This window comes from Canis aureus, chromosome 32 (assembly GCF_053574225.1).
Source record: "Canis aureus isolate CA01 chromosome 32, VMU_Caureus_v.1.0, whole genome shotgun sequence".
Taxonomy (NCBI): domain Eukaryota; kingdom Metazoa; phylum Chordata; class Mammalia; order Carnivora; family Canidae; genus Canis; species Canis aureus.
Window position 1 is genome coordinate 19000268 of NC_135642.1, and position 124122 is coordinate 19124389.

General features: G+C 42.2%; 4 long non-coding RNA genes across 8 annotated transcripts; 1 reads left to right on the plus strand and 3 right to left on the minus strand.

Moving 5' to 3' along the window:
- Positions 1-15457: 15457 nt before the first annotated feature.
- Positions 15458-17177, minus strand: LOC144303660 (uncharacterized). Its single transcript, XR_013370648.1, has 3 exons — positions 17058-17177; positions 16433-16502; positions 15458-15814 (listed from the first exon to the last, which is right to left on the minus strand). It is a non-coding gene; the product is annotated as an uncharacterized LOC144303660 (long non-coding RNA).
- A 7725-nt stretch (positions 17178-24902) lies between these two features.
- LOC144303164 (uncharacterized) lies at positions 24903-39292 on the minus strand. 2 transcript variants are annotated; one of them, XR_013370217.1, is made up of 4 exons: positions 39097-39292; positions 36521-36820; positions 29596-29701; positions 24903-27675 (listed from the first exon to the last, which is right to left on the minus strand). It is a non-coding gene; the product is annotated as an uncharacterized LOC144303164 (long non-coding RNA). The 2 variants fall into 2 exon arrangements; XR_013370218.1 differs by lacking the exon at positions 29596-29701.
- Positions 39293-47408: 8116 nt separating this feature from the next.
- Positions 47409-99305, minus strand: LOC144303165 (uncharacterized). 4 transcript variants are annotated; one of them, XR_013370219.1, is made up of 5 exons: positions 99254-99305; positions 59376-59467; positions 58886-58966; positions 58676-58772; positions 47409-49466 (listed from the first exon to the last, which is right to left on the minus strand). It is a non-coding gene; the product is annotated as an uncharacterized LOC144303165 (long non-coding RNA). The 4 variants fall into 4 exon arrangements; XR_013370220.1 differs by lacking the exon at positions 99254-99305 and adding an exon at positions 91414-91514; XR_013370221.1 differs by lacking the exon at positions 99254-99305 and adding an exon at positions 88222-88447.
- A 3992-nt stretch (positions 99306-103297) lies between these two features.
- LOC144303167 (uncharacterized) lies at positions 103298-120461 on the plus strand. The gene is made up of 3 exons (XR_013370223.1): positions 103298-103529; positions 105104-105301; positions 118625-120461. It is a non-coding gene; the product is annotated as an uncharacterized LOC144303167 (long non-coding RNA).
- Positions 120462-124122: the final 3661 nt, after the last annotated feature.

Here is a 124122-nt window from a genome sequence, read left to right on the forward strand (position 1 = left end):
CAGAATTAAGATGACAGAACTCTAGAAGAATGAAGAAAACAGCACTAAAGTTGCCAAATTCAGAGTCCTAGCCAGGCAAGGAGTTAAGAAAAGGTAGACCAGGGCTAATGGGCCAATTATGGGCCCGGAGAATAACCTTTATCAATTTATTAAGGCTAGAGTTAATAACTTCCAAGCTGTAGTATAGTCACTCTCTACTAGTGTCTATTAGATTTGGCAATGAGAACCAGAGGCTATTTAGCCTAGAGTAAGAGTAAGATATTCTTCTAAGTAAAATAATTGGATCTAGAAATATGACATAATTATTCTAGACTTCCTTCCTTCCATGCTCTTTCCCTTCAACACCATCCCAGATACCCAGACAAACACCCATAGCAAGTATAGATCCTTCAGGAGAGTGAAAGACACAGAAATGCTAAAGGACAAGTTCAGCACCTGATGGAGTAGAAAGAAGGCCAGTCAGGAAGCTATAATGGGAGGGAGGAGACATCAAGTTGGAGATCTCATTGTCACCTGAGTTCCACTTGGCTATCTTTAATGTCAATTTCTTACCCCCCCCCCAAAAAAAATAGTATTTCTTTATCATTTTATTTTGCATTTCTTTGTTAGTAAAATTGAATGTTTAATTCATATGTGAATTGTCTTCATATTTTTTTTACCAATTTTCCAATGGAGATATTATAGTTTTTTTGTATTGATTTGGAAAAGCTCTTTATACATTTATGATCTCAGTCCCCTGCCATATTTATGGCAAGTTCCTCCAATTTGACATTTACTATTTAATAGTGTTTATAGTCTATTCTAACAAACAGAATTCTTAAATTATTATGTCATCAAATCTACTTTTTACTTTCATATTTTTTCCATTGCTTTAGAGAAGCTTTTCTGGCTGGAATAAGTAAACATTTATCCATATTCTTGTATTTTGAGGATTTGGGGTTTTTTGTTTTTACATTTAAAAACAGGGTGTGGCTGCAAGATGACCTCATCAGGACAAGATGGCCATGTGGTCTTGTGGCTCCAGCAGAGGATAAAGCAAAGGAGAAAGTTGGCAGTAATTTCCCTGGGTGGCAGCTGTGATTTCTCAGACATCAATGATCAGAAGTAACTACTTAAAGCCTTGCCTTTCTTAATGATATAACTTAGTGATATAGAAAGATTTGGGGTTGGAAGGAAGAGAGAAAGAATGGCTTGAAGCCAGTGGTGGACCCCTGAAGCTAGGGTCCTTACTTGTGCCTAGAAGGGAGCCCATGTGTGAAGGGGCTCAGCTGCCTCTCTGAGCTAGGAGCCTTCCCTGCCCTACCTTTCCCATGTAGAGTGGGAACAGAGAACCAGGCCTGGTTGACTAGAGTCGCCATTCAGCTGAAGGGGTGTGAACATGGGAATTAGAGGGGGGTGATCAGGACCATCAAGGAGAGGCAGGCACTGCATCCTCAAGGGATGGGGCACTCAAGAAACTGAGTCAGTGAGTCCAGTGGATAAATTTACCCTGTTTTGTAGCTATGCTGCAGATCACCCTCTGGGAATAAGAACAGCCAGACATTCATTCCAGAAAAAGCTGATTGGCATGTAGGTAGGAACTGCTTCTGACTATCCTGGGAGCTCAATTGTTGCTTAGTGAATGCCAAATGCTGCCTTTAATAATATTGCAAACACAAAGCATGTGACTTGTCTATAGAGAAACACAAAAGAAATCCTGATTGATAATAAGATCATATGTGCACATAAGTATTACATGTATGCGTAAGCTCTCTTAACTTTGATATGTATGCGTGTATGTGATAATTGAGCTCCAACAGCAGCTTAACCCCTTTGTTTCTTGGCTAAACATCCTCCTACCTTTTTGTCAGAAGCCATTTCAAGCATTTTTAAAGGCATGAATCCACGGAATCTTACCAAAGATGAACCATTTTCTTCACTCCTGTTAAGACTGTGGTATGCCTGCTTTGTCTCCTAACCAGTGGTGGAAGGAATCTCAGGTTGAATCCTGTCCCAACTTTCATGCTCTGGCCCACCGTGATCCATTTGGATACTCAAGGATATTGAGTTCTTCTTGATCTCTCTTTCTCTGATGCGTATGATTTATACTGTAGGGATCTTGCTATCTACAGTATCAGCATCTCTTAGAGGTTGTTCGAAATGCAGAATCTCAGGCACCATCCCAGACTAAGTGAATCAGAATCTGCCACTTGACAAGACTTGGGAGATTTATGTGGGTGTTAATATTTGAGAAGCATTTTCTCTGGGAGACAGGAATTTTATTTTGTATTTCACTTTTATTTGCATTTCTTTATAATTACATGGAACCATGGTAGCTGTGAAGTAGATTAAACATATTCTTACTGAATTAAGTAATGTGGTCCTCAATTGCCAACCACTCTTACAAAGGAGAAGATGCTCTAACCATGTTATATGATTTAAACAACCACTCAGGGAGACACACAAAACTTTCTTTCTCACTTTACAAATAAGGAAATGGAAGGTCAGAAGGGCTTCATAATTTCTTGAGTTCAAACACCTGAAATTTAGAAAATACATGGAAAAAATCCTTTTTTTTTTGTTTAGAAAAAGGAATTTCAAAGGAAATTGAGTTAAGTTATAATCAAAGACAGATGGTGACTAGCAAAAAGAAAAGAAAAGAAAGGAAAATTTGGAAAAGAATAGAAAACATATTAACATTTAAGAAAAATTTTATTGTGGTTTAAAATATTTTAATCTTAACTTCAAACGTTTGGTCTCCTTTGCATGCTGCTCACACTCGTAAGAATGCTAAAGAAATAATGAAGAATTTCCAAATAGTATCTTTGAGTAAATATTCTCCTGGGTCCTGGACTACACATGCAGACATTGATTGAACCCATGGCAGTACTAAATTATCTTTGGTCAAGTATCGACTAGAAAGATTTATAACGTGTGTTGGTGTTTCTAACTGCCTCATCCCAAAAAACCTTACGTAAAAAGTGAAGCAATCTTTACTCAAGTTATCTTTGAGGGATGAAAAGGAGGACCTAAAATTTTTCTTACTTTGGTTTTCTCCAGGATGAATGCAGACTATCTTCAAACCAAGAACACCTAGTTGGGTTTTTTAACTCACTTTTTAAAAATATAGTACTGGAAATGCTGGTGGTATTTTTTGGATAAAAATACAGTAATCGTCCCTGAAAAGTTGATAATAACTTTTTTTTTTTTTTTTTTATGATAGTTACAGAGAGAGAGAGGGAGGCAGAGACACAGGCAGAGGGAGAAGCAGGCTCCATGCACCGGGAGCCCGATGTGGGATTCGATCCCGGGTTCCCGGGATCACGCCCCGGGCCAAAGGCAGGCGCCAAACCGCTGCGCCACCCAGGGATCCCTGATAATAACTTTTTAGAAAAAAAACCCATAAATATAACACTCAATTGCATTCTTTTAGGCCCATGACAAATAGCTAGAGACACAATAAAAAAGATTCTATTACAATTGAAACCATTAAATGCATATTTATTTAATTCAAGACATAAATGATTTAATTATTCAAATAAAATTTAAAAGTCCTAATGGGAGAAATAAAAGATGAGAGGAATAATTGGAGATATATATATATTGCTTCTTATTGGAAAAACCAAATACAGTAGTAATGACAATAATTCCTGAGCAAATATTTATAGATTTTATGCAAAACCATGATCCCAAATGAATATATCAGACTCTGACAAACTCACAGAGTAATCATTTAGAAGAATAAACTATCAAGAATATTGAAATGTTCTTTTAACCAAGATAATTATAATGGCTTGCTATAGCAGATTTTAAAACGTGATTTATAACAACCATTATCAAAACAATTAGTTATTGGGGTAAAAATAAGTTGACCAGTGGTTTGGAATAGTGTTTCTAAACTTAGTACTTAATATTCAAAGAACCAAAGCAACAGCCATATTACACCAATGACTTAAATTGGAATTATTGTCAGCCAGGACTTCAAATCTTCTGCACATATTGTATCCTACCCAAGTTATTCCTGTTCTTTACTTTATTATAGGTAACCTTAAAAATAAGATAAAATAACAATTCTTGTATAAATATAAAGTGGACATGTGTTAAATATGTTATTTAAATCACTAATAAGGGGAGCAAGCTCAAAGGAGAATCCAAAGAATACATTTATAGACTGGGAATATTGAAATGAATTTGCAAATGGAGACAAGACTCGCCAATCCGCAGAGTCAATTGAAATTCCACTGGACAAAACTTATTTGCAAGTCTATAGACAAGAATTATTTTGCACTGCTATAGCTTATCTATAATTTACATAATTGTAAAATAGCTCAAAGGCAGTGAAAGGTGCAAAATCTCCAAAGAATCAGATTATCCAGAAGATTGTGCTGTAAACAATGCATATTTTGCCACTGAAGCACACGCTTTTCTCTGCAATTTGCACAGTTTTCTTTTTTGTACCCAACCCAAGAGTTTAACATTCATGCTGATTAGATCCCACTTTGATAGATTCAGCCTATCACAATCTCCACCCCTCCCAGCTTTATGCATACGTGTACTCGATCGGGATGTTATCAATGACACCATCCAAACCACTGATGTTTTGAAAGCAGTTGAACAGGACAGAAAATCAAAGCATACATATATATCGACCACCAAGATGAGAAGCCTTTCTTTAAATTGAAAAGGCTGAGGTGATCATTGGAAACAAGATAGGTGGAGAGAAGTATCATCCTTTCAAACTGCAAAATGAGAGGACATAGAGAACACAAAGAAACGGGATGAGTAAATTTTTAAAATACCTGTTTCATTTATGTAACAAGTGATTCTTTTGAGAACCACTGGGTGCCAGGCACTATACGAGGTGCCAAGGGTACTGCAGATGAAAGACAAAGCCCTGTGCTCAGGAGGATGTATAGTCTGCAGTGAAATGGGACAAACAAACATTAAACAATCTTTTTTTTGTTTTGTTTTGTTTTGTTTTGTTTTAACATTAAACAATCTTTAAGTCAGAATACTTCCTGGTAAGCGATCTACCTAACGCAGTAAGTGATACCAGAAAGAATTTCAGCCTGTCAAACAAGGGTAGAGAGGATAGACGTGAACATGTTACTCCTCTTCATTCATTTCAACCTGGTAGCTCTTAGGCTCTTTTTATTTTCTCTGTCTTTGGGGGAATGTAAGGATGTTTGAAGTGCAAACCAAAAGAAAGAGTTGTGGGTTGAGAGACAACTGCTACCTAACTACAAAACGAGAATGGTTAGTGCTTTGCTGGATTTTCTCCTCTTTCAGGACAACCAAGAGGTATCAATCACATGTTTCCCCTAGGTTGGAGGTACAGTGATGAAGACAAATCCTTAGCTGTTCAGATTCTAATGTAGCCAATTATATAAAACACTGCTACTACCAGCCAGACACTAGGATATAAAATAGTATTGTTACACTGCAATGGGAATTTACCTTTTGCATCCAACTGGAGCTATCTATGTATGCGTATGTGATGAATGGTGAAAATATTAGCACAATTTTATAAGGAAATTAAAATTTGACTCACACATTTGCCACACAAATGACAAAGGATTAATATATAGGGCATTTAAATAATCTCTAAAATTAATAATCAATCCCATAAGAATTGGACAGTTCACGGAAGAAGAAATTCTTATGGCCAATAACCATATGAAAACATGCTCAACCTCATCAAAAGGGAGGATTTAAATTAAAACCACAACTATTTTGCCTCCACCAGATGGCAAAAATGCAGAAGTCTGGCAACAGCAAAGATTGAAGAGAATGTAGAACAATCAAAATTCCTATATATTGCTGGCGGAGTTTAAACCACTCTGGTAAAAAACGATTTGTCATTACCTAATCAAATGGAAGATGTGCATTTCCTACTACAGAACTGTTCAGATCTTGGGAGACTCTTGCACAAGTGTTCCAGCGAACATGGACAAGAATGTTCATGTCAGCATTTTTGGAATTGTAATATCTAGAAAGAGCCTAAATGTCTAATAACAAGAGTCCGGACAAATAAACTGTGGTATTCTTAAAATGAAATACCACACAGCAAAAACCCCCCAGAATTCTCAAAGCCCAAAACTGAAAGAGGAAAAGTTCCAGGGGATGGAGATATATATATACATACATATACAGCATGTCTTCCACTTGTATGAAGTTTCAAACTAAACTACTAAGGTTATAGATGTGGTAAAAATTCAAGACAGTGGTTAGCTCTAGAAAGCAGGCAGAAGGATCAGAGCAGGATGAGCACACAGGAGTACCAGATGTTATATTTTTTAAGCTTATTGTTGAACCCATTGGTCTTCATTTCATTATTAATCTTTAAACTTTACATGTAACTTTACATACAAATTATATTATTTTTATATATGTTATGTTTAATAAAAATAAATGTGAACAGATATATCTATCTATCTGTAAATAATATTTGTCAGGGCAGCGACCAGTGCTTAGAGGTCAGCCTTCAAACAATGCACAGTTTATTTATTCGTGGTTGTTTTTAATGTGTTTCTCTTCCTCTAGGTATTTTGGTTACTAGTTTCCTCTTTCATACATATGCAAAGCTGAAATTCTCCAGGTCTATGTTACTCCAATACGAAAGTGTTTCTGCAAAATAATTGCTATAAAGTGCCTTCTCTTCTGCACTGCTGTGGTGGGGAGGTGTTCTAAATTATCTTAAATTTTGGATGAAAAGAAAATAATTTCTAACACGAGTGCTATCTGGAAAGCTCTTCCTGCATACTCTGAAGTTCTTTATGGTGATTTCTTGTGTCACACTATCAAGCATACCACCTGGCTGTAGCAGCTGTGGATAAAACCTATCCACTTGCGTTCTCATGGGGCTTGTGCTGTTTAATATTTTAATTCCTACTCCAAGTGGATCTTACCAGGGGAAGTTGTGTCCAAGGGTCCAGGGTCTCTCCCTGAGTTATTGTTGAGATCTCCTTTCCCTGTCGTCTCCCTCCCACCTGAACACTCCTCTTACAGCCTGACTGAGTGCTGCTGGCTGCCTCATGCTATTCACTGTTCCATCATAGTCCCCATCTGGAAATTTTAAGACAAATTAATTCCCTGACTTCCCAAACAATCAGTGTCTCTGCTTGCATGCTAAATAACAAAGCAATGGGCTCCTTGTTTAAAGATTTGTTTGTTTGTTTTACTTTGACATCACTCATTTCCATCCTCTAGGTGCACTAACCTCAGCGAGAGGGCATGTCAGGCTTTGTCAAGTCATTGTCACTGATTCTCAAGTTGAATTACAGAGCCTCACCCATGTTACGACACCTTTCCAACATCCTTTGCTGGATGGCCCTTGCCTAAAGAATCAGCTCCTGTTTACCCCCATTTTATCCCATTTTATCCCCATGATTACAGGAAACACAAAGCTATGTCACTGGGGATTATTAAGGTTATGTGTTCCTAGTAGTCATAAGAGATTTTCCAGCATGTTGCCAGGTATATATGTCTTTGGCTCCGTGTTCTGCCCTATATGTGACATAATGGATGAATTGATCACTCTTGCAAATTGATGTCAACTGTATGCAGGGCCAGGTTTCTCACATTAAAACATAGGACATGTTCAAAAAGTTCATTTTTAGGTCAGTTGCTGAAATGTGAAACCCATTTTCTTCTAAAAACAGTTTTTGTAGTGTTGGAGCTGACCACATAGTTGGCCGTACTACCCTCTCTAACCCACAAGTATCAGAAATAGCACACTATTGTAATGAAAATAAGTAGAATACGACATTGTTTCGAAGCTGATAATAAAACATGCAACAACCACAAAGAAATCATTTTTGTTTGTTTGAATTCTGGTCTCGAGGAAAGGTCAGTTCATCTAGGGGAGACAAAGGGGTGGCTGAAAACTTCTGTGAGTATTCTGAAAGGGAATTCAGGCAATTTTCCAAGGGTTGGAGATACCATGAAGCTGGTTTTGTGGTGGGAGTAGTAGAAGAAGAATCATCATCACTCAAGCTTTCCATTTCCATGTTTTCATCTTTTCATTGATATAAACCTATCATATGTAGAACTCAAGTTATTTGTCAGTTCAGAATGAAATAACAGGGTAGGCGAAAGGTTGAAATTGAGAAAAGAGGGGCTTCTCAGAAGAAACAAAAGAAAGAAGCATCTTGAATAGGATTCATTGATTAACAGCCCACACATTTTTACTTAGCATCTACTATCTGCCCCGCTTTATGCTAGGTCTTAGGGATATGAAGACAAATGAGAAAGTCACTACTATCATGGCACCAACCTATTGCAGCAAGAGGTGGAGGAGGAGGAGTGGGACAAAATGAGGTGAAGGATTGGGAGAAAGACATGTCAACACATACATTACACTATAACGTGCTAAAAGCTGTGTTAAAGGCAGAGTATGGTGCTGTCTGGGGGAGTCTGGAAATGCTTCTCCCAAATGACTGTTAATCCTCAAAAAATGAACAGGGATTTTTCAGAAGGAACAAAATGTACAAAACCCACAGGCATGAAATCATTTTGGAAATGATGCGAGGTTCAGAGCAAATGCAGAGAAGAGGGGTAGGAAACAGAGGGAGATGAGGCTAAAGAAATAAGGTAGAAACTAACCCTACATCTTCGAATGCCGAAAAAGAGGTTAAAGTCCACTCTGGGTATGTTGGGGACCACAGCTACAGTTTGTTACGGTATGTTAGTATGTTGGAAAAACCAAGGAAATTAACTGATGTGGAATTAATTGATTTTTGTATGACTTAGAGAAATCAGCACTGGGAAATCATGGTTCCTTTTGTGGAGACAGAAAGGAGGGAATGGTCAAAAGGCATCAGATCAGAGTGTTTCTCTGGCAAGGCAGCAGTGGAGACAGTTCAATGACTTTCAAGTGACGTTGGGAAAGGGACCGACCTTGGGGTCTTCGGGAGGTGAGGTGAACAAGCAGGCACTGCTGGATGTTTGCAAGCGCACACCTTTGCCTCTTACAATGTGATTTCATTTTCATTTTGAACATACGCTGAATTTTATTTTTTTCATGTCAGTCACTGCTGACGAAATGGAAATCATGTACCAACAGGTCATCTGCGAGTTCTGGGTCATATGGAAATGGGGAATTCATGTTTAATCATTGGCAGTAGCTAATGAACAATCACTCACTTGTTCGAACCTCCCTTCGGCATTTCTGCAATGTGGTTCCTAGAATCATACTTCTCTTTTTCTTCCTTCCCGCCCCCGGCTTTCACCAATAAAAGAGTGCTTTGGTGGCTAGAAACCTCTCTAGTGAAGAATGCTCTCTTAGAATAAATTTGTGGTATTTCAATAGTTCCACTTCTCTCTGGCACTGGTTTTTGACTTTTCACAGATCTTAAATTTTAGAACCTTGTGCAGGGAATAAGAACCGAACGAGTTAAACAAGAAAATGAGAAAATAAAAACATTACAGCTAAAAAATAAAAATAAATAAATAAAAACCCTCACATGTAATCAGGAACAACATAGTTCTCAGAACACTAAATCCTGTTATCTGATTCCCCTGTCTCTGGAGGAGCTGTCCCGGGCTGGGGTAGGTGGCCTCATCTCTCACAATGTATGCATTGCAGCCTCCTTACTGCCTCAGGAAATGAAAATGGCCAAGCATCTAGCTGTGTATACAGAAGGAAGGCACTGCCACCTACAGGTTATAAAATCAGGGACATAATAAATTAATAATTTGTAGGAAAAAAATTTGTTTTATTAATGTAACATTTTCATAGCCTTAAAACCCTCAAAGTTAGCTAGTTTATCCTCCTGCCGTGGGGCAGATCTGTTCCTAAATATTCAAGAACTTTCCCTGAGATTAGAGAAGCTCAGCCCTCAGACAATTAAAATCTAACCAAAGTCGGGTTGGACTTGGCAGACAGTGAGCAGTCAAGGGGTGGTGGGCAATTGCTTTCTGGTACATTTTTTAAACTCAGAACTCTCTGGGCCTCAGTTTCCTCATTTGTAAACTGAGATAATAGATTAGATCAGTGTTTCTCAAAGTGTGGTCCCTGGACTAGTTCATCAGCAACACCTGGGATTTAAATATGCAAGTCTCTCTGGCCTTGTCTCAAACCCTAGACCTACTAACCTGGATACTTGTGAGTAGGATCCAGCAATCTGTGATTTCACAAGATCTTCAAGTAATTGAGATATATATGCAAATGGAAAAAATCACTGGATTATATGATCTAGAAATGTCTGTTGTGCAATTTCATATCGCTAAAGTGATGTCACCGGCAGTCAATCACCAGTCTATGGAGGAGCTGTCTCCCTGGGAAGGTTGACCTTGGGGGAAAAGAGGGGAAAAGTTGGAGCTATAGAAGCAAATTTACCACTCTATGGAATGGCCATGTGGCCACCGATGGATCATCTCAATAGTCAACCAAGTGTTTTAAAAGCTATTGGTCCAACAAAAAGGTTTTCACCCTAGATCATCAATACATAAATGTACCTGGTCATCAATCAGATCTGTCTACCTCTGTGTAAATTAATGCTTCCTCTCAGCTGAACTCCAACTACCAACTTCGACTGACCCCTGAACTCCATAGCAGGAAATTTAGTACTTAATGACAGCATCCTAGAGTATTCTCAAATTCGTTTCCCATGATTATCTCATCTTGCTCACCAGATTTCCCTCAGGATTTTTGCTTATGTAGCTCATATACTCACCTATAGGCTTCCGGCAAGACCCCACCATAGCTCTGGCACAAACTGGTGTTTAACAAAGTGTCAATGACTGGCTTTATATGGTTCTGTGGAAAACACAAATTTGAGTCTTTGAACAGATTTTAAGCCATCACAATTTTCCTCCTTCTCCCATTGTGCTTCTGAAGGATTCTGTGAAAGGATTATGTTGACTTTAAAAATAGCTAACACCCACAAAAAGCAGTAGAAATTAAAGAACTGAGGTGGTGGGGGTTCTAAGTGTTATATTAGACCCACGTATGTAGATCAGTGGCATAGTCACAACTCTGACTTCCTATGTTTTGGAGCATTTATTTGGGCAGTTAAAGCAATAAAATCTAAACAACATAATAAAAATCTGAATCACCCCTTTGAAGAAAACTTAATAAAAATTATGTTTGAATGTAATTAGCACTAGAAAAGAAACACAAATGCCAGTGTCATTTCTAGCATCATGACTACAAAGTTGTTTATGCAATAATTATTGAAAAGCTCCCCAGATTTGCTTGGTTTTCCTTTCAATAATAAGAGGGAGACTGAGGGCAGCCTGGGATAGTCTTTGGCTGCCAGTGTTGTTCTAGTTGGGTGTTTGACCAAGAGAGGCCCACGTGTTAAGAAGAAGAGTCAAGGGTCTGAGATTACCCCAAGCCCTTTCCTTTTACATAGGGAATGTGAACATCTGAATGTGCTTGGCTTCAAGGCCAGAAACTGTCCACTTCATGTTAGCCACTCAGCTCCAAGTCTGGCTCTGGCACATAGCCGACCCTCTGTGGAATTGTATTAGGCAAAACACATGAGTACCCATAGTTATTTGGAGACAAGACCAAGTAAAGCTTATTACACCACTCTCACATTTTATCTATATAATTCCCATTTTAAGACACCTAATTGTTTATAATAAAGAGACCACTTTGAATAGGACAAAAATGGACTGGGTCAAATTTTGGATCTTCAGCGCAAAACAAACCCAACATCACATAAACAACTTCGGTCTGGTTTCCTTAGGATCAGTTGGAGGTTGGTTAAGCGTGTGTGTGTGTGTGTGTGTGTTTTACGAAACTCCAGGCTTTCCTATAACCTGCAGGCCTCGGTGTTACCCTGAACTCTCATCAGCGTATGACATTCTAAATGACCCAGAATCGAGAGATGTTTTCTGCACAGCTCAGAACAGCTGTCTGGCAGCCGCACAGCGGAGGTGGTGGCATTTCAACAGCACTGGTCAATGAAAGACCCTTTATTGTCTAATGGCAGAGGACCAGGCTGTGAAGTGTATTGTGTGCTCAGGAATCTTTTGAGATAAAAGGTGCAGAAGAAGGAGAATGGACTCTATTCAGCTTCGTGGAGGGTAGAACAGAGACCGTCTTCACAGGGTCGGATTCTGTGCTTTGGGTAGAAGGAGGGCACTGGCAGCAGAGCCTCATGGACCCAGAGGGGTGAGGGAACCCCTGGTGGCTCATCTGGGTGGCCCTGAGTCCGGGCGCACAAAAGCACTGCTGAAGAATCACTACCCTGTTGCAAGAAGCCTCTGTGGTCTCCCTCAAAGACATGCCCTGCGCTCCCACGGGGGAGGAAAGGCAGAGGTCTCCCCGAGGGGCAGAGCCCTGGGGACCACACAACAGGGAGCAGCGTGTAGGGTGCCCAGCCCTTCACTGGGCCCGGCACCGCCCAGGCTACAGGTCACTCTCAGAGACACCGCAGGGAGTCCTCTGGGAAACATCCAGGGCGGGTCTTAATACTTCCATTTATTAGATGAGGCAAATGGGGCCCAAGAGTTTAAGTGACTTGCCCAAACTTGCAGAGCAAATAACTGGGACCAGAGCCCACATCTTCTCATCCTAGTTAAGCATTCTTCTTGCACCGCCAGGCAGCTTCTCAGAGACTGCTCTTCAGGCATAACCTAGAACTAGAAGCCACCTGGCCCCATGTCGGCGGACGGCTACCTGATGAGGAGCGCCACCTCCCTGGCCACTCTTTCCCTGTGCTTTCCTCTCCTGGCCCAAAATGCACTTATCCCAGTATGTCCTCGGCGGTGCTGGGAAGTGGGCAAGATAAGGCTACTGTCATGGCAGGAGCCAAACCACACTAATGTCCCCAAAGGGCCATTAGTAGAGCCCCCAGCCCCTCGCCCCAACATCTGGGTCTTGTGGAGGCTCTCAGATTTTAAGTAAAGGCAAATAGGAAGTCATACTCAGGTGACTGAATCCCTTCTTTGGAAGGGTCTGGAAATGCACTAGCTCCAGTAAGTATAATAAAAAAAGGAAATCTGCAAAGAAAGCAAAGAGTAGTCCAAGATTTTCCACATCTCCAGTCACTCCGAGAGGCCTCCAAAAAGACTACAGAACTTCAGAATGCATGAGACGAAATAGCCTCATCAATGGCAACGTGTTGCTTCCTGAATGAGACCTTATAGAATTTCTGCATTGGATGTTTCCTCAAAACTCAGATCAGCCTGATTCCTGGGGATCAAATAGCTTTGTGCTTGGGGACAGTTTCTTTGTCCATTAAAATGGAGACTATGATTGGACATCTGCTCCATTTGCTTCACAAAGGTGTGTGTGTGTGTGAGAGAGAGAGAGAGAGAGAGAGAGAGAGCGAGCACAGGCAATACTTCTTGCAAAAGTGCTCTTTAAATACCAAGAACTTGACTTTTTTTTCCTTACTGTCAATGCACAGAAATACAATGGCCATCAAAGAAGAAAGTCTCCATCACCATCACCTAGGAAGGTAGGCCAAAGGAAATCTTTTTCATTTCCATTTAAGATTTTTAAAAATGCAGGGCATTGCTTTGCAAACTTCAGCTAACATCAGAAACTCCTGGGGGCTTGTTTCCAAATTGCTGGGTCCCAGCCCGAGTTTCCAACTTAGTAGATCTGGAGTGGGACCCCAGAGTTTTACGTTCCTCTTATTCCTGTGATGTGGAGATTACTGGTCCTGGGGTCATGCTTTAAAAACCCCTAACATAGGGAATTAAACAACAAACGGATGGAAGAGGGGGTGGTATTTGGAAAATGACTCTATGAGGGCCCAAAAAGTCCTACCAGCGTGGCCCAGGGATGTTAGAATCCACTTTTACTCCGGGTGACTTTGGAGATGGAACAAGGCAGTTGCCACCTTCTCAATGACACTGCCTACAGCGCTGCAATCTGTTTCCAATTTAAAGGAAGAGGGCGAGTGCTCTGCACGCGCTGAGCTCAATAAACCTGTCGTCGACAGGCAGCTCTGCACCTGGAGCTGAGCTGACGTGATGCTTATGGGTTTCAGAGAACTTTGTGAAGACTATTCCTTGCAAGAGATTTTGTCATGAGTCAAGATTCTAAACACCACTCAAAAGCCAGCCCTAGGCAAAATTATGAGTAAGACCCTCATTATTCTCCCACCTTCCCAGGGCCTCCTCTGTCTTCCACAAATCTGATCTCTCTCTATGCCCGCCTCCTGCCTTCAGCCAGTGCCTTTCAAAATGCAGTGATCCCCCAAATTACCTGGGGATCTTATTAAAATGCAGATTCTGATTTAGTTGGTCTGATGGCATGGGGCCCGAAGCTCTGCGTTTCTACTGACCTCCCAAGGGATGTCGATGTTTCTGATTCCTGGGCTATGCTTTTGGTAGCAAGGCATCAAATAAATTGAAGCTTCTTAAGATTATCTATAAATCCTATCTTTCATTCCCTAGTTACATTTCTGTCAGGTGAGACTAGGCACTAATGGAAAATCATATCCACTCCTGTTAGATGGAAGCTTTAGCAACCATTACCTCTCCTGGTAAAGTGACACTAGAATGCGCAGGATCCAGAGGCTTCCTCAGGGAATGACACAGCGGGGACTCTCAGTACAGGGACTGACCTTTCAGGGAGGTCAGTCTCAAATCTGGGGCCAGTTCTTACTCCCTTAGTATAGATCTGACCTCCATTCACTGGGGAAGAAACTAATTCCTAAGTGGACGAGCTGACCTGATTATTTATTTATTTGCAATTTATATCCTGTCTCCTTCTAACGTGGATTTAAAGCAAAGAGTTCAGAGTAAGGATCAGGTTATCTGACTGGTAAAGTCAGGTGTAAAATCTTCCCCTCCCCTATGTTTTCAAGTGTCTTCTCTTATGAAGCAGGAGGAGGAGGGGGAGGGGGGACACGCCAGTCTCCCTCCTCCCTGCCCCCACCCCCGCTTTCCTATGGGTGCACACTCAGACATTCTTTACTTCTCGGGTGATGCATTCATCCTATCAGATCAAATTCTCAATTGTTCTCTCCCTGTTATTTTATCTGAAAAATGCCAGCTCAAATCAGAATAACCCATGCCAAGAACCAAATGAGAGAGATGATTTATCAATAATTTATGGAGTCTTCTGTGACCCTCGCTTCTCCCCTGTGCCCTTGCCCCCCATCTGTCACCATGCTCCGTCTGTGCTGCCTTTCACATTCCCTCCCGCATTCGCCCTCCCAGCCTCCCTCCCATGCCTACCAAATAGGCCAGCCTCTCGACCTCACGTCAGAATATCATTATTAATACATAGCATTTATTGGCAACCTGCTCTGGACCAGCCAATCGGCCAACAGTTCTTTGTGCATGAACCCTCCGAGTCCTTGCCACACGCTGTAGGTGCTCTCATCATCCCCTTTTTCCAGGCGGCATGTCTGGGGCTGACCTAAGTTTCCACAGCTGGCAAAGAACCTAGTAGTGGAATGGACTCTCTGACTTGGGCTCTGGAGCTGAAGCATCTGTCTGTGTGCTTATTGGTCTGTCCATCTCAGCTTATCCCCTGCCCCCCCCCACACACACACACCCACACACACAAAATTGAGACGGCTTAGAAATTATCTGTGTTAGACTAGAGTTCTCTTCCCTTGGTGAGACACTGTGCCAAGGTCAGCACGCTCTCCGGGTGTGAGCTCTGCACATCATTCCTATGCTGCTCCCCGCGGAGGCCCTCCAGTTCCATCTCTCTCCTGCAATCCATTCCACAGACTCCCCCCAAATGCTGTGTTTAGTCAGCTCCAGCTGCTATAACACGATATCACAGACTGGGGGACTTAACCATTAGACAGTGCTCTCTCCTGGGTCTGGAGGCTGAGAGTTCAAGGTGCTGGCAGATTCCGTTCTCGGTAAGGGCCCCTTCCTGGTCTTCAGATGTTCATCTTCTGGTTGTATCCTCACATGGAAAGCAGAGAGAAGCAAGCTCGATTGTGTCTCTTCTCATAAGAGGACTAATCTCATCACGAGGACTCCACCCTTAGGACCTAACTGCCTCACAAAGGCCCCGTCTCCAAACACCATCACACCGGGGAGTAGGGTTCCCATATATGAATTGGAGGAGAACACAAACATGTAGTACTTAATGCACAATTTTCCTCACGTTTCTCTCCTGTCTTAAGAATGGACAAGGCCCAAGGGGATAAATACATAGCATTTATGTATTTGACATAAATGTTACTGTCCAGCATCTGAACCCTATTTGGGGGATTCTCTATCTTAAGAAGCAGAGACCACTCGTAAAAGTTGCATCGCTAGCCTTCCTTGCAACTAAGGCCTGGACATGTAACCTAGGACCCACTGTCAGATGACAACCCCCCAATTTTAAAGTGGAAAAATCCTGGGCCTCGGAGAGCTCATTCTGGCAAAGGTTGGTGGGTGGCTATGCTGGTTTTCCAGAAGCAAGTGTGGCTGCAATTTTCACAAGAGACCAGGACTGTGGTTGCAGGAGGAGGAGCTGAGCCCTGGTGCCCAATGACAGTAAGAGAGATGTCTTCAATGACCGAGTAGGTTATACCTGGTAATGCAGCTTCCAAACGCTGCTAGTAAATCTCAGAGCTTCCCAGAACTGTCTGATGATACCTTTCCTGGAAGAAATTAACCAGATTTGGGTTTTGACCTTGCTGCTAAGCATGCTGCCTGCTACAAACCCTTTACCTCACCAGTGGGAGGGCAGTCATTCCCACCCGCCACATATGGCTCACACTCCTTAGAAGGGGAGCAACAGAGGGAGCCCTACAAGAGACAAATCTTGGCTTCTCTTTTATCATTTTCAGTGAGAGACTCACTTACGTTGACCTGTCGTGCCCTGACCTAGTATAGGGGGACCACTGTGGACTCTTAAGACAGACATATGCTCTGACCACAGCAGACAGGCAGAAAGAATGCCAGGTCTTCTGTGCACACCACCCCAGTAACTGGAGCCTTAGGCCCCCCAAGCCACCACCCAGCAGAGGCTAGGGGAACTAACAAGTGAAAGAACCTGACAAAACGTGCCACTCGCAGTGACTGTCCTGCCACAGCCCCTGCTGAAAGACAACCCTGAACTAACCACCCGGGCCTGAGCCCCCTCTAGTCTCCCACAGGGACCTAGGCTATGATTCAATGGCACATAATCCGTAGAAACCAATTCTCTGACTCACCAGTGACCCATACTTTGATTGTGGTGATGGTTTCATGGGTGTTTGCATATGTCCGAACTCATCAAATTATACACATTAAATATTTGCAGTTCCTTGTATTTTAGTTATACCTCAAGAAAGCTGTTCTGGAAAAAAGAAGAAGTAAAATGGCTTGGTGCAAAATAAAATGAGCTGGTCCTTTCCAATGTTTACTTTTGGGAGGCAAAATTGGGAAAAAATAAATAAATGAAACCGATGTAAGCAGGCAGTTTGCAATAAGAAACCAAGCTGAAAAGCCATGTTGTAAGACAAGCAGGGGCCATTGTGGGCCATGAAGAAGCCCAGTTATGAGGAAGGAGAAGCCTGAGTGAGCAGAGCAATAAGGGGGTAGGAAGCCTGAGGGAGGAAGCTGATAGAAAAAGATGACAGTGAGCACTGGGAAGGCAGCAGAGTCCCATTAACAGACTGATTAGAGTGAAGACCCCTTGAACTACAGCAAGGCTAATGGCCACTGTGGGTCTGGAAGATGGCCTCATTCCACTCCGCTGCCAGGCCGCTTGCTTTCCTGAAGTCTCCATGGGTAGGCATCCTGACTACACATTGCTCAGGCCTTGAGGTCACTTAAGGTCAGGTATGTTCTTGTGTGTGTGTGTGTGTGTGTGTGTGTGTGTGTGCTGCTTTTCTATTTGAAATACTGTTTAGAGGCATGGGTTGTTCAGTCAGTTAGGCATCTTTCTTTGGCTCAGGTCATGATCCATGGGTCCTAGGATCCAGCGTCCGGCTCCCTGCTCGGTGAGGACTCTGCTTCTCCCTCTCCCTCTGCCCCTCCTCCCTACTCATGCTCTCTCTCTTTCTGTCTCTCTCAGATAAATAAAACCTTAAAATAAATAAATAAAATTAAATACTGTGTATTTGTGATTTAACATCAATTACCATTATGTCTAAGAGCAATATGAGATACCATGTATATGCTTTCCACAGGACGCTACTGTTCAGTGGTTCGTTCTTTATGCCAGTTGCAGGTAAATAGAGGTATTAGCATAAGATGCAAATAGTTCACTGTTATATTTAAAAAGTATTTATGCACACTGCGTTTATTTAAGATGTGTGTGTGTGTGTGTGTGTGTGTGTGTGTGTACCTGTATTTCTTTAATGTTATGGAACAGCATAGTTCACAGGTCACTGTTTCCACATACGTTGTAATAGAACATAAATGAACATAGGGATACACATCTCTGCCAAAACAAGGCTCGACTTCCCGAGGGCCCTGACTTCAGGCCTGGCTTCTCCCTCCCAAAGCACAGAGAGAACCCAGAGGCTGGCCATCGCAAATGTCACTCGGGCACATTGAAACATAAACACAGCAGTGTGAAATTAGGGGATGCTCCCTCCTAGAAAAACAATACTGGTGAGAAAATAAATTCTCATGATTGAAAAAAAATACCACAGCACTGCATTCTCTTCACATCTCCAGTTCCATTTTGTTTCCTTAATTACTTCTCTTTTATTTCCTTTCCATTTCCCGGTACAGAAGTCCAGTAACTTTGCCCTCAGCCTCCGTGTGTAAAATGACTGTGGGGACACAGACACGCAGCAATGGCCCATGACCCCGTAGAGGCTTGGTCTCTGCCTTTGGAACAGTTGCCCGTGCTCTGGCTTCCTGGGCCAGGGCTGAGCTCCTGGGCCGCTTCTCAAAGCCCTTCCTAGCCAGGGCCCGCCCTCTTCATCTAACTTTATTTCCCTTGCCAATAATAACCCATTAACGCAGGCCTAAACTTCCATCTTTATAAAAGGGCTCGTGTAGATTTGCTACAAGCAGCTAATTTGTCATAACTTCTAAGCACATTATACCCCCGGGACAGGGCCAGAAAAATAACGTCTGGGCCCTTGAAGATATTTCTTTGCCTTGCTGTTGTCACAGCTAAATGGAGTGATTCATTAGCCCTTGTGAGAAACTCCTGACTGTCATTCTTAGAAGCTATTACCCTTACCATGCCATATCAAGTCAGTATTCAAGGAAAACTGAAATCTCTCCTTCTCTGAACTCTCCTAGTACTTTGAGTCTACAATTCCCACAGCCCTTATCAACGGAGCCCTGTTCCTGGATTATTTCTGCCCTCATAGGGCTCAGCCCCCTGCCCGACTTCACTCTGCAACATCTGCACAACTGGCTCGGGTCAGCTCCATGTGCCTCACTATGGCTGGCAGGACGAAGGTAATCATAATTGCTTGAAACTTAGTTTTCCTTTTTCCTTTTTAAAGAAACTACATGTATTACCCATCTTGCTTGCTCCAGACAAGGGACTACATGATTTATGCATCCTGTTGAATTATTTCCTTGAATCCCCAGAATGAATTTAAGAAGCCGGTATCACTCCCATATCCATGATCCTGACTAATGCAAGCGTTCCTTTGCCGGTAAACCCACCTCCCAGTCTTCTCTTTTTCCAGTGGCTGAGAAAGTAATTGAGACCTTCAGAGTAAGAGAAAAATACAACCTCAACAGCAAGCAATGTAAATTAACCTCTTCAACCTGCCTTCAAGTGTTTCTCCATGTGTGGACCTCAAGAAGCAGCAGAGTCACAGACTAAACCAGAATTTCTGTGGACAATTTAACATACAATTAAATGAAGATTCCTGGGCCCCCCCTCAAATCTACTGGATCAGATGCTTTATGGTGAGGTTTTGTTTGCTTGTTTATTCATGAGAGACACACAGAGAGACGCAGACACATAAGCAGAGGGAGAAGCAGGCTCCATGCAGGGAGCCTGATGTGGGACTCCATCCCAGGACCCTAGGTCATAACCTGAGTTGAAGGCAAGACGCTCAACCACTGAGCTACCCAGGTGCCCCTAGGATGAGTTTTAAAGCACTTAGGGTAGTTTTGATGAACACACAAGTTTGAGAAATGGTCTTAGACTGAGTCTGTGTATTGGTCAGAATATGTTAATTATGCTGCAGTAACAAACAATGCCAAAATCTCAGGGGCTTCATGCAAGAAAAGTTAACATGTCCCTCAAGGTGGGTATGAGTAACTCTCCAGGGAGTTGTTTTCTATGTGATAATTCAGTGAACCTAACTATACTGATCTTGTGGTCCCTCCATCATTCACTGTGTCAGAAGGGAACTTGCCTCCAGAAGGAGTTATGAAACAATATTCCATGTTCACAATCTTCAGAAAAAAGAGAACTGAAAATACTAGTTGACGTGGTTTAAAGTGTTGGGGTTCAGAGCCAACAGACAAGAAAGAATTCTTGAGATGTCTTTCATGCAAAAAGGAGGTTTTATTAAAGCACTGGGACAGGACTCATGAGCAGAAAGGGCTGCACTGGGGTTGTGAGGAGTGGCTGATTCTAGAATATTTTCTATCCTGGGGCAGGGAGGGTGATGTTAAGGTCCCAGGAGATTGGGTCTATAGGTTTCTGGAGATTGCTTTTTTTCTTGTAAATCATTAAGACAGTTGCAAACTGATGGAGACTCATGTCCTGCTAGACTGTGATCTCTATCAGTTAACCACTTATTTTTCTCTTTCCTTTGTTCTCGAGCAGCCAGGAGTGCCTGAAGAATGGCACATATAACCCACCTGGGGTGTGGGGGCGTTAGCTTATGGTTTGCCTTTAGGTTGCCTTCTGTTCCCTTGTCCTGAGTGATTACCAGTAAAATATACCTTCCATAAAACAGTGTTTAAGTCCCCATGAACACATACTACCCTTCCAGGAAGCCCTGATTTGTTCTCTAGTTTACGAAATCCTAGAGTGACAGGTGAGAAGGGTGTTTAAGTTAGTATTTGCATCTTCCAGGTCCATTCCAGGAGCATGGTAGACCCGTAGGAGGAGAGCCATGGGAAAAGACAGTGATCATTTGCCTCATTGCCTTCCTTTCTTTGTGTTTCCATGTGAAGAAAATGAACTAGAGGTAGAATTTTCCTCATGTCATGTTTACAATGAGGGCAAGATGTTCATATTGCTAAATACTCCTAAGGAAGCCTCCTGGTGCTAAATACTTACCTGGCCCACTTCTAGACGCTGGAGATATCTCAAAGACAGTTCCCTTGCAAGACTTGGGGTTGGACTACTCAATCACTGCCTTTGCACTGCCTTCCCTGCCCCAGAATTTTCCTACTCCTTGGTTTACCATGGAGCAGGCAAATCAACAGTTTCTCCTTCTTTCCCATCTCCCTGAAAAATAGCACAAAAGCCCTCTGGTTTGCACATTACAAAGGAGAAATAGCCACAGGTCAACAGAATAATGAGGACAAGAAGTGTAAGAAAATGTCTATCTTAAGAAAAAGGCTGGTAAAATGGAGGTCGTATAAAGGCATATGTTAATCTGCCTGAATTGTCCTGTCTTCCCACCAGGAGGAAGGGACCACATGCCCTTTGGCTAGGCAGAGGCTGAGTGGAGGAAAGGATCAGTGAACAGAAGACAGAGGCCAACTGTGTTTCCAATTAGGCCTCAGGAGGAAGCCAGAGACTCTAGAACAGTGTTCTCCACAAGAACCTTGAAAAGACTTTTGCAAGCTCCATAAGTTTTTGTTATTCTTTTTCTCCTCAGATAAGAAATGGCATCCCATGTTTCAACCAGGCTTTTATGTACTATGTGTATACAAATGTATACATGTACATACTAGAATGTTCTATGAGAAAGGAAGGAGGGTGCTGGAACTAGTATGACCTGAAAAGGGGGCCTGGTTATAACCCTGGGATGGGTTCAGTGACAGCTCCTTCAGGAAGTTACAAAGCAATATAATTTTTTTTTAATTTTTAAGCTTTGTGCAATAACCATCCAAAGTCAAAATTGAAATTGACACACCTCTAATTTTTCTTTCAGGAGATGGTGTTGGCTACACCTCTGTATTTGTTAGATATGAGGGCTGAAAGAGGACATTGGAGAGTGAGCTTAGAAACTTCATTTTATGGACAAGGAAATTGAGGCACAGAGTTACAGTCATCTGAGATGAGTCCGTACTTCATTCCAAGGCTCTTTCCCGACAGCCCACTGCCACTCCATCCAAAGGAGACAGTGGAACAATGGGAAGCTTTGGCAGTCTCTTCCCTCTATTCTCAGAATGGGTTTCTCTAAGTGTTCCTCTCTTCAATAAGTGTATCTTACCATTTTCTTGGTAATGGAGTTAAAAATAAAGTCTAATGATGAGCAACAAAACTAGTCACATCTCAGGCTCAGGTCTCAGATGAGAGACTTTTGGTTTCTGGCCAGAAAAGTGATCTGCACTGAGTCACTGACAAGGAAGCACAATGAGAGGCCAAGTATAGGTCCACATTTACCTTTCTCACCTCCTCCCTAAAAGTCTTTTTCTGGTGCTTTTAATGCTGCACCAGATGGCTAAAGCCTGGGTACATGAGAAAAGTCTTATTTCCCTGTGGTTCCTCCTCTTAACAAGAAATAATAGTGCTCAATTCCATCCTTGTAAGAGGAAGCCTAAGTAGATAATCACTCACCTCCCTGTTTTCAGATTTCCAAGATAAAACTGGCTTACTATGCCTACAAAGACCATTAAATCTATTTCACCAAAGAAGGGAGTCCCAGGTACTGTCACCTTCATGCATCTGGCCTGCCATGTCCCTCACGGCCAGGGCAGCCCAGAAACACACAGAGAAACTTCTCTGAAAACAGAGCCTTTGTTCATGGATACCATTGTTACTGTTTGTGGACTTCCTGAGTTTTCTACTCAGTTGCTAGAGACTCTTGCTTCTCACCCAAATTAGTTGAATATGTTGAAACTGATGCTGGTAGAGAAAACTATGCAAGAATGAAGCAAACATAATCTTCTCTGGATATTTTTTCACACTAGAAATCTTTCAACTCTTCACCCCAATCCTAATACCAGGTCACACGGAAGATTGTATTCCACCTTTAGAGACATGTGGCTGAATGGCTACCATCAGATACATTCCATTTTCCTTCATGAAGAGGTAAGGCTATTGACTGCATGCGCCAGCCCTGACTCCTGCCTTGTTGACAGCTCTGTCTAAGGAAGTTCACCACATACTAGCCATGCAAACCTCTAGGACTTTGTTCCTCTTCTGTAAACTGAAAATAATCATAGAACAGCTTCATGGGTTGATTAAGTGAATATGAAAGTGAATTAAATTAATATTGATTAAATAAATGTGACGATTAAATAAAACAATATATATAAAATGCTCATAACAATGTTCAATAAACCTTAACTTCCCTTACACCTTTATCATTATGTGACTCTGCTCCCTCCCTTGGGAATAGCCAGTTGGATCATTACTGTGTACCTGAACCTAGGACAGCAACTGAATTCATAGACTGGACAACAATTTTTTGCTGTGGCCCATCAGTGGGCATCTTCTTGTCCGTGCAGCTTACCCTAGAAATCTGAACTCAGATTGAATCTGAACATGCTGAGAAAGGCAGGTAGATAGAAATGGAAGCAGGCATTGAAAGTGAAGATAGAGAAAAGCAGCTACTGAGCACCAGGCCAAAGACCCCTAAGTACTGCTTGTTCTAGAGTTCTAGTTTCTTGAGGACTCCTCTTCCCAGTGATAGACCTTTCCTGGAATCCTGAGTACATGCAACCCTATAATAAGCCATCTAGTATTTGAAGTACCTCAAGTAGACCTCCTTTTCTTGCCAAATTATAACAAAACAAAACAACAACAAAAACAAAAATGCATAATCTGACTCCAGCCTACCTTTCCACACTCATCTCTCAGCTTACTTCTACTACATATAAGGCAATATAGCCACATCAACTACTTTCTCACCTCTAAACACATCCTATGATGTCATGCTTCAGAGCCTTTATTCGGGCTATCACTTAGCCTGGAATGCCCTTCCCTCCTACCTCACATCATCCTCAAGAACCTCAGGTGAAGTGGACACTGCTAAGGTTTCATCCAGAGTCATCCAGATTCCAAACATTTTGTTTCTAATGTTCCACATCTGAAACAGCCTACAGAGGCCCACTCTCTGGATACTGGAACAAATCTGCCCATTAGTTCTTCCCAACCCTGTTCACCACGGCCCTTAGCCAATGACCAACTAATGTGAGACTATGAAAGTCCAGTCCCTTTGCCTGGAAGCAGGGGCAAACTCTGAAGTATAAATAATTCTCTGGAGTTACCCCATAGCATCAGGCTAAACTACTCTCCACGGAACTCGGCCGGAAATCTCATCCTTGCGTGGGTCTTCTCCTGATCCTCTATTCTTTTCTCTACACTCCCTTTTTAGGTCTTCCCAGGAACACTTCCTTAAGAAGTCACTTGTCAACTCACCTCCTTTTGAGGATCCCAAGCTAAGATGCCAGGTAAAAATTATCTCCCCAGCTTCCCTTGGCCAGTTCCCTTCTGCCCCTATAATCTACCACGGCATTAGTACAACAACAGCATACTTAACTGCTTTCCATATCTGTCTAGATGGTGAGTTTCTCGAAGGGAAGGTTTGTCTTGCTGTTGTTTATTTCCCCAGTGCTTAACACAATCCTTGAAAACCATTTTAAAAAAAATGTATGTGTTGTACAACTATCTACTATCTACAATATCCCTATAGCTATAGAAGAGAAAAATCATATAAAGTTACTGACTTCAAAGAGCTTCTGGGCTTCAAATTTCTCATATTTGAGAAGGCGATGATTATCTCTAAGTTTCCCCCAATCTATGATCTTATATTTGAGCAGGATGATGACAATTTCTCACAATCAGCTGTGCCATTTAGTGTTCCATATGCAAGAAAGGCTTGAACACCTGAATAGTCATCTTTTACCTCTGAATCAAGATATCTGATTATCCAGCAACAACTTATAAATTTTCAATTTTACAAATGTCTAAATATGACTTGGAGAGGTACAAAAATATTTTGAAAACTCAGACTCACAAATTCATTTATTAGTTTATTATCCAACAAATATTTATTGAATGAGTACTTTGCCCAAGGCATTGTAAGCAACAGGGTGATAAAACGGACTTGGATATACAACAGTTTAAATATATCAATTTACTGTTATGCTTTTATACACAGTAGCTCAATGCCTAACAAAATTGTGAGGTCACGAATATGCATTTTTTTCTAGGCCCCATAGTCAGATGGAGGGGCTCACACAAGATCACACAGTCAATAAATGAGGAGCTTGAGCCTATGAGGTCTCTGACCTTAGACATCTAGCCATTTCCACTCCACCACATTGCTTTCCTTTACAAAACATCCACAAGTATCAGCCTTTACCACATTTTCTCATTTGTTTTAGCTCGTAGAGCTAGAGGTCACCTTGAAATGTCTCAGAACATCACCCTTTAACATGGGCCTTTTAAATGATAAATGTTGAAAATACCTACTTAATAAGGTAAATACTGCTTGCATTCATTTAAGCTCTATTAAGTCTTCACAAATAATGTGATTTTATTCCTAAGTACAAGTGACACATTCTTTGTTGGGCATATGTACCAACTGAATAGAAATGTAGAAGCTTATGATAGATCACACCTGTAAATAAATTTATATCTTTATAGATGAATTCAGTTATAATAATAAGTCATACATAAGGATACATTTAGTTATAGAAATCTAAACATATGTTTATATGAGATGCCAACATATTTCTAGATAATGGTATCTGGCAAGAGCACAAAAAGCTTTAAAGCACTTGTTATTTATTCCCAGGAAACCAGGATCAGGTTCAGAGCATTCAGAGTAAGGTGGGGAAAAATGACATAAAACATAAGTAACACAAAAACACCAACACAATAAAAATAACCAATGAGATATCTAAATTAGAGTCAAGCAACATACATAGGGAATCACCCCTGTCAGCCCCTACAAAGTGATCTAAGTTTTAATCTATGTCAGAATAAAAACAAGAAAACCCTGACATTTGGGATATTGTATGAGGAGTGAAGGTATGAATACACAGAAGAGAGTCAGCTTTGTAAAGGAGGAGACCAAAATGTTTAAGGAAATAAGAACTAGGGCTTTTGCGATTAGTAGGTCAAGAAATTCAAATACTAAGTTTGCAAAGATGCCTCAATAGCAATGAAGTTGCCTGTTTGGTGACAAAGATCCAATTTCAGCACTATCACAGTTTAAGGCTTTCCAAAGTGAGGCACCTAACCCCTGACTGGATGGTCTGTATGCCATGAGTAGGACTGGTCCACCATGGGCCACTCTACAGAATGATGTGGACCTGATCCTCCACTGGAGAATACCCCAAATGTCCAACTCTTTAGGTCTTTTCTCATAGGTCAGTTTCCCTTGAGAAGGATTTTCTAATCTCCTATCTGGGGTATTGGGTAGAAGCCTAGCTTCCAGAAATCTGGAAGCCAATCAGGAAAAGGGGTTTGTGAAATCCTACCATACAGTATGCAAACTTTGATTTAAGCCACTGCTTCCACCAGTGTCTCTTCCCAGGCTTTGGCTATAGCTGGCATGTCTGGATCCAGAGCTTTGCTGGGTTATAGTCTGTAGAGTATACCTTCCTTAGGCAGTCTGCTGAGGTCCAAGAGGAGGAGTCATGTAGCTGAGCAGGGAGGTGGCCTCACTTCTTTCTTCTGTACTCAGTGGCAGTCGGCACTTCTACTTTTATTCTTTCTGGGATTCTGCAATGGGAACTGTCTTGCATCTTACTGGCTTCCCACTGCCCCCCCACACACACACACACCCACTGCTCCCACATCACCCTACCCCACCCTCAGACATTTGGGTTTCAGATTTCTCTGCTATGCCAGGTCATTTATTGCTCATCCATCCATGTTTCATCTTCCAAATTTTGTTTGAGATGCTCGCTCTCCTTTTCTTTCTCCTTGTAGGTTTATATCGTTCTTTATTCCTCTGCTTTTGTTTCTAGAGAGAAATAAACATATGTGTGCAATTCACCATGTTAAATCCAAAGTACAATGATTTAAGAAGCCTCGGTTGCAGATATGCAAAGAGAGATTTGAAATGTATAATCAAGTGAACCTGGCAAGATCATAAGCAGCAGCCACAAAAGCAGCTTTGAGTTCAAGGGGAGTTTTCATCATGATTATGCCAATTCACAGGGGCTCGCTGAAACACAAGCTTGGGGTAAAAGGTTTTCACATTCTGCTTGTGGCAGGACATGCAGGGGGTACAGCAGGTATGAATGGATTCAGGCCTAGGCACAGGTTCCTTCTTAGCTATGTGATATTGGGCAAGTTGCTGACCCCTTCCATGGCTTCTTTGGAAAAGAGATTTAATTGTATCTCCTTCACTGAGTAATGAAAATGAGATGAGATCGTGCACATGAAAGTGGGCAGCACAGTGCCAGGCACATAGGCACACATTCCGCAGCAAGCAAAGCTGATTCTTTCATAGCCCTTGGAACCAAATGTGGGCCTAGTGGGCATCCATTTGTCTCCGCTTACTGCTCTTTGCCCCAGTAGCAAAGGGCTTATAGGCAAGGAAAAATAGAGCAATCAATCACACGTGCTGTAACCTTCAAAGTCTGAAGAATAGCACCCCAGGCAACTCCCGCACCATCCAGCGAAGGGTGCTGGCTTCCTTTCTCATCCACGTCACACACCCGAGGGCTGCCTGGCTCTGCTTGCCACCATGGAGGGGGAGACTCAGCGGGACTTAGTTGGATGTTTTCTTAACTCTTCAAGCATGATCCTACCCCTGAGGATATGGGTCAAATGACCTGTGAGGAGAGGAGAAAGGCAAGGGAAAGGCATTCCATATTCATGTGACTCTTGACCCACTCAAAGGTCACTCTCCAAGCTACATCACCCCTTCCTGGGAACAGTTAGCACCTGACTCTGGAGGGAGTGGTTGGCCTCTTCCTTGTGATTTAATTAGTTGCCCACAGGGTGGTTGGCTGAAAGCCCACATTCCATACAATCTCATAACTGGAAGGAACCTTCAAGATCACCCATCCAGGGCTTAAGTCTCCTCTGTCACATCCTCAAGTCATCGTTTGCCATGTCTGGATCCCTCCAGCGATAGGACACTTAATAACTTTGAGGGGAAGCTATGCGATCTGTGGATAGCTCTGAGTACTTCGATGTTCTCATTTTAATCAGTTCATCCCTTCGCTATTTTTTTTTTTGAAACATTTCTAAAGTTTAGGAGTAGCAAAGAACTCTGGAGTCCATCCCTGCTCTCAAGAAGCTGGTGAGAGAGGAGATGAACAGATTCCCAAGAACTCTAGAAGTGAGAGGAATGTGATGAGGGCTACAGAAGGAAAGGCACAGGGTGCTCTGGGCCCACCTGTCTAGACACTGGTTCCCGACCACATTAGAGGAGCGGAGGACAGTTTAACCCCCCAGGGACAATTGGGAGGACAATGTCTCCAAATATCTGGAGACATTTGTTATTGTCACAGCTGAAGGAATGCTGCCAGCATCCAGTGGAAAGAAGCCAGCGATGCTAGCAGACATCTACCACAAAGAATTACTCTGCCCAAAATAGTGCCACTTAAAGAAACCTGATCTAGAGAATTTAAGGAAGGCCTCCTGTTCTAGAGAAGTGAAGTATAAGCCGTTAGCCAAAGGAGGAGTCAAAGTTATCCACCGAGAGTGTCCTAGCAAAGCAAAGAGAACTGCAGAGGCGATTCGGCATAGCCAGAAACTGGAGAAGGAAGGTAATTTGGGGACTGGATTTATGACTCGGCCTAGTTCTACCCACTGGGATCTCACAGCACAAGTTCATTCCTCCTTCCTCAGGAGGACCCTTCAAGTGTCTGAGGACAGCCATGCTGGTCTTATTAATTTTCTCTTCCAGAAACCTTTTGGTGTTTCTCCAACAGACATCTTTGTGACTCTCCCAATCACACTGACATTGTGTTTGCTTCTCCCCCTGATTCAGGGCCATGCCAACAACTAAGCCATCCTACCAGGTGTGAGAGTATGGACATGGAGACATGTGGGCCCATCATCCTTTCCAGAGGTACAGACAGGATCCTGAGGCTATTTCCCTACAGCTATTTTTTCTGGGTAGAAGGAATCAACTGCGTAGGCACATCACTCTTATCATACCTGTATGGAAAATGAACCCTGACTATGGTTGACCTTGAATGTTTCTGGCCCTGGTCTGAAAAACTTGGCGAGAAAAGTGTGTGTACAGAGTGAGCCGGCCAGATGCAGGTCTTCAAACCTAACTCCAGGGTCAGGAAGGAAGAGGAAGAGACAAAGGAGAGAAGGGAGGGATTTCTCCTTACACCAGGCCTGACCGTCAGCCTTCCCAATCAAGCGTGCACACCCACCTGGAGCAAACACCCCCAGGCTGCACAGCTCTGTCAATTGCTCTGTCAGCCCCTTTCCTGACCGAGGCCGGCCTCCACAGACTCAAGGTCAGGCAGCTTAGGGCAGGACACAGGAGTCAGTTTGGGTTACAGAAGTAGGGAGGGAAGCAGGGAGTAGACCACCAGGAAAAAGTTTCTCCTCCTGAGGTGGAGGAGACTAGGCTAGGCTCAGCCCTGGGGTATAAAAGGAAGTAGCATGCAAGACTGCTTGTGAAAAGTACCCAAGACCTAGGAGTCACAAGGTGGCTGTGTGGGACAATCTCTGCTCACACAGATAGGCCTAACATGTAATTACATCTGAGATCCAAGTTAACTTACCAATGGCCAATGTAGACTCATCACTGAAACCAGCAATTATTCTTTCTTCAAGTATTTTGAGTTGAATGTGTTTTGCTTTTTATTATTATTCTTATTATTCTTTAAGCTGTCAAGAGACAGAAATTATTGGTGGGGATATGTGTTCTACATTTGAACTGATGCATTCATTCATTAATTTTGAGTAGCCTCAGTTCACTAAGTCAGTTTAATTCAACAAATACTGATCGTCTCCAATGTGTCAGGCTCTGTGTTACCTTCTGGGATGGACAAAAAGGAATAGGAAGTGTATCCCCAAGGTGGAATATACCCTCATGTAGGATGGCTAAGTAAAACCATAGAGATACAATGTGCTAAAGACCACAGAGGAAAGAGAGAGTCTATTCTGAGAAGGGATATAAAAGATGTCATGGAAAAGGTAGCATGTGATCTGGGTCTTGGAGGAGGAGGAGGATTTTGATGGAAGAAGGGAATTTTGTATGTGGAAAGGAGAAAGATAAGGGGAGAAACAGAGGTTAAAAGGGGCAGGCTCTCTTTTTCCAGCTTGTTAGGTGGACGCAGCTTAAGCCAGAAGAGCTTCATCAAAGAGACATTGGTGTGTTTTCTTATAGCAGAGACTGTGCCTATCTCTCCATGGGCTCTGAGACCTTCCTGTGGTGACATCTGTTCCCCTACGAATCTCCAGTCTGGCTGGGATCATTTGTCAGGTTCCATTTCACCTTTTCTCGTGCAATCCTAGTGAAGATAAAGGCCTACTTCTGTGGTCTCCACCCTAACTGGCCATCTGATTCGCCTCAAGGACTTTTGAAATGTACGTGCTGGGACATATCCGGACTTATTAAAATGCTAGGCTATGGCCCAAGTAACTGAACTTAACAAGCTTCCCAGATTTTCCTGATGCCTATCAAGGATTCGGAACCACTGGCCTGATTGGAAGGCTGGTGTCCAGTGAAGATGCCTGTTCACCCATGGCAGTTCTACCCATGTCTACAGGGCCCAGTCACATTTGATGAACACATCTGGGCCTCATTCAACCTAAGGAGCAGACAAGGAAGCCGGTCATCTCTATGCTATTCCTGCTTCTCACTTTTCTCTATGAGCTTGGGCAAATCCCTAAATTCTTTCTCCCTTACTTTCCTCATCTGACAAATGGAGACTACTGTCATTCGCCATACATGGTATGAAAATGGAATAGGATAATGTTTGAAATGAGTGCATTCAAAAGCAAAGGCATCTATGCATATTTTGCTATAATGCCTTATCATTAACTCACCTGCTTCTAGCTCCTTGTGGGCAAGGAGGACTATCTCATTCCCCTAGAAGGAGCCTTCAGGCAGGGTTCTGTGCACAATAGTCCATGGCAGACACCTCAATAAATGAAAATCCACTGAGCTAAGGCTGTCCTCTGCCAAGACACTAAAATGTCCTCTTTGTCTGAGGGTAATAACTGCAGTTACTATTTAATTAAGAAAGACTTCTAAGGAAGAATAATCAATTTGCAAATTACACTGGGTAAAAAGCAGACAAGGAATTGCTCGACCATCATGGTAGTCGATGCATACTGAGTGAGGGGAGAGTTCCAGCACAGAGGCCTGCCCGCCTGCCCACTCTCTGCCTTTGCAGATTTACAGTCTCCAGAGTTCACCCAAAGTTGTCAGCTCAGGGAATTTTGATGCATTGGTATATTTCTTGGGTCAGGGGCCAAACCCACTGGGTAGAACACTGTCCCTTTATCAGTGAGAGAAATGATCAATCTGAAAAAGAATATATAATTCATGACCAAATAGAGCAAAGCATTAAATCAGGAAGCCGACACTAGCCCAATTTATGACATTGCTTTACTAAGTGTATTCCCCACTGTGTCATCCAACGGCCCATCTTGATCTAAAAACACCTGCTTTGGAGAATGGGGCTCTCTTCAGTGCTGGGGAGAAAGCAAATCGCCTCAATCAGCAGCCATTTCTGTTGATGGAAAACCTTGTGGCCCCACGCCAACAACATATAAAAGTAAATAAAAATTGAAGTGCAGGTCTGAAAGAAACAGCGACACGGTATGGCTACATTAAAATATTTATGCCCTCAGACTTTTAGACATCCATTATCTACAGTATGTTAATAAGAATGCTAAACTGACCTTGGCTGGGACACAAAACTTCCAGTGCCCTGCAAAACAACTCTGTCCTCCCACATGCCTTCGGTTCTGGAGAAATACACGAGGGAGAAGGTGAACAGAAAAACTCCCCCTGGGGCTCCTGGGTGCCAACTCGTGATGGGGGTGAGTCCCGGGTGTCGGCCAATAATGAGCGGGGTGACACTGGGGGGTGGCTTGGCCTTCCTGGCCCTCCGTCTCCTCTATAAAAGGGTCGCAGAAGAGCAGCGAGTCCCAAACCTGGCTAATTGCTTTCAGATTTGAAATGAGATGTTTGAACACACAGATTGTCAGATCCCACCCAGACTTAGCATCAGAAGTGGGAAGGCGGCCCCACTCCTCACCCCCCGCAACCCCACCCATTCCAGAAAGTCCAAGAATGAAGGGAATCCTGGCACTGAACTCTGAACCACCCTACCTGTAATGGCCTGTGGCTAAGTCCTACTCGGTGACATTTCTAGCTCACCTGAGAAAACCTTCAATTGCTTCTCATTGCCTACGGAATCGGTGGCTCTGGATTTGATTCAGTCGTGGTGGTCTGGGTGCCACCTACTCTCCTGGCTCATTCCCTCACCACCAGTTGTGCTCTTACAACTTACTCCCAACACGAGTCACTTTACTTCAGACCTCCACACACTCACAGAAGCAATCTGCATCTCCCAAAATGCTTCCCCCATCCCTCAAAATCCCAAGTCCCTTCTTCAAGACCCAGCTTTAGCGTTTATTTCCATGATTGCTCGTCTTCTCCATGGCATTGTTGTGGGGTGTGCCTGGCTGTCTGTCCCACCAGACTTTGAGTTCTCCTCCTTGCCTCTCTTGTGATACTCCTGTCTGGGGGTGCACAGTTGTGTGCAAAGGAGCTTGGGGTCAGCATTGTGCGTAGGGCGACAATGTTCTTTTTTAGGTTGGGGGACATTTTTAATATTTAAACAAAGAGAGCCAAGTGCAAGAGGTACATGAAGTTTTAAACTGAGACAGAAGCCCTCAAACAAACATTAAGAGAGATTCTGACAAGTTATGCTGCCCAGCCAGCAGCAGCATCCCAAGCCAAGGGATTGGCATTGGCATTGGCTCCTCTGCACTCAATCTGCACTCAGTCCCCTGGAACCTAGACCTATGTCATGGGAAATTGCAAACAGCACTAATGGGTCTGAAAATAGTCATCGGTCACCTTTCTTCCCTTCTTCTTCTTCAGCACTATTTCTGGCACATGGGAGATGGCTCAGTACATTCGTATCCAATCACTAATTGGATGAAAAAAATGGACATATGCATTAGGAATAGTGATGTCTATGTAAAAAAAAAGTTTCTTCACACCAAGTCCCCCCAAAATGTCAAGATTTCATCATCTTTCTAATGCCAACCTCTCTTTAATACAATAAAAGTAATATACATAGTCCCTGCAGGCCACTTGGCACTAAATAACAATGTGAAGCTTCCATGGGCTGGGATGGGGTGGGATTCTGTTAAGACTCGTTCAGATGAGAAGAAAGGCAAACTGCCCACAGTGGCTCCCACCCTCACAAGCCCTAAAGGACCTCCAGGGTCACAGAGACCATTCAGCCAGGATTGAGCCCCACCGACTGCCTGAGGGGAGAATGGCTACTGAGCTGTAACCAAAAACTAGAAGGGCTCGTAGCAACCCTGGGCTACTAAACTTGCTCAGTCACGGGTGAAAGTGAGTGAGGAGAGATGGGGCATAGGGGAGGATTGTGTAAGGCTGACATAGCCACATTCCAGAAGAGTGGAAATTCAGAGCCCAAGAACCAAATACCAAGGTCTCTTTCCCCGCGCCCCCATTTGCAGACATGGTCGTGCACCTGCAGGCTTGAAAAAGAAACCGAAAACTCAACCCAGGGGTTGAATGACCCCTCACAGTTAAGCTCTAAGGCAAAAATGCTTCAGGTGGAAACCCAATGGGACAAACCAAGCTTAGAGCAGCATTCACAAGCAGAAGGAATAAAATTAAACAAAGGCCTTCCCGCTGCTTTCTCCCTGCTGCCTACGCACTCTGCCTCCTCCAACCCTGACCCTTGCTTTTATTTCTGGCCTTCCTGGCCCACTCGGGCAGCCCTCTGGCTCCCTCTCTCTCTCCCTCCCCTCACCAGCAAATCTTCTCCAAAGCCTTGCCTCCTGGATGTCCCTCAGCGTCACCACCCCTGCCCTCCATGGCCAGCACCTAGTCCGCGGCAGCTACTCTGTCTCTCCTACACTGAGATAATAGCCTACCTGGGGTCCCCACACCGGACGGGTACCCCCCCCGCCATCCTTCTCCAACGTGCAGAACGAGATCCTGTGCTTAAAATTCTTTTGTCTTCTCATGGTCCAGAGGCTTCAAGTCTAAAGTCCTGACCCTAATGGCCTCTTCCTCCCCAGTCCCATCGCATCTTTGCTATTTCTCAGCCTCTAATCTTCAGATACTGCCTTCTTTCAGGCCACCGGAGTGGGAAGCCTTGCTGTGTAGCATGTCCTCGGCCTTGGAAGCTCTCCCAGGCCCATTTTGCTTGTTATCCTCCTCTCCTCCTTCAGCTCTTCCCTGATCTCTCCCTCGAGGCCTAAATCCCTCCTTCCCAGCACTTGCCACAGGCATATATGCCCATCACAGGGATAACTTACATCCGTGCATTTCTTTCACAATACATTGAAAACTCCATGAAAGCAAAGATTATGTGGTTTTGCTCACCATTTTGTCACCAGTATGTGGAACTTTTCCATGGTAGACACTCAATAAACATTTGTGGGATGAATGAACGAGTGAATGATGGAACGAGCAAGCTGCAAGAATCCATGGGCAGCTGTTAACACAGCTCACCAGGAGGTGAGGCCATGGGCATGTCACCTTTCTTTATAAGGTGACATCAGGTCATGTGACAAAGGAGGAAAGGTGGCCTCAGCCTGGCCACAGCTACTGAGGCTGGGGCTTATGACTATGTAGACCTTCACACAAGAGTGACCCCTGATGCCAAAACTCCTGCTTTCCACCAATCTATCCTTCAGCCACATGTACCCAGCAAATTTTATTGTTTGTCCCAGATATACCAACTATAGATCTCAATTCTCCCGAGCCCAAGTTTTAGGCAGCCAGAACTGCTTCCAAGTGAGTCAGATGCTAGAAGCAGTGGGACTCTTTCTTTAAGGAGCTCATAGATACAGTCCCCTTCCAGTATAGATATAGATTCAGATACAGATGTGGATATAGATAACAGAGAGGCAACACTGAGGAAGAGGGAGAAGGAATTAACAGGATGTTAACTCCTCATGAGTTCTAGAATCTATATACCTTGCATAACACTTAGGTCTCTACTTATCTCAGTATCAGTTAAACTGGATCGACACATAAGACCTAAGGAGAAGCTAGAATTATACTCAAGTCAACTGAAACAATGAAGCAACTGTTGTTTGTCAAGCTCCGGGCACGGTGTCACCTGTCCCCTAGCTGTTCTCGCTCCCTCTGTGATGTGAATGAATGAGTCAATGTCTGAGTTTCATGAGGCCCTTAGACTAATTGCAATGGTCAGCGCTAGAATATTATCATAACAGGATTTTAGGATTGGAGAGATTTGAGAAGGGCGTTGTCCAGCTGAGTGGAAATTTCTTCCTCAAGGAACCTTCTCTTCCTCCTCCTCCTCAAACAATGGCACCATTGGAAAGGCTGACATGAAGCCCTGAGGTTTTGCCATCCTCCGAAATTATAAAACCAAGTGTCATATGAAATCTATGGGCCAAATCTCCAAAATCAAAATATACCTTCCAACTCCCAGCAGCCCAAAGGGTAAAGAATTTTTTTCCCCTAGGCGTAAAGACTCTTGATGATAATCTTTCTTTCCACTTATGTATCACCCCACAATCATATCCGTTCATTTGAAATCCCAACCATGCTTACTATCCCCCACTTCACAAAGCAGGAGATTAAGACTTGTAAAGGCTAAATCTCTTGCCCAAGGTCATCTGGCTAATTAGTAGGACAGCCAGGATTCAAGCCCAATTCTTCCGATTTCAGAACCAGGGCCCTTTCCACAACACTCTGCTTCCAATAGGAGAGAATCATGCTCAAATTATTGATATTATTAAATTAAGACCTTGTAACAGATGCCGTAAAATTTTAGTACTAAGAAAAATAATAGCCTTGTGTCCCAAAGGTAGTGCCAATTCCCCTGCAAAGCAAAAATATTAGTGGTGTCCCACTGGCTGAAATATGCTTGCCAGGTGGCACTAGCCAAAAAAGGAGACAACATATTAGCCATGCATCGTAAGTATTGAAAGATGTCAACGTTCTTCAGGTGAACGAAAACTCCTGGTCGTATATGGACAGATTTTTCCAGACAGCAAGACATCATCCTAAATGCCAACTCTATCTCACTTAAAATGCTGAGCCAGGAGTTCCTATAAGCTGCCAGTCAAATGAAGTCTGTGCCTGCCTTGTGTACTTGAACTGACAAACCACTCTGGGTCCTAAAGAAGAAGCAGAAGGAAGGGAAAAGTATCCTTGACTGGCTAACATAACAGATTTAAAACAGATTTCAAAACATTTGAATCTGCATTCAAAACAGATTTAAAAGGAATTTAAGCCAAGTCATAGAAAAGCTCACACTTTAAAGAAAACAAGTGTTTTAGTTCAGGTCCAGGGGACTTTTAAACTGCACTACTTAGGCTCAAAAGATGACACTCATACTATTGTGGTCGTGAAAATAAATAAATTGACTACCAGGAGGAATGAAGGAACAGTGCCGCTGAAATCTTTATGAGTAATCTGAAATGAAATGTTTTCAAGCAACTCACTTCTCAACCAAGGCTCTGCAGATGCTCCACAGATGACACCTTTCTCATCATAAACATGATGAAAAGCACGCAGCGGAGGTATTCAGAGCCAAAGATTACCAGAGATCACCTTCATTAGAAGTACAGCACAGACCTCAGGCTCCATCCTGGGATATTACACTTCTTGTCTCTTCACGGCCACTTGGTCGAAGAAGCCGTTGTGGATCTTAAAGGTGATGAGTATTAAATCAGCAATCAGAACTCAGTGAGGTTCCGACACACGTAACTCGGTGCAGAGCCTGTGCAGAAAGACCATGTAGGCTTCCCCAGCAGGACAGAATGTGGACGACAGGAAGAGAAAACAGATGGCTCACATGATTATATTCAAATACATTAGCACTTTACAGTTGTCACACATTTGTCCTCCCCACATGTTGTGCGTTGGTAAAATAGGCATTTCCTACATCTTCTCCCTTTTGCAAATAACACAAGCAGGGCTCTGGGCAGGTGAACTGATTTGCCTGAGGTCATACAAATGGACAATATTAGAGTCAGGACTTGAACTCAGCTCTTCTAGCTCCACATTCCATTTGTTTCCAGAATACAGGGGTGTCTCACTGGCTCAGTCAGTAAAGCATACGACTCTTGATCTCAGGGTCTCGAGTTCAAGCCCCGTGGTGAAGGTAAGAGTTAACTTAATAAAAAAAGAAAGTACAAAGTACAAAAGTGCATTTCCACCCGACCGGCCTCTATCCTCTAAGCAGGATGACTAAGAGTAAACCAATTTTCCAAGAAGAAAGAATTGGTAGGAAGGTAAGCTGGGATTCTTTCCTGCACTGTAACCAGAATATTCACATCTCTGCCCCACACAGACCATGGGCTGAGTTAGGAAGCATCATAGGAATTTATAAAGTGTGGGGATCCCTGGGTGGCGCAGCAATTTGGCGCCTGCCTTTGGCCCAGGGCGCGATCCTGGAGACCCGGGATTGAATCCCACGTCGGGCTCCCGGTGCATGGAGCCTGCTTCTCCCTCTGCCTGTGTCTCTGCCTCTCTCTCTCTGTGTGACTATCATAAATAATAAATAAAAATTTAAAAAAAAAGAATTTATAAAGTGTGAAGATATGCATTTTTTAAAACTAAGACTGCCAACATCTACTACCACACCATTACAGAATATTCCAAGGCCTTTCACTAATCTAGCCTGTTGACATAGTCCAAATCACTATGCAGTAGGAAGTAATAAAAGTGCACTCCTTGAAGGCACACTGTAATTTCTGGCCAGTCTCTGGCCTGGTTCATGTAAATAATGAGAGTCAGGTGGTAGGCAATAGTATCTCACACTAGACAGTGCTTACAGTTTACAAACTGCTTCCACACGCATGATCTTATTTGATCACTATGACAGTACTGTTGTTGGATATTATTATTAGTGTCGGCAAGCCCTCTTGCCCAACCAAAGACCTCAACAGTTAGAACCAGAAATAGACAAGACCACTTACCTCATGCTCTAACTAAAACCCATTGTGCTCATTTCTTATTGCACTTTATTGAGACATTGATGAAGGCATTTTGCAATGACTTGGAACATCCCGAGACACCGGACCGGGAAAGCGCTGATAGCCTAGAAGAACCACACTCCACACACACCCTTCCCTGCCCCTGATAGTGGGCTCAACACCTACCAACCCTCACCCACGATCACACCCTCTCCACCTGTTCTTGCACCTGAACCTCTCCTATAAGACTCTAGGTGTCCATCTTGCTGGAAGGGAGGTCAGTTGTTAAGGCTTGAGCCCACCACCTCGCTTGGCTGCAGACACCCGAAATAAATTTCTCCATTTCTCTTTTCCAACCCCTCCCCCACCATGTCCTGAATTACTGGCTTTGCTTATGATAAGTTTGTCTGAGTTTGCTCAGCAACAGTGCTGGCAAACCCCATCAGGAGCCATGCTTTCAACTTGCCCCGCCTCCTTGGGTTCCCAAGATGGCTGGGGCAGTACCAGGGCTCACCTCTTCATTTCCTGAGTATAGCAATCTAAGATACTGATCTGTGATAGATGGGAGACATCAATGAATGTGTAGACTTCAGATAATTGACGTTCAAGAATACTACATGATTTACCCATGTTTACACAACTAGGAAATATCAGGGCCCAGGATTCCTTCAGACCCCCCCCACCCCCACCCCGCCAGAGCAGTATCACTGAAGGTACCTGTGGGTTAAACTTAGCCTTCCATCTGTCATTGACCAAATCGGGAGGATGCCTGACTGGACCTACCTTTCCTGCGTGGCTCTGTCCCCTTTTTCACTCACACACATTGCTTTTCTTTAATTTTTTTCAATCCTCTTCTTTTGTCCTCAATCCAAGCTTGCGTGCCCTCCACACAACCTTCCTCACCTCCTGAAAAGACTTTTCCAAACCCTGACTGTCCTCTTCAATGGCCTCCCTGATTCAGAAGAAGCCAGATGCTGGCCCGAACATGGGTACCCACAAATGTGAGAAACAAGTGAGAACAGAAATAGTGAGCCAAACAGGCAAAGGTTATCTATCTTCCTCCAGCCGTGGTGTTTTAAGGGTTGGAGCTGAGGTCTCACCTCTGATATTGTCAGCTGGAGTCATTGCCTGGAGGCCTGCTCAGTGAGATTTCCCTGTAGCACGTTCTCCCCTACTACTGCTTTCTTGTCTTTGTCCTCAAGATCCAAGGACTCTCTGAGAGAGGTGACCCAGCCTGTAGGAGTGAGGCAGGAGCCCTCAGTGCTGGGAGAGCACCTCTCGCTGCCAACAGCTACATGACTTTTCCGAGGACACACTGTGCTCTGAGAAATGAACCCCCACGGAGGGGGGTGGGAAGAGTAGAGACTGGAAGGCTGTATTGGAAAAAAATCTCTCACGGTCAGCCTGGTGTGTTCGCACACACTCTGGCCATGTGCTGAACACAGCACCTTTCAGCTGGAAAGCTACATACACAGTATTTCTTTTTCCAAAGCTCAAGAAACACAGAAAGACTAGGGTGCATCTAACATCATACCAGGAAATGGTTGCCAGCCCCTAAGTGGGATTTTTAAGGTGAAGACAATTGGTCACAGATATTTCCAATTTAGAAGTTTGTGGATGGCCTTTATCCAGCCTTTTATTGCTTCTAGGAGTCATTTGATGGGAAATAAAGTGACTATAAATTAGTGCCTACTAATTCTCTGTAATAGAACAGAGGTCAATTTGTCTTTTGAAAAAAAGCACAGGCTCAGAGAACAAATGAATCAGTTCTCAGGGGCCCCAGTGGCTTTCTGAGGTTGGGGATGGGTAAGGTAGCTGCTCTGAATCTTGGTTTGAGGTGGAAAAGGTCACAAAATCCTATGACAAAGAGAAAGTACACCTGAAACTGATATAACCTTGTTATCATCTAAACTTCGATTAACATTTTTTTAAAGATTTTCTTTATTTGAGAGAGAGAGAGCTTGAGATGGGGAGGGAATAGAGAAGGAGGGAGAAGCAGACTCCCACTGAGTGGGGAGCCCGACAAGGGGCTCGATCCCAGGACTCCAGGATCATGACCTGAGCCAAAGGCAGACACTTAACGGACTGAGCCACCTAGGCACACCTAACTTTTTTTTTTTTTTACAAAATTAAAACAAAAATCCTAGAACCTCTATAAAGAAAGAAAAATAGAATGGGGATTGTAAAACTTGAAGAGAGAGAGAGAGAAAAAAGATGAAGCCATGCAGGTAAATTTACGCAGTCACCAGGGCTAGAGGCTGTTTGGCCTAACTCAGCAGAGAGAAGAGTGGTAATACTCTGGATATTGCAAACAAAAGAAACAGTGACAAAACTCTGTTTCTGCCTTTAATCATGGGTGTAGGGGAATCCAAGTGAGTGATGGCTTGTGGAGACCACAAAAAAAAAAGCTGCATCCACATGCTCTTTGAGGACAATGAGACACCCAGCCCTACGGTGCATTCATCCTTCAGCTTGTGCTTTTCATGCCTTTTCACTAATGTCCTGCAGAGAAATGCTCAAGTCCTGCCTCCGACTATACAGCAGGCTCCCCGAGCAGCAGAAAGGGCTCCACACGGCTACGGGCCAGGTTTTGCAACATACCCACTCCCTTCCCCACTTCCTGGCATCCCAGCCTGTACACCTGAGTCAAAGCCTTCAACCTTGAGCACCAGACCCTGGTTATGGCTCCCAGTTGGGGATGCAAGTCTAGCAAGGCTGTCCCTACCCTCCCTCTCCAACCTCATCTAGTCAAGTCCAATCCATGTCTCCTAAAATGCCTTCAAACCCATCTCGTTGCCAGCCACCATAGAGGCCCCTGCATATTTCTATTTCTGTGCCTGTACTCATTTCATTCTCTCTACCCCAAATATTCTTCTCCTTCATATTTGCATATTCAAAACCTTTATCTGTTCTTTACAAGTCTGTTTGCACGTACCTGGCTCCATTCCCCAGTTGGTTCTCATCCTCCAAAACTGTGAAGAGGACAAAGTCATTTGGGGTTTAGTGGCAAAACAAGCTATGGAGGTCATAATAATTCCTGTTTATTGAGCACTTACCACATGCCAGGAGCTCTGCCAAGAATTTCAGGCACATTATTTTAGCTGATCCTCACAGCAGCTCTAGCACATATCAATCCCACTGTATAGATGAGGAGGCTGAAACTCAGACCTGTTTAAACCTTCCCTTAGGATGCCGAGGTCACAGAGGCCATGGGGGTGGGCCCTAACCCTGGAGCATCAGTGTCCTAAGAAGAAGAGAAGTTGGGGGCACAGGCTTTTAAGGAGGAAGGACCACACACTGGACGAAGACAGCCATCCATGAGCTGGGGAGAGATGCTGCAGGAGACCCTGTTGACACCTCGATCTTGGACTTCCATCCCACAGACACGGAGGAAATAAGTTTGTGCTCTTTCTATTATTGAAGTCACTGGGCTGTGGTACTTTGGTATGACAGGCCTAGAAACCGGACCAGGCTATACCAAATGAATCCCTTCATTTACAAAGTGCTTCTTAGGGATACCTGGGTGGCTCAGTGGTTGAGCATCTGCCTTTGGCTCAGGTCATGATCCCAGGGTACTGGGATTGAGTCCTGCATCAGGCTCCCCACAGGGAGCCAGCTTCTTTTGTCTGTCTATGCTTCTGTGTGTGTGTGTGTGTGTCTAATGAATACATAAAATCTAAAAAAAAAAAAAAAAAAAAAAACCCTGTTTCTTAGTGACTCAAGCCTTCCACTTTATCCTATTTAATCCTAACAATTACTCTAATTTCCACCCCCCTCCCTTTTTCTTTCTGATGAGAAAACAGACTTAGAGGTGCATCCGTTCATACCATGAATTTGAGACCAAGCTAGAATTCAAGGCCAGGCTTCCCAATCCCTACTTCTGTGCTCTGACTACCCGGCCTTGAGGCCTTTGGGCTATCAATTCGAAGTAAAAAAAACAAGATTGCAATAATACTTTAAATATGAAAGAAATTAAGCTATTTAAAATATACTCACATAAACAACAGATTGGATCAGTATACCCCTCAGGTTGGGGCGAAAAGGACCTATGCCCTGTACCTTACACTTTACTGGACCCCACATGAATTAGAGAAAACACAGACAAAAGATAAATATGTTAAAGAGCTTCACAGACACCCTTGTTACTCAAGATCTGGCACCTAGCACTGACACAGTCTGACCCAGGACTTCAAACATCTGCTCTGGTAACTAACACTGTTCAGGTCCCAGACAAATGCCACTTTGCACCTCCTGCCCTAAGTCCTCATTTTGCAATGTATACAGATATCGAATCATTATGTTGTGTATTTGAAACCTATAAGTGATATGCTGATTATATCTCAATTTAAAAAGAAAAACAAAAAGCAAGTGAACCTGAATGTCATGAAGGTTTATGGATTTTGCCACTTGTCCAGCACTTGGAGTCAGGCACAACTTCTGGGCGTGGAGAGGATTTGTGCTTAGCTAAGAGAAAAGACTAATTAACTTGTCAAATCCTTTCTCTAAGCATGAACAGTGGAATTGTGCATAATGAAGTACTATTTCCCAGTAGCACTGAGAGTGCTTTTTCTGCTCCTCTCCACATTCCAGTTTGTAGTTCTGCATGGACTCGTGAATTAGGTATTCACAACAGTTGCACATGGCAACCGAGGAATGTTTTGCAATATTAAATAATGCATATAGCTTTTAAATATATATATCTATATATCATGCTTGAAGTATGATACTGAGATTTTACATTAGCACCTTGAGGAATATTGAATGCTAGAATTGCAAATTTATTTTGAGAAACATCTAATAAGATTTAGCTAACTGTTCAAAAATTAAAATTAAAATTGTTAGTTTTATTTCTGATTTTATTAAAACATTTTGAAAATATACATAAAAAATAATTTTAATTTTATATTTTGACTTTGATGTTTATTTATCTTCTTATGAAAATATATTTAAATATATTTAAAATACATCTTGAATACAACTACAGTTTTAATCCTTCAGATGATCACTATGAATAGAACTCAAATTATGTGAAAAATCACATAATTAGGGATTTTTGCTCAAGTTAAGTGAAGAGAATAAATTTAATGGAATAAATATATGGTAATTTATGAATTATGTATGTCTTCATTTTATTCTCATGCAAATGTCACCAACTCATCAAGAGAGTTCTCAGATGTGTGCATTAATAATTAAATTCAGCCGTCTTTGGTATTTTGCCGATTTTCCATCATTAAAAACATAAAGCTTTATATATTTGGTATTGCCATGATGAGGGCACATTTATCAAGGTAGGAAGATAGAACTTATTTTACAGAACAGTTTGTTAGCTTGATTTATAATTTTTAAATACTTAGGCGTACGGTTTATGGGCCTCCATTCACACTGTTGCTCTGGGCCTCACAAATGTTAGGGTAAGCGTGCATTTTATAGCCTCCCAAAGCTTTCTCTTTGATGATATTGCTGCAATTGGGAGCACCTCCCTTGTATCGGGCCCTGTGCTCTCGGTGTGGTTGGACAGATGCCTAATACCCAGGCCCTGCCCTCGTGAGGCTTAAGATGTGGCAGGCGTGGCGGGAGACTGGCACATGATAAAAGTAACCACAACAGGAAAGGGGTGCACAGTAACTGGGTTGACCAGCAAAGGTGTCCCACAGCAGGTGAAACCTGAGTGAGGTTCTAAGGGGCAGAACAGCCTTTACAAGGGGAGAGAATGCATGTGAAGGAAGGAGACACAAAGGCTCTCACAGGATCTCAAGCAGCACATGCCCCAGGAAAGCCATGGCTACCGTAGACCATGCTGAGGCGCCTCTTGTGGATTCTCCAGGGATGATGGGAGCCTCTGAAGGTTTTTCAAGAAGGGAATAAAATGAACATACTTGAAGTTATAAAATAACATGAGTGGCGTTCAGTGGAAAATTGATTATGGAGAGAAGAGGTTGGAAGCAGAAAGAAAAATTAGGTATGGACAGTAATCCAGAGAAGAGCGGAAGGGCCCAGAAAGAGGATGGACTTAATGATTCTTGGCCAGAGCAAGAGAATATTGAGCGAGGAGCATGACTTGAGTGCTTCTGAATATAGCCTTTGTTTGGGGGTTTCATGAAGAAACAAACTAAGAAACGATGAGGGAAAAATGAAAAATGAAAATATATTCCATAATACATTGATTTTTTTTTTTTTTTGAAGTGTGCTGATGATGGAGACAAACGTTTCCATTTCTGGTGAAGGCTTGAGTGGGCCGAAGTGAGCTGTTCATGTGGGCAAACTTGACTTTTTAGTCACCAAGCAAGACTCTTTAAAAAGAAAGGGACGGGGATCCCTGGGTGGCGCAGCGGTTTGGTGCCTGCCTTTGGACCAGGGCGCGATCCTGGAGACCCGGGATCGAGTCCCACGTCGGGCTCCCGGTGCATGGAGCCTGCTTCTCCCTCTGCCTGTGTCTCTGCCTCTCTCTCTCTCTCTCTGTGACTATCATAAATAAATAAAAATTAAAAAAAAAAAAAAAGAAAGGGATGTAAAACAACCCTCCAGCCCACAGGCCACTTACACGCTGCCACCTCCTCTTGTCTCCTTGACTGCCTCCCAGGCTGCTGGGCCCTACCACTAACAGCAGGTACAGTTCCCCTGAAAAAAACGAAATTTAGAGTGCAGTCATGCTACCACTGACATGCCTGTAAGATTAGAACTAGGTGCTGGGGAGGAGAAAGGAATGAAGGAGAGAGAGACAAAGAAGAGGAAGAGAAGGAAAGAAAGGACCACGAGAGGATGAGAGCAGGAAAGTGACAGTGATGACATATCTGGGACACACCATGAAGGTTATTCATTATTTATCTGAAATTCACTTTTCCCTGGGTGCCTCATATTCTATGCAGCAATCCCAAATATATTCCTGACAAAAGGCTGATTAATCATTTTCCACATATCATCTCATTTAAGCTCTACAAAACTCCTGCCCTTCATTTCTAGATAGGGAAACTGAGACTCCAAGCTGCAAAAAGACTGCCCCAAATTCACCTCGCTGGTGAGGAATGGAGCCAGGCTAAGACCCCAGGCAGGGCGTAGGCCCTGGATCCCTAGAAAAAGAAAGAAAACAAGCAAGGAAAGCAAGTCCCCCTTGGGATATGTTGAAATAATTTAACAGAAGCTTTAGCTCAAAGAAAGAGAAAGCAATTAGCAAGACCCATGGTCTCTGAAGATTGTCAACAACTACCTCATTGTTGGTGAGGAACTTCCTTTGGGGAGCTGTGTTTAAATTGTAATCCCAGATCTTTGACCGAGGAGACCCCTTCTCTACCTCCTGTTGGTGCAGTAAATTAAAAATCTTTCTATATTCTGAGAAGGGAAATGAAGCTTTTCTGGTAAATTTCATAAAAATGTGCCCTGGAGATGAAAAATTGCATTCAAACCACAGCCATCTATGTTAATTATGAGGAAGGATGGTGCGATGAGGGAAAAAAATATGAATTATGAAATATTTCTGGGTGCTGCATGCTGGGAGAGACTCTGATGAACCAGAACATAGGTGTGAGGCTGCGGGGCTGGGCTGCTGCTGGTGGGCAGTGGGCAGGTGGCAGGCAGCCAGCATGCTGAGCTTGGGCGACAAGGCCCCTGAGCACAATTTATGAGGAATAAAGGACAAGCAGTGGTTAGTCTGGAAATAAACAGGTAAGGGGAAATACAACAGCCCCCAGATTACATAAAATGCTATCAGTTCTAATTTCTAATGCCTAAAATTCTGTTACTGTGAAGGATAGACCCAGGATGATAAGTAAAGTTTTATAGGGGTAGGTTTCTACTCTGTATGGAAGATCATCTTCTAGAAACCAGAGTGGTCTAATGGTAGGATGGGTGATCCCTGGAAATAGTTCTATTGTCTTTTTTGCAAGCCTTCAAGCTACATCTGGATGCCAGGCCATCCGGGATGTTACAGGGAAGGTTTCTGAGTTGAGTGAACAGCTCGGCCAGGTACACACTTGTGTATATACACCCTCACACAAATATGCCTGTATTTAAGAGATTACGCTCTGATTGCAAATAAAACCCAAAAGAGGTGAAGTTATGTCTCAAGTCTGTCATTTTGGCACTCCAAACTCATAGGGATTTGGCACATTCACAGGTCCCCCAAGGATGATGGTGACAATAATTCTGCGACTCTCTATTCCAGACTTTAAATATATCTACTTGCAGATAATACATCATGGGCTCTCTGATATATAATCAAGATTGCCTGCTCACACTCTAATGAAACACACACACACACACACACACACACACACACTTTTTCTCATCCTTAAAGAGAAAGAAAGAGCCATCCAGGTTTTCACCTTTATGAGAACAATTAGATTTTCTTCCAATCCTAGAAACCTCATTTTTGATCTGAGCATCCCATGACCAAGAAAGGATCCTCTCTCTGCGTGCTTATGGCAAACCACAAAACATCAGCCAACAGGACCACACATGCCTATATTAAATTCTCCTTCCATTAGTGGCGGGATCTATAGCACTCTCCTTGAAGGAAGAAAAAATATTAAAATGCTTCATTTCTTTCCCAGGATATATAAATTAGTATAGTTATTCTCTCAGAATCAAAACATGTTTAGATGGATTCAGGACACTCCATTTGAAATATCCGTTACCCTCAAATCAAATTTTCACTGCCGTTGAGTGGCAAGGGGCGATGCCCTGGGATCAGCGAGCTGCTAAGATTCCTTCTGCTCGAGTGTTTAATTTCATTTTACTTTCCACAAATAAGCATGCTTGGAGCCGCTGCCTTTCCTTCCTCTAGAGTAATCGAAAAATTTAATTCACATTAAGCCAGAGAGGATGGTGTTTCTCCCTAAGGTCACTCAAGGCAAACATTTTAAAGCTCTAACAGCCCATCAGTCAGAGATGCATGCCTCATCCTGTCCTGATGAGGTGCCTCCTGGAGCCAAACAAAGCCTTCTGCCCAGCTCACGCCATCCTCCGCACCCCACCCACTCGGCCCCCGGCTGAAGGTCACCCAGAGAGGCCAGTAGGTACATCTCTAGATTCAGTGCCCACTCTGATCCCTAAGATGCCTACTGTATACATCCCAGGCACCCGCTCCATTTGGAGATGCAGGAGTTTCTAGGCTTCATTTCTGCTTAAAAGATTAATGCGTGTGGGGACCAAAAGCCTCTTTGCTGCTGCAATTTGAACTGCAAGCAGCTTACCCGAGAATGAGTATTTCCAGGGCTAGGTTATGCTTCAAATCTTATCATCCCTTCCTTAAAAGCTAATAACATTTTGCACTTCTACGATGCCTTTCATCAGCCATAGGTGATACACCACACATTGCTTTAAGTCAGAGATGAGTAAATCATTAATTGATCATAATGCCCCAAATAAGCACCTTCAGATTGTCATGCATAAGGATTCAATCAAGCACAATGGCATCTATGCGTATTTCTCTTTTATTCAGGTATAAAATGTGTGCAGTGACTTAGAAACGACAAATTTCTCATGAACACAACCAAAACATAGCACCAAAATGACCTGGAACTACAAAGATGGGAGAAATTCTGCTCACGGATCTCAGAACTTTTTATCCGAAAGACTCGCAGAGCTTCCAAGGAAGAAGAAAAAGAGTAAGAATCACCTGAGTATTCTTACTCAGAAAAACACCTAAGAAGCTAGATTCCCTTTCTGTCAGCATAGAACAGCACTTCTTAGGCGCTTCTCCTTCAAAGATAATACATATCTTTTTTTCTTTTCTTTTCTTTTTTTTTTTTTTAATGGAAGAAAGGTAGTGTAGTAAAACAACGTGAGATCTTGCAACAATTCCACCTGATTCAGCTCCTGGATTTTTCTTTATTTCAATTGTGGAGTTAGAATTTCTGCTGCAAAAGGGAATCATGCAGCCACAGGGGTGGCATCAGAGTTTTCAGAGGTGAGTCCACCTGGAAAGAGGCTGGAGGAACGTTTAGAAATGTCCAGTGTGGGCAGTTATTCCCCCCTGGTCTCATGTCTGGCTCAGATAGAGAGAAGCTGCAAGTAGAATGATAATGCTTTACATTTGAAAACCATCTCTGCCAAATTTGAGTCAAGTAAGGTGACTTTGTTGGTTATCCTCCATCTGAGCCGGATTCATTCTCTACTATCCTCAGTTTGTGTAAACTTTGCTGCTTCAGGTGGCATCACAACAGTGGTAACAACATAGCAGACACCACAGGCCCTTCCGCATTTCACAGAAATCCCAAATCCCTCCAAATCCCTTCCTCCAAACACCCCACTGGGCATGGCTGCCATAGGCACCTTGCCCCCTCCCAGTGGCCACCATGTCCGCATGGTTCCAACTTCGGGCTGGCTCTCCAGAAGCATCAGCTACTGCTCCTCTGCTCCTCTGGGCCTCCTGCCCATCCTCACCCCCTTTTCCATTCTACTCCAGGTTGGGAGCGGGGGAAGCAGAGCAGGAGATTTCTTCTCCTCACCCATGGGCAATTCTATTACTGGACTGTAAACACCAGTGCCCTCAATCCTCAGTTTTCAGGACTTGATGGAGACCCTGGATGCTGTCATTTCCTTTGGCTTCTTGTTTACCATGGCCATGTTCACTATCACATCCCCTCTTCTAGAGTTTTGCGGCTGTTGCCTAACCTGGGTTTGGACTTTAGACGCTCCAGAATTAAGACCCCTTTATTTGCCAATGACAGAATTCCACATAATTAATTTAAACAAAAATGGAAATTTGCCATATTATATTTAATTTTTAATAGATGATCTCACTAAACTACTCAAAGACACAGAGGAGCCTCAGAAATAGACCAAAACTAGAGTGTCTTTATGACTGCTTCCCTGGTTTTTCCCCTCCATGCTTTCAAATGCATCCTCATTACACTTTGTCACTGCAGCTTAGCATTCTAGGCCACCCACAGTTCCCTCTGAGGCTGGAATATCTAAGTCCCAGTTCCAGATTCCCAGGGGAACCATGTCTGACCCAGTGTGGGCCCAAATGACATCATATAATATGGTTGTCATGAGAGTCCGCAGAGTGGAGAGACAGTTTCCAGAAAAAGCAGAAACGAAGTAAGAAGCTCCTTAAGTGTATAAAACAGGTCCTCCAGTGTTGGCGTCCAACTGAATTTACGTATTTCAACTCTCTCTCCCAGCTGGTAGAGCTCCTTCTTCACATATTAAATACCATGGCATGGAGGTCATTGCTACTGGACAGATGCCAGACACTTGATCAAGGAGAAAAAGACCTTGGCCCAAGAGTCCAGTCAGTGTGGTTTTCATGAGAGAGCCCTACCCCCTTCCCCAATTCTAACAGCTCTTCCCCACATCTAGATGGTAGTTATTCCATGATGGGCTCACAGCAGGCTGCACAGCACTCTTTGCAGATGGCCCCACAGCACTCAGGGATCAGGCCAGTCTGCTTTGGATGTCGATTCCATCACTAACCAGCTGAGGGTTTTCAGGTCAGCCATCTGCCCTTTGTGAATCTCAGCTTCACCATCTGCAAATGGACACAGTAATACCCATTTCAAAAGGTTGAAATGAGCTAACACATGCCACACAGGTGAAACAGTGCCTGGTAAACTTTCAGTGCTCAGAAGAAGATTCCTTTCTTTACTGTTATTATTATTATTGCTGTCATTAATATTAACCTTCACAATAGAATCTACAAATGCTGTTTTAAAAGAGGCAAATGTCTAAAACTAATATAGCACTCTATGTTAACTAACTGGAATTCAAATAAATTTTAAAAAAATAAAATAGGCAAACAATTTTCAGTTGATTTCAGAACTACAGACCCTACACCATGTTCCAAAAATACTCTATAGCACATTCTAATAAAGCAAATGGCTATAAAGCAAAATGAAAGCAAATGGTAAATTTTAAGGACTTTTTGTCTTGTTTTTTTTTTTTTTTGTTTGTATTCTCTGATACCTGCACAGAATGTCATCTCTTAATCAGAACTGTAAGAATTAAATAAGAAAAAATGCATAAAGGACTAAGGACTGGGCCTAGACATCGAACATGTTTAACATGTGATGGCTGTTGCTTTATTACTATAATTAGCATGATTACGATTACTATTTTATTATTAGTCCCAAGAGGAAAATTGCTTAAATAATTATTGGCAAATCATTTAAGGTGATCATTTCACTGACTACTGTGCAAAGCCATGAAGTTTCCATTCCTGGTTAAGTTTAAAATTAACATGTATAGATATAGACTTAGATATAGATACAGAAGTAGATAGAAATCAATATATAAAAACTCAAAGTAACTTTTAAAAACTATTTTTTAACTCTAAAGAGAATCATTGATTAGCACGGCAAAGAGAGGAATAGCAGTGTTTTGGTGGTTATTGCTGGATGCAGCTCCTCCTAAGCTCCACACTGCTCTCTTGCTCAGGCAGCTTCCTAGCTTCTGTTGCAAATAAGTCCCTTAAAACCTCAAGGCAAAATACACAACTTGCCTTGGCCTCAAGGCCACCACACCTTGAACAACTTATCTCGGGTGTCAGTGACCTAGATTCCTCATAACACGAAAGGGAGGAATGAATGTTGGCTTCTAAAACCTGGGATGCCTCCCTCTGCTCTGGGCTTCCACCTGGATCTCCAGGCTGATTTGGAATGGGTTCTAAGGTGATTACTGAATGAGTTCTAAGGTGATTACTGGTTAGGAATTCTGAAAGAGGAGGTAGCTAGTAGGGACACCAGTGTAAAAATAATTCCTTCTACAAGGAAAATCTAGGGGCTGGCAGCAGCCATTACAGTTCTTGGCCAGGACCTGCAAAAGATATCTTCTTTAGGCAAGCACGAGGGAAGTGCTGCCTCTCTGGTGCTGCTAGATTTGTTCTCTGTGTTTGGTATTGATTTTTCCTTCAGCAGAATAGCAAAGGCATGAGAGCATGAAGGAGAGGTGGGTTCCCTTCCCTCACCATGTGCTCCTAGTGATGAGTCAAAGCAACTCTGAGCCACTCCTTAACTTCCACATGCTAAGAGAAAGTGAGCTGGGGACTCTCCTCTAGTTAGAGATAGTTGTGATAACAGGAGCACGCTATGAGGCTCTCTGAGAGATGTGCATTCCCCTCCCTCTTATCACTCTGTCTCCAGTCACATACAGCCTGTTCAGGGTGTTAATAACCATATGACAATCATCCACATACAATTTCAGTGTGGATCAAAGCGTACTATATTTAGAGTTGATTTTCCTCCCAAAGCAGAAAGTTGTTGTCTTCTTTATTTCCTTAAGTTTCTCAAGAATTCTGCAAATTGTTAAATGTGTTTATTAAAAGATGTTTTTCACATCAGAGAGACTGATCCGTACAAAGCAAAGGTTTGGGCTGGGCAGGTCCAGTGATTCTAGCTCTTTGATGGGGAGAAATTGCTTCTGTGCAAGAACTAATACCCACCTGGTTTCAAACCTCAGCCGCTAGCAAATATGTCATAGCAAAAGACATTTCCTGTTTCTCTGACAGATTGGCCCAGGGCTGAAATTTAATCTAATATATCAAAAGTGGTAGGTGGGAGGGGGAGAGAAAGGCAGAGAAACACTGACTCCCCAGATTTTTACAGTAGCTTGAGACACTACTGTGTGTGTATTGGTTGGTGTTGATAAGCCGTAAAAGTAAACACTGAAAGATGAAACAATAAAGAACTTACACAAATCTCTACATCTGTATTTTTTAAATGATAAAATATTCACACCAAAGGATGTGGATGTTCGCATGCGAAAAAAAAAAAAAAGAATCTACACAGACTTTACATTCTTCACAAGAATTAACTCAAAATAGATCACAGATCTAAATGTAAAATGCAAAACTATGAAACTCCTAGAAGATAGAGGAGAAAATCTAGACGACCTTGAGTATGACAATGACTTTTTAGATACAACACCAGAAGCACAATCCATAAAAGAAATAATTGATGAACTGGACGTCATTAAAATTTTAAACTTCTGCTCTGGAAAAGACACTGTGAAGAGAATGAGAAAGAAAGCCACAGACTGGGAAAAAATATTTGCAAAAGACACATCCAATAAAGCACTGGTATCCAAAATATACAAAGAACTCTTCAAACTCAACAATAAGAAAACAAAAAATCCAATTGAAAAAATAGGCAAAAGTACTAAACAGACACTTCACCAGAAAAGGTATACAGATGGCAAATAGCATATGAAGAGATGTTCCACATCCTATGGCATCAGGGAAATGCAAATTAAGCAACAATAAGTTAGCACCACACTCTAAAATCCAGAACACAAGCAACAGTAGATGCTTGTGGGAATGCAAAATGGTACAGCCTCAGTGGGACAGTTTCTTACAAAACAAAACATTTATCTAAATGAATTGAAAGCATAAGTTTTCAATTTTGTCCACACAAAACCTGCACATGATGGTTTAAAGCAGCTTTATTCATAATTGCCAAAACTTGGAAGCAACCTAGAGGTCCTTCAGTAAGTGAATGGATAAATAAACTGTGAGACATCCTGACAATGGAATTTTATTTATCACTATAAAGAAATGAGCTATCAAGCCATGAAAAGACATGAAGGAACCTTAACTGCATGATACTAAGTGAAAGAAGCTGATCTGAAAAGGCTACACGCTGTATGATTCCAACTATATGACATTCTGAAAAAGGCAAAACTATGGAAACTATAAAAAGATCAGTGGACACCAGTGGTTAGGGAGAAGGGAGGGATGAATAGATGGAGCAGAGAAGATTTTTAGGGCAGTGAAACTATTCTGTATGATTCTGTAAAACTGGATGCATATCATTACATTGTCCAAACTCTTAGAATGCACAACACCAAGAATTAATCTGAGATAAACTATGGTCTTTGAGTGATTATGATGCATCGATGCCAGCACGTCTGTTATAACAAACATCCCACTCTCCCGTGGGATGTTGATGACAGGGGAGGCTATGCATGTGTGGGGACAGGGGGCACATGGGAATCTCTGTATGTTTTTCTCACTTTTGCTGTGAAGCTAATACTGTGAACTCCATTCAAAAGGGAAAAAAAGATGATGTGACATTATGATGAAGTCCCCTTCCATAGGAGGGACAAAGAAAGATGAAAAGAAGTGGAAGACTCACCAGTCAGATTTTAAAATGCAACTTGTTGCTGTTATAGAGCTGTAATAACACAAACCCATTGCACAAACCCTTGTATTTTTTGGTTGGCCCCATGTTGCCATTTCTTCATTGTTCTTTTTTCTTTCTGCTCTTGCCTTCTGCTCCTGCCTATTCCCTCTTTGCTTCATTTTCCGGTTTGGACTTGTTTCCTGCTGAGGGGACACATCTGCATTCCAAATCCCCAAAACCTTTCTAGTTGGCTGCCCTTCAGGCCCTGATTTCTGGACTCTACACCCCTCTTACCATACTATAATTAGGAAGCTTAGTCATTTTTCTCTGACTCTGAGGCAGGCACCCCACCACTTGGATAGGGTGGAATGACACCAGAGCCAGCATCCTTACTAAAGCCAGAAAACATTCTTTACATACACACAAATCATCAGAGAGCATTCCAGAAAAAAAAAATAGCAATTTTCTCAAATAATATCTACCCTGCACTTGTCTTTAAATATGGCTACCATCCATAGATTGATTTCCCTAATTAATTGTGTAAATCTTATTGAGGCACTGAGGACATGGTTGCTAACCTCAGGGAGTAGAGGACTATCTTTTAAGATAGACTTACATGCAAATAATTACAGTCTGATGTGCTTAGTTCAACTTTGGAGGATTATTCAGAGAAGGATGATTATGGAGAACATAATCAACATTGCACAGAAGCAATAAAAAAAGAGAGAAAGGCTTCCCAGAGGAGGGGACATTGAAGAGAAATCTAAAAGGAAACACAAGTATTTTCCAGGCCACTGGGGCAGGGCAAATACAGTTCAGCTGAGAATACAGCCAAGGTTCCAAAGCAAGAAAGCACATGCAGTGCTAGGAAAGGTACCAGTATTTCTGAAGCAAGGAGGCAGGAGAGAGGGTGGCAGAGGATGAGGCTGAGTAGGGAGGGGTCAGATAAGGAAAGGCCTTTGAGTCATGCTAAGGAAATTGGCCATCACTCTGGAAGAAGCCTTTCAAGGATGTAAGCAGGAGGTTCCACACAAGCAACTAGAGGAAGGGACACTAGGAGGCCACCTCAAAAAGCCAAACAAGGGACAAGTGAACAGCAAGTGAGGGAAAGCAAGAAGCTAAGACACACCAAGGAATCTGGCTCAGAGGGCTAATTATGTGGCTGAGATTTTCACTAAGATCTAGACTACAGGGGCAGAGAGAATGTGGACTTCATAAGGAGATGAGAGATGCCCATTGCTGGCATAGGGACATACTCATTAGATGAAGGAGTAAGTGTTGAATGAGTGAAATGTCAAGAGCAACAGTTTGGTTAAAAACACTGCTCCTCTGTAGTGTTGTGTCTGTATGGCCTGAATGTAGGAACACCCCAATTTGCAGAATCAATAGACTGATAGCCAACCACCAATGTTATATCTCAATCCCAGGTACCATCGTTATCTCAGAACTCAACCTCTTCTCCCTCTCCACTATCAAAAGTCACGGCCTCATCCTCAGCTTGAGCAGGAGGCCATAACCACTGCAGCTCACAGGACTCCACGTCAGGTCTGAGAACCATGTGCAAGAAGTGCCTTCTCTCTCTCAGGGCCTCACTTTTATTAAAGAAACAATAATGCCCACCTCTCCCACTGCACACCCTCACTTTAGGGGCATCTTGAGGAGGTTAAGTTATCTTATACAGTTGGCCACATCGTGTGCTGTAAAAGTAACTGTGTTGATAAAAGCCCACTTATGAGATGCTACCCCCTAAGAACTTAGCCTTATATTCCAAATGAGGTTGGTGAAACTCATTCCTTAATGTCTTTTTCTTGCTAGGAGTGCATAATCTCAGCTTTTCTCTCCAAACCACTTCTCGTATATGCCACGATGGCCAATACTTAAGGCTGCTGTTGTTAGAAATTGGTAACAATTGTTGAGCACTTGTTGCTCGGCAAGCACTACGTTGACATACCCTATTTCATACCACCCTTACAACAGCATCACAGCAACATTAAATATCTCCACCTTTCAATTGAGGAAATGGAACCTCCAAACTGCTAAGTAAAATGCTGATGGTCCCACACAACGTAAATAGAGCAGCCCGGATTTACACCAGGTTGTCTAAATCTCCCAGCCGTGAAGCTACAGTTGAGTCAGCTATTTCAGAACTGCCCAAGGAAAAGAATGTCACTTCACTGGGGAAAGCCTAAAGGCATGTGCTAAGTTGTCCTATTCCCTGCAGCTGCCTGAAGTCTCCCTGCTTAGAAATGCATAGAACATTGAAGCAGAGAGGCAGAGTTTCAAAGAGCCTTCAGATGTGCCATGTACCTTTTAGACAAGTGCAGTTTTTACTTTTAATACAATAACAAGGACCCCTTCATCTAGAACTTTCTCCAGGGCTCACATTTCAAAGTGTGTGCATGCATGCACGTGAGCGTGTGTGTGTGTGTGCACGTGCTCGCATGGGTACACCCACGTGATGCAATACCACTCCCAAGTTTTTATCTGCAATGAGCTGCCATTAAATGCAAGCTGACAGGAGAGGAAAGGAGGCATAATCACTAGCTATCTACGCAATTTTTAAACTGCTCAAATGGGGCCATCATCTGAACTGAGATTAATCCTGGCACCCAAAAGCTACAAAGGAAAGTTTCTTTCCTCAGGAGACACCTTAATCGAGACCCTGACCAATGTCAGATAGAAATCTCCCCAGAATATTAGAAAACCATTGCAGTGTGAAGCCTCGATTTGGCCAAATGCAGGGCCCCTCTATTCCCAGCCCCCATTTTGAAAACTGGCATTTGTCTTCTGATTTTCTTTCCCTTTCAATTTGTTTTCCTGTCAAAGGGATCTCTCCCCCTTCTCCTACTCTACAGCACCACCTGATTGAATTCCGTTCAGGGCTCCTGGTGGTCCTGTTCTCCATGCCGACTTGATGGAGCCCTTTTGGCTGTTTCATACCATCCATCTCTCTGGGCAACTGAAATTGTGCTGCAAAATGTAGCGCTACTTCGTGGGACCTCATTAACACCAGCTCCAAGGGAATGGACTTCAACAGAGGAGGCATTAAGCATCTAAACAGCACACTGAGACAGCAAAGACGTCAAGAGCATGGCAGACAAGTGATAGAAATCGAGTCACTGATATAAAAAGCTGGGCGGAACACAGAGGGCCAAGGGAAGCTTTTCAATTTATATTTCACGTTGATATCACATTGGTTCCCACACAGCAAGGATAGGTGCTGAAAATAGAGAGATGGCAGAGAGTTTGTGTGCCTCCTGAGGTCCCTCGGTTCACCTGAGCTTAAGCCAAAAATAATATCATAAAACTAATTTAGCCATCACACCAATAGGGCTCCTCAGCCATGAGGCAGACTGGATAATTATATGTTTCCTGCAATTTCTGACACTCGGCTAGTTTCAGCAAATGGCACTTCTAAATATATATTGCTTTGTCACAGCTACCTGTCTACCTCAGTTTTTCTTCAAGGAAAAGAAGCAGAACAGAAAGTTAATTATGAAGATGGGGAATCCAAGACCCCAAAGTCAAATGCCCTTGGTGATCAAGGACACAAGGTAATCAAGCCACAGGCTCTTAAAGTCCATGCAGGCAGTAGCAGAGCAGTTGCTTCACCCCTGGAACTACCCCTGGAGATTGGACTGAAGATCCCCTGCAGTTCTGTCCTGTGTGATCATTGGTGCTGTGTCAGCCACTACCTTGTCCTATCCAATTGTTTGTGTTTCTCTATTATTTGTATGAAGCCAGAAAGATTTCCCCGACCTTTTTTGTTGCCTGTCTATTGGTTCCCCTGAGTCCTTATGGAAAGATACCCAATTTTCTCAAGTGTCTTCCAAAATAAATTTTGATTTACACATCTATTCACACACACCACAAACAACTAACAGAGGCCAACAGTTCTCATTTGGCAGAAGGTGATGTGGCTAAGATAAGGGCAGGGCTAAACCTTGGATGACAAAGTCTCTGGCCAGTCTCTGGTCTTCCCTACTCAAAGATGGATGACCAGCAGAGTTTGCCCCACCTTCCACACTAAACAAAAGCAGGTTACACAGAACCACAGAGGAAAACAAGCAATGGGAGAATTTAACATTATTTTCCTGTCCAATGACCTAAGTAGAAAAAAATGTGTTAGGGGCACCAGGGTGGCTCAGTGGTTGAGCATCTGCCTTTGGCTCAGGTCGTGATCCTGGGTCCTGAGATTGAGGTCCGCATTGGGCTCCACATGAGAGGCCTGTTTCTCCCTCTGCCTGTGTCTCTGCCTCTCTCTCTGTGTCTTTCATGAATAAATAAATAAAATCTTAAAAAAAAGAAAAAAATGTGTGATGAACTATGCTTCTAAATTATAGGTGACCCATAAATGACATTAACTGAGAACTAATATGCTAACTGCTGTTCTAGGGTGCTAATTTCTTAATTCATTAATCCATTGCAGCAACTCTATGAAGAAGGAAATGGTATTAGCCTCATTGTGTAGTTGGGAAAACTAAGATACAGAGAAGTTAAACTGCCTGAGGTCAAACAGCTGGTGAATGGAAGAGGCAGGATTTGAACCTCGACATTCAGATGTCAAGACCTGTACACTTACCACTACTACTGTGAAGACTTATTATTATGCCCTTAGGAAACAATGAAAAAAAACACAATATAATGTGGAAAGCATCCCCAGGAGTGCATAAGGCCTGTCTATATCCGGAATGTGTGTGTTGCTCCTCAGGTTTCTGTATATTAATTAGGGAAAGAAGAGTAATGAGCACAGCTACAGCAAGCAGAGGCAGAATGGCTCTGGGTCCAGGCTGAAAGAGGACTTTGGAGAAGAAGAGTTACTTGAGGAGAAACATGGAAGAATAAGAAGAATAAGGATCTGGGACAGTGGAACCAGCCTACAGTGGTGTAAAGTCGTATAGTTGTCACAGAACCTATGGTGGGATGAAGATTTAAGTTTGAATCCTGACTCATGCATGGACTAGTTTTACAAGCTTACTTTTTTGGTTTTATTGCTATGCCACACACCATCCTAAAACTTCATAATATCAATGATGTTTACACTGCTTGTGAATCTGCAATTAGGTCAGGACTTAGCAGGATCAGCTTGTCTCTGCTATGCCACCATAAACTGGGGTGGCTTGACATTGGGGGCTGGAATCATTGGAAGGCTTAGCACTTGGTGTAGGCTGTTGGCTGGGACCTTAGCCAGAGCCATTGAACAGAATGTCCACATGTGACCTCTCCACATACCCTGAGCTTCCTCACAACATGGTTATGCGCTCCGGTGGTAAATATTCCTAAAGAAAGAGAAAGAGCTAGATATAACAATGTCACCTTTTATTAAAACAACCTGAGAAGTCATGTAGCATCACCTTTACAACATTCTACCTCTTGAGGCAATCACAAAATCCTGCCAAGTTTATAGGGGAGAAAAAAATGGACTTCCCCTCTGGGTAGGAGAGAGGCAAGACTCTGGATGAGCCACGCAGCAGGAAATATTGCTAAGACCATCTTTTGAAACTATAATCTGCCAAAGTCACTTGATTCTTTTGAGCCTCAGTTTCTTTATCCGAAGACCTAGTATAACAACATTTCACAGAGTTCTCATAAAGACTATAGATAATGGAGGTTATATGCTTACATGCAGTAGATGTTCAATACCAATTTCAGTCCAGGATGGAGGTCGAATGTGGGACAGCAGAAATGATCTCTTCCTCCTTAGATAGCTGTTGATTCACCTGTACCAGAACAAGGAACAAAGCTTGTTAGAAATAGAATAAGACTAAATACCAAACCATACATCCTTCAGGCTCTTGCTAATTATTCGGGGAACATCTCACAAGGATCTCACCTTCAGGAGGTATCAGCTCAGTTCTGGAATGAAGACAGTTCCTTGCTCCCAATTCCGTGCATTGATGTCAGGGCCTTTAGGCTGAATATAAACAATAGGCAACTAAATATGACTAGTTAAATAATGGGATTTAGAAGGAATCTTGATCTCATTTTTGGGTGTTTACTAATGTGAGGAGGAAAACTCTTTACAAATGTTCTGACAGAAGGACAAACTTCTGGTATTATTCCTAGAATCCAAAATTCTCCCTAAATAAGTTTTGAGCCTGGGATATTCATAATGGTTCACAGTAAACCAGTTTAAAATATTTAAAATATAAAAATGTGATCAGATTCACAATTTTCAAATGAGACAACCCATGGATTTTTAGACAAGTCCACAGTCTTTGGGGGTAACCCCATGAGTTACCAGTAGGGTGCTGAGGCAGTCCTAGACAAGGCCTCCCAAATGATTCAGTGGATGTGGCAAAGCTACACTTCGGGGAAATTACCTCATTTTTAGCCCAAGTCCATGGTGCAGTTTCAGGAGAGGCTCCCTCTGTGGAGCAGCAGTTTGATCACTGATTCCAACTTCCCACTCCTTCTACAAGGGTTGAGGAAGAAAAGCAAAACAAATGGGTTAAAATGCACTCTGTCTCAAGATACTATTTGTGAGGGGCCCCCCACAAAGAAGTTCTTCAAAAGGAAGAGATGAAAGGGGGTCCAGCTTTCTGCTGGCATTTGAGCTGGCATTTGCAGCATTACCGTATGACTTTGAGCAGGCCTGAGAAGCTCTTTGATTGCCAAAGAACAGTTGCACCTCTGTCAGAGCGGCCCTCATGACTCATGTGGCTCAGCAGCAAAGGAGGGATAAGAGCAGATGTGAGGGGGAAGATCACAGCAGAGGGAAAATAACTTGAATACAAACCAAAAGGCAAGGGGGCAGGGGTTGGGGAGAGAACACAAAAGAAGGAGGAACAGAAAGAAAAGAGGAAAAGAAAGAAGGATTTGCTATACTATGGCAGAGCACCTGTTGTCTTTAGAGACAACAGCACACCCAGGAGGGAATGAATTGTTCCTTCTTGATCATGAAATCGAACACTAATGCCCAGAAAATGTCTCAGTGGCAGCACACGCCTACTTTCTCTGTTGACTTCACACGGGAGAAGCTTGATCTATGTTGGAGAGCGTGGAGAACTTATGAACGTGTTTTTCTTTAAAATATCAACACTTTAATGGCACCTACTGTGTGCCGGGTAATCTGTTAAACTCTTTTTAATCTTCTCAACAATCTAAGAGACAAATAAGGAAACTGACATCCTTGTCTCTTTCAGGTAATCCTGGTTCTCACCACCTTCATCCCACACCACCACATTAGCAATTATTATTTTTTTAGTGTTCACTGTATATCAGGTGGTTCTTACATCATCTTACATACTTTGTCCCGTCAGTCCTTCCACCGTCTTTATGATATGGGCACTATTTTTATTTCCATTTTTCAATGTAATGTATATATCGTTTTAAAATGACTTAGAAAGGTTATCATACATAAAGTGACAAAGCTATCGAGTGGCAGATCCAAGGAAAAGACCCAGTTCAGCCTATCCTCAAAGCCAGGGCCCAAACCAGCATGACACACTCATTAGGCAATAAACACTCCTTGTTATTTCTCATGCATTAAGCATTGTGAGAGACTCTGCTCCCAAGGAATTCACTCAGAACCATCATGTTCCATGCTATTTCCACTCTCTGGTGGGCGCCTTACAAGAAGCCAGGCACTGAGTCATAGAACAGTAGAGCTTCCCCTCACCACTCCACCCCCATCATACCCACACAGAAATCAAGGTCCATGGTGTCAAAATCAGGATTCAGATCTTATGACTTCAGTCTACCACCCTCTTTCAGGAAATCCCTGGCTCAGAAAAATGGGTCTATATTAATCATGTCAAATTTTGCTGGATGAGTTTCCATCTTAACCAGACAACAAAGCACAGGACACAGGACTAGAATGTAAATTTCACATCCACTTTCATTGTTATCATGATCAGACACCTTCTTCTGTCCCATTTTCTGAGTAGTGTGAAAAGAGAGTCTGATTTTTTCCTCTATGGACAAACTTCATGTGCTGAAATGCCTTCTGCAAACTCCAGAAATGGGCTTAATTTCATTAAAATTAATTCAGAATTGTCATAAAAATCTACTTCAAAATGTTTGTTACTTATTTCATTCTGAGATAGCAGACAACCAAAAAGCAAATCCAAGATGAAAGACGAATTTTTTTTAATAGCAGTCCCAAGTTTGGTCATGATCAATTGACAGTTCCCCTGAAATTGTATTCATTTGTTTATTAAAAACAAAACAAAATATTTACTTTGTAATATTTAGATCCTGTGTAGTGACAGGCAGCAAGAGACACACAAGGACAAGATGGGTTTCTGGCCCCAAAGGAGCTCCCTATATCACAGAGGGGACTGGCATGTCTACAAAGGAAATCCAACAGAGCATCCTTATAGCCAGTTAATCAAAGACCTTTACACAGAGAAACCCTAAGAACAGGGATGTGAACAAAGATGGAGTTCAAAGATCTCTTTCTAATTCCATCAGCTGGATAATAATCAAATGACCATTTACCAAAATGAGTTGAAATTGCAGAATCCCCTGATCTGTCTTCAGAATTAATGCTCAGATAATGAATGCCCAGTTCCTTCAGATGTTTAATTACTGAAGGGCCTTACTCTCAAAAGAGAGGCTATACAAACTCAGGAAGTGACATGGAATCTTAATGAGATGTGATCTTGAGAGGTCATATAATTAAGGCTCCATCTTCAGGCAAGACTCTTATTTTTAAAAACCTCAGGGAGAGAAACTTGACAACCTTCCTGTTGACAGTTTTGACAACCCTCAGATGGGTCCGCAGTGGTAGCTTTTAGAGTATGTCCTCCCGTCATGGCCTCCAGGGTCCTTTGCAGAGACTTGACAAGAGTGAGGCCTGTGTTTACCCTGCATCTGGAGCTGAGGTTCTTGGTCCCTTTGGTTCTGGAGGATGATCTGACCCAGCAACTGGAGGAACTGGAGACTGTGGGGCCAAAAGCAAGGTAGAGGGTACATTGTATGTGTCCCATGGGGAAGGGGAAATGGAGCTGGGCCCTGGGGCCCATGGGGAAGGGGAAATGGAGCTGGGCCCTGGGGCTCATGATAGTAGCTGAATCTTAACATTTAATAATAACTCACATCTGGATAAAGCTTTCACATTTACAAAGTTCTTTGACATACACCATCATTTGGTTTCACAGCAGCCTTTTGATACAGATTGGTATCTCATTTCACTGAATAGAAAATGAGACAGGATTTAAGGTAGATAAATATGAGTCTACCATTACTACTCTACTACTGTTCCTGATAATAGTAGTAGTAGTAGTAGTAATAGTAGTAGTAGTATTAATAATAATAATTGCAAACATACATATGTTCCAGCCACTTTGCATGGAATATTTCATCTAATCTTCATAATGGCCTGGCAAGGTAATAATAATTTCTAAAATGCCCATTTTACAGAAGGTGAAACTAGGATTTTAAAATATTAGGTCTCACACTTAACAAGTGGTAATAGAATTCGAATCTAGGTAATTTGACATCTAAGACCATGTTCTTGCTATATCAATTAGCATTTTTAAAAATAACCATTTCTATGAGGAAAGGGATTCAAAACTCTGTTAAACCCTTGACCCTTCCTGACATGCATTCTAACCAACCTCAACAGTGAAAAACCCCACGTCTCCCAGTTCCTGGATAATGCCATCTCTACCCACCTGGTGAGCCCCCACTTGCCCTCTGAAATTCCATTATTCTTACTTTCTCACACATTAGCAATTGGCTAGGTCAATAATGTCCCTCCCCATAAGCAGGATACAAAGATTTGAACTGAAAGCATAGGCTGCAATTCTCTTGCCTTGAGCAACAGGCAAGACCCTCAAAGAATAATACAAGACCATTGGTAATCTTCTTTCCAAAACACTTTCCCACCTAAGATTCCTTTAAATGTTGAGTTTTGTAGAGGATATGCCTGTTGAGACATGGAAAGGATAAACATTTGCCCAAAGTCACAAAGAAGTTAGAGGCAAAGCAGGGACTTAACTCCAGTCTCCTGGCCCATTGACTCTGCAACATACTGGCCAACAGGTCAATTCAACAAGCACTCAGGGTGCTATGATCTCAGTGTTGTATTCAGTTACCCAAGGCTCACAAGGAGGTCCATTTATTTATTCAAGAAACTCTTCCTGAGTACCTAGAAGGTGCGAGGGACTGCTGGTGCCACTAGAGGTATGAAGGAGACAAAGCCGTGCTGCTGCTTTCCTGAAGCTAGCATACTGGTGAGGGAAGAGAGACAACAAACATATAAACAAGAAAATAAATGTATACCCAATGCTAGAAGTGCAGGGAGAAAAGCAAAGCAGTGTGATAGGGATAGATGGCAATAGGGAGTATGAAAGTGGGGGTTACCACTTTATATGGGGTAATGGCTTGAATATAGGCTGAGACCTGGGGGAAGTGAGGGATGAGCCATGCAGATCTACAGAGGAGCATCCCAGGTAAAGAGAGGAATGAGTGCAAGGGGCTGGAGGCAGGTGTGTGCTGGCATCTCTAACCAGCAGCAGAAAGGCTACTGTGATGGGAGTAAAGTGAAAAGGGAAAATATTTGTAGAAGATGAAATTAGTTAGAGAGGCCAGACCAGGTGGGGCCTTGCTGGCTCTTGCACAGACCTAGGCTTTACTCTGCGTAACCTGAATAGCCAAAGGATGGTGAAACAGAAAACGACATGGCCTAATTGATACCCTAAGTCCTGGCTCTAGAGAGTCAACAGGTGGATGATGGCCTGCCATTCAATTGTCTCCTTCTCCCCCCATCCAAATCCAAACTCCTCATTTCCTGCAGTATAGGCTATCCTGGATTCCCTAATCAAGTCCTGGCTCCAGAACATAATGGAGAAAGAAAAAAAATCAATTCTATTTCTAACCTGAACAACTCTGGCCCCTAATTATAAGAACGAAAACTGGATATGATATTCTAGTCACGGCTTTAATGTTCTTTAGAATTTCTAAGTATATCTGATATTGTGCTTTTCCTTTTTGGCAAAAACACTAGATTACAGTCTCATGCCTTGTTTGTTCATTATTTACCTTTAGCTCTTTTTTTATGTAGTCACAATGGAGTGACCCATCTTGTATTTACAGCCTGACCCTATTAAAGTTTATTGTTCATTTATGACCACTTATACAACTAGCCAAGGTCTTGGTCTAAGTTGACTGATTTCTAGAACCATATCTGCAACCCCTAGCCTGAAGTCATCTGTGAAGTCTGTGGGTATGTGGACCTAATAAAGCAGCATACTTTTTAAAAACTGTATGGTAGATTAAAGATGACCACAAATTCTTTCCTCTTCCTTACAGTGAGAGGTGAGTTTACTTCTCTTTTCACTTGAATCTGGGCTGGCCCAGTGTCTCATTTTGCCCAATAGAATGCATGGAATACAGCAGAAGTAATTTTCTGGGATTTCAAGCCCAAGCCTTAAACAAACTGTCAGCATCAGCTTTTTTTTTTTTTTTTGAGTTGGCTACAAAGATAGTAGAGAGAATTGGGCTGGATTACTGAATTAGGAGAGATCACATGGAGAGCAACTCATAGAGGACGAGAGACCATCCTGGACATTTCAGCCTCACTAGAGACTGTACCTGAATGCAGCCATGTAAGTGACCTCAATCTGATCATGTAGAACAGAAGAACCACCTAGCTGATCCCAGTCCCACAGAATTGTGAAAAACAACCAGTTGTTGTTTGCTTTTCTAAGTCACTTAGCTTGGGTGCCATTTGTTACACAGCAATAGAAAGCTGAAAAACTATCCTCGACTTTGGTGTTCCTAAAAGGAAGCATAGTGGGAAGGAAAGGAGAGAGAAGAAGCTGGCTGGCCTGGCATTTGCACCGTGATTTGGTTCCTAATTATTTTTTTCTTTTGTAAATTGTGAAGCTATTACCAGTTATTTCCTAACATTGGTCTTCAGACCAGTACTGACTACACAGAACTATCTGGGAAATTTGATGCAATTACAATTTCTGAAACTTCCCTGGCAATTTGATTCAGAAGGTCTTGGATGGTGCCCAGAAATCTGCATTCTTACAAGTGATTCTGATGAGCATCCATAATTAGCAATCTTGTCTCTAACTGAACTACTTGAGGTTGGAAGTAGGTTTATCTGTCTATCCAATTGGCCTGGTACAGCGTCTGCCACTACAGTTTATGTTTGAGCGTGGGCAAATAAATGAAAGAACAAACAAACGAATCTGAAATGAGCAGAAATATCTGTAGGTATTTTGCTATACCACAGCCTATTCTGTTCAGACCATCTCCCACCCTCCTTTGCCCCCCAGTGTCCATGATAGCATAGTGCTTGTATCTCATTCTTCCTTCCCTTTGTTACATGGCTCCCCAGTCAGGAATCCTGTAGGGATGAGCAGGGTGTGCAGACAGTTTTAGGGAGGGGGTAGGTGGAAGGGCAATGCATATATATAAAAGTAAACAAAACAGCAATACACATACACTGCTTGGCACAGTCCTGGAGCCTTCTTACTAAAGGTAGCCCCTGAGAACTGGAAAATAAACTCGTTTCCTCTTCTTATTTCCCTAGGCTATTCTTCTCTCTTTGGGAAGAAGTTCAAATTCAAGGACACTGGCAGTTTAGGGAGCTGAGAGGATGAGAAGTAGAGAAAAGGCAGAGAGATGTTTGACAGAGGAAGAGAGCAGAGAAAGCCCAGGACACTTGGGGAGCTGGGAGGGACCAAGGGATAATATCTTCGCCAAGGCGATTTGCTTGCTTTTTGCACCAAATTCTGTTCCTGTCATGCCTAGGAAGCTCAGTCGAAGGCCTTGGAGACCTGTATTTTAAAAACCTGAGAATCTGAAAGCCTTTCTCTCCCACATGGGCTTTCAATCTTCCCTGAATACAAAAGACTGAAAAAAAAGCAAAGATCTTGAAAAACAGTCCCAAATCATTTCCTGCAGCCTGATTCATTCTGATCCACACCTACTCAAATTACATTGGTGGCTTTGTTCTGACTGCTTTACTTACCAAATGAAAAGGCAAGTTTTCTAGGTACTGGGAGCAAACATACACAGAGAACCCAGGCCAAAAAAAAAAAAAAAAAAAAAAGATCCAAGTTGAAATTTTAAAAACTGACCCAAATTGAAACCAAAAAAATGAAACCAGGCGAAACACATTTTACAGATATTTTTAATGCCAGCTAGGAATGTGACTGCTATTTCCAAAAAGGCTTCAGATTTAAGAACATCTACTCAAAACTTTGACATCAACAAAATTTATATTTTTTACACAAGATGCAAACATTTACGGTAGAAAATAAGAATATAAGGATTAATAAAAAGAGGAAAAATTGTCCATAATCTCACCATCTAAAGGTAAGTATTGCTAAGATTCTAGATATAGCCATCCAGATAATTATACCTATAGCTCTATTTACAAAATGTGACACTATACATACCTTTTTTTCACTCAGTAAAAAACTAAACAATTTTCTAGGTTAATTCAGATATGCATTGACATCGTTAATGAGAGTATAGTATAGTGGAAATATATTCTGTTCTTAAAAATTAACTCTTATCATTACAGCACCAGAATAATGCATGTTATTAATTAATATATTATTAACATATATTAATATATATTTACGTATCTTCTTAAACTAAATAACTATTGGTGACCATGTTGAATCAAAGCTTTTGGTAAATATTGCAAAACAGCTCTGGAAAATTTATACTGCTCAATATTCTCACTAGCTATATGGCAATGGCCATTTCCCCATATACTTGTCACTCCAGGAAGTAGCTTTTTTTTTTTTTAAAAGATTTTATTTATTTATTCATAGAGACACAGCTAGAGAGAGAGAGAGAGAGAGAGAGAGAGACACAGGCAGAGGGAGAAGCAGACACCATGCAGGGAGCCTGACGTGGGACTCGATCCCGGGTCTCCAGGATCACGCCCTGGGCTGCAGGCGGCGCTAAACCACTGCACCACCGGGACTTTCAGGTTATAGCTTTTTTCACTCTTGGCTTATGGGTCAGAGGAAAAATGCTTTCTCCTTATTTGAAATTTTCATTTCTTCTTCACTGGTGAGACTTTAAAGTTGGAGCTCTTCTCACCTATCTACTGCTCGTTATTTTTCTTCTTTACTTTGGGTTTTTAAATGTTCTATTGGAATAATGACAAATTCAGCTTCAATTTGTAACAGACCTTTTTCAAGTAGGGATAATGACCTTTTGTCATTGATGACACTTTTCCTAGGTTGTCACTGTCTTCCACATTTGTTTAAAGAATGGGGAGTTTGAACAAACCGGGTTCAAATCATGGCTTTTCCACATCCTGGTTATGTAAACCAGGTAAATGTCTCTGTAGTCCTCAGTTTCCTCAACTCTAAAATAAGAAACATAACAGTACCTTAATTATAGGGTTAGATGGCAAATCATATCAAGTCCTGATAACAGTGTCTGGTACATAATAAGCTTTTGATCAATTTTAGATACATGAATTACAGTAAATTTGTTGCCAGAGTATTTGGATGGTTCAGTCAGTTAAGCATTGGACTCTTGATTATGACTTACGTCATGATCTCAGGGTTGTGAGATCGAGTTCTGCATCCAGCTCCATGTCAGCACAGAGTCTACTTGGGATTCTCTCTCACCCTTTCTCTCTGCCTCTCCCCTCATGTGCACATACTCACTCTCTCTAAAATAAAATAAATCTTTATTACAGTAAGTTTGTTGCCATTGTACACTGTTAATCTTATTTGATGTTAATATTTTTTCTCTTACAGATTCTGATCTTGAGATCATCCTCGGGAAATCCTCTACTCCCGTTGTTACATTTTTTTCTAGCACTATTAAGTTTTCTTTTCTGTATTAAGTTGGATTTTAATCCACCTAAAATTAGCTTTAGTATAAGGTATGAGATAGGGAAGCTGACTTCATTTTAATTTCAATACTGTTTATTGAATGATCATTCATTCCCTACTAGATTGAAGGATCACATGTGTTATGTACTAAGTTCCTACATATGCAAAAGTCTGGTTCTTGTTCTGCTCTTGCATTTCTGTTTCACTGATTGGTCTCTCTTTGCCTATGCCAATAATCTACTCTTAATGATTGTGGGTAGCTTCATAGTATACTATCTCATGGGGCAAGATTTCCCCCATATTTTAGATGAACTTTACTGACAGAAGTTTTGTCCAATTTTCTTCACAGGGTAGATGTTGTGATGAGCCACCAGATCCTTCTTCAGGTAGAGAGGATTATTCTCCCAACTGCTGAGAGTGCTCAAGAGATGGTCCTCAGCTGTGAGCACTCAGCTAAAGAAAAACACCACACCTGTGATCCGGCCTCCTTCTTGAAGCATGTGATAACTGACTGATTGGGAGCTAGGGGAACCCCAACTTGGTATAACTAAAGATTCAAACTAGTGCCATGCTCCCCATGGGGAGAGGAAGCTTGATACTCTTTTGCAGACCAGGTTTTCCCACTATTCAGCCCTGCTTCTTCCACCCCATACCCCATCTTTCCTCAGTCCGCAAGCACTCCCATGCTAAACTCAGGCTCAGTCAAGTCCTAATTCAAAATATTCCCTGCTAAAAGCTAAAGCTGTTGGGGTTTGAATAAGAATTATATTATATCTAATGATTAATTTGGTAATAATCAGCATTTTTATAGTATTGTCTTCTCATTGTATAGTATTGTCTTCTCATTGTGTTTTTCTCCATTTGTTTCCATTTTTCTTATATTTTCAAAAATGTGTGAAATTTTCTACACATAAATCCTGGAATTTTTTTAAGTTTATTTTTAAGCATTTTGTGCTTGCTATTGACCCTACTGTGAGATCTAGTATTTTTCCTTCCTCTAGTAGAAAATAAATTTACAATCCCAGACTGCCTTGTTGAAGAAATTACATTCATTTTGTGTGACTTCAAAGGGTAAGACTCAAACAATGGAAACAAATCACACAGAGACACATTTCAGTTCATTATTTACACAACATTTCCAAGAACTAAGGGCAATCTACTTATTCCATCCCCAAGGAAGATACAGGAAGGTATCTTTAGGGATTTAGATAAAGAAAGATATCTTTAGGGATTGAGAGTCCCATAACCCTAGAGGCATACAAGAAGAAACTAAATGATTCTTTCAAGGATGTAGTAGACTGGAATTACATGTATACTTGGACTAGATTCAGCAACCAGGCTGCATAGTGAAGGCAGATTGTGTGTGTTTAACATCTCTCTCTCTCCTTGTTCTCCTAGACAGAGCCTTGTATATCACTGTTCCTATTCTTTTGCCTCTGAATCCTGCATTTATAATAGGACCTGCTAAGCCAAAAAAAAAAAAAAAAAAAAAAAGAGAGAGAGAGAGAGAGAGAGAAGAAAGAAAGAAAGAAAGAAAGAAGAAAGAAGTTAATGTTCCTTATAAGAGAAATAGATCTTAGGTAAGGGAATAGGTCATATGACACATGACTGCCTGAAATGTGAATTAAGCTTTATCACTAGTTATGATGACCTGGAATGAACTCATAAATCAAGAACCAGGAAATATAGCCCACAGGAGACAAGAACAGAAAAATCCACCCATAACCTAGAAGCAGGAATTGGCAAACAGAAGCCCACAGGTCAAATCTAATCTATCACCTGTCTTTTAAATAAAGTTTTATCAGAACACAAGCACACTTTTTTATTTAGAGATTATCAGTGGCTGCTTTTGGACTGTAGGCAGAGTTGGATGGTTGCAAAAGAAACTACATGACCTGCAGAGCCTAAAATATTCACCTGGTCCTTAACCAAAAACAAAACAAAACAAAGCAAAAATTTGCTTTACAGGCAAGGTAACCAGAAAGAACAATCTAGTACTTAAGACATGAACTTTGGAGTTAGGCTAAGCTTTAAATTCTGATTCCATTATTTAGTAGCTGTATGACCTGAAGCAATAACTATATCATTTTCAAACTGCAGTTTCCTCTTCTGAAAGTGATAACTCTGGTGTTTTTGTCTACCTAAATAGAATTGCATTTGGTATACTACTTGACACATAATATAATCAATATCATTATATTTAAAATGAGTTCCTAGTAGGTAGCACATGGTTACTGGTGTTGCTATTCTTATTTTTAAATCTGACAATGCCTGTCTCTATTTGATGTGCTTAGAAGATGAAAATACTAATAATAAAAAAAAAGCTAAGGGGAAAAAAAACTGGAATCACTTTTAATATCAAAGTAGATGTCAGAGCAAGGAAAATTAGCAAGGATAAAGAGAGACATTACAAATTAATAAAAGGCCAATTCATCAAGAAGACATAACAATCCTGAATTAGAGTTGCCAGATAAAATACAAATGTTACTTAGGATATATTTATACCAACAAACTATTCATTGTGTATCTAAAATTCATCCTAGTCATTTTTTGTTTCGTTGTTTTGGCTGATTTCGACAGCCATATCTTTAACATATATTGCATCTAACAATAGAACTTTAAATTACATGAAGCAAAAAGAAATAGAAGTGAAAGGAAAAATGGACAAATCCACAGATATAGTTGGAAATTTCACACTGTTCTCTCAGTACTCAATAGAACAGGTAGGTAAAAAACCAGCAAGAATGTAGAACAACTGAACAACATTATCAACCAACTTGACCGAACTGACATTCATAGAACACTCTATCCAACAAGAGCAGGATACAAATTGTTTGCAAGTGCATATGACAGATTCACCAAGGTAAATCATATCCTAGATCATAAAACAAACCTTAACAAATTTTTTAAAAAAATCAAAACCCAACAGAGTATTTTCTCTGACTTCAATGGAATTAAAATAAAAATCAATAACAGAACCATAATTAGAAAGTCTTCAAATACTTGGCTATTAAGCAACATACTTCTAATTAATCTGAGTCAAAAAAGGAAGTCTCAGAGAAAATTAGAAAATATTTGAACTGAACAAAAATTAAAATACAACATATCAAAATGTTTGGGATGTAGCTAATAAAGTGCTTACAGGGATATTTATATTAGAAAAGAAAATCAATGTTTATATTAGAAAAGAAAGAGGTTTTAAATAAAAGGTCTAAGATCTCACCTTAAGAAAGTAAAAAGAGAAGAAAAATAAACTCAAGTCAAGCCTAATAGAAATAGAAGAAAACTAATGAAATTGGAAAGAGAAAATCAATAAACTAAAATCTGGTTCCTTGAAAAAAATAAAGAAAATTGATAAGTCTTCAGCCAGACTAACAAAGAAAAAAGAAAGAAGATATTAATTACCAATATCAGGAATGAAAGCAGGAAGAGCTTATCATACCCCCATAGCTATGCAAACAACTATGTGCACACAACTAATTCAACAACTTAGTCAGGTTAAGTATATTAATTCCTTTACAAAACACCAACTACCAAAATTCATTTAAGATGAAATAGATAATCCAAAGAATTCTTTAGCTATTAAAGAAATTTATTAATTTGTAAAACCTTCAGAAAAGGAAATCTCCAGGCCCAGATGGTTTCATTGGAGAATTCTACCAAACATTGAAGGAAGCTAGAAAGCAAATTCTACACAATCTTTAATAGAAAATAGATAAGAAGGGAATACTTCCCAATTCATTTTGTGAGACCAGCCAAAATCAAAACCAAAGATACTAAATACCAAAAATAGTACCCAAGAAAACTGTAGATCAGTCTCCTTCATAAATATAGATGTTGGAAATCCTAGCCAATGCAACAAGGCAAGAAAAATAAAAAGGCACACAGATGGAAAAGGAAAAAATAAAGTGTACTTTTAAATAGATCACATTTGTCTATATAGAAAATCACAAGATATCTATTTAAAAAATAACTGAGTGGGAAATAACAGAGAGGGTGACAGAACATGAGAGACACCTAACTCTGGGAAATGAACAGGGGTAGTAGAAGGGGAGGTGGGTGGGGGGTTGGGGCAACTGGGTGACAGGCACTAAGGGGGGCACTTGATGGGATGAGCACTGGGTGTTATACTGTATGTTGGCAAATCGAACTCCAATTTAAAAAATATACAAAAAAATAAATAAAGTAAAAAAAATAAAAAATAACTCCCAGAACTAAAAATGAAATTAGCAAAATCTCAGTATACAAAATTACACACAGAAGTCTGACAATGAACAATAATTGGGAATGAAAATCTGTAAAAATACCATTTTCAATAAATCCTCCTAAAAATGGAGTTATGTAGAAATATAATAAGACATGTGCAGCACATGTAAGCTAAAAACTACAAAATGTTGATGAAATAAATTTTGAAAGACCTAAATAAATGGAGAAACATACTGTTTTAATGTATTCAAAGATTCAAATTGTTCCATGGATTTAATGCAATAGCAATCAAATCCAAGATTTTTGTTAGATATGGACAAACTGATTCTCAAGTTTATATGAAAAGTCAAAGGAGCTAGAATAGTCCATTTTGAAGAAAAAAGAAAGAGTAAATGTGGATAAATCATACTATGTAATTATAAGACTTAATATAAATCTACAGTAGTCAGAACAGTATGGTATTTCTGGATAGCTAGACATTAAAATAAACTAAAGAGAGTAGAGACCCAGAAATATGATCAATTTACCTCTGAGAAAGATGCAAAGGTAATTCAATAGGGAAAGCTTGGTCTGTCCAACACTTGGCTTTAGAACAATTAGACATCATTATGTGAAAAATTGATTTTGACATATCTTTCACATCTTATACAAAAATAACTCAAAATGGGGTCCCAGGATGGCTCAGTCAGTTAAGCATCTGCCTTCGGCTCAGGTCATGATCCCATGGTCCTGGGATCAAGCCCCATGTCTGGCTCCCTGCTCAGCAAGGAATCTGCTTCTCCCTCTCCTCTGCAGCTCCCTCAGCTTATTCTCACTCACATTCTCTCTCATTTTCTCTCTCTGTCAAATAAATAAATAAAAGCTTTAAAAAAGAACTCAAAACGTATCACAGATATAAATGTAATAAGTATAAAGTTTAGAAGAAAATAGGAGAAAATCTTTAGGCAAAAGTTCATGGATATGACTCCAAAAGCACTAGCCACTAAAAAATGAAAAAGATAAATTGCACCTCATTAAAATAATATTGTTAAGATAATTAAAGGACAAGCTACAGATTGGAAAAAAATTATAATATATAACTAACAAGAAACTTGTACCCAGAACATATAAAGAACTCTCAAAACTCTGCAGTAGGAATATAAATACAATTTTTATAATGGGGAAAAGAACTGAACAGACACTTCAACAAAGAGAACATATAGATGACAAATAAGCACATGGAAATTTATTCAACATTATTAACCATTAGGGAAAAACAAATTAAAACCATATGAGATACCATTACATATCTATTAAAATGGACCCCCCCAAAAAAATAAATACTGATACTACTAGGTTCTGGAAAAGATTCACAGCAACCGAACTCTGATACATTACTAGTGGGAATGTAAAATGATGTGGCTACTCTGGAAAACAATTTGCTGTTCCTTATAAAGTTAAGCATATATTTATCATATGACCCAGAAATACTATCCCAAGATATCTAGCCTAAAGAAATGAGAATCTGAATTAACACAAAAACATGTTCATAGGAAAGTTTATTCATAATGACTGAAAAATGAAACCAACCCAAATGTTTTTCAATAGGTGAATGGATGAACAAACTGTGTTATATCCATACAGTGGGTTACTACTCAGCAGTATAAACACTGCAGTCATAAATTATTGAAATACATAACAGTTTAGATGACTCTCAAAGGCTTGCATGAATAAAGAAATCATTTCTCAGAAGGTTGCATACTGTAATTCCATGTATTTGACATTCAGGAAAAGGCAAAACCTTGGAGTGGAGAATAGACTAGTGATTGCCAGGGTTTAGGGGTAAAGGAAAGGATAGCAAGACATTTCATGTAGTAATGAAATTGTTTTGTATCCTGATTGTTAATGGTAGTTACATGAATCTATACACTTGCTCTGTATTTTTATTTTTAAAAAAATAATTCTTTAATGTATTCAATTTATTCAGGAAATATTTAAGCACCTCTCTCTTTTAGACACTGGCTTGGATTCTAGCCTTCAATGTGCTAAGAAACAAAGACAAGAGACAAGAAAATAAATAATTCTAATACACTGCATTCATGTGCATAACAGGATGCGGAAGAAACACATGTCAGGAGAACCAAACGTGCATTGACCTTGGGTTGGGCAGTCTGGAATGCACACTGGAGAAGAGGAGTAAAAATTAAGAATGAGTTTTCTAGTCTGGAGAAGCAAGTGGGTGAAAATACCAGAGGGCATTTGAAACAAAGAAAGCAAGATGAGGAGACTGAGGCCTGGAGAAGCTAAGTAACATACAAGTTTGTAGAAATCTGAAACTATTCTAACATTAAAATTGTATTTAAAAAAGGGATGGCAAAAAAAAGGGGGGGGGATGGCTGGGTGGCTCAGTGGCTCAGTGGTTGAGCATCTGCCTTCAGCTTAGGGTGTGATCCTGGGGTCCTGGGATCGAGTCCCACATCAGGCTTCCCACATGGAGTCTGCCTATGTCTCTACCTCTCTCTGTTTTTCTCTCATGAATAAATAAATAAAATATTTTTTAAAAATTTATTTTAAAAAAAAGAGAAAGATGATTTCATTGGGAGGAACCAAAAGCCCAGAAGGCAGAGCTGAGAGCCATGGAGAATTATTCCCAGGCTTCAATAGTTGATCAAAGTCAGGCATTTAACTAGTTGGTTTCCAGATTGCTATTTCTAAAATACTAGTAACTTTTTGTGTGCCTTTCATTCTCCCTCTTTTTGAACAGAAATGTCTATCACCATTATCCTATGCCTGCTCCCCCACTGTATGTCGGGTGTGGGGAGTTAGTTTCATAAATGAAGAGGAACTGTACTTGAGAAGTTGCATTTAAGGAGCTACACCTGAAGAGCCCCTTCTTCTGCTGGAGCTGATATAGATAAGAAAATTCTGGATTTCAAGCTAGTGCTTCAGTGAGATACTCTGGGGCAACCTGTGCAGGAATGAATGTATATTGCATGTGGGAATGATGTGAATCATTAGGAACCAGAGGGTAGAATATGGGACTGATCCTCCAAGATGATCCCCAAGGAACCCACATTTGGTTATCCACACTCTTTTGTAGTCTATACCCACATGGTACGAGTGTTGATCTGCATGTCCAATACTATACAAAAAATAATAACATGCCATCTCTACTACTAGATTATAAAAGCTCTGGCTTCCATTTTGGACACTCTTACTCATTCACATGGCTCACTCTCTGGAGGAGCCAGTTACTGTTGTGTGTAGGCAGCCCTGCAAGAGAAGCCAACCTGGCAAGGAAATGAAGGCCCCAGAAAATAGCTATGCTCACAGTTTTGGAAGTGGATCCTCCAACCCAATCAAGTCTCAGAAGACTGCAACCCTGACTGACACCTCGATTGCTGCGTCGTGAGAAATCTTGAACCATAATAACCCAACCAAGCCACTCCCAGCTTCCTGACCCACTGAAACTGTGAGATTGTAGATGTTCATTGTCTCAAACTGCTAAGTTCGAGGGCAGTGTGGTATACAGACACAGATAACTAAAACACTCGCTCTCCCTCTGTTAAATCCTAAATCAGTCCTTTGCAAGCATCTCTGAAACTCAGAGATGAGCAGCTGAGTGCAAGGAAAGGGAGGAAGCTGAGCCAATAACAAATCAGCTGGGAACGAATAAGGAGCCCAGTAAGCATATGCTTAAAGCAAGAGTTCCAGAAAATTGTGGATAAGGATGATCTGCTTGAAGAATCATAATACATCCCTTGTATAAATCGGGACACAGAAATTCCAAACTCTCTTTTCCAGAGCAAAACGTTCAAGCAGAAAGTATCGGGTAGTTAAATGTAAATCAATGGATACCTGTCCAGTTCTTAAGCTCTAGGCTAATTTAATGCAGCAATAAATTTTTAAGAATAGGATCTTCATCACTGTCAGAGCAAGAATAGAATTCAATTCAATCCAACAAATATGTAGTGGTCACCATTTCTGCTGCAGAAGAAATGACTGATGCTCTAAAACAGAAACTCGATCATCAATGGTATTGCGATAGAGCGTTTAATCACTCCACTAGGCTTCCCTCACAAGGATAATAAAAGTTAGTGCCTGGGCATATTTGCTAGATTGCTACAGTCAGGATTTAAAAGACTGAAGTAAGACAAAAAGACAATGGAAGAGGCCAGAATTCAGGGGAGGACCTCAGGAAAAAGAGAGACAGAGGGAAGGATTCCCGCTCCGAAGATGGAGTGTGGCGAAATATGTTAAGAGCCTAAAAACAATGTTTAGGGTGGACCCCAAATAGGTAATTTCCAAGAGAGCAAATTAATATTAATCATCATTGTCATCATGGCAAATGTGGAGGACTCTTCTGCATGCCGGGCATTGTTTCCAATGTTTTTCATGCATTAATTTATTTAATCTACAATGACCCTGTTGGATAGCTGCTAGTACTTTCCCCATTTAACAAGCGCTAATATCTAGAAGCTAAGTAAATTTCCCAGAGTCACAAAACTGCTGAGTGACAGGGCCAGTATTCAAATCCAGACATCCTAACCCCACAACTAGTGCCATGTTGCCTCTCCGTGAGTCAGTGTGGACTTCTGACCACTTGTTCATTTACAGCGTGAGTTTATACTTTCACCAGAGGAAGCCAAAGATAAAAATATAAAATGAGAAACAAAGTCCCATATCTGTCTTTTTCTGCTCAGCTCCCCCAGGTCAGATATGGAAGAGATTCTATTTAAAAATGCCCCTGAGGTCAGCCATGTGCAGCTGCCACCATTGGTACCTGCTGACATCCAGGTTCCCCACTTCCTGTCCCAGGAAGCCCGATCCAATAAAAGGGAGTGTCTCAGAGCACACCCCTCTCTCAGGCCTTTGGGGGAGACTTGCCCTTTAAACCACATGCAGAGACCCAGCCTTGCCAAGTTGCTCCAGACCACAGCCTTCAGACTACTTAAAAATTAAAGAATCTTTAAAAAAAAAAAAAAAAAAAAAAAAAAAAAAAAAAACTTCATCCGATGCAGGATATCCTGAACAACTAATGTTTTAATAATACATATAAGACAACTGGTAATAAAGCAATATTAATACCTGTGTGTATAAAATGTTATTAAAAGAAAGCTAAAATATTATTACTAATAAGTAAGTAAAAAAAAAAAATAACCAGAAGAGTTAAGCTGGAAATACAGTCACAAGTTTCTTTTTTTTGTTTGTTTCTTTGGCTCCTTGTTTATATAACAGCAAAAAAAAAAAAAAAAAAAGTATCTAAAATTCTCTGGGTAATTATACATGTGTTCTAGTAAACTGAAATAAACTGAAAATTATGCCTCTTTTGTAATGCTCTCTTCAATGCTCCAGAAATACCCTTGGGGTCATCTTTACCTTCATATTCTCCCCTAATCATGTGCTTATGTCTGTGCTGTTCCCTCTGCCCCATCTCCTAGATCAGGAGTGGGTAAACATTTCAGGCTTTGTGGCTCATACAATCCGTGGCAAGTACTCAATTCTGACACTGTAGCAGGAAAGCAGCCAGACACAACACATGAACGAATGAGCATGGCCATGGTCCAAAAGCACTTAATTTACACACCTTGAAATTTGAACTCATGCAATTTTCACATATCAGGAAACATTAGTCTCTTGATTCCCACTTCCCAACCATTTAAAATGCAACAGCCATTGTTAGCTCACAGACCGTGCAAAAACGGGAAGTGCATTGGATTTGTCCCAAGGGCTGTACTTTCCGACCCTTGTCTTCGACTCTAAGCTTCTTAAAGGCAAGGAAAAGAACTCGTTCATCCTTCTGTCCCCACTGCCTAATGCAGAGTCTGCATCGGGTCAGAAGCTCAATGACCACATCTTTAATAGTAGAATAGGCCTAAGTAATAATTTCTCCCTGTGAAGATCTGGGGGTACATCGTTAAGTTCTTTGCCAATTTAATTTGATTTCTGATGCAGATTCCCATGTTTCTAATTATTGCACCTTAACTTCAATTTCATTTCTGGGTGTACGGCTCATACTCAAATTTGTTTTTTGCCTTTGTAATTGACTCCTGGGTCATCTTTTCTTAACTGCCCATTTCCATAAAATACTGGCTTTTCTACCTTGAACTCTGGGTCATTCAGTCTGTACCTAGAGGCTATATATCTAAGGCCACCTGCTCTAGATTTTCCCAGACTATCTTGTTTTCAAAGATGCATGTGTGTAACCAGATGCCTTGGCGTGGCAGGTCTCAGAGGCCCATAAGGAGTGGAAGTTACACGCACTAACATCTTTAGATTTATGGGGCTAGGAGAGGGTACAGATGTGTGAGTTGGATGCAAGACGGCAAAGGAACCTCTGCTTGGGAAGAATTGACAGAACTGGCTGGCTAAACACTGTAACTCCTGGGGCACAAGCAACCCGAGCTCAGTGTGCTGGAGGAAGAGTTCATTCACATGACAAGTCATGACAGGTCGCCATCTCAGAACACAAGGCTCCATTCCAGGGACACCAACATCACATCCAGATCTCTGGCTCCACCAGCATTGAGGCTGTAAACGTAGAGGCAGCCGTGAAAATGGAAACAAAATTTTGGCTCAGTACAGTGACTCTGTACATGGAGACTGAGTCTACAGAACTCTAGCTTAGCCAACAGAGCAGCAGGCTATGCTCAAGAGTGATCAGCAGACTCATGGGAGACACCTAGCTACTCCCGGGAATTCTTAGGCTCAGAGACTCAGTAACATTTCATTTCCCAAGAGTATATAGGATCACAAATGTATATGATTGTAAATCAACAGAATATCAACCATAGCACATGCCTGGTGTGTAGCAGCCTTCAATAAACCTCTGTTGATAAAACAATGAACTACTATCTATGGTCAGCACTTTGTTTAGTCTGCATCATATCCACTACCTAAAATCATGCCTGGCATACAAATGGCACTCAATAAGTATTTGTTGAATGAATAAAAGTTGAATTTGTACCTTTTCAATTCATTTCATTGTTTTCTATAAATGTGATTTATTAGTGAGAATACTTTTTAAAGATGTAAATATATTAAAAAAAAAATGAATCGGGGGAAAGTCCTTTGTCCTGTGTCCTGATTTATGTTTTAAAACATGTGATCATTCTTCCTAATGTCATTCCTATGATCCACTTTCCTTTGAACCTGCAGCTACCATTATCCCCTTGTACAGGAGCTTATAAATTAGACCAGCCCTCTGTGGATAACAGTGCTGACGATGTTTGAATATCCATTTAATAGCAACTAGTGCTGGCGTTTTCTTAATGTGGTTTCTCTTGTAATTCTGACAGCTTTATGAATGCTCCAGTAACTTTCAGCTAAATCATCACAGAGTTTCAATTTCCATCTTTAAGCCCTGCAGATAGATCCGTAAGCATATTATGCTAATAAATAACTGCATCTCAGGTGGATGGTGGGAAATGGTCTAAACGAACATACAAGGTAATAATGCCGGTCCTTAAGCTTGTGCCGGCCCTCATTCACTATTTCCCCTTCAGTGATCAAAGGCGTAGAATCCAATTAAAAATAAAATTGGTAAATGGTGCTGACACAATTTCATTCTTGTTGTTTACTCTAGAAAAAAGAGAGCATTTCCGGTGAGTCAGTGCTCTCCCAGCAATTTCCTACTACCAACCGAAAGCACCGGGGGAGAGGAGCAGGAATATGTGGGTGGCTGTGTTTCTCAGCTACTGGAAGAGAAAAGGGATTCTGCATGTATTATTTAGGGAGCTAAGTTTGCATTTGTGGCCCTGGCTTCTCTATGTCTTACTATTCCCAGATGAAAAATAAGGAACTCTGACCCCAAAGGGGTGCCATCAAAAACATTCTTGAAAAATCTTCAATGTGTATTATTTGCTGGGTTGTCTTCTATTTATTTTAGGGAGACTTGCTTTAAAATGTACTTTTTTATTCCATAACATTTCAGAGTTTCAAATGCCCAACTGGATCAATTCAAAGATTTCTATTTTCAAGAGAAAGGGGAAGAGCATCTGGGTGGCTCAGTGGTTGAGCTTCTGCCTTTGGCTCAGGTTGTGATCCCGGGGTCTTGGGATCGAGTCCCACATCAGGTTCCCCACAGGGAGCCTGCTTCTCCCTCTGCCTATGTCTCTGCCTCTGCCTCTCTCTGTGTTTCTCATGAATAAATAAATAAAATCTTTAAAACAAATAAAGAGAGAAAAAAAAAAACCAAGAAAGTGTGTTATGAACAACAAAATGTACCATGTGGTTGACTCTCTTTGGAGATCTCTAATTCCCAGCATTGGAATTTATCAAGAAAGTTGTTGATAAATTTCCAAAATATACTGTGATTAGTAAAATGAATTTATAATCTCTGTCCAGTAAACTACATAACTCCTCTTGTCCCAAGTGCAGATTTCTTGGACTCACCATAATCTCCTTGCACTAAATTCAATCTTCTGCTGTCCTAAGGATGAGTAATCAACAAAAACTAGTTGAACATCCAGGAGGACATCCTTATGCCACCAAAGAATGCATCTTCAGTGTCATACACTGATGGCCCCCAAAAGATATGTCTATGCCTTCATCCCTGGAACCTGTAAATTGACCATATTTGGGGAAAGAGTCTTTGCAGGTGGAATTATGCCAAGGATCTCAGAGATTATCCTTGATTCATGTGGGTTCTAAATCCAATGAGAGGTATCCCTCTTAAGAGAAAGGCAGGGGGAGGCTTCAGATATGGAGATGCACAAAGAAAACCACATGAAGCTGGGAGGCAGAGTGATGTAGTGTCAAACTAAGGAACACCTGGAGGCTCCAGAAGCTGGGAGAGGGAAGGAAGGGTTCTCCCTGCAACACCTCAGAGGGAATGTGACTCTGAAATCACCTTGATTTTGAACCTTTGGTCTCCAAAACTGGGAGAAAATACATTTCTGTTGTTCTTAAGCCATGTAGTTGGTGACCATTTGGTAATCAGCCCTAGGAAAGCAGTACACAATCAGATACCAACTTCAACACTTCAAACTCAAAGACATGTTTAGGATTTGAATCTCATGTGTTTATTAGAATCCTTTCTGTTTTGGCAAGCAATTCCCCAACCCTAACCACCATCCCTCTACTATGCCTTGCCAAAAAGAAAAAAAAATCCATTCTTGTATTTACTTTAAGCATGCTAGCACATAGTGTTACCAAAAGAATAGCTAAGAATTACTGACAATTTATTGCTGATAATTAAGTTGGTTAATTGTTTCTCTTACCCTTGGGTGGTCCTTCTTGTCCTCTTATTGAGCATGAAAAAAGACACTGTTGTCATAATATTTCTAGTTGCTCTTTGATGAATCAACAACTCTGAGAGCAAAGGAAGATCCAAAAGGATGAAGTAAGAAAAGTGCAAAAGACTAATTTCAGCCTACTTCTTGCATGGAGCATTTGGGTTTTCAGGAATATGATTGTGAAATGTGGTGATTTCCATGTATTGACCTCTATGTCCTGTCACATACACATTTCATTGTCCATAAAGAGACCCCATAAAAGGAAAGCAAGCATGATTTCCACTCCTTTGGATAGTGAGTAATGGAAGTCTCCGTACCAAGGATACGTTATTGCCAAAAGTCACTTCTGGGCTTGAGTAGAGAAATAACCTAATCAAATAACTCTTGACAGTTGTTAACAAACAAGGATGTCTCCTAGGCCCAATCAGAAACCCAGAACATTGTATAACTGGAAACAACTAAACCACGACTTCTAGCCCACTTAGCTGGTTTACCAACTGTTATTCTTAACTTCATGAACAAAACAAAACAAAACTTTAGCTTTAAACAGGATGGCGTTCTGTTTACAGAACATATACATATGCTTTTTAAAGAGACATCGTTTTTTTTTTTTTTTTTGATACATCGTTTTTTAAAGATGTATTTATTTATTTATTTGAGGGGCAGAGAGGGGCAGAAAGGGAATCTTCAGCAGATTCCCAGCTGAGTGTACCCCTGCCTCAGATCCCAACATGGGGTGGGGGGGAGTGGATCCCAGGACCCTGAGATCATGACCTGAGCTGAAATCAAGAGTCAGAGGCTTGACCTTCTGAGTCAATGAGTCGCCCCTGCCTATACATCTTTCAAACAAGACAGTGTAGCAGGCCCTAAACATGTCCTATCATCTCTGTCTCCTCACCTTTGCTCTCCTTTTTTCTCACCAAGAACGCCACTCTCACTTCTCCAATGTCTGCCTATTGAAATCCTACCCCATCCAACATCTGGCTTAAACGCCTCCTCTTGCAGAAAGACTGCCCTCAGCTCCTGTGCCCTCCTTGCCTTTCAATCCCAGACCACTGAAATGTGTCCTCTTCTTTACCTAGCCCTGCCATTCTTTTCAGACTCCTCTGAGCATCCCCTAGAGCTGGGAGAGGGGAAGGGAGACAATCTGTTACTCACCTTTGTGACTCAACATATACCCCATGTTAGAGTCAAAAGAAATAGCTCTTGATGAAACAAAGCCAAACAAAATCATTAAATCATTAAACTACCCATGGTGTTCCTGGGAAATCCAAGTCCCTTTCCCTCTCATTCATACTCGTGGATGATAGTAAATACAACGTTCAATCATCTCTGATTTCTCTCCAAAGGGAATAGAAGTTTTGGCCTGGGTTCTCCTCTAAGTCTCTTCTCTAGTTGGGGCAAAGACTGTGTCTGGTCACCTTTGCTGTTCCTGTATTGCTTGTCTCGCACAAGATAAGAGAGTAGCACTAATCAATGTTTGTGATTATTGAACTGAGAAGCTTCCCAGCCAATGGGGATCAGTACATAGAAGCACACAACCGCTTCCTGATACGTCACTCTCTTCTCTTCGATCCCCACAGCATTGCCAAATCCTGCTCAGTCTCCCTCAGGACCACTCTCTAAATCTCATCTTTTCATTTCTATTCATATTGCCACTGCTCCTGCCTTCATACACTGTTATGTTGATGATCTTCCTGGCCTGAAAGGAAGACTCTTCTTCTTTAAAGCACAATTTGTCATGTTCACTCATCTGTCTATTGGAGGATAGCCTCCAGTGCTTATGTATCTGACCAAATCAAGTAAAAACTTCTCGTCTTGTTCCATGAGCATTGCACAGACTTGTCTTGGCCAACTTTCCTAGGATTTTCACTATTCTCCTTAAGAAACCCTGGGCTCTAGCCAAACTAAACTTTACCCACTGCCCAAGTATTCCAGAACTTTCCCATCTCCCTACATATACTCGGGTCGACAGTGCTCACCACACCTGCATGGTTACAAATGCTCACCTGTTCTTTAAGGTCAACCCAAGTGTTACCTCTACCTTGACACCACCCTCAGGCACTGCAGCAAAGATTTTCTGACCCTTGTATATTTTGTTTAGAGCACCTGTGTGGCCCTTATATCTCCTTATATCAGGGACCCCTGGGTGGCTCAGAGGTTGACCATCTGCATTCAACCTAGGGTGTGATCCCGGAAGTCCCAGGATCAAGTCCCACATCAGGCTCCCTGCACGGAGCCTGCTTCTCTCTCTGCCTATGTCTCTGCCTCTCTCTGTGTATCTCTCATGAATAAATAAATAAAATTTATTTTAAAAAATCTCCTTATATCAGAGTTGCCTGATTTTACTTAAAAGCCATTTTTAAGGCCTATTCAACCCCAGGCACTGCACTATAGGCTTGTCTCATCTACAGCACCTCCCAGACTTCTTCCCAGCACCTTTACCCTAAGGACCCAGACAGAGTATGTTCTCAGTGAATACTTGCTAAATGAAAGAATAAATTAAAGTATAAGCCATGTATCTGTTCTTACAAAAAGTCATCTTTGACTATTGGAGAAGGAACAGAATCTGTACAAAAAGGAGGTAATAAATAGTCCTGGAGTATAACACCATCTCTGTCTTCTCACTGTTCTCTCTCTCTGTCCTTGGAGAAATGACCACATGGGAGGACAGAGAACCTTCCTCAGCCATAGTCCCAAGCCTTGGGAGCTTCCCTGCAACAGCACTAAAGTCACAGTGCATCCCTTCCCTCCCTTCTCCCACAGCTTCTCCAACCCCTGCCCCCTCTGTGGCAAAGGACAGAGCAAAAGAAGGGCTGGGGTGGAGGAGATGGGATCTGCTAACAAAGCAGGTCAAACAACAGACCTAGAGGATATGTGGTGAGCCCCAGGGTGTGGCAAAGACAGCAACAGAAACACCAGGAATGTCTGCCCCTCGCCTCCCACTTGGCCAGTTCCCGAGTCTCCAGAGAAGTCTGCCCTTTGGGGCTTGGCCCCAGGCCTCCTCTCTGACCTCCTTATCACCACAGGCTCAAAGGACTTACAGAATCTTCCCTACTGGCAGCAAGGCCACAGGGCCTGGAGTGGAGAGCTGTGCTCAGCAGTCCAGATTGGAGCAGACCAGCCCAAGGTGCTGGTTACACTGGCTTGTTTCAAGCTTGGAGCAAAGACAGTGGGAAGGGGACCCACATCCTGTGTAGGCAACGATGGTGGAGAAAGCAAAGGGGCCACAGAGCAGTTCCAGGGAACCGGGCCAAACACCAGGGAAAGGGCTTGAACAGGGTGTGGAGGGGCCATGGTTTTGGCGTGTGAGGTATGACCAGTACTAGTGAGTGTGAGAGCAGCTGCAGGGGCTGTCTCCTGAGAGACTAGATCATCTCCTTATCCACACCCCACTGTCCCTGGTGAGGAGACACCAGCTGGTGACACGGGGGTCATGGCATCTTAGTTTCTCATGACTGAACTCCAATTGCCCTTTAAAGAGGATTGCAGGTGAACCAGGAGACAGGTCTAGGGAGAAGACAACCATCTAGCTCTGCATGAGAAATTCTGCTGGACAAGAAGATGCGGAGAAGGCCTCTGCGAGGGAAAAATGCCTAACCCTGGCATACAGTGTGTTCAGCAATGGGAGTGCTCAGCAATGGGAGGGCAAGAAAGAGCCTTCCAGGCAGTGGAGCTAGCAGAGCACAGCAAGGAAATTCATGTGCACTTGGAGGAGAAAGCACTTCCTCACACAAGGATGAGAAAACAGAACACCTCATGGTCATGAAGAAGACGTGTCCAGGTGGGGGAGGGGGAGCAGGGTAGCTGAGGAGAGGCAAAGTGGGAAGCAAGTGGATTGAAACCATCCTAAATTGGGTCCAGGGTCCAGAAGAGGAATTTTCTCAGCAGATTTGCCTGAGACATTTATGTTTTCCAGATTTGCCTGAGACATTTATTAAAACACAAATTCCTAGGTTTCTCCCACAGAGATTCTGATTCTGCAGATCTGGGGTTGGGTCCAGGAACAATAAACAGTCAGGAGTCTGGATAAATGAAATCTGGTTAGTAGCCTAACACATCAAATACAGCAGTAGTGACCATGTGATAATAACTCTATGCCAAGCATGGTTCTAAACACTGTTACCTGTTTGATCTACACATTAGCCTTATTAGTTCCATTTTACAGAAGAGGAAACTGAGGCACCAAGAGGTTAAGGCCCTTGAGCAAGATAAGAGTGGCAGTGTGAGATGTGACTCCAGAAATTCTATCTTGAAAGCCTCAGCTCTGAACCACTCTGTTATCCTTCTCCTTGAGGCTAGATAGTTCTCTGGCCTGTAATGAGGCCAGGGTTAGGCCCTCTTCTTGCAGTGCCTCCTGAGTGCATAGTACCCTCTTCACATAAGATCACTTCCTCCTCATTCCCACAGTCCAGAGGTTTGTCCAGTTAGGTGAAATGGGATGGAATCATCCAGCACCTCTTCTTGGCTTTACTTTCCTTGCCCATTAGCTGAGAAAAACTGATACTTCCATCAGAGAATGTGCTTTTTTTTTTTTTCTTTCTGATGTTAATCTAAACAGGTCCCTTATCTCTTTAGGCCAATTGATCGTGCAGCATTGACAACAAATAGTCTGGGAATTAAGCAACCAGAATCTGAAGATTAAGCCAAACCCTACATATCTGGGTCAGATACTTCCCCAGGTTGCCAGGCTACAGTTTGGGTAGCTCCCTCTGGGGCATCTTTAGGATTCCTTCCCAACCAAATGAGGTCTGTTGAAATCCTTGGTTTTTCCTCAGGTTTCTTCCTTGTCTTTAATCTGAAAGTTCTCTTCAGCTGGGCTTCCCACCACATGACCATAAGGAATTAAAATGTGGAGGTACTTCCCCTGGGAATTCATAATGATTCTCAGTTCATCGTTAGGGTGGCTGTGGAATGAGGAGAGAAACATTGGAATGAGATTAAAAGTGCCTGTAAAGTGAAAAAGTCACTTCTCGATGCTTTGGGGTCAAAGTGGGAATGTCCTTGTGAAGGTCAAATGAAACTGCAAGGAAATTCATTCTTTTTAAGTAGCAAAGCACCAGCATTTCCGATAGCCCAACAGATCCTCTCTAGGACCAGGCCAGTTTATCAAAAAACTAAAACTCTCCTGGTTCTGGACAGGGTATGTACATCGACTCCCCATCTTGTACCCCACTAGGGGAACGGTGCTGGATTCTAGGCTTGAAGCCTTCACCTGTGCTCGACTCTGAGTCAGAGGCCAAATCAAAACAGCGGAGCTTCCAGGAAACCTTCAAGCACCTTTCTTCAGAGTTAACCTGTCCTTGAACAGTCAGGGAGGCTAAGAGGAGTGTCTGTCATTCTGACTATAAATATAGTAAACTGGAAGACAGGTATATTGCTAGGAGATCCTGGAGACCCTGTCCCCTCCAATGCAGAGGCAGGACAAATTGGGCCATTTCGTTGCAGTGGCATGTGGGATGCAAAGCCAGAGCACAAATTATGATGGTGCCCGGAGCTCTAGCCCACTAAACATTAGCACAGGTGGCAACTGGAGAACACCTGCGCCAGGCATGGATGATATTTTGGATGTTTATTAGGCTGGTCTGGGGTTGTTGTCTGTTTCCCAAGAGCAAACTGTCTCATGAAGTCCTCCACAATTGCATATATGAGTTTGGAATATGAATACTAATAAAATAAAGTGATACACCTTCCACTAAAACTTTATTTGTAGATTTTATTTTCTGCCTACAGGAACATTGATGTGAGTGCTTAGGTCTTTGCTGCATTTAAAGTGCCTCTTTAAAAATCTCATCTGGAGCAAATATTCCATTAATGTTTTGTAGTATTTGGCTTCGTTCCTTTGTGTCTTGGTTGTTTGCTTCCCCGCTTCAAGGGAGGCATGGGAAAAGGGGAAAAGGAAGATAGAGTTCTGACTATCAAGATGGCAATGTATACATCATCCTGCAACAGAACAGGATGAAATGGACAGAACCCAATGAGATAAATTCTTGGTAACAACAAAGGTAAATCTTGTGGGAAAATTTCACTCTCCCCTTGGTCCCTCAACACCAATCACCAATTCTTTATTTTGATTCTTTTCCGCAGTTGTAACCTCATGTTGTCCCAGAACAGATGTTAGGTGGCTACAAGGACTTGTTGTGATTAATTTATTTGGGTGGCTGATGAGACCATCTCTTGGAGTTCCTAAATCTTTGGCCAAATGAGTCATGCTCCCTGGGATCTTTGTGGAATGGAGCCACCTCTCCAAATTGGCTCTGATGACCAGAATAGGTCAGATCTATTCAAGGGCTCCTAAAAATAATGTTAATTTGGCTGGAGTCATCCCAGAGTTAGGGTGAAATACTCCATCACACAGAACTGCTGAAGGAAAACATCACTAATATGTCTCCTTTCATCAGAGCTCTTTGGAAGTTTGCATAGTGTCTCACCAAGCACATTCCTATAGCCCAGGAAGTCAAGGAAACTTGGAGATCGTACCTTCCCTGCAAGCTCTTTGCAGGATGCCAAGGCAAAGGGGGCAAAAGCTCGTTGCTTCATGAGGCAAAGCATTGTCATAGAGCTCACAGGGCAGATCATAACCTTGCTCTCTTCTATCCCTAGAAGGAGGTCTTGGGAGCCCCAAGTACACAGCTGAGATCTAGTGCCTCTTAGCTACTATGCTACATGGCTCCATAGAGCAAAAAAATATTCACACCAGCGTACTCTTTGAGAACAAGGTAGCCGAACCCTAAGTCTTAACCCAAATAGTTCCACTAAGTATCAGAATCAACCCATTTATGCCGCACAACTTCCACCAAGAAACAGGGCTGGGAGGCAGTCACGGCTGGGAACAGGTCCTCCTACTCTGGCCATTTGCACTAGCAGGCTTTGGCTAACCAGTATGTAAAAGATCCTGAAAGTCATATAAACACAAAATTAATAAGCCTAACATTGTGAGGTTCTTGACGTCACCTCTGTTACTTACCCAGACTTACCAGGCATCTATTGTTTCTGTTCTTGCTGCAAAGCCTACCCACGGATGGGGTGGGGAGGTAGAGGCCAGTCACAGAAGAACCCACACCACTGGGGCTCTTCTTCCAGTCATCAACATTCAAGTTCTATGAGAAGAATTTGTCTGTGTTGTTTAGGACCAGATCTTCAGTAACAGCAAAGTGCCTGGCCCCTCGTGAGTGATCAATAATATCTGTGGAATAAATGAATGAATGGAGCCCACCCTCAAGAGAAACCTAAAGAACTACTTCAGTGTACCTTCTGTGGATTTATTCATGGCTTGAGAAAGAAAATTCCAAGGACTGGATCATAGAAATCAAGTAATGTCTGAGTTTCTAGGAGTTGAAATGAACATCCTAAGACATCTCAGCCAGGCCACAAGAGGAGGATGGCAGTGAGCAAGGCAGGGGGCAAATCACATGGGGTCACCTGAGGAGCCCCAATGCATCTGGAATCATAGACTCTTGGCTTTTGAAAGGACGGTCGATGTCATCTCCTCCATCCTCCTTCTTAACAAAAGGGCTCCCTTCCTGGGCACCTGGGTGGCTCAATGGTTGAGCGTCTGTCTGCCTTTGGCTTAGGTTGTGATCCTGGGGTCCTGGGATCAAGTCCCACATCGGGCTCCCTGCATGGAGCCTGCTTCTCCCTCTGCCTATGTCTCTGCCTTTCTCTCTGTGTCTCTCATGAATAAATCAATAAAATCTTTTTTTTTTTTTTAAAGGACTCCTTTTCTATAGGTTCCCTCCAAAGAGAATAGGATGTAACAGAACCACTCAGGACAGTTTTTAGGTTGCAAGTAGATAGTAAATGAGTATCCCCTGGCACCCACCCCTCCCAAAAACAATCTTTGAGGATAATCAGAAGGAATAATATCCAAAGAGTATTATCTGTAGAATATTTGACTCATTTGTTCAACAAATTCTTATTGTGTCCAGGCTCTTTGAGGAGAAAACTAGTGGTTGAGACCTAAACTCTTCCCCCTACAACCAAGGCGCCACTTGCATTTGTAAAGCCCTCCACAGTTTACAAGGCATTTCATTTGATTTGATCATATGGCCACATCGGAAGTTGTTAGTAAAACTGCTTTGGAATTTGGAATATAGCCTGTTGGACAAACTTCTTCATGGTGAGGGTAGGGAGAAGGTGGCCTCCTCCTGAGGTCCTAAAACCTAACCACCCGTCATATCATTCCTGGAAATTTTCATTCAAAGGACAGCAAACATTCATCATGGTGTACCCCTGAATTCCCTCTCTTTGCCTTAATCCTTCAGATCAATATAATATAACCACTGCTCTAGTCAGCAGGTTTTACATTTTCTATTATTCTTGTTGACTTCCAGTCAATTTTTAAAGCTTATTTTTAGCTTGATGTTTTTTGTGGATTTTCTGGTTCATTAAAGATTTTTGGTCTTATGGTAGATTTAAGGAAACATAAGAATATGATTTTATTAGATTTTCTTTATTGGCCTTCAAATCTTAATTTGACAATGTCCGCCAAGGGTGAGTTTTCATAAGTGAATCTGTTCCACTGACCATTACTTCCATAAAGGTATTAGAGTTAGTAGGTATGAGACATAGAATTCTCTTTTGTGAAATAACAATTTGAGAGTTTGAGGAAATGAGGGCAATTCAAAGAGTCGATATGCAGATGGACTCAATTTGGGGGAATCATGTAGAGTAGGAAAAACTCAGTCTGGTGTGACTGCCATCTCCACCTATCCTTCCAGAACTCTGCTAGATAAGAAAATGATGTCAAGATTCTGGATGTATGTGCAAGCCCTGGGGGGGTTCAGCTATGAATGAACAGCACTTCATCACAATGAAGTAGGTGGCATGCAGGGCTCACATGCGGGGGTACCCGGCTGGTGTGTCAGGTGTTGTTGCTAGACACTGGCTTTCTACGTAGGGTGATGGGATGGCACCTCGGCCGCGGAATGCTAATGTAGACAATCTTCTGGCAGGTCTGGAGACTGAGCTGAGGATATTCAGCAACAGGGCATGAGGTTTGTCTCAGTCTCAGAGAACCTTCTAGACCAAGGGGCCCATCTGGTAAGCAAGGTCAGCTGCCTGAGGGAGGGCCAACACCCATCTCCTACGTCACCTAACCCAGTGCTGTTTTCGCCCCATGACGAAACTACTCACCCCTGCTCCTCTTGTCATCCTCAGCCTCCAGAGGAGGTGTAAAGCAGGATTGCTGCCCAACTCTTTGGTCTTCTCTGAGGCTTTTTTTTTTTTAAGATTTTATTTATTTATTTATTTATTTATTTATTTATTTATTTATTTATTTATTTATTTATTTAAAACAGAGAGAGAGAGGCAGAGACACAGGCAGAGGGAGAAGCAGGCTCCATGCAGGGAGCCCGACGTGGGACTCGATCCTGGGTCTCCAGGATCACGCCCTGGGCCCAAGGCAGCACTAAAGCGCTGAGCCACCCGGGTTGCCCTTCTCTGAGGCTGTAACAGCAGCCCCCCGCCGCCGACTGTGGCCCCTCAGCCCATGTGGCTTACACACAAACCTCTTTAGCACATTCTGGGAGAGTCCATGGTGCAAGCTGGGCGGTGACAGCCCTAGGCCGGGGTTTCAGCACCCGCACCAGCTCGGCTCAGCCCGGCGCGGGGCGCAGAAGGCAGTTCGCAGAGGGACCTGCTGTGTTCTGGCTGCTTCTGCCGCCCCGTCTAATAAACCAGACCTTTCAGGGGAGCACAGACAACACTCCTTCCCGGCCCAGCCCCGGGTCACAAGCGCCCTCCGCACAGACGTTCACCCTCAGGTACCGACTCGCTCCTGGATTTTCCAAACGGAGCCTGGTTTGGCCCCATCCGAAGAGTCCCCCCGGGAGCCTGGGGTCAGCCCAGCTCTGCACTCATGTCTGCAGCTTATTCACATTTTCTGCCCCAGCTTTTCAGATCATGATCCATGTCCCCCTCTTAGAGGGGCCAGGCTTAGGGTGTTCCAAGCACAAGGTCTGCCTTATTTTAATACCACCTTGGTCCTCCCATCTTCCCTGTCACTCCTCTTCAGCATCTCCCCGTCTCGGCCACTCAAAACACCACCAGAGGCCAGTCAGCCAGGCTCAGGTAGGCACAAAGCAATCCACTTTACCACAGAGTGTAAACTCTCTAAGGGACAGACTCTATTCAACTATAAAAGTGGATAAATCACAGCCATGCATTACCTCAAAGTGGAGGTTTGGGGTCTCTTTCATCCTCATGTTCTTCTCTGGTCTCCAGCCTCCCCCAGCCTGTGGACCCCCACTGCCCCCACATCCAGCCCTCCTCAACACCCCAGCAGAATAGAGTATCAGTCAGAATGGTGTGGGCCGGTGTGCATGCACTCTCCCCCCTGCGTCTTATCATTGCATTGAGGCTAGGCTGTACTCCTAGTCACCCTGACATTCGGAGAAGGGGCCCTCCCACTGCCTCCCCCAGACCGCTCCCTGGATTCCTCTCCTCACTGACTCTCAGTCCTCTCCTCCATCTCCTAACCTCCTCTATACAGTCTCCTGCAGACTTCTCTTGTCTTTGGTCTCTCCTGACCACCTTGCAGTCACATCATTGGGCTTTCAGGTCCCAAGATCTCAAAAATGCCTCCCCCTCTCTTCACTCCCACCCCACGCCAGAGAGGGCCTCTGCCCAGGCTCATTATCCAGGTCTCAGCAAGTTTCCCCTCTGGTGAGGCAGAGTCTTGGCAAGGGGAGCAAAGGCCAGATTTTAACTCTGACTTGTCACCAGGGTCACCTCCTTCAGTGCCATAACTGTAAACAGCCCTCTGCCCAAGGCATACACTTCGACCATCAGGGAAGAGACCATAGGAAGGAGAGTCCCCGGGAGGTTGAGTTACACTCCCAAAGTCACACATGAATTAGGGGTCAACTAGAACCATAGTCTCTGTGTCCTGAGTCCCAGGCGTGGGTTCCTTGCACAATTCCATAAATGCTGGCTGCTATTCCCTGACATCATTAGCACACTACACTCACAACTAAATTAACAGAGGTTTCTGCCTTTGTGAGGTTCAAGTACATGAAGCAGCACAAGATGAGAGTTGGAATTTCCAGGACTCCCACTCACGATCACATCCACTGATTCCAGCTCACCTGGGCCTGAGCTTGAGCCTAAGCCTGAGCCATGTCAAATACTCAAGAAGAGGGGTGTTCATTGTATTGGAGGAGGAGAGGAAAGAAGAAAGAGAAGAGGGAAAACAGAGAAGTCAAGAGGATGAGATTTTATTTATCTTCCTTTTTGGATTAATTTTTATGTAAATACAAAATGTCTTTTGATTTATTTTAAACCAGTTATGTATCCATTTGCTGTTAGATAAACAAACTTCTAAACTGTTCTTTAGGCTTTTTTTCCTAAGTCAAAACAGCTGTCTCTGGTTGGAGGCCTGGGATTCTTTCTTTCCTTTTTTTTTTCTTTTTTTTTCTTTTCTTTTCTTTTCTTTTCTTTTCTTTTCTTTTCTTTTCTTTTCTTTTCTTTTCTTTTCTTTTCTTTTCTTTTCTATCTCAAGACAGCCACCCGAGTGCCACGGTGTCATTAACTCAGTTACGGCTTTGATTCTTCTGGCACTTTCCCATGGTTCCCGCAGCTGTCCCCAGCTCATTGTCTTACCCTGCAGAGAGGTCGGCAGAAGTGACTGCTCATGGGCTGTGGCATGTGAAGAGACACCAGGGAGTCATCATCCAGGCTCCCAAAATGGGCAAGAGACCTAAATGACGAGAACTCTGACATGGCAAAGGATCAGGAAAGAACAAGCCGCCTGTCATCCTTGCTGCTCTGGTCGAGGCATGCCCTCGCCAATGGCCTAGAAGAATGCCAAAGCCTCAGGTGTCTTGACAGCTGGAATCAGCCTTAGCTTCTCCTAAAATGAGCCACAGGAGCACCTACTAGGTGCCTGGTACCATGCTGGTCGCTCTATCCACATTATCTCTATTATTCTTCTTCTCTTTTTTCAGATGAGGAAATTAAAGCTAACAAAGTAATGTCACATCACCAATAAGAGATGTTCACACAAGGTGAACTTGTTATAGGTAAATGATGGCTTGAAAAGACCCCAGGAAGCAGGATGAGGCCATTAGGAAATGAAAGAGGAGAAAACTGACTGCACTCACCATGAGGCCAGAATTTTGGTGCCAGGGCAGCAGACTTCTGAGAACTTGAACTTGAACCCCTCTTGTAACTCCGTGCTCAGGTGATAGTCAAACATCCTATGGCCCTGGTCCCAACCTGAGCCTGGACAAGGCATCAAGCAGCTACCCTTCAACCTTGTGTAATCTGGTTTGCTCACGCGTGTGCACTTGGCTTGCTCCTTAGAACAAAGAATGCTTCCATCTACTTTGTCCAATGGTGTATGATGTCTCAACTCCCTTGTTCATATTCCTCGGGGAAAAAATAAAACTTCCCATTTGGAGGCCATTGGCTTCTAGCCTAAAGGCTTTATCCCAAATGGATTTGCATCTGGCTGGCCACCCAGGACAGACAGGTGATATCCATATTTTCAGTCCACCCAGACCATCTGCTCACTTTGCAATTACACTGTCCTCTAGTCTGTGCTAAGGGACCATTTAAGAAAATGCCACTTTAAGAACTAAGCCCTTTGGTGAGAATTTAAGATGGATCCTTATTACAATTAACTTGATCTGATAGCCCATAAAACTATGGTGGGTTTCCAATAGAGTCCTAACAAGAAGGAATTAGAAAACAAAAGTCTTTTTTACTTCCTAGATGCCAATTAAGTCTCAGCTTAAGTCCAGCGTCAGAGCTGCACTGTTGCCTACCTTATTGATTTGCATAAGCACATATTGACTGTCATGCACAAAGTTTTCTGATAAAAACACCAGGGGAAACAGCCTTGATGAAATGAACTGAAGCCCTTAAGGGATGTTTGAAAAAACACACATGACCCTCATTAGGCTGACGTGGCAGGTTTTATTATGCTGACTAGACTTTTGCTCTCACTGGAGAGTGGTTGTAGAAGAGAGGGGAAGAGGAAGTGGATGAATGTGCTTCCTGATAGAGACATTTGATTGTCTTGCTGTGGGATTTAGGATGGATTCTCACTTCCAATAAATACCTCACAAAACTTTCGAGAAAAGCTACATTTTTGTCAATGTTTAGAGTTTGAGTTTTCTTCATGGGAATACATATATCAGAATGCTATGTTGGTGGAGACTTCTAAGGAGGACCCAACTACATGGGTATTACACAGAAGGAGATGGATGCGGTTCCTGACCTCAAGGAACTCGTGATCCGGTAGGATTGACAAGGCAAAGAATACTAAGGACAGGGAAGGCCTTGTTCAGGACCCAAGTTAGGTATAAAGTCAAAGCAATTCAGAGGAGAGCATTCGGTCATTTTGACTTTGCTGATTTTATATCATAAGCACTACCTCATACTGATTTTTATCACCCCATCTGGTGAAGTGGACATCGGAGAGAATAAAGAACAAGGCAAAGATGTCTGTTTTGCATCTTACTTGCCATAACCCTGAAAATGTATGGTTGTAAAAGTAATAAAAGATAACTCACATAAATAGTTCTAACCATTGGGGTGGAGGGATTTCTAAGCACTATACCAAAGCCGCAGTAACAAGGGAAAAGACAGTGACTCGATGATGGTATCACACATAAACCTGCATATACACAAGCACCCAAGTTTAAGAAAACTGGATAAATATTTGCAATGTGTATCACATATTATCATTTGCTTTTTTAAAATTGGTTTAAGTTTACCTTGATTTCACACTTGGATTCTTACCAAGCTCTGCCTTGCATCAATCATGATGGTTTTTTTCAAACCGTTAATAAAAATATACGCACCTGAGAAACTTTCATTGGCCTAAGAAGACAATGGAGAAATGAAAACTAAATGCAGGGTATCATCCCTGGGTGGCTCAGCGGTTTAGCGCCTGCCTTCGGCCCAGGGCGCGATCCTGGAGTCCCAGGATCGAGTCCCACATCGGGCTCCCGGCATGGAGCCTGCTTCTCCCTCTGCCTGTGTCTCTACCTCTCTCTCTCTCTATGTGTGTATCATAAATAAATGAATAAATCTTTAAAAAGAAAGAAAGAAAACTAAATGCAAAGTGGGATCCCAGACTGGATCCTGGAACAGAAGAAGAGCAAGTACCCCAAGAAGAAAATGGACAAAGGCTAGATACAGGTAATTCAAAAGAAGAAAGAGCTAATAAGGAAAAAATGTTCAACCTCACTAAAAATCAAGGGAAAATTATTTAAGTTATACATATAATCCATATTACGTGTATTGTATACTACATACACACGTTGGATTGGCAAAGATGGAAAAGATTAGTGATATCTACTCTGATACTGGTATTCATCGATAAAATTATAAAATCGTCCACTTTTCTGTGTTTCAGCCTTGATCACCTTATTGTTGTCTATAATTCAGGCTAGTTGAAGCTAGTGTCACCTGTCCCTTGGCCGACTACAATAGCCTCCTAACTTGTCAACCAGGTTCATTCTTGCCTATTTATCAGTTCTCCACTTGGCCAAAGTTATCTTTTTAAAACACAAATATGCTCTCTAAACCCTGCTTTTATCTCCCCTTGCTGTTGGAACAACAATATGATCCTTAACAAGACCTACAAATGCATCTGTGGCCTACTCCCTTCCCATACCCCCAGCCTAGCCTTGCACCAGGCCCTCCTCACTTTCCACAGCAGCAACACAAACCTTCTGCAACACCCCCTGTGTCCCCATTTGCACAGGCTACTGCTAAAGAGCTCTTATAGCCCCCACTAGTCTAGTTGCCTCCCACTTAAGCTTTAGGCTTTATCTGAAATGTCTCTTCCTCCACAAAGCCATCCTTGAACTCCCCAACTACACCAAATCCTCTCTACTGTCCTTTCTAACAAAACTATGTGTCTTCCTTAGAAACACTTACACCAGACCTCTAGGAGGGCAGGGACCACACCTGCCATTACTCACCATTGTATCCTAAATACCCAGCACCCAGTACTTGGCACATATTTTGATCTCAATGACTATTGTTGAGTGAATTATAAATTTTTCTGAAGATCAGTTTGGCAGCATATGTCAAAATTTTAAATTTGTGTTTCTTTGACCCAGGGATCTGCTTCAGGAAATTTATCTTTCCTTTAGTGTGTGTGTCTCTCTCTCTCTCTCTCTCTCACACACACACACACACACACACACACACACACGGGAGTGAGTCTTGAGATTTTCCACTTATTTAAGTATGTGCATTTTACTTATATAATCAGAAACAAACAGTTAAGATATTTTCATTCTTGGGGGAAATGTAAGTTAATAGTGTCTTCCGTAGGTTGTATCAAAGGGTCCCCAGGTTAAACAGTTGCATCAAAGTAAGGACATCAAGATATATCGCTGTCATTCTAGAGATGACTCACAGTGCTGTGGCAAAAGTCGTAGCAGGTAGAGATTTTCACATAAGGATAGGGGATTGTCAAACATTCAAGGATGTCTTCAGAAGAGGTAGCATGTGAGTCTGGTTATAAAGGAGAGTTAGGACTCACATAGATGAAGAAGAAGGGAGAGGTGGGGAAGAGTGCATGTCGGCAACGGGTTCAGCGCAAAGAGAGGTATGAAGATAGGACTGTGCAGGGTAGCAATGTGGTCGTTTGCCCCAGTATAAGAAGTGTAGACAGAGGTAAGATGCAAGACAGAAAAGGCAGGCTGGGGCCAGATCACAAAACTTTACATGCCTGATGGGAAACAATTGGGGGTAGGGGGTGTTGAGTAGAGGGTAAACATGGCAGGTTTTATGCTTTACTATTTTTTCATTTCTTTTTTTTCTGTTTTTTTTTTTTTTGAGATGATAAAATATGTTATTCCACTTAGTGCTGCAGTGAATATCCTCATACATTTCTTCAGCCACAAGCTTCAACAGAATTGTAGGAGACAATTTAAAACATGGGACTGATGTGTGGAAGGGTATGCACATTTTCAATGTTGATAAATATTCTGAAATTGCTCTCTTTAGAGGTTGTATTAATTTACATACCTTAAAAACGTACAAATGTCTGTTTTCCTATATCCTTGTCAAAAACAAGTTGTCAAAAATACATTTTAAGGAACTTTGGATATTAGGTGAAAAATGCAGTTCTAGTTTACATTTGCTTATTGTGTAGGGACCTAGGAATATTTTCAACTATCTTAGTACCATTTGTATTTCTTTTTGGGAGTTATTTGTTCATGTCCTTTGCCAATTTTTCTAGTAGAGTGTTAATCTTTTTCTTATTGATTTGTAGAAGTTCTTTATATTTTAACATATTCAGCCTTTTGTCTGATATGTTTGTAACAAATATTTTTCCCCTGATTATGATTTGTCTTTTGACTCTATTTATAGTGTTTCTTACCATGCAGAAGTCTTTGATTTTTAGATCCAAATTTATCTTTTCTTTTATGTCTGCTGAATCTCATCATGCATAGGAAGCTCTTCTCCACTCCAAGATCATTAGAAAAAATTTTTCCATTTTCTTCCTAGAACTTTGATAGTATAATTTTCATGTTGATAGTCCATCTGGCACTTATGTTGGCTTAAAGAGTTAGAAGAATACAACTTTATTATTTTCCAGATGGCTACCCAATTGGCCCAACACCATTTATTAAACTGTAAATTTTTTCTCCACTAATTTACATGTGCAACCTTTATCGAGTACTAACTTTTCATAAAAGTATAGGGATCAATTTCTGATTCTATTATATTGTTCTCACTTATGATGTGCAGTTAAGCTATATTAAATACTATCACTGTTTAATAATTTTAATATCTTTTAGGATTCATTCTCCCCTTTCATTTATCCTCTTTAGAATTTTCCTGCAATATGCTATCACACTTATTTTTCCTTAAAAACTTTCAGATCAGCTTATCTGGTTACAGAAAAATAAAAAACTAAAACAGAAACAAAAAAGCCCTGTTTGTATATTTATTGACACTCATTAACTTTATATATTAATTTAGGGAGAATTGTCAGCTTTATAATAACTTATGCTTTCTGGCCTTTCCATTTACGAAGACATTTTCTGTGTATCCCTCATTAGCATTTGAAAGTCTTCCTCACAGATCGTATGAGCACCTCTCTCCATGAAGATTATTTTGTCAGCTACGTAGATAGCAGAAGAATAAAGTTGGAGGTGAGGTGGTCAGTGAAGAGCTCCACGGGCAAGACATTAATGCATAACAAAGCTATATGAGGTCAATCAAACTCAAAACATCAATTTTTTTTAACTTATTGGAAATGAAAAGCAAGGGCAAAAAAACAAAGAATCAAAGTTTTATCTAAGGTTTTGTGCTTAAGGAATGTGGAGTTGGGGACGCAGTGTTACCAGAAGAATAAAGCAAGGAGAAGAACCAGATTGTAAGGAAACGATGATATATTTGATTCAGGGAAATACCAGTGCTCGAGTTCCAGCAAGATCTCTAGGTGAAAATGCCCATCAAGCAAGTGGAAATAAATATCTAAAGGTATGGACACAGACTTGGAGAGGAAACCCATAGGGTGAAGATCAAAGCTCTTCTGGGGAAGGGAGGTAGCTAGAGACAGGAGGGCAAGGGCAGGACCTTGGAGACAATCTTGTGTGAGGAGATGGAAGAGCCAACGAAAAAGTCAGGAAATGAGCAGTGAGAGTAGTGGAAGAAATAGTTCGGTGGAGAATCATGGAGGAGAGAAGCTGTCATTGGTGAGTGAAAACACTGCTGTATTTGTCCTTCAAATATATGTCTTCCCATGTTTACTGAAGCATTATTCACAATAGCCAAGATATGGAAACAACTTAAATGTCCAACAGTGGATGAACAGATAAAAAAGACATGGTCTGTGTGTATAATATACAATGGAATATTATTCAGCCACAAGAAAGGAGGATATTTTGCCATTTGCAACAACATGGAGGAGCCTTGAGCACATTATGCTAAGTGAGATAAGTCAGAGAAAGACAAATATCGCATGATCTCACTTACGTGTGGACTATGAAAAAATCAAACTCGTAAAAAAAAATAGAGTAGAATGGTAGTTACCAGAGGGTAGCAGATGGGAGGATAAATTGATGTTATTTACGGTCACAAACCTGCAACAAATAGTAAATAAGCCATAGTGATATAATGCACAAAAAAATTAACATAGACAAAATATTGTACTGTAATTATGTGATAATGTCGATACAATGGCAAGGATATTACAATATATAAGTGTATCAAAGTAACCCATTGCACAGCTGAAACTTGTACAATGTTACATGTCAAATATATTCAATTTAAAAAAAACAGTGAATGACATATTCTCTCCTATGGTGTCTGTTCTTGCTCTCCCATCAGCCTACTTTCTCATGTACCCTTCTAAAGTTTCTTTATGTGTATACGCCTATTACACATATTACACAGATCAAAATGTAGTACACTGCACACTGTGTTCTATACCTAACTTTGACTAACAAATGTCCTAGAGCTTTATCCAACTCTGTATGTAGAGACCATCTTTCTTCTTTTAGGTTGCATTCCAGTGTATGGATGTATTATAGTGCAGTCTACTCTCCACTGATGAACATTTGGGTTGTTTCCAGTCTCCCACTTTCATAAATAATGCTGAAACGGTTAGCTGTGTACACATGTTGCTTCACACAGCAGTTCTATCTCTGGATAAATTTCCCAAAGGAAAGCGGCTACAGGACAAAATCTTAATCAGACCTACAATGGGAATCAACCTATAAAGACAGAGACCATAATTCTTCTGTGAGGTGTCCAGGTTAGCACAGGAACAGATAACTAAAAATCCCTACAGGAAAAATATTTCTTACTTCCTCTCTTTGTAAAAACAGAAAATACCCCAAACACCCATGATGAATGTGCATTTTACTCCCCCCTTGATGTGCTTTGCTCCAGATGTTATAGAAATCATGGAGTTTGGTGCGCTCTGCTATAACTTTTATTCACAATGCTGTTCAAAATCTTTTGAATAACATTAGGGAGGTAGCTGTGTTCTGCAGGAATTAATATACAGAAACCTGAGTTGGAATTTGTTAGAGTGACAACTACAAAGCCCTTTGATGAGGACATAACTTCAGTGATCATGTATTCCTAAATTGAGTATTGGGTTAGTCTTAGTCGTTGGCAAGCATGCAAGTTTAAATTCATATTGTTCTCCCACTCCTTTCCTGGTGGTTTCCAGCACACTGACCCCAGAAACAACTGTATAACCCTCAATTTATAACAAGAAGCCTCTTCTTCCATGAGGCTTCAAGCACTAAGCCAGCTATCATGTCCACGACCGCTGGGAGTAGAGACTTGGCACTTCAAGTGTGTGAGATAGAAGAGCCAGAAGAGACGAAAGAGCCAAGGGGTGGCCTGCTTTCCTGATTCCTGACATCAATCATTTCCTTCTAGATGATTCTGACAGTAAAAGAGCTGAATTTTTCCAGAGGAACTCCATCTCAGGCCGTGTCCTCATAAATCAGAACAAGCTGCCCTCCCAGAGTCGACTCCAAGGACTAGCTCTGCAGGCTAAGCAGAAGGCCAGCCCAGGCACCCAAAATGAACACATGGGGACCTTACCCAAGAGGGATTTTTGAAAGTATTAAAATACTCCAATCTTGTGCTTTGTAGTATTTTCTTAACAAATTGAGAAATAATTTGGGATGTCTGGCTGGCTCAGTGGTTGAGCGTCTGCCTTCAGCTCAGGGCATGATCCTGGGTCCAGGGATCCAGTCCCACACTGAGCTCCTTGCATAGAGCCTGCTTCTCCCTCTGCCTGTGTCTCTGCCTCTCTCTGTGTCTCTCATGAAAAAATAAATAAAATCTTTAAAAAATTTAAGACATAATTATAACCACAAAAATGCTAGAAAACTCAGCCCTCAAGGAAGAAAGAATAGAGAGATTGACCCACTAAGCAAGATGTAACCAGCAGCAAAATTCTGAAGAGGGTGCCGGCTGGTGAAGATTCAGAGCCAACGCAGGGTTAAAGAGAGGAGATCAAAAAACTCCAGTGAGCTGGGAGAGCCGGGAGGAAAGGCATCAAAAATCAAAGTGCAGCTGCTCTTTTTGCTGTTTAAATCATTATATATTAGCTGAAATTTTAGTTTGTTGGCCAACGCTCAAAAGTGACATATGGCCAATAAAAGGTTTGGTGGAGTTTTCCATCTGCTGCTGGACTTTACCGGGGCTTCCACGTGTACGGCTCTTGGCGTCAAGCAGGCTGTACTTCTGCATCCTTCCATGAGCTGCATGCAGGCTGTTCCCTGGGCACGAGCCTACGCCACCGTATGCCCCCAACCCAGCAGAACATTTGACAAGTTGACGTGCATGTTCCCTGGAATTTGATCTATGCTCAGCTCCAACCGTCTTCCAGGACCCACAGAACAAAAAATGTCTGAGTGGCCTAGCCCTCCGGAATGCTGCAGGTGTGGATGCCAGAGGTTCTACAAGTGGAGCTCTCCTCAGGCGTCATCTGGACACTCTGCAAAAAGCCTGGGAGATATAATGACACCCGGGGTGCTCATTAAAATCCACTCCAAGCAGAGGAATTGGCAAGTGCCACTGGCTCAATTTTGGGACCCATGCTTATTGGTATTCAAATTCAAATTCAAAGAGATTTGTTTTCGTGGCTCTAAGTTCTTTATTTCACCCACCTCAGAAGTAGCATCACCTGCAATTGAGCAAACTGGCCCTCCACCACCAATATTCAGGGGCCCCTCAAAGGCCCTCCTGCTCTTTCATTTTTAGAGCCCCCTGCAACGGGGGACACATTTTTACCCCAAACCCTGGAATGGGAGGTATCTAAGATACTCGAAATCATTCTAATCCTTTTCTCATTGTTGTGCTCTTAAAAGTAGAATTGGAGGGTGCGTGATATCCACAGTGATTCTTTTGTTTAAGGAAAAGAGCAAAAGCTGTCCCCAAAGGTGACCTCACCGTAACCCAAAGACACTAGCAGGAGAAATGATGATGCGCGCTACTACATTGGCTTGTGTTTTGCATGATGCTGTCATTCCTCCTGCCTGTGCTGCACCTGTCAGACATAGGCCGCCAGAGGCAGAGCGAGCTTCGGGGCCAGACAAAGAAAGCCCTGTCGCGGACTCCTGTTTTGAATCTGTTGGCAGAGACGATGGAAGGGCAGGAGGGAGACAGGGGAGGAAGAAAAGACTTGTTGGAATACTACATAGGAATTGATGTAAAAAAAGGAAAAGTCCCTGAGTCTATGAGGAGGTGGCACAAATTATAACAATGAATCATTTGCACAGAAACGGGCACTCAGCTCTGACAGGCAGCAAGGATTTAGGAAGACGGATTCCTCCCGGGTTCAGCAAGAAGCTAAGGCAAGGAAGCCAGTGGCGCTTGGGGTTTGGCAGAGAGTCACAAACTCTTTCTCCAATGTGCTGACTTGGCAAAAACTCAGTCCTCAAGGAGCCAGGCTCTCTAGAGACTATAATTTTTTTAACCCATGTGTATTTGAGGGAAAATTTAATCTCTCTGCCTCTGACTCATTTACACTTAACTCATCAAAAAGTTGTTTGCTTTGTGCTATTTCATGGCCAGTAAGTTAGAGTCTAATTTAGAAACAGCCTCTGGTCCTGGAAAAAGACCCAAACCCCGATGACAGGCTCATATCCAGCTGTGGCTTTGATTACAAAGGGTGGGAACTTATTTCTTTGGGGAATGACTGCAGGCAAAGGGGTCACCGTGTTTCAACCCCCAGCTCCCATGCTCCCGACAGCCAGTGCTCACACATACACACACTCCACTAAGAAACCGAGTCTAGAGGTGGGCATTGGAACGGGGGGCTGAATGGCTGTGTCTCCTGAAATTAAATCAGGTCACGGTAAATCTGCAAATAGCAACGATTAAGATGCATCATCCTCAACCATTAACTTAGAGGCACAGAATCTGGAGGCTGACTGCCTTGGGTTCAAGTCCTACCTCTGGGCCTTCTGTTACTATATTACTTGAGGCAGCTTACTTCTTCCTTATGTGCTTCCGTTTCTTCATGTGTAAAATGTGGGCCGTGTTAACAGCGCCTGCGTCACAATGGTGAGACTTCAATGCATTGATTCACGCGTGGCCTCTGCACGCGGTACACCCTTACTTAGGGGCAGTTTAAAATCAATGAACTCTAACTCTTCCTGCCAGGCGCAGCAGACACCATTAGACACCTGTACGTGCCTCAACCTCCCCTGCCTTCCGCCCCTACTGGGACCACAGCCAGAGCAGCTGCACGGTGCACTACGCCCATGCCATGCGCTTCTCACCTCCCTGAGGACCTCTCTACTGGCTTTGGCTAAGTTCTCCTAAAGCAGACTTTGAGGTAAGAATTTAGAGTGGATCCTAGGAACACTGATAAGGGATAGGAAGAAAGCCGATGTTGGTGGGAGGTGTTGCCGTGGGTACCTGGGCTTCCGTGCCACTGGAAGCCTCCGGGAGAACCCACAGCACGGGCTTTACAGTTGACACACCCAAGGGCTGCAGGCACCAGAGTAGTTAGCACCAACTCTCAGCTCCCAGGAATGTTAAGCCCCTGGTGTGGGGGTCAGACATGGTCCTGCAACCAGGGAGAGCCTCAGGCAGAAAGCTGCCAAACAGGGGGTACTAAGGGACGCCAGATAACAAAGTGGCCACATCTATGACTAGTAGCCTTGGGACTTCTCCAGGCTCCACTCGGGGCTGACACATGCAGCCCGGAAGTACAGGGGGACAAAAAAACTGTCAGTAAATCTTTCGGGGGATGGTGGGAAGACAAGAGCTGGTGGATAAGTTCTACCTCCTTTATTCCCTCAAGGTTGACTGTCCTAAGACCCAGTTTATACATCTTCTTGGAAAATGGTCTCAGGAGATGGAGCAACCCTCACTGAGAGGAGGCTAGTTCTACAGCCCATCGTCACCCCACCCCTCCTCTGTCCTGCCTCACTTCCCTCAGCCCTCATTCCTGCTCCCTGGAACTAAGTTGAGACACAGAGAGAGCAAGTGCACTGTGCAAGTGGGGTGGGGGAAGAGCAGAGGGAGAGGGAGAGAGAGAGAATCTTAAGCAGGCTCCAGGGTGGAGCCCAGTGCAGGGCTCAATCTCACAACCCTGAGATCATGACCTGAGTCGAAACCAAGAGACCGATGCTTAACCGACTGAGCCACCCAGGTGCCCTAATGGGGTTACTTGCTTATTAATTCCAACCTCCACCACTGTACCAACCTCACAGAAGCTCAATCTCAGTGAAGATGGTGCGAGGTATAATGTGGGATCAGATCTTCTAGGTCATCCAGGAGAAAAGAGTAGATCCAAGTACTTGTGGGTCCCTAGGAAGGGAGATACAATTTCTGAAGAGAATGGTTCACAAAATGCAAGTCCCCTGCTTCCCCCGATTTAGAGAAAGTAAAATTAATGGAGCAACCAAGGGGTTACACTTAGTGACTTCTCGAAATGGCTACAAGACAGCCATTCAATTTTATCCACAACAAATCCAAGCCACCCCTGCAGCTAACCAGTGGAAAACAGGATTGCATGATGGAAATGGTCCTTAACAAAAGTATAATAAAGAAGCAGACACTGCAATTAACTTCAAATTAATTCCAAGTACTTCAAGACTTTTCGGTTTGGTTCGGTTTTTGATATTTTAAACATATTCTGGTATAGATATTAAGTCCCTTCTCTAACCCGGTGAAGGAAACAGCTGTGAGGACACATAATTGCCCAGTGTCTGTGGCATGGAGGCATCAATCCCTGTGTCCTGCTCTCTGGTCCTAGGACTGAGGTGACACTCCCAGTCCTGGGCTGTTTCCACCCCAGCCAGGGCTTCTCTGCTGTCTGCACACCAGAAAACACTCTCTGCAAAATGAATAATACATGGCTTTGCTTCTGTGAGGATGCCTGTCACTTTTTCATTTGCCAAGGTGCAAGGGAATATCCAGCGAGGATTGTAGCCCCCATGCCCGCTGTGGAGGGGCAGGGGCAGCAGCCAGCCACGTGATGTGATTGCAGAACGCTCCTCCTGCTGGAACTCCCCTCAGGAAGACATCTGGAACCTGCAAGAGGAAATGACCATTTGCAGGGTGCCTGTGCGCTGAGTTCTGCGTAGAGTCTCTGCACAGGTTAGCTTGGGGATGGGCAAAATTTCTCTGTAGGGTCCAGAGAGCAAAAGTTGTATGCTGCCGTTGTAGCATCAAAGCAGCCATAGACAGTCAATACACAGGAGGGCACAGCTGTGTTCCCATAGAATTTTATTTACCGAAACAAATTTGGCCAGCAGCTTGCCGACCCCTGGGCCAGCTGATGCCACCTGCGTAAGCACTCACGGTGGTAAGCGCTGTCCTCCCAGTGGAGTTTCTCGTCGAGGACAATCACTCTCGAGAGAAATCACTCAGCAAATCTCAAAAGTCTTAGCATGATTTAACTCACCATCCACGCTTCTAGAGGTGAGAAGCAGAGGGAGGAGAAACAACTGTCCAGAATAAATGTGAGTATCCGGAGATGAAAACAGAAAGTCAGAGGGAGAGGTAAGGAGGAGGTGACAAGCTGAGCTTAGGGTGGGGAGGGGATGAATCTGGGCTGGGAAGGAGAGGACAGCTTTAGGGACACAGTGTTACAGGGTTATATCATCCCAACTTTTCCCAGGATGACTGGAGGCAGCATCACACCACGGTTAAACACATGGTCTGGAAGTCAACAGTGTTGAGATAACTGGCCTTGCTTCTGACAGGTGGTGGGAGCTGGATAAATTGTTAGTCCTGGGCATCAAGTTTCTCATCTGTCAAGTGGGGATTCATAAGATTGAATCGAGGATTGAATTAGATAATTTATGGAAAGGGCTTGGCCATGTGTTTGGTGTGATGTGCGCATTCAATAGAAGCCGGCTGTTCTTACCATTTTTACCCAGAATTAGCCCAAGGAAGTAAAGGCTGTCAGATTGAAAATGCCAGCTCTCCATTCACAGATACTCTTCGTGAATGTTCTGTAAGCTTCTCTCTCCTTATAAGTAAGAAGCCTATCAGTGAGTCAGCTGGCCTGTCTGGACTACTAACAATCATAAGCAGCAACACGCACTCAGACGTAAGTTCCTCCACAAGCCAAGATCCATCAAACTTTGCCCCTATGAAGTTTGCCTTCCCTGATCTTATACACTTAAATGTATCAGGTCTTAGCAGTTGATCACGGGTACAACAGGGAGTGCTTCTGTTGATCCAACCGAAATGCTGGGGCTTGTTTTTTCCAGTCATTTATTTCAGGCATGCTTTCTGGAGGGCTTACTGAGGCTTGAGTAGAAATACAAGAAAGGGTACAAATTAGATAAAACAGAGTGTTTGGGGTACACCAGACTAATTGCTTTTTAATCCTATTTGCATGAATTCTGGCAAGACCCTGTTTGCAGCTCTTTGAACATTTAAGTGCATGTAAGATCAAGTTTCTAAGGAATCAAGTTTCTAAGCGAAAACGTAGCCACTGCCAGAAAAACAGGAAAATGAGAATTGGAAATTGAATGTTTCCTGGGCTCAAAAAGCTCATTTATTGTGGGGCGTGGCCTTATCAATCCCTTCTAGCCTTTGAGGCCCCATGCATGTTCTGACCTCTCTGAGAAGCTTGAATTCACAGCTTGAGTCTGTACTGGCTTCTCTCACTGCCTACAGGACAAGTAACAGTTACTCTTAATTCTGGGTGAGCATTAGAATAATCTAGGGAGCTTTTAAAAATACTAATGCCCAGGCCCTTCTCCAAGAAATCTGATTTAGTTAGTCTAGGCAGGATTAGACACCAGAATAGCTTTTAACTTTTTATTGAAATAAAATATCACTTAACAGAAAGTGCAGATGAGTGTTCAGCTTGGTCAATTTTCACAGTGAAACATGTTTGCTGATGTAACCAGCACACAGATCAAGACACAGAACATGACCAATTCCCCACAGTCCCCTCACGGACCATTCCAGAAACCACTCCTCCCAGGGTAAACATTTTCCTGACTTCTAACAGCGTAAGGCAAATTTTGTCTTCGTATTTGACGTAAGTGAAACCATACAGTATGATTTTGTTTTATATTTAAATAAACTTTTAAATTTAAGAACCGCTTATTTTTATAGAAAAAGGATAGGTAGTACAGAAAGTCCCTCTACACCCTGTACCAAGGTTCCTCTATTGTTAACATCTCACATTCGAATGGCAGATTGAAGGGTGCTCTTTTTTTTATCTGGTTTCTTTCACTCAACATTATATGAAAGAGATTTATCCACATTGATGTGTGTAGTTGTCAATCTTTCAATCTCATTGCTGAATGCTACTCCATTACATGAATAATCCATAATTATTTATCCAAACTACCATTGATGTGCGTTTGGAGAGTTTCCAGCTTGGAGGCCTTACAAGTAGTGCTACTACTAGAACATTCTAGTAGGCATTTGCATTTTGTAAAGAGCTCTCCAGGGATTCTAACAGGCATCCAGAACTGGGAACCACTGATATGATCTAGGCCAAATAGTCATCCCTCCTTGGATTGTTGTTCTATTATTTCTCATCCCTGTCTTTTCTTTTCCGTGGAGCGGGGCAGGGGCCCAGAGCATAGTGTTCTCATGTTCCTCACAATGAACAGGATAGTTCCGGAGACAAAATAGATCTTCAGTAAATGCCTGTTTCTTGATTAATCAACTGATCGTGCTTTCATATGTCCCATCACCCTTTGCTCCCAGGTCGAGGAAACCATCTCTGTGTGGCAACGCCTGCCCTGCTGATGGGTGATGGAGTAAGTTATGCAGTGCTCTAGGCCTTTTCTCTGGTCCTTACAAGCTGGGTCCTGTATGTGCATCTTCAGGATATGCTTAAAAAAACACACTTTGAGCACAAATTTAAGGGGAGGCAGGATGCACATTGAGCCCGGGTCATCCTGGGGGTGACTCATTAGGTTCTTCCTTTGCATCTTGATTGTTCCTCAATTTTCCTCACTTTTCTAAAAGTCATTTCTCTTTTTTTCCTGATGTTTTTTTGTAGCAGCTTTTCCTATATAAGGAAATTAACCCCTGCTTTGCTATCATATAAGCTCCACTTCTTTTCAGTGAGTTTGCCGCTGGCTTTTGTACGTAGTGTCCCTTGGAAACCTTGTATCTAAGCCTTTTCTTTCCAAAGCTCTGCCAATGTGCCTGGCATCACGAACATCCCAACCTATCCCCAGAGTAGGACATCAGACCCTAACTTCTACTCGGAAATGTGCCTGCAGCACGGCTGAGTTTACTGTATATTCACTTTCTAGGGCTACTGTAACAAATTACCATAAGCTAAGTGGCTTAAAACATCATGAATGTGTTCTCTCACAATTCAGGAGGGTAGAAGTCCAAAATCAAGTTATTACAAAACAACAACAAAAAACCAAAATCAAGGTATTGGCAGGATTTATTCATTCTGGAAGCTCTGTAGGATAAACCAACCTAGACATCTGTCCTCACTTTTGATAGTTTCCAGCCATCTTTGGTTGTTTCTTGGCTTGTGGGCACATCACTCCAATCTCTGCCTCCATCTTTACATTTTCCTTATCCCTGTGTGCCTGAGTCTCTGTGATGGTTAATTTTGTGCGTCAATTTGGATTGGCTGTGTTGCCCAGATATTTGGGCAAATGTTACCCTGGATGTTTCTTTGAGGATATTTTGGGGTAAGGATAACATTCAAATTTGCAGATTTTGAGTAGAGTAGATTGCCTTCCATGAGAAGGTTGAGCCTCCTTCAATCAGCTGAAGGCCTAAATAGAACAAAAGATTGACTTCCCATCATCCCTAGCCCCCTATCAAGAGGGAATTCCACCAGCAGGTGATCTTGAACTGCAATATCTATTGGCTTTTGCTTGGGCCTCCAGCCTGATGGCCCTCTCCAAAGATATTGGACTTGTCTACCTCTATAATCCATGAGGCAATTCCTTAAAATAAATCTCTCTCTCTCTCCTCAGCATGTTCTCTTAGCATATCTCCTGATCACTCTGTAATACCCACTCCTATTCATCATAAAAGAAGCATTCAAATATATTACTATTGTCTATCATCCTCACATGCCTTGCTGAGTGGGGCTGAGTCATACCAGCACAGCCCTGGAGGCATGAGTTAGCTATGCCACAAAGCCCCAATATTGGAAACCTCATCTTGGCCCTTGTCATTGTTGTTGCACCTACATTATTGCACAAAAATATTTCTATCATTTTGGGGATATGGCAAATTTACCTGTAAACTGACCCGCGCAATCATAGAAATTAAAACTAAGTTCTTAACTGAGGGATCTAAACAACTGAGACATGATGGAGAATCCCAAAATGTTTGAGTTCCACCCCAGATGGTAATGCAACCAGGTAGTGTCCAAAGAGTCAGTCATATGGCTAGATAAGTTTCTTAGAAAGCCCAAGATATAGAAAGAAAACTGGTATTAAAATTCCTTATGCATCTGGTGAGAGATGATGAAAGCTTTTCTCTTAAGTATATTCCTGAATTCTTGGCAGGGACATTTAGGACTGCTAGCCAGTAAGCATGAGGGAAACAAGCAACACTGACTTCTCTAAGCTACCCTCTACACTGTGACCAAAGATGTTATTCCAGACTCTGACCACAACCGTCTACTGATTCAAATAGCCCAGCACTACTCCCTATTTCATCTAGGGCCAAGCATCATCCAGGCCCCCGCTTCCTCTAGAGCAGTGGGTCACTCCATGCTCCTCACCCAAACTTGACCATGACACTGTATTGTCCAGCACACAGACACACAGGGCTGGCTGTCACTCCTCCATGCCTTGGTCATGCTATTCTTCTGTATATATTTCTATCTACTTTCATCCTGCTGGAAAAATGCAACTCTGTATCTATATCTATATCTATATCTATAGATAATCTTTATTTCCACTACACTACGTTGCAATGAATCAATCAGAACTAGAAACCATGGTAAACTTTTTTGAGGGTGGGGAGATGGGGGTGTAAGAACAAGTATTACAAAGATACTCATAGCCTGTGGGCATGGAAGAGCTTCAGTGAATTCTGGAAACACATTCTACAACAGCCTCCTACTTTCCCCCTGTTCACCCTGCTTAAAGTGGGGTTGCCACTCAATCCCACTGGTGATAAAGGCTGGAACACATAATAATGCTTTCAGTGCTTACTCACCATTAGAGCTTAGTCACGAACTCCTGTTATATTACCTTAGACAACCAAATGTCCTAATCAGATTCCAAGCTCCTCTGAGGGCTGTCACTAAGGCTTTGCCTCACATAAAACACAACATCAAGCAGCAGCCAATTTGAGTCTTAAAATTGGATTTGAAAAATGAGTCTGCATAGCATGTAATTCTGATTATCCTACCTCTCATCCTACCCAACTCTGACTGCCCACCATTCTTGCCCCTCCCAGAACTTCATGAAACCTTTTACTCCCTCCCGCCTTTCCCTTTATCTCATTCTTAATGGGGTGACTATCAGAGTTGTGGTAAAGAAAAAACTGGCTCTAAAGGAAGAGGTGAGGAGTGCAGTGATGCATCGTGCATGAGTGTTACTTGATAACTTCTTTCAAGGTGAAAGTTCAATTATTGTTTTACAGTCTAGTCAAAATACTCTCGAATTATTTTATAATTTTATCTTTATCTCAAGATATCATGTGAGGCAAGGCAAGGAAACACTAATTGCTGTGGCCAGGGAATGGGGTTGAGGGACTTTCACTTTTCAGTATATATTATTAACACCTTTTGCATTTTGTATTATGTGCATGCATTACCTTTTATCAAAATACAAATGAGTTTTCTTTAAGATTGTGTATGTCCTTAAGAGACCCCATGCATTCGAGTCCTAGAAAACAGTGCATGACATCTCCAGGAGGGGACACGTTTAATTAAAATTCCTATTAATTCCAATGTATTTGCACCATCGCTTTGGTGGAGATGTAAATTTGAAGGTTCTCTTAGAAATGTTCTCTCTAAAATTGGAATTGGAGTCTAGAATTGGCTGTGAACTTGTAAATAGCAACTGAACATAGGATATAGGTTCAACATCACTCCTCTCTCAGGAAGCTGAAGAATTATACAAACAAGTGTGTCTGAAAAGCAGAGGCATATTTAGGGATGCAAGCTCATGTTTCCTGATTGGTGAATAAATATTACAACCCTGTAACTCAACATAATCTTCAGTGGTAGAGTTTATTGGCTTATTTGTTTTTCAGAAACTAAACCAGCAAAATACACCGTGCTGCAAATGTGTTTCATTTGCTCTCCTCAGTCACTCCAGATGAGTTATTAAGAGTGTTACTCTTATATAGGCTATCGATAGTTTCTCCATCAAAAAGCTATTTTAATTCATTATGGATGCTTTTTAAAAATGCCACTGTCTAGTCACCACCCCATTAATGGCAGAGGATAAAAGGGAAAACATCTGAGGAAATGTGAATACAACCACTGCTTTTGTTTTAATATGGTTCATTAAATTCTCTCTGCTGATGCAAGTAAACTCAGTGACGTCTCCATTACCGACCAAGACGCTGGGAGTGCTTACAGAAATTTCCAATGCAGGCCCTGCTCTGCTCCCCTGAAAGCAGACAGTCAATGTGGCATACATATTACACTTTGGGGCTCTGGAGCCAGACTTCAGTCCTTCCCTAGCTACTAGCTAGTAACCTTGGCTCATTGTCTTAACTCTTTTGCTTCAGTTTCCCCACCTATAAAATAGGGATAACAGGTGTATCTCCTGCATGGGGTAGTTATGTGCAGTAAATAAAATAATGCACGTCAAGAGCTTGGCAGCAAGTGAGTGCTCAATAAATACTAGCTCTCATGGTTATATGATAATAGAACGTCCAGACTTGGTGCTATTGGATCTGGAAATTGTTCTACGTGGGTACTTCTCCATTTCACCGTGTCTCCTTGATGATCCAAAATGTGGATGGAGAGCATACTTCGATTGGGCATCACGTTCCCACAATTCATTGCCTCATTCGGCCTCGGGCCTTTCCCATGTTTGGTATTCAGCAATTTATAGGTGAGCAATCCGGAGACGCTGGCTCTCTTCTACCCCTTTCCTCTTCTCTTCCCTTTCCATGATTATCAACCCAGGCAGGACGGTGAGGGCCAGGGCAGCAGCATCCCAAGGGAGAAGGGAGCCCTAACCCTCCCCTCGTCCCCACTCCTTCCTGGTGTCTGGAGAATGCCTGAACTCATACCACTGACCCGGCCCAGTCTTTGGTTAAAAATAATGAAAAGGAAAAAGGAAATGAAATTAAAACTCTCTTAAAATAAATGGAACACAATCTTACCTCTTTCCAATCTGCCTCAGACTCGGGCTAAAGATGTGATGGAAAAACAGGGCGATTTTGGGTTGCTTCTGGGTTATCTTAAGAACCAAATCCATAGGCTTTTAGTTATAAAACTTCATGAATAATAGAAACATAAATTACCTTTTGCCTTCTGCCCACCCAAATCCTGTGCATCATTCTGGAATATTCTACACATATTCCATCCAGGAATAAACCCTCCCTTTTTTAAATGCCCTTAATGCCCTGTAAATTGATTATAACCCTTATAAATAGCTGCCTTGGTTTAAGGTTGTGTGTCACACAACTAGATGACTAGGTTCTAACTTTTCCAATGAGCTGTCAGAAAGCTGAAGTCAGGCCTCCTAGCTCTATTTCTCACCCACAGCTTGTAATCCAAGTTCATTTGCAAGGTGTGTCATCCGTACTGCTCAGGCCTGCTCAGATAGGCCCCTTAGATACATAAGCGGCAACTATCAGAGCTGCAAACTTATAGTGACTTTACATCCGCACGGCCTTAGAAACCATGACATAAACCAAGGAATAATCAATCGCATCGTTTTAAATAGTGCAACTAAAAATGGATTACCTGCTCCTACACACAGAGAAACAATTACAGCTGGCGCTGCTACAAAGGGAAAGGACAAGGCTTACTAACATGACAGAGGAAATCTCACGAAGCTACAGAAATGGGTTATCTCTTCTCAGCTCCAATCTGGAAGCGACTTTTCCCACACAAAGGGGTTGCAAATCCCATTAATAACCACGGCCCTTAAAAGTTGAGCTCTGGCCCCAAAATTATTAATCCTTGCAAAGGGAATGCAATAATCCAAACAATCTCATTTTAGATCTACAAACCTCAGAAATGTATATGACCACTGGCAGCATGTTGGAGGAATACTGAAAGGAAACAAGCAAGGTCTTCTAAAAAACAAACAAACAAACAAAAACTGTATCTGATGGACTCAGAGCCAATGACACCAGAGCCAGAAACAGTGTTCTCTTTTCATCCACAGTAAGTCTACCTCAAAGATCATGTCACTCTGGGTTAGAGGTACACGGCCTCTCCGACTTTTAGTCCAGCCTCTTACCCCTCCACTATTTGGAAGATGTACAAAAAGCCCTGAAATAGGGGCAGGTCCTCATTTCTCCCAACAGCTTCCTCTAACATGCTCAAAATCTATATCCACAGGGTCCCTTGAAGTGTGACTGCTCCAAAGTAGAGAGTCTCAGCCAGTCGTGCTGGTGCTGCAGTGACCTTGACCCTCTGGAACCTCTCCCCTCCTAGAGCACTGCCGGGCACAGGGTGTGGGTCCTGACCTCACTCCAGGCTAGCCAAGCCTGCAAACCCTGCTTATCACCTGGGACCCCCCTACTCTCATCTTGTCCCCAAAGGTGCTCCCTCCACATCACTCTTCTCCAGAATACCCAATGCCATCTCCGATGAGCTCAAGATTTTATAACGCACCGGAGGGGTTTTTCCCTCACGCAGCTTCTCCTCTCTGCTCTGCAAAAAGTTTCCAGGGCAAAGAAATCCAACAACCTGGTTTCCCATCTGAACTAAGAAAGGAGAAAGAATTTCCCATCTGAACTAAAACCAGGGAAAACCTGCACCAATTATTAACTCAATCTTTTGTTCTGCCATAAACAAAGACTCTGTAATAAAGGTGCAAGCAGGTTGCAGATGCCCCAAGGCAGGTAAGACCTTTTCAGATAAAAGCAACAGGAGACGTGCAGAAGAGCAGCTTCTTTGGACCAGAATTGATCTAGTGAAAGGTTATCTCCAATCTCTGCAGTGAGGAGGGAAAAGGGAAATGGCCAGAATCGCTGCATATCTTTCTTTGCAGCTTGAAGTCAATACATAAGAACAGTGAATGGTGTTTCAATTCATTTTCCACAACGTGTTTATGATCTTCATAAAACCCAAGGTACAGAATCTTTTCTAAAAGTTTTAGAAATAGACACAAGATTCAGGCAATACACACTTGAACACCAGAGTCACAATACTGGGTAAAACCAAATAAGCAGCTACCCCTACAAGGACTGATTTAAACCCAGATCATTTCCAGCTGTACGTACAGAATATGAAAATCACAGCTTTTGAAAAAGAATCCAGGTGTCCGGGTGAGACTTTTGCACAGCACAGATGACTTGAAAAACAGCAGATGCTTTTATCCAATTTATTACACTGCTCAGTTACTAAGGAAATGGGAATTCTGGAAGTTTGCCAGCAATGCTTAATCTAAAGATGTGTGTTCCAAAAAGGAATGAAGATAAGCCTAGCTTATCTTTCTCATCACAGACATGGCCTACACAAGGCAGAAGTTTTCCAAAGATAATATATGGTCCCCAAATCTTTTATTTTTTCCATTCTCCTGAGTTGTTGGCCAAATGATCCTGGATGGAATAACAGAAGAATTGTAAAAAAGTGTGGCAAACACATGGGAAAATTATACTGCATAAGTCATAGAGTAATACATGTTTATTATTAAACAAAAAAACCCTAGAAATTATACAGACAAGCCAATAATAGGAATTAAGAATTACTTATTATCCTACCACCAATAATAACATCTTTGTATATATTTTTCTGGACTTTTTTTGTACATACACATAAGTAGACTATACATCTAATTTTTACAAGATTAGAGTCATTGTACATATTACGTTGCAAACTATTTTTTCATTTAGTAATAAATTTCCATAAAAACAAACTTCTGTTTAATCCTTTTAACATCGACAGAGCTCTCCCATTATACCATAATCCCTTCATTAGAAAACGTAGGTGATCTCCAGCTTTTTGACATCATAAAAAAATACTACAATGAATGCTCTAGATGCATTTCTGGCCATTCCCTAGGACAAATTCTTTAAAAAGGAGTTTGAGGTCAATGTTGTGCAGCTTTCATAAGTTGTTTTGATGTACATTGCCAGATTGCCCTTCAGAAGTGCTGTTCCAATTTATACTCCCACCTGCATGGTGTGGGTGAGTGTCCAAAGCATTAGTCTTCATGCTGCGCAGTAAACTCTCTGACAGAACCAGGTTCTTGTGGCTGTAAGAATCTGAAGCCCTTATGACACATTGTCCATCATTTGCACACAAGCACACCGGAGGAAAAATAATAATACAGAATACATCCATGTGCAAACAAAACAAAAATCTTCAGGAATTTCTCATTTGGCAATAACTCAAATCATATCCTATTTTTCAGTATCTAGTTTAATCAAGTCACCATCTGGGCGTCAGGTTTTTTATTCACCAGATGTTCTCCAAACCTGTGGTTCCCTTCCACAGAGGGCAAGGAAAAGGCCTGAGCCCCCTGGCTGGGAACAGAAGGCCCTGCATCTGGCCCAGCCCCCGCCCCCCCCCCCCCCCGCCCCTCCTGCCATCCTGCCCTCAGTTCCTGCACAAGCATCTCATGTCCCAGGGCTATTGCCTGAGGCAGACGACCCCTTCTGAATTCTGCCTTTGAACATACTATCCCCTCTATCTCAGAACATTCCCCTTCATTCCTTCCTTCTCTGGCAAATTCTACATCCTCCCCGCAGATCCACCATCAAGAGCACCTGCTGTGAACCTTCTTTGAACCCCCTACCAGTCACCTTTTGTGCTTCTGACATCACATCGTGTGTAGCTCTTCCTTCCATGCCACTTGTCATACTGAATGCAGTGGCCTTGTTCACAACTGTGTCTCATGAGACCACTTTCTGGGATAAGAACCATGCTGTGTATATTTAAGGTGCCTAATAAGTACTTGGAAAATGTGCAAATGAGCAAATGAACAAACAGATTAGAATTCTCCTGAGCCCTTCTTGTGACCTCTCCAAAAACTTCAGAGCTTCACTCAAATCCACATCAACTTAAAGATGTTATTTTGCATATTAGGGGCCAAGCTTTCCCTGAGGGCTTATCCCAGTCCAGGCTCCCACCCATAGCATGCTCTCCCCGCCTTCTTGTGAACAAATACTACCACCAGTAAAGGTGATTAATCCATAACACAGTGGGTGACACCAGCCGGACACTGTCCATTGTCCACATTGAGAATATCAGAGAGAGAAGGGAAGGTGACACGATTCTAGCTGAACGAAGGTGGGCTGTGAAGGTAAATGGGACAGTTTCTGCATTCCCTTCCAGTGGCAACTATAGCATGACAGGGAAAACAAGTGAGAGGAGGTTAAAAGAGCCAAATGTGTTTCCACTCTATCAATTTGATCCTGTAGGACTCCGGCGCAGGACACAACATGAATTACCCTCAAGCAGCGTGAACATTCTGCGGGTACCTCATGGCGTAATGCTTTAGAAGTGCTGACACCACACAATACAGCTCCCAAAGACACTCCCCTCTATTTTCACACAGCAAAACAGATCCCAGCTGGATTTCAAATCTGTTTTCATCAAAGATGTGTTTATCTTTTTGCCATGAGATTGCAGCCTGGACACACTGTTGTGGCCCTGAAGCAGTGAGTGGCAAGCCCTGACTTTGGAAGATGGAATTCCAAGAGTTGAGATCCTACTTTCAAAATTGCCCTTAAGGCTGGTCATAGAATTAGCCCAGAACTCTACCCCCAGTGAATTAAATGGTTGAAAGGGATGTTCTAGAATTTGATAACCCTGGGCTTAACCTTTTGCAAGTTACTTAGCCTTTTTTGAGTTTGTGTTTATGAAATGACTCGCTTTCTCACTGTACACAGGTTTCTTCTCAAATATCACCTCCTCAGAGAGGCCCTCCCAGACCACTCTTTGAAAATTGTACCCCCTATCAATCTCCATCCCCTTGCCTAGCCTCACATTTCACCAGGCATTTATTACTATTGGTCTTCTGTTAGATTGTTCACTCATTGTCCTCCATTGCTAAGGAAACACCATGAAAATACAGTCTTTGTCTCACTCACTAAAAAAAGTTGCCAGCACATATTAGGAACTCAATAAATATTTGCTGCATGCATGATGGGAGTAGTGATCATCCCTATCGTCAGATTACGATGAGGATTAAACGAGTAAGGCACAAAGAATGTCTAGCATTTGCTTAGCACGTTGGAAGCACACAATGTATGATAGTTAATAGTTCTAATAATACCAATAGGAGACATTCCATTCCCAGAGTCATTTTTTAAAATGCAGTACTGAAAATATGACTGTCTGGTTTTACATTCTTTAATGAATAGCCCAGCTTTTCCCAAGAAAGGATTCGAGGTAGCTTACAAAAATATGTGAAACTTGCTTTGCCAACATAACTTAGACCATTCTGGAATATCTTTATAGTTGTTGATAAAATATTAATGCATTTGATTTTCTTATGCATATATTTCATGGCCAACACAATCAACAATCTCATTCTTCTCAGACACAATACTTAATGAGACCAGTGATCGCACTTTACAGAAAGAAGCTTATAGTCATCCCTAACCAAATTACACACAGAGGTCTGGTCATGGCCCCATTGGTGCGAGTGCCATTGTTGAGTTGCACTTGTGTATCATTCTCTGTCCTGTATGTTCCACATTTCCAACTGTGGAAAGCAACGGTTGTAAAATATAGTAGGTGTCTCAGCTTGTGTTCTGGAACACACTCTCCCACAGTGACAGTATTTATGTACTCTCTCAAAGCACTAATGACTCTCCAATATCGTGTATTGCAAAGCCCACAGCTGTAACACGATTCCTCTGTTTTTCCCTTTCATTTTCTGTAGTGTGTAGATTTCTGTGCCCAGTATTCCTCTGTGGTTAGTCCTATAGAGTTTCCCAGGTCCTCTCATTTCCGGCCATCCTTCTCATTCCTCAGTGGCCTTTGTCCATATTGGTCATCTTGATCTCTGCCTTACTATTGCATTTGCATTTCTAATAAGGCTCCCAAAGTCCTTAGTCATGACTTAGTTCCTTTCACACTTCCTCAATTATTTAATTAAGCAAGCATATGCTCAAAAAATTCATAAGATTCTTTAATTAAATTAATAAAGGCTCAGATAAGAGCTTTTGATTTAATTGATAAATTCTCAAAAAAGTGTTTACTTTTTGTAAGCAATTTTGTGCTTGGTATTAAGTCCAAAATAGGTGACATGTATAGCATTCTATGTAGAAATTCCAAGCTTAACTCAAAAAGATTAGCTCAATAAATTCCAAGAAACATGTATTGTTTATAAATGATTATAATCTAAATCTTCATTCTTACAGGTTATGAAATAACAGGCTCGCTTTTCACCTGATCACCAGAAGCATGCACCAGTTGAAGTGGTCGAGATAAAATTCCATCCAGCTGCACCCTGGGGAAACATACTTTAGCTTTACATATTTGAGAAATATTCTAGAATAGAAATGAAACACGAGAAGAAATCACCGAGTTGAGGAACTCAGGAAAAGATAACCAGATAAAGCAAAGGATAAAATTATTCCTAAGAAATAGATACCATATTTTTCTGCATAATTGCTGAAGCTGAGCCTGAGCCACAAATCTGCCTGTAATGGGCAAAGTGGAGAGGGATACACATTTGCTTACGAGGCTCACAAAGTATCAGTTCACTTAAGGGAGTCACAGGTCTTCCTAGCAATGAAAGCTCAGACAAGTTTCCCTTGTGGGTCCTAATGAAGGGAATACTACGCAAAGGAGCGAATTACTTCCTCAGCATGCCCTTAAATACCAGGGAGAATTCAACAGGACTGCTTCCACAGCAGCAGTAAATGGCATTACCTACAAGGCAGCTCACCGAAAGTGGTCCAGAAGGAGTCAAGACAATGGTCCTAGGGTGCAGCTCTCGATTCAGGAATACCTTCTCGAATTTTTAAAAGAATAGACTTTTTTGCCCATTCAGTAAATATTTATTGAGTATTTTATGGGTCAGGTACTTCACTGGGCATGAGAGAGGAAGCAGTGATAAGACAAATGGAGTTCCTTCCTTCAGAGAATAGCATACTTGTTGGAAAGATAGACCAACAACCGAAAAACACTGAGATGTGTGCAAAATGAGATAACGTCTAAACGCTGAATGTTCAGCTCCTCAACGTTCTCACCTCTGGTTGTTTTTTCCTCAGCCTATTGCAGCTGAGCTAGTCTTATTGTCACCCACTACTGTGTTACTGCTGTATCACACCACCTCCAGCTCTGTTTCATGAAAGCCAGTCTCTAGCCCACACCTCCTCCCGTAGTTCCCACTCACTGACATCATTCTTTAACCTCAGTGGTATCTCCAAACTATCAACTACATTCCCATTACCCATCAGTCTGTTAGTCCCCTCTTTATAATTTCTTTCTGAGTCATTTAGATCATATGCTCTATAATTATTATCGCCTCCTTGAAAATTTCCTCTCCTTAACACCTCTCTCTTCTGTCACACTTGCCTGGAATAAAGCCAAGCCTGGTGGACTCATTTATCCATGCCCGTATTAAATAATAATAATAGTAATAATAATAATAATAATAATAATAATAATAATAATACTCCTGGAGGGAAAACACACACATGAAACACAGCTGACCAGATTCACTCCAAATTCATGACCAGAATACCTGAACAAAACACTCAACACTCCTCTTATGTTTCCTCAGTAAATTAGCTTTTCCAGTCTTATGATTAGTTTATTCCTTCTACAGTCTCTTTCTCAAAACTTCTTTAACTATGAATTAAATGTAATTTTTCAAATGTTCTGATTAAAAGATAGACACTGTCGTGTAAGAATTTGCACTCTTCCGCCCTACCAAATCTGTAAGTCAGCCTCATCTATGCTCATCTTCTCCATGTCTCCTGTTTCAGTGGAGGTAGCAGAGTGCCTCCAACTACAGCCCATCTACCTCTGGAGCTCTGGAATCCTGATCCCTAGCACCTTCTCAAGGATTCCCTTGTCCTTGCTGCACTTTCAATCTCTTGCTTGTTATTGAATCATCCCCATCAATGCATAAACATGCTATAGAATTTTCCTTTTTTTTTTTTTTTTTTTGCTATAGAATTTTCTGTGGTAAAAACAAACCAATAACAAAAGCCAAAATCCCTTACCCAACGTTCTCCACCAGCTGCTATCCAATTTCTGTTTCACATACATTTAAAATAAATAAATAAATAAATAAATAAATAAATAAATAAATCTCTACTTCTTTCCTTCTCAGGGTTAATTCCCATTTTATTTACCCACAGGATTCTAATGACTCTTCTCAGTTAAGGTTACCCATGATCTCTGTATTGCCAAATGTATTGGACTGTTTTGTATTTCAACTTAACTTCACTGGAAACCACCCATCTTCCACTCTGGCAATACCACAACCCTCTAGTTTTCATCCTACCTCGGTGACCTGCTTGCTGAAATTCATTTGCTGGCTCCTCCTCTTTTATTAGGCTGCACCTTTGAGTTTGTATTCCTATATTCAACTGCCTATTTGACACACAAGGACAGTGGGCTGTAGGGTGGTAAGAGAGATGACACCTCTGTCAGGAAGACTCTGGGCAACAACTGATGGTAACAATGGATATGGAAGGAAGCGTGTTGACCCAAGAGATGTTTAGGAGAAAGAAATATCTGGACTCAGAGATTGAGAGATATGATAGAGGATGGGAAAACTACAAAAAGTCAAGGATGACAACCAGGGTGATGTCATTCACTAAAAGTGGGCACTTGGAGGGAAAATGGGCTGCACATAAAATTAGAAATTTTCCAGAAACCTGGTTTCTCTCAGCTTAGCCTTTAAGAAAAATTAGACAGCATGCAGAGGGTTTGAGGCGGATTCCCTAGCCAAAAGCCTTGATATGCAGGTATTGCCCCTAAAGAACTGGATGTTCTGACCACCTTTGATTTCCGATAGTGAAGGAACCACATGTGCTTTATCCTGCTCTCTATCCCCCACTGCTGCCATTGCACCTGGCATACAGTAGGTGGTTAGTGAATAGTTACTGAGTAACTGAAAGGAAAACACAGTTACTAATAAAATAAGATTACCTGCACCCTCCTCCCAAAAAAAGAAAAGATAGCTAGCAGCTCCTTATGAACAGTTAGGAAATGAACCAGAATGGATGCCTGTTTCCTTTGCCTCTCTTTCTTCATGATAAAATAGAAATATTAGTAGCAACTTCCTTATAGAGTTATTGTAAGAATTAAATACAGTAATAACTATAAAGGCTTGGAACAGTGCATGGATCATAGTAGATGCTCAAAAAAGTCTATTTTTATTATTGATTTTTTTTAACAGAACCTCTACTCTGCCATATGGAAGTGCCAAATGATTTCTATGATTTTTTTTTTTAAAGAAAACCATGAGTCTTAAAGAAAGAGAGAAAGAATCCTGAGACTTGGCTAGAACTTCTGAGCCCTGCATCAGTCTCCCAGGCACAAAAAGACCTGGAGTCAATGAAACAGTTAGCTAAGAGACTCTACCTATATGGCAGCCCTATTTCTACTTCTCTTTGTGACCTCTCCTCAAAGGAAGCCAAGTCTCCTAAGGGAGTGCTGAGTGAATCTTAAATGTTACAGCTAAATTCCTTGTGAAGGGATCAAAGGCTGCTGGTCTTTTGGGGTTCTCCTATGTTACAACTTCCAGCAACATAAGTCCACCATGCAGGACAAATCGATGGCTGCACAAGTCACATTCAAAAGTTTAAGCACAGAAGGCACAGAAAGAGAGGTGGCCCTTCAAAAATGAACCTCTTCCTCCTTTTGTATGTAGGAGAAAAGTCTGAAGATCTCCAGATTAGAAGGATCCATCAGAGCCACAAAATATGGACATGAGCAAAAGGAGATCAGAAAGCATGATAGACTATAGAGACAGCAGCTAAAATTATTTTAACCAATTAAAGCCATTTATGCCATCATAGCCACTGCTCTTTCCTGCCTAAATAGTCTCCCAAAGCATGTGGGAACACCAGAGACGGCTGAGGAAGAGACCAAAATGAGGCCAGCCCAGTTGTTCAGTGGACCGCAACATGGTGAAAGGGATAGCGACCATCCGTCAAAAAGTAGCAACCATCAGGATTTGCCTGGTGCTCTACAGTTTACAAAGTTCTGTAATTGAGATACAATGGGGTTGATGTTTTAGAAATACTTTCCAACTCTTTTTTTTTTCCCATTTCCTCTTACCCTGTGACTAACAACCCATCCATGGAATCAATAGTATTCATGGCTTCAAGGAAAGGGTAGACACAGCCTAGAACCAGGGAGTCACTCCTCAAATTTGGGTTTCAAATTCAATCTGTTTTTTTCTATCCATAGACAACAATTTTGAAAGCCACGATATATTAAAAGAAAAAAAGTGTTTTCCAAAATCTAAAACTCCCTGTTTATAACAAAGAATAGAAGGTGGAATTCTGAGCATAGACTCTCCCCAGCTACCAGGCAGGTTGGAGCCTGTTACACGTAGGTTTCTCTGAAACTGTCACTGAGATGAAGTTGGGGTGTAAGAGGTTTCCTGGGGCTCAGCATCTGTGAGAGAAAAAGGAGGAAGTAGGATTTGGTGGTGGAAGAAGTTGAACTTTGGGGCAGATGAATGAAGCCACAGCCGAACCAATGAGAAGCTGTGAAATGAGCAGTACCCATCAGAGTTGTCTCTGTCTGGCTAACATGCCTGGGCTTCTACAGCTCTCCCTTATTTAGATGTGAGCTTCCCTGGGAATGCTGTGATCTCAGGTGAGGCAGCTCTGTGCTACTCAGGCAGCCTCACATGGGGCTGAGAGGTGGAGGCCACCCACTAATGGCACTCCCAGGGCTGGGGCAACAGTCCTTTCTCGAAGTGGCTCTGGGAGACACATGTTCATGTCTCCCATAGTGACCTTCCAGCTTGAAGAAGAACTGGGAAAAGAGGCAAGAGAAGGGCAACAACTGAGGAATGTATGTCCTTAGGTTCCAGAAAAAAGTACTATTGTTCTAGTTCTTTGGGAATATCTAGCCAAAGACAGAGCAGAATGAGTAGCCCAGTGTTCTGGAAAGCAAAGGCGCTTTTCACAGACTTGTGCATTCCAGGCCTGCAAGAGACTGATTTACAAAGACGGACCACAGTCATAATCGCAACAGCAGTCCCGGACTACAAGGGCATGGTGTACTAAGCTACTCTTATTACAATGGTCAATCTTTTTGGCCCACTTCCCTACTAGCTCCATACCTCCACCACCACAGCGACAGAGCTATGACAACTTCCTTCTCCATCTACTAGGCAAGGACTTCAAAGCACATAGTATAATCTCTACAGCCAATCCCAGCCAGAGAGAATCACAATGCACTTACTGGCTTTCTCTCTTCAGGATCAGGCTCTGATGTTTGGTCCTCATGAGCTCTAGGGCTTTTAAGTTCCAAGCCTAGGGGAGAAGTTCTAAGGCCAGCAAATTTTGAAGAATCCCTGATAAATGCCTTCGTCTCGATTATTTATAGTAAAGGAGGCATCAATCTCCTCACATAGGGTTGGCAGCCTTCAGAGAGCAGACTAAGGAAAAATGATGATGCTAACTCAGACCCTGAGGGGGTTTATTATATTAAAGTGAAGAAAATAAATCTCCACACTCCAGCATATTTTAGTCAGGCCCCTCCACTTCTTGTCTCACTTGCCACCCCTTCAGAGCACCTCAGTGAAATAGAGCTGGAGGAGAAAATGCAAAGTCAGGCTGAGGCAGGCCTTTTTCCGGATCACTCACTCAGCCACCAGGTACTGAAACACTCACGGGAGGCTTTTATTTTAATTCTGAGAGCAAAGACAAAGAAAGAC